The sequence below is a fragment of the Pteronotus mesoamericanus genome, unplaced genomic scaffold (genome assembly GCF_021234165.1).
Source record: "Pteronotus mesoamericanus isolate MK-2021 breed Mesoamerican mustached bat unplaced genomic scaffold, CSHL_Meso_final scaffold_533, whole genome shotgun sequence".
In the NCBI taxonomy this organism is placed as follows: domain Eukaryota; kingdom Metazoa; phylum Chordata; class Mammalia; order Chiroptera; family Mormoopidae; genus Pteronotus; species Pteronotus mesoamericanus.
Genome location: NW_026555320.1, coordinates 4,683,049 through 4,798,052, shown reverse-complemented (window position 1 = coordinate 4,798,052; position 115,004 = coordinate 4,683,049). Strand labels below are relative to the sequence as shown.

The window sequence follows — 115,004 nt, the reverse complement described above, 5'->3', positions numbered from 1 at the left end:
CAAGTGTTCTGAGACCTACTCAGTGACAGGCAGGCAGAAAGTACTGAGATGCCCTGCAGACAAAGCTGCCGACCAGGCCAGGGGGCCCTGGGGTGCATCTCCCTGGGGCTGCACGGCTCAGATGCGCCATCTTCCCTAACGCTGGCACGGGTGGTTGCAAGGCCCCGAACCCCGGGCGCTCAATCGCTAAGCCAACGTCCTCCTGATGTTGGTTGTTTTCCATTCTGGAGGGGTAAAAACAAGATTTACTACGGAGTAAGAGAAGAGGGTTCTATCTGGGCACAGCATGTAAACAATTTAAATTCACACTTATCATTCCTGCTGCTGGAAATGTTTTCTCCCTGGTGTGTGGCCACTTCTCCTCACATGCCCCCTCCTCACAGCCCATCCCCTCCAGAATAAAACTCAGCATAAAAAGGGCAATGTTTCCCCTTTGCACCTTCTTTCTCTTTTCCTGAAATCTAAGAGGCAAAGCCCTACTGGGAACCAACCCCAGCCCCATCTTCTCCTCAAGAAGAGCCCTTGTTGGTCCTGCCTTACATTGGATCTGCTCGTAGGCCAGTGGTTGGCACACCTGAGGGCCAATTCTGGCCTGCAACCTGTTTCTGTAAATAAGTTTTTATTGGAACACAGCCATAATCATTTGCTGATGCATGATTGTCTACGGCTTTCTTAGTACAACAGGGCTGAGCCTAAGTACTGGCTGGCTGCCTCTTTACGGAAAAGTTCACAAACTCCTGCCTCACATCATCAAGATGTTTTCTTGACATGCAGTTCTCTTCCTATGAACTTTTCTTCCCTGTGACATCTTAATGGTACAATTCTTAGTACTATAGTGTGTTTACTTTGAGAAATTATCTTTAAAAGTTTAAGTTAGGTTCATAGGACATAGTCTCAACTGCAAAAAATTTAGAAGAAAAGGTATGAGTGATATGGTGGGAAAATTAAGAAAGGTTTGAAAGGGGAGACACCTCTTTGGAGAGTTATAGCTGTGGAGGGAAGAAACGCTGGGCACTGGCGGGCGCGGGGGAAGTGTGATTCTTACTTGCAGACTTGTTGCAGCAACCGCAACGTGCGGAGCACTGAGCACCCAGTAGGCCCGAGAAACAGAGTTGTCCCAGCTGCCCATCCCCCCAACAGTGGAGAAGTCAGATGAGGACTTTCACAGGTGATTGGAGCAGTAAACCGATACATGGAAGTAGTATAGCCTCGGCCGTTAGCAAAGAAGTAGAAACAATGATGTGACACTATTTTCATTAGATCTGGAAAATAATTCTGAAAGTCAGCACCCACACAGGCTGGAGGCCAAGGTCGTTCACATTGACAGAGGGCGGCGCAGCCGTCTCAGCTCTGCAGCGTCTCAGAGGCGCCCACACCCAGGACTCTCTCCCATTCCCCGCCAGCCGCACCCCTCCCTTCTACAGGAGAAAAACTCAACAACCCAAAAAATCACATTGAAAAAAAGTTTATTTAAAAAAGTTCTAGCAGCAAGAACAGTAACAAAACAAAAGGAGAGACAGACAAACAAAACAAGGAGGTTGTATCCTATGGGGCTTATCTCCAGTCTTCAATCCAGTTCCTTATACCGAGCAAACATGACTCTTCGCACAGCGTCTCGGTAAGTCTCGTTGGACTGTCTCTTGCTGGTTCTTCCTGGGGCCCCCACACTGGGCCCCCTCACCCGGCCTTCAGCCTGCAAAAGGAAGGCGGGCAATGGAGCGGGCTCTGGGGGTTCAATTAGCCTCTGCGCTGGGCTTTGACTGCAAGTGCTCCTGAGCCACTGAGGAGCGGGGAGGAGGGAAATTTTTTAGATGTTTAATAAACAAACCCCAGGATGAATAAGAAGGGTGGCGCCGCATGAATTCAGGATACAGACTCCATCACCAGATGTGGGGGAAGCCACTCTACAGGCGGCTATTTCAGAGGGGGACGAAGTCAGCATTAAAAGGGCAATGTTTCCTCTTTGCACCTTCTTTCTCTTTTCCTGAAACCTAAGAGGCAAAGCCCTTTCTGGGAACCAGGATTAACGTCACGTTCCTCAAATTTTAGCCGTCAAACACCTCCGATGCAATGCTTCTTGGAGATGCTTTTGTATCTTTTACTGCTAGTTCCCCCGGATCTTCTCACCAAAGAATCCTTCGGTCTTAAATTGCCTAATCCCCACAGTGCTGCACCTCTTGCTCCGTGTAAGAGTTAGATGAGCGACATTCCAATTTCTCTCCCCCTTCCCACCACCAACCAAACCGCAAAGGGCAAGCATACCGGGCCTATTATAACCCAGGAATAAAGATTGAGGGGCTCCTTAGCTCTCACATCTGTGACCAGCAGTGGAAAAAGCCCCGCTAAAGGCAGAGACACAACTCTGGGCCACAGAGTGAGAGAAAGTTAAGTATATTCCAGCTTTATGCCCGCCCAACAAGATGGAAACCATTTCACCTCTTCCGCTGAAGCCAGCCCGGGATGAGCATGTCCGAGGCCTGGCCCCTTCCTCCAGCCGGCTGCCTGCTGGACACAGCCTCCTTTGCTGCTGTTGTCAATGCCTTCTTTCCCAACAGGTTTACGATCACTGCAAAAGAAGCAGACGTGCTTAGATGCCGTCACTTCCCAAGTAACCTGTTTGTGAGCCTAATAAAAACTTGTCCTCTTCATTCAGCTTTGCCTCCTCTTACGTGTTTTAAGTGGTATCTCTGAGTGTCTACTATCCATGCACCAGGCTCTGTCCTGGGAACAGGTGACCAGGACCCGCCCCTGTTCACAGGGAAGGACGGGAGAAGGATGTTATGCCAGCAGATGCTTGCGGCACACTGAGGAGCTCAGCCCCCCGCGTGGCGACAGTAGCTTCCCGCCACTGCGACACAGCACAGTGAACACAAACTATAAAGGGGAGCACCGAAAATGACAGAGATTTCAATGAGAGGGCGCATCTGGACTGGGCCTGACCCATGAGGAGTTTGTGAGCTGGGAGAAAAGGATGGGGGGAAGGAGGATGCAGCAAGCAGCAATGAAAGCGCACAGGCCCTCCGGGAGAGGGTGGCGGGCACTGACAGGAGGCGGTCGGGCCAGACCGAAAATACTTGAACATCAGCTACATCATGACACTGGACTTCATCCTTCAGGCAAAGAAACACCCTGAAACCCAGGCCTCCCGCTAGGCGAGGTCTACCTCCATGAAAAGACAAGTTTTAGGAGGTTTCTGTGTACAACGGCCATTTTGGTGGTAGGGCAGAGAATGGACTGAAGGCTGAAGAGCAGAGGTTGGGATAAAGGAATCTGGTTTGGAGGTGAGCAAGAAAGGGGGACCAAGCTTAACGAGGGAGGCGGCCACTAACGACACAGGAGACAGAGGAGGAAGGCGACTCAGACCAGGCAGCCTGCACTACAGTGACGCTGCTACTCTGACACAGGGACACAGCAGGGCCAGCAGAGCGGGACTGAGTGTGACGAAGAATGGAACACAATCCTGGGTAACTGTTAGTGCGAGGAGCCTGAGAGGGCCCCAGAGGGCACATCCAGGAGGTAAATGGAAATAGTGACCTCGAGCTCAGAAATCAGAAACGATCTGGAAGCGAGCGAACGACTGGTGAGTCCGTTGGGGTGGCTGAGGCTTTGGGTGCGTTGGACAGTGCAGGTCAAGGGGGTAGGGCGCTGAGGGCCGAGGCCTGGATTCTCCCAGAATCCAGAAAAGCGACAGGCAGGACGGAGAACGGTGCGGGAGAAGAGCCAGCAGTGTGCGGTGCGAAAGGCGCAGGGGTCAGGGGAGAGTCTCCTCCCGCCCAAGAACGACGGACGCAGGGCGAGGGTGCCTCTTCCTCCTGGCTGCCCCCTGCCCCTCGGACCGTCCAGTGCAGCTCAAATTGCAGAGGGTGACCCAATGGGACATTATGCTGATTAAGGGACCCCACTTAATACTTCTTTAAAGTGCAAATAGAATAGAGTGAAATAAGAAAGTATTTTTCAGGAAGATTTTTTTTTCAGTTACACGTGCACAGGCAGAGTTACTGAATCATGATCCAAAAATAACCTCTCATTTCTGTCCTGTCCCCTTGAGCATTTCTTGCACTTAACACGGTAGCTGCACACAGTGGGTTATCAGCAAATTCTGTGCAACTCTGGGCTCCCAACCTGGAGACTCCAACCAGAAACCAGGACAGGCAGCCAACCACATGCTCAGCCCCTCTGTGCAACAGCGACAGTCTGACGTGCCTTCTGGGCCCATGACTGGTGGGGAGAGAGGGCGCCCACCCGGGGCTGCTGCAGCGCTGGCAGTGAGCAGCTGGGCAGGCAGCCAACCTTCGGCGCAAACACACGCATTCCCCGTGCAGACAGGTGGTCAGGAGGGCGAGGCGGCCCTCATGCTCAAGGAGCTCGGACAGAACCTGCTGCCAATCACCTGCCCTCCCCGAGGCAGAAAGCAGCAGCAGAGTCGGAGGGGCAACTGCAGCGTCAGGCCCCGAGGCCTAGGCTGAGCCAAGGGTTCCTGGCTTACCTGTCAGTTTCCCTGGAGTATTTCATCCGTTTCCTTTCTGGAGAGTCAAAAGATTGAAGCTTTTCTCTGCGATCATTTCCTCTTTCTTTAAACTTTCCCTGTTGGTAAGCAGAAGAACAGACCTGAGATTTCCATCTGAGGGGACAGAAAAGTGGGGAAGCTTCACTTGAAGCCTGATGTTTCTTCTAATATGAAGGGAGTTCAACTGGTAACTCCTGGAAGCTCTCACTACTGCACACACCCTTCCTGTGAAGGCAGTGGCTTCTTGGACGGGTCGCCACAGTTTGGGAAGCAGCAGCCGCTGTGCTCGGATCCGCTGTCTTCTCCTCTTCCGAGGAGGAGGAGCTTTGCAATAGGCCCGCACGGCAGATTCCAAACCATCCGAGCCGACCCGTGCCGGGCCCGTGCAGCTTGAGGCCGGGCAGGTGAGTGGCCAGTGCACAGGCTCTCAAAGGCAGCTGCCTCGGCCAGCAGCTTTAGCAGCAGAAGGCGGCATTTCAGCAGCCCTCCCCAACACCCCTTCGCTGACTTTAACAGCTGGGCGGGAAAGAGGAGTGCCACTTACTTACTTGATCTACTCAGAGACCCTCAGCAGCACCTTTTAGAAAAACATCAACTTTATTAAGGTATTATTTATAAAGAATAAAATGCACCCATTTCAATGTAGTTTGATGAGTTCTGAGAAATGCATACAGCACCTTTCAGGGCCTCTCTGCTCTCCGTCCTCGCTGCCGCCTGGACACCCTACCCCAGAGGCAGAGGCAAGGCGGTAAGGGGCCACCAGAGCTCACCTGCCGCTCTCTCCTCTCCAGGTAGGCGAGCTCCTGCTCCGACTGCTTTATCTTCCGATGGATTTCCAGGTTTTGCTGGGAAGAGGAGGAGTTCTGAGTGCAGGGCTAGAGCAAGCGGTCCTGCAAGTGCCTCCAGGCCTTTCCCGTAGCTGCTTTAGGTCAGCAGCGCCTTTCACTGAGGACCCCCCTGAGTGATCACTGTGCCCTGCGAGTGGCAGTCGCTAAGCAGTCTCAGGCTCAGCAACGGGAACGCAGGTTGCAGCGCCGCCCTGTCTCACAGAGCAGCGGTGCTGTGTGGCAAGAGAGGGAGCCCCCTCTGTTTCTGTCTAAAATGTAAAATGTCCGCAGGCGCTGCCTCCCACCACGGCTGCCGCCACTGCCTCAGACACTGCTCACTTGCCACCCCGGAGAAACACTGAAAGGGCCCCCAGGGCCTGAAAGGACAGACAGACTGCTTTGAGCATCCCCTTCCCCTAGAGGGCCCCACGCCGAGGGGCGGCTCCCTACGCGCGCCCTCAGGCACACAGGAGAAGGAACCGTGCGGAGGGGGTTCTCTGCAAGGGGGAAACCCTGCTCTGCCTACCTTCTACTGCCCGGGAGCAGCTCCGTGTGTGGGGCTGCCAGAGGGCCAGCTCCTCTTCTCTGACACCTACTTTTTATCCCATTAGCCATTTATTAGCATTTTCATCAGAAAGCTCAACTCTGAGAGTTAGTCTGATGACTCAGAATTTGAAAAGATCTCTGGGTCCCAGAGGTTTTCTGTGGTGGGACGGTCCGAGGAGGTGTCCCAGAACCCAGGCAGCTCCACAGAGCCCCCAGGGGCAGCGGGGAAGCGAGGTGTGCCTTTACCGAAGCCAGGGCTTCTCCGCTTTGAGCCACCTGAGGCTGGGCTTTGTCCTGACAGGAAGTCTCAGTCCAGCCCTCACCTGCCCTTGCAGCATCTGCTACAGACGGAGTCCATTTTGGGGGCTTTATGTGTCCAGAATGTGGCTCCCTGGTCAGTACATACAAATGGGAAGACGGCAGGGGAGGACCAACGTGTGTCAATTTGACACCCCAAGACCAGCTGCTGTGCCATGGTTTACAGCAGTGACCGACTACATGAAGACATGGCAGAGCATGACCCGCCGGGGAAAATGGCACCCTGTAAGAGCAATATGAAACCAGGAGACGCCTCCAAGTGCCCAAAGAGAGAAGGGGCTTATCTGAGGTCCCACCATCAGAATGATGATAGAGCTAAGACGAGACACCCAGCAAGCGCGCCTCCTGCTCCGCAAGCCCTCTCCACCGCCCCCCGGCCTCGTCTCCAGCACGCGTTCCACGGTGGCCGCTCCAGCCCCAGCCCCAGCCCCAGCTGCTGCTTGCCTTGGGCCTGAAGTTTGTGGAAGGTGGACACAGCTTTAATACAAACCAACTCACAAACAAAAGCTGGAGGAACAACTTATTCCTGAAGTGCGGAGAGATTTAATTATTGGAACTGGGGGTGACACAGGCCGAGAAAGGGCAGCATAAGCCTTCTGTTCCCTGAAATGTCCATCGCAGCCTGAAAGCTCGAAAGGTCAGGGCCCTTCCCCTAGTACCTTGTGCAGGTCTGAGAGCTGCTGGTGTTTGATCAGAACTTCTTTATTGGGAAACTGCCTCCTGCAGAGCAGGCAGGCCAGTTTATTCCAGTCCGTGAGCTTGTCCTCTTCATTCTCCTTCTTGGTGGTCAGCTCCTCCCGTTGCTGGGGCTGCGCAGAGCGGGGCTGCGGCGGAGGGGGCTGCTCCTCCTCCTCGTCCTCCTCATAGTCACTGTCTCCCCCATATTCGCCCAGGAGGCCGATCAGTGGGTTTACCACCTTGGGCTGGAAGGAGAGAGCTGGGGTTAACAGTAAACTCAACCTTATTCTGGGGCCTGTTTTCTAGATATTCTGATACGGGTGTCTCATTTCTTCTTTCAGTTTGAAAAGTGAACTGGGTGCAGTGTAGGCCCACGGACCACAGTGCTCATTTACCAGATGGGGGCAACATGCTTAGAGCGCGCCTTTCCCCCTTGCTCACTGAGATGCAAGCCAGAAAAGCTCGCTCAGAAGTGACTCTAGCAACAGAATGACGAAGAGAAGAGGAAGGGGAGCTGAAGCAGAGCGTAGAAAAGGAGTCACAAAGCTACAAGTTACAAAGAGGGAGAGATGGCAACCATCTCCGAGTCACTGTAAGCATGGAGAAAAGGAAAGAGAAATTTTATGAAGGCTGGAGCGACCCCCTGGGCTCAGGGATTTAGGAGGTGGCCTAAAAGCAACAGGAGGGCAGCACACAGGCAGACAGATGCGGCTCCCTGGCACGGGCAGGCGAGGGTGGGCTGGCACAATGTGTCGCAATGAACTGAATTAATAATGCTGAGCAGGCAGAGTGTCTATGAGTCGCTTACAGGGAAATGCTAAGTAATGTCCTACGACCAAAGAAGAGTAAAAAAAGAAGTCAGGTTACTACTGTTATATTCGACCTGAATCATGTGCTTAGATTAAGACTATCACTTTAAGGCATCTAAAAAATGGGTACCAACAAGAACAAATTCAAAATGGAATGAAGACTTAAATGTAAGACTCAAAACCACAAAAATCCTAGAAGAAAACATAGGCAGTAAAATCTCAGACATTTCTCACAGCAATATTTTTTCTGCTTTATCTCCTCTGGTAAGGGAAACATAAGAAAAAAATAAACATATGGGACTGCATCAAGCTAAAAAGTTTTTGCATGGCCAAGGAAAACAAAATGAAAAAAACGAAACGACTGACTGGAAGAACACATCTGCTGATACATCGGATAAGGAGTTAATATCCAAAATTTGAAAGAATTTATAAAACTCAACACCCCCAAAAACAAACAATCTAATTTAAACATAGGCACAGGACCTGAATAGACATTTCTCCAAAGAGGGCCAATAGACACATGAAAAGATGCTCCAGTCACTGATCATCAGAGAAATGCAAATTCAAACCACAATGAGATACCAGCTCACACCTGTCAGAATGGCTATCATCAATTAATCAAACAATAAGTCTGGTGAGGATGCGGAGAAAGGGGAACCCCTTTTTGCACCATTGGTAGGAATGCAGACTGGCGCAGCCTCTGTGGAAAACAGTATGGAGTTACCTCAAAAAATTAAAAATGGAACTGCCATACAACCCAGTGATTCCACTTCTGGGAGTTTATCCGAAGAAACCAGAAACACTGATTTGAAAGACTCTGTGCACCTCTATGTTCACGGCAGCGTTATTTACAATAGCCAAGCATCCACTCCATATCTGAGAGATCGTTACGGAGCTCCAAATGCCAGGAAACATCAGGGCCAGAAAAAAATGGGTTCTCTGGTCATTTAAAAGAGAATTAACAAGACTAAGGCTACACGTAACTTAGAAAGAACCAGGCATGCCCTGGTCTGGTGGGAAGAGAAGACGGAATGCTGGCTCTGATCCTCCAGTTTTACCCATCAGAAGACAGCGCCCCTCAAGCTGACACATGTTTGCGAGACAGACAGAGCCAAGGACCAACATCAAGGTGAGGCATCCCTTTGAACTTGCTCTCCCAGTGGGAGCCAGCCCCACCCTGCGCAGGGGTCAGCTCAGCCTTACTGGTGGAGGACTCTCTTCCTTCTTCACAGTGGGAGGCAGGGGCTTCTTAAAGACATCCTCTGCAGGGGCTGTCCCCTCGCTGGCACTTTCCTGAAACTGATAAAACCCAACGTGATTCTCATATGGTACTCGTAAAAGTCAGGTTAAGAGTTGTTGCTATGATTTCCAAATTAGTATACACTGAATGATTCCTATGGGTCCGGAAGACGAAACACTTACATACGTTATCTTCAGCCTTCACTGCAACCTCCTAGATAGGCATTAATATCCTCATTCTTGAAATGATTGCGAGTATGGTTAGAGAAGTAAGTAGCAAAAGCAGAAACCAAATATTAAGCCAATATGACTCTAAAGTCTAAATTCTCAGATACACACATTCTCTCTCTCTAGGTAAACTAAGCAGTATTAAAAGAAAAAGACCAGTAAATTATAAAATGAACCACAACATTCATCCATTTTCACTAATGTGTCAGGATAAATGAAATACAATTATTTGGAAAATAATTTGACTTTATGCCGGGAGATATAAAAATGTTCATCAGCTTGAATCTTGAAATTGTAAGGAAATGATTTAAAACGAGAAATAAAATACTACGTGCTGTATATTATGACAGTATAAGATAAGAAAGAAAAGATAAACAATGCCAAAATAATGAAGAAAACAAGGGTACAGTTTTACCGTGAATTTTTACCGGACAGGCATTAAGATAATAATTTAAAAATATAGAAACGAGGAAAAACACTTCTGATCAAATACAAAGTGAATGAAGAGCTCAAAACGGCGCCCTCGCTACAGCCACGCCTACAGAACTGTGTGTGCAGAGGTGGGCGCCAAAAAGGGACGGTGGGCAGCGAACCTGTGCGCAGGGGTATGAGCTGGGTCGCTCTGTCCCATCACCCACGGTTTCTGCACTTGTGAGAGAGAGTGACCCCCGGCTGTAAGAGGCAAGGGGACTGCCTGCCTTTTTAGCAATTTTACACCGCAAACCCAGATATCCTCTGCCATGAGCCCTTTGTTTTCACTTGTAAAATGAAAACAAAAGTTGCAACTTTTACGCGTTGAAAAGAGAGCAGACCCCAAGCCCTCTCACCCTTGTCACCCCGCGGTCTTTTTTCTCCTTGCTGTCTCTTTTAGATGTTTCCTTCCTGCTGCTTGACTTTTGACTGGTTGGTTTCTTTTCCTTGCTCTCTTCTTCCTCAGGCGACCCCGGCTCCTGGGGCACATAGACTTCTTGCTGCAATGCAGTCGGAAACAGTTAGGTCTACAGGATATTTCCTTCCCCAGGAGTTCCAGATCTGAGGGGCACAGCTCCTTTCTGGAGGGAGGAACAGCTCCCTCATTCCCAAGACCAGGAAGAGGCCACATCGAACAATCTAGAAACCCACTCTAGGGGTCAGGACACATCCTGGCAACTCACTGTCCCTTTTTCTAAGAGCAGGACTGTTCAGACCTGTAATGCCACAAGGCAATGGTTTTCAACAGAGGCAACAGTTAAAATAAAGGTCATCATCTTTAAGATCCACCTGAATAAATACAGCTCAATAGAAGATCTGGACTTTCTAAAACACCAGGTTGGCCAGGCGCAGTGGCGCACGCCTGCAGTCCCGGCTCCTCGGTAGGCCGAGGCAGGAGGGTCGCTTGAGCCCAGGAGCTCTGGGCTGTCGTGCGCGATGCCGATCGGATGTCTGCATTAATTTCGGCATCAATATGGTGACCTCCCAGGAGCGGGGGGGGCCACCAGGTTACCTAAGGAGGGGTGAGCCAGCCCAGGTCAGAAACGGAGGTCAAAACTCCCATGCTGATCAGTAAAACACCAGATTAGAGATGAAGTACAGATAGCAAAGCAGCTGCCTAGATTGGAGAAATACTCAGTTTCCACAGATTTAAATTCTTCCAACTTGTCATGTAATGAGCAACCAGAGAATCCCGGGGACAAAACCTTCAAAGTAACAAATTATAGGTACTCTTCTCAAAAGGACCACTGACAAAGTAAACAAAGCCAAACACTCACCTGTGTATTGGGGTCATAGTACGTTCCCGCCAAGGGGTCATAATAGTAGCCGGTAGCAGAGTCATATATGTAGCAGTCAGATGATGCTGGAGGGAACGAAAGCCGAGGCCCGTCAGTCCCCGCCCACGGATGCCCAGGAACGGGGCTGGCTGACCTGAACAGGCGCAACGCCTGGAGGTGACACCCCCTCTGGATGAGCACCCCTCTTGCCAACTTTGTGACCACAACAATTTCAGTTAATGAGTAGTCAAGCCAAAAAAACACAATAAAAATAAAACAAAGGTTACTCACACTGTTGTCCTTGTCGATTTGAATCTGAAGACCAGTCTGAATTTCTGCCACCTCCCCTCCTGTCTCGGAAATATTTTTTACCCTATCACAGAAAGGCAAGTTAAAATAATAAACCTTCGGAGAGCCACTGCCCTTAACAGCCACCCACTGGAGAGAATTCATCATCACTCTCCCAGTCACTTGAGGATTTCAAAAGAGCACTCACTCCCCCGCTGGAGCCTACCTGATAGTAGTGCATGTGGTCGGGGTGGTCCCCAGCATCATTCCTGCAACAAACAATCCAGTATGTCATGCGCCTGCTACAAAAGTCACCTGAGAAGTGCCTAACTCCACAGATGGCCCAAGAAACTCTCTGTCCCCCATTTTGCAAGGGAAGAAACCAACCCCCCAGCAAGCAGCTCTGTTGGTGCGGACACCTGAGCGGAGGAGCGGTTGGACTTCTACAGACCATCTGAAGGAGCAAAACAATCGGGTTGGGACGCGAGTGCCAGGTCACCCCTGTCCCTGTAATCCAGCCTCTGTGACCCAGCTGTGTCCCAGTTACCACTCCTGGGCCCAGACCAGCGAAGGAGTAAAGAGGACCTAGACTTCCTAGGGCCGTGGGGGTATGGACAAGGTCAGAGGACTAGGAAGCCAGGAGAGCATTTTCTTAGAATTCCAAGGGGCAAGGCTGCACCAAGCTTTTTCTGCCCATCCAAGAGTGTACCATCATTTGGGACCCAAAGACACCAGGCAGTCAAGGAGGGAAGGACTAAAGTACCTAGCACTAGTATTTAAGGAAAAGATAAATAAATCTAGGGTCAGAACAAGGCAAGCTTCAGAAAAAGAAAACATACAGCAATCCACAAAAGGAAGGCATCAAGTCTTTCTATCTCCGTCTCTCCAGCCAGGAAGACAAGTTTCCTCCCAAAATCTTGTGCGGAGGCAGCCCAAGGACACCGCCCCTCTCTCTGCCTTACCTTCGTTTCCCGGTGGCCAGGTTCACAGCTACCATCTTCCCATCAATGCTAAACGGTGGGTCCAGGTTCTGCAAGATCTTGACGACTCGAAGAGCTTCCTGGGGAACCGAAAACACGTGTGAACCCAAGAAAGAAAAGGCCATGTCCTCTGAAAGGGGCCTGAGCAAGTATTTTACTTCTCAAAAGAAAAAGTTACTAAACACTATCTTCTGGTCGCAACTGTAATACGAAGAGCACCCTGGCCAAAATGGTGCCTCCTAATGAAGGGCTCCTCAGAGTGGACAGAGGAGTCTCCAGTTTCCCTTTTTAATTGGAAAACATTTCATTGTGATAAGCCTTCTTTTTCTGTTCCTGAAGAGAAGTCAGCATAATCAGCTTTTTGTTTCTGGTCAGTTTCTGATATGAATTTCAGAGACTCAAGTCCTTTTCTTTTAGGCTGCAACTGCCCTCACAGCAGATCCAGTTTACAAAGTCCGTTGTGATTTTTGAGCACAAAATGTAAGTACCAATGATTTTTATTACTATCTTCATGGTACCTCCATAGAAGAAGGCCCCAGAGCTAAAAATTCAGGCCACCAAGAATCTATAAAAGTAACACTCTGAGGAAAAAGAGGAAGTATCTTATTACCACCAAACATAAAACCATCTGTGCAAAACAAGTTTGAGAAATCGGAAAATTCACTAAATTCTTGATGGGTTCAGTACTCAGATTTTTCACAAGTGACTAAGCTCTCTGACTTTAACTGGACACTTTAAATGCCACAAGGCAGAAGTGGACCTAGAAAGTCACTCAAGAATTCTAAGTTTAAGGGCAGTCACTTCACCTTAATGAACATTATTCCCAAAGGAGAGAACGAGAGGGGTCACGACACCAGGTGGCGCATGAGAATCCCACGGGTAAGATGGTGTCCTTCAGACCTTCTTGGGGCTTCCAGAGCCAGCTGTCCCTAGGCCACTGCCAAGTGGGGGAAACTCACCGCGTGGGAGTCGAGGTCGATGAAGCCATAGGTGTGGCCCATGGGGCCGGTTCTGTTCTTGATGATCCGGACGTTGGCAGTAGTCAGGTGGACGTAGGGCTCCAGCACTTCCACAATCACCTCGGGCGGTGTGGATCGATAAATGCGTTTGAGCATGATCGCTGAAGAGACCACACACAAATGGCAGAGAAGCAAGGAAACAGAGAGGTTAATTTCTGAAGTCCTCAGAGATTGGTTATCCTTTTTCCTTTCCTTTTCTTCTCTTTTTTTAATTCCATTCCATTCCATTCAATTTAATCTAATTTAATTAATTTACTCATTTTTACTTTGGATGACTGACTGCAGTTGCTACTTGGTTGAGTGAGGATGCTTCTGTAACGAAATGTTAGTCAAACACCTGCTTCATACTTTTCTTCACCAATACTTAGAAATCTAAAATTAAGCCTTGCTGCATTTGAATAGCCACTTGCTACGTGAAGGAGGAGGATTCCAAACTTGTACAGCAAGGCCAGCAGAGAGCAGTCCCATGAGGCTGTGGGAAGCGGCAGCCCCAAGCCACGGCGTAGGCCACCTATGCCCCAACCGCAGCGGTCACAGTCTGGTATGTGCCCCGACAAACCACTTACTTTTGCTCTCCCCATCCTGGCGCGTCTCCCCAGACCACGGCTCCTTCTCTCGGTCTCTTCGGAAGCTGAGCCCTTCCCTTCGAGAAGGAGGCAGATACCTTTCTGCTTCTCTCTTTTGATGACCCAAGCGCGGTTCTTGTCCTTCTTCCCGTTTCTTGGGTTCAGGTTCCTTATCAGTGGGCTTTGGGGGCTGGCTGGGAAGCTTTTCTGATGGTGCTGGTATGGATGTTTTCTGAGGCTGAGGGTAACTTACTAAATCTTGCTTGGCCTCTGCTGCTAAAGGAACAGAAAGAAAACCGCTAGCAGGTTTTATCCAAAAAACGCCACTGCTGTGATTCCTCCTTATCTGCCCCAAATATCGATGCTGGAATGCTTTGAACAGTCTCAGAAATACCTACAAAAAAGGTCCCCTGACAGACTATAAGCAAAACTAATTGAGATAGCACATGGTTCACAGAAGGAACTACCCAAGTAGTTAAAAAATTTAATGCTATGAGTATTCTACCACTTCCGAAACACTTAGGTGGAAGCAATCCTTCATGGACACGGACAACGGCGTGGTGACTGAGGGGGGAGGGAGGGGATGGAGGTGGACGAGGGGATGGGGGATAAATGATAACAGGAAAAATACAATATAAAAAATTTTAAAATATAAGAAATCCTTCATGAGAACCTGGATCTATTATAACCACTAACAAGAACAGGTAGGGAGACAAAATTACCAAAATTGTGACCCCTGCTAGAAGTTTGGTATAAACATATATCCCAAACATATGTCTAGGGGTCTCACTTCTTCCAGGGTTATGACACAAGGACAGCTGTCTCAAACTCTGTAAGACCACTGGCCCCCTCTCCTCCGGCAAAGCTAAGGATAGATCTACCTACATATGGCTCATCTACACACAAATACTTACAATGGGCAAGTGTCCTTCAAAACATAAAGGATTCACTGCAAATCTCTTTCTATAGGAGAATAATCTATCCAGTTAATTAGGGGGCACATTTTTTGCAATTAACTCATTCTTGGAGGGTTCACAGGAAGCCATGTGGCTCAAAAGGAGAAATTCTATGGGAGCAACATAGAGATTAATAACAGTGACGGGCAACTGGGGAGCACCTGCTTTATGCTTACAGGTTCAAGCTGTCTCAGCCATCCTAACGGCACAGTGCCCAGGGGTTTTCATAAACCATCTCCTCATTTGTGAGAACAGACTGAGAAAGAAGCCCTTCTTGAGAAAAACCCCACAATTTTGCCTAATCTGAAGTCATGCAAGAGGCTAAAAAGCGCAGTAATTTGCTCACCTTCCCACATGTTGGTTTGGTCTCTAGGGCATGCCTTTCCCAATACCTGCTTCTTAGCCTTCCGTGGAGAAAAGAATCTACACTATAGGCCAAAAGCCCAGCTAGAAAACTTTGTAGGCGTACTACGTTCTGCCTGTGGAACGGTGAGGGGTTCAGAAGGCTATCTGGATCCTGCGTGGAACTGTATTTTATGGTCATGCTTGGCTTTCCTCAACGGATAATGTCAGACACACATATGTGACAAGTTACTGCTACAGCACTTGTTATGGGTGCCTTTGGCAGTCTCTTTAAGGTTGCCTCCTAAAGGTACTCTGGAAAAATTTACTTGACTGAGAAGCTGATAGGTTTATTCCTCTATAAAAATAACATACACCCTCAATCTTGATTATTTCCTCTTGTTTTTATTTTTACTGTTACTTCAACAAATATTTTTCTATTGACAATCCCGAAATATTTTCATAGATGTAAATGAGAAAATACTGAGAGCAAATGAGTTCCAGTAATTTCAAAGAAGTGTATGTGTGTATGTGTGTGTGGGGGGTGTTACACGGACTAATGTCATGTGGCCCCTTTTCCAACCTAACATTCTTAGGTGCACCCTAAATCACAACACTACTGACCTCTGTTCAGCTGCCCCTCAGCCACCTCAGTCTGAGGAGACCGCAACCCATCTCTTTCCCTGGTGGCTCTGTGACCCTAAGTCATTCAGTAACAGGCCACATGAGGTTAGAGCTCACATCGCACTTTGCAGAACCTCACAGCTTGACTTAGCCAAGGGAAGTAGGAAATCTGTTTTGCTCAGCGCACAAAACGAAAACCGCTGCCCCCACTGCCACTCACCTTCCCTCGGGCACTTGCAGAACGAGCATGAAGACCGGTGGCCGCCGGTGCCGGCCTTGCACTGCAAGGGAGGAGAAAGAATTCAGCTGCACTGAAAATACTTTTAAATGCTTTATGCGTATGCCACACAGTAACACCTGCCAAGAATGAAAGAAATGAGCCACACCCCAGGTCACCCTAAAGCCCAAGACAGAGCCGGCAGGCGGGGCTGGTGAGCTGCTGCTTGAGAGCTGCCTTCCGACAGGGCGTCTGGGCTTTGGAGCAGCCCCGGATGCCTCTGCCCTGGACAGTGGCTTCTGTAGGAAGAGGCTCAACTAAGAAAGCTGGACTGTTCAATGGTTTATAGGCTGCTGCCGCCCTGAAGTCATTGCCACTCACAGTTCGCAGCCACAATTTGATGCTGAGCTGGTTACGACAGCCCCAGCCATTCGGGCTTGGCTGGAACTGAGAATTCAATGACCAATTCTCTTCTCAAACACTGATTTTAAAAAATGGGCAAGGAAGGAGGAGGAAGATATGTCAGTCATGCCTTTGGCAACTATTCTGAGGATGTTAAAGGAAAAGAAACATTCACTAGCCTGGAATAAGGCAAGAAACGCGCTGCGATGGGAATGTACTCCTTGTCTGACCCTACAGGCAAGCCCACTGCCCAGCCTCCAAAACCCGGGAAGTTTTGTCACCGAGCTCCCAAGTGCTATGAGGGCAGGGAGCGGACTGGCAGGAAACCAAACAGTAGGACCCATGTGAAGAGGACAAAGAAGAGGACGCTATGTGAGGAGGGCTTTGCAGGGTCAGTGAGGGGCCGCCAGACAGAGGAGCGGTGAGAACATTAACAGCAGCAGCGAACGGTTAAACCGCACGTGCCATGTTCCAGGCCCACGTGTCATCACTTATGACCCAGACAAGTATCATCTCTCCACTTCATAGACAATGAAAACAAGGCCTGCCGAGGCTGAGTAACTCGCGTGAGGTCACCACAGCCATCAGGTCATGGCTCCCCTCCCTGTGGGCTCCCTCCGCATGGCTCACACACACAGCCCTGCCCACTGTCGAGGGACTGGGGCGTCTCCCGCAGGGTGAGTGCGCTCTCCTTCTCCACTGTCCGCCTTGGCTCCGCCTTGGCCACGTGTCCTGCTCTGTTTGGCCAATAGGGTGTGAGTGAACATGACCTACAAAGGTCTGGCAGAGGCTTCGAGAGCCACTGCTTGTGGGAATGAGCCTCCTGCTCTTCCCTTCGCCAGGAAAACCCCAGTCCCCTACAAGGACCACTCCTGCCCCCGGCTCCCAGAATGAAGGCCATGGAGCAGAACGTCAGCAACGACTCGCAGCCCCTGACACGTACTGTGAGTGAAGGACACGTTTGTCATTCTAAGTCGCTAGGATGCAGAAGGTATTTGTTATTACAGCAGAGCTGTAAGTGGCAGAGCCAGGATCCAAACCTCCATAGGGGCAATTTAAATACCATAAAATTCCCGTCTGAGCGTCTGAGACAGTGATTTCTAGTATGAGTGCAGTGCAGCCTCACCACAAGCTCCAAAAACAAACCCGGCAGCGTCGACTCCCATTCTCGCCCCTGCTCCCATGGAACTGTGACATACGTGATTCTTTTGTGTCTGGCAGAGGTTTTTCGAGGTTCATCCATGCGGTAGTGTGTATCAGCACTTCCTTTCTTTTTATTGCCAGGCAGCGCCCACTGCGTGGCTAGGGCCCGTTTGTTCCCCACCCACCTACCCGTCAGCCGATGAGCACCTGGGGGGGGGCCCCATCCTCGGGGTGCTGCAACCATGGCCGCTGTGAGTGTTTTGACAAAGTCAGCGCCTTCCACATCAGGCCCAAAGTCACATACGCAGCACTAGTGTGGCAACCCTTACCCCCAAAGAACGCAAAAATTAAAAAGGACCCCGGAGACAGCTAAGTCAGTGTAATTTTAAGGGGACCATATAACCAAGCCATTTTGTTCTTTCAAGCACGACCTTGGCAACAGTGGTACAATTTTGACATCAGATATCAACCTCTCTTTCTCCCTCCCTTTCCCTCTCTAAATATAAATGAATAAAATCTTTTTTTAAAAAAAGTTCAATGTTTTCCTAAATTGACACCTTAAGGTAGTTTGCCCATGAAGTATGGGTGCTTTGGTTAATGACAACCAACCTATCCAAACTTTATTGTACTTTACTGAGATTAATAAACATCAAGTTAAACTTTTTACTGACTTATATTAAGTTATAAACATGGTTCAGAAACTTTATTAAATTTTTCATAATTATTTTTTAAACTAAGTAGCAATGAAAATGACAAACTATATTTTCATGCTCAATTGCAATCAAACTGGACTTCTAATAAGAGTAGAGACTAAAATCTTTTAATACGCCTTTCCACAAGAATATGGAGTAGAACAGAGGTAAAATACCATGGGACCTGAAGTTCTATAGTCCTGAATATCCCAAAAACATACACTTCACATTACCAGTCTCTCTAAATCCACCTTCGTGCCCTGGCTGCTGTGGCTCAGTGGCCACAGCGCTGGACTGTGAGGCAAGGGGGTCACTGGTTCAGTTCCCAGTCAGGGCACATGTCTGGGTTGTGGGCCTGTTCCCCGGTGGGGGGCGTGCAAGATACAGCCACACACTGGTGTTTCTTTCCCTCTCTTTCTCTCTCCCTTCTCCTCTCTAAAAATAAATAAATAAAATCTTAAAAAATAAAAATAAATCCACCCTCACAAACACTAATTCCCCCATATTTACCCCCACAAAAAAAGGAATGAATAGTAGCTGGGAAGAGGTTAAAAGTCAAGGGACTGCTATTCCAAAAAGTGTTTCCAGCCCAGAACGCTCCATGGCCACAGGCAGCAGTCGGCAAACAGGAACTGTGGGTGACCCTACCCTGACCTCCAGTTCATCTGAAATGAACCATGGAAAAGAGCTTTGCCCTTGGCAATGCCCTCTACCAGGCAGCATTCTTGGAGATGTGGGGAAGCTGTGATGCCAGATCCTTGCTTCTAAGGAAAGGAACTCTTGGCACTTACCCGTTTGCAGTACCAAAAATCCGGACTTGGTACATACTCGAGGGTGACCTCTTTGTCACGGATCATTAGAGTTCCCTGTGAAGACAAAGACAGAAGCCATCAACATCCACCACCAGAGAAACGGAGAGACGAGAAGGCACAGACAGCCTTTCCAGTCCCCAAGCTGAAACATTTACAGAGAGCGAGCTTATTCATCACCAGGAGTAACTGGCTGTTCTCAGCCACAGACTTGGGGCAGTGTGGCAGAGCAAGTGCAAGCCTGGGGGAGGAGCGGGAGAAGGTGGCATCAGTCTTCGGCCTTGACTCCTGCGGGCTGGGGCGCTGTCCCTCCTCCAGGGCTCAGGCAGCGCGCTCTCAGACGAGCCCCTGCAGGTCCCCCACCGGCCCAGGAGCTAGCACACCCCCGAGGCAACTCTTCCTTCTGCGCCCAGAGGCCCAGGAGCCCTCACCGCGATCTCCTCTTGCAGGGCTAACGTGAACCTCCTGAGAGAGGGAGTGAGGGCCCATAACTTTAGTGCCTGGAAACTTTCTTTGGAAACTAGCTGTGTGGCAAAAGCACCAGGAGAAAGAGGTACAACACAGAAGACACGAATAAAGGAGGAAGGTGAAAGCTTCACAGCAGGTCGCATCCTTACACCAGGAAACCGATGGCTGGCGGCGGTGGCAGTGGCCGCAGCAGCACCCTGGCTTGGAGCCCACAGGGTGAGCCGCCACGAGATCTGAGGCTCTATGCCCGGCAAATAAGCGCCCTGGGGGCATCCGGCACAGGGACCGGCAAGGGGGCCCGGCGAGCGGGCAGTTACAGAGCTCCTCTGCCTCGGCGCTGCGGACAAGTCACGCACTCTACTCCACACTGAGAAAAAGCCAGTTTTGTTTATAAACACTGACCAGCAGCTACGGGTTAAAGCTGAGGAGAAAACACCTTTGCCTACTGAGAGGGCCCCTCCCCCACACGTGAGTGAACTAACCGAGGATGTGACTCTGGAACTAGCCCCTGCGCTGCTCAGGGTCCGCCCGCTAGGGTCCTCTGTGTCTCCTCAGACAGGGCTCTGAGTTATACAAGGCTTTCCTTTGCAATTGGACCTCAGTTTCGTGCTTGAATCCACACATCTGTGAAATAATGCTTTACCTCTCTGCTCTTCACACCAAAAGAGTCAAGAAAAATACATAGGATAAAATTATTGTGTTATCAAAACCAAAGGAAAACCGCCTGCCTACCTGGGTCCTAGAATCTGGTCTCTGACAAACTGTTTCCTGGCTTAGTCTCAAGCCAGAGGACAATGATAATAAATATTTGCTAACATTCATTAGGTACTTACTCAGAGCCAGAAACTGTTAAGTACAAGAATATTATGGTATTTAATCCCCTAAAGGATCCCATGAAGTAACATTACCTGCACTTTACAGATGAGGAAACATGTCAGAGAGGCAAGATCACCCCGCTGGTGAAAGGCAGAGCCAGGTTCCCATCTGGAGACATAGAGACGGGACCCCCTGCCCCATTCACCAACCCCTGATCATGATTAGGGGGAGGAGCCAACCCAGAAAGAGGCCGGCTCGGCAGGCAGGCAGGGTCCGAGGGGATGGCACTCTGCCGGGCTTCACCCTCAAAACCGCCTCCTTCCACCCAGAGGCAGAATGCCAGGTCATTTAAAAGCATGGGTGCTGGCCCTGGCCGGGTGGCTCAGCTGGCTGGAGCACTGTCCCATGCACCTAAAAGGCTGCAGGTCCATTCGCGGTCAGGGCATATACCAAGGCTGCTGGTTCAAACCCCAGCTGGGGTGCATACAGGAGGCAACTGACTGATGCTTCTCTCTCTCCCTTCATCTCTCTCTAAAAATCAACGAACATATCCTCAGGTAAGGATTGAGAGAAAAAAACGACTCTGGGTCTCTGGGTGACGTTCTCTAAATTTAAATCCTGTCTCCTCTCCACGACCTCCAGTAAGGCCCTTAACTTCTTTGCACTTCAGTCTCCTCATCTGTAAAAGAGGGATGACAATACCTACTTCATAATGTAGTTATGACGATTAAGTAAACTAACGCATGTAAGCGCTTCCCAGGGGATACAGTGAAGGCGCAGTAAATGCACTTTGACCCCCTGTGCTAGACAAGGCCTAGCACCAGCAGATGAGACCAGGCAGGGTCAGACAGGCGCTCGCTCCGCCTCACCTGCTTGTCAGGTGCTATTTCACAGCTCCTTGCATCCTACTGAAAGACTACGCGTCCACAGGGGACGGCCGTTGCGTGTCAAACCTGCATCTTTACGACAGCACTTGGTGCCAGTAACCCATTGCTGGGCCAAATCTTAGCATCCAGGCTACGTCTTCCGGGCCTTTCATTATCAGCACCATGCGCAGGGCCTGGTACAGAAACGGGACTTAGTAAGTGCTTGTGAACAAAAGACTGAACGGATCCAACTACCCCTGGAAGACTGACATGCGTAGCACACGGTGGCTTTAGAGGGAGGGCCGCTGTCACAGGCTCACAGTCCTCCCAGCCGATGAAATGTGTGGGCTGCCATTTGACAGTGAACGGTGCTGTCAGAACAAGGCACTACTGTGAGTTACAGTCCATTGCAAATTCGGATCTCACCACTTGGAGGCATTAGTAGATTCAGGAGCTTGTAAGGCAAGGAACACTTTACACTTCTCAGGTAACAAATATGCAGTCCAGGCACTGTGGATGACCTTGTGGGGAAGGCAGGGAACTCCCCATGCCGGAAGTACTCATCAGCGGATCAACTTGGAGATTACCCACACCTCACGTATCACCAAGGCAATGATTTCTTATTCCTCAGAGGTCCCTACAACGAAGGCAGCTCTTCCCTTTCAGCCCCGTACATGGCTAGACATAAGGTTGCCAGAGACCACTGGTAAAGGCATGAAATGGTTTTAACATCGCTGTTTTAATAAGAATAGACAGACAAGGAACAACTTGAGTGAGAACAATCGGGCTCATCTGAGATTTTGTTCCCCAGCTGCTGTCGTACACAGGCAGCTCAGACGTGCCAAGCGCAGGTCCGACGCACACCGTATCCCTCCCAGACCCTGCAAGGCTCTTTCTTCAGAGTTTTCAGAGCACAGATCTGCCGGTGTCTCCTGGGGAGGCAACGTGGGGCGGGGGGGGCGGTGTCGGAGTAATAAATGGGAAGGATGATTTCATCACTTCTTGGTTGTCCACTTGTCTATTATCTACCACCTTCACACATTAGAATTTTTATTCATCCTTTGAATTTTTGGGTCATTTATAACCTACTAAAGCAAAGGTACCAATAAAACCATGCGTCTCATTGACCAGGTGTGGCTCCTGAAGAGGTACCATATACTTCAAAGTAAAGCCAAATTTACCTACCTCCTTTCTCAGTAGTGTAAGATTAAGTGTAAATTAGATTAAAACCTGCTGAAGTCCTCCCAAGCCCAAAGCCCATACCTGACAAAGCCACATGCAGGTGTTCCTAAGCATATCTCAAGGGGTCTTAACGTGAAACTGCAAAAGTCTAGCGACAATGTCCTCCTAACAACAATGAAGTCCTTCCTCTCCACCTTGGGGACCCCGGAGAGGAGCACACCTGGGCGTGAGGGCTGCTGAATTCAATCAACACCCACATTTCTATTTCCCTTTCCGCTGCTGCTCTTGGATACTTCGTAAATCCATTCGGTGACCATCAACCTTGAATAGGATTTGAGTCAGAAAACTGAGACTCTACCCAATGCTCAAGCTGGCTCATAACCAAGCCCAGGGATTCTTAAGGTGCTTGGGAGGGACGAGACAAAATGGACACTTTTCTGGCCCAGAGCTTTGCATCTTTGTTAAATATTTCCAACACGAGCACAGTCACAGTTAAATTCCATACTGAGAATACAGCTACTGGGTGACGTAACAGGTCACCTCATTAAAGCACGGGTGGAGGGGCGGTGGGGGACAGGGGCAAAAGGCAGGGGCAAGTACATGAGCCTTGTGAATACAACTCATGCTGAAAAATCAGCAATCCCTCCTTGTAGCTCTGTGCTTCTTCCAAACACAGGATGAGAGAATCAGGTTACTGGTGGCTGAGAACTGGTACTGTTTATCAGAGATAGTAATCTTTATTCACAAAGCAATTACAGTTCACAAAGGCATTCTTTACAAATGTCATCTCATTCAATCCTCACAAGTAGGACATATATAAAACCCACTTCCACGTGAGGAGGCATGGCTGGGATACATGCAGCAGCCTGCCAAGGGTCACAGAGCTTGTTAGCAACACACAGAGTACTACTAGCCAGGTTTTCTTTTCACCACGTTGCTTTTTTGTTTTGCTTGCTTTTAAACTTCCAGGGAGTTGGTCAACTCATGCTACTTGCCACACCAAAGAGGTGGCTCCTGATAAAAAGATGCACAAGATAAAATCTAAAGAAATTCATAAGCAATGGACCCACAGGGAGTTTTTAGACAGACTACCATGGAAAGAACTAGCTTTTTGCCTTGACTGATGTGACTCGGTTGGGTGTCATCCCACAAAGCAACAGGCTGTGGGCCAGGGCACAGGCCTAGGGTATAGGTTCAGTCCTCAGTCAGGGCATGTATGGGAGGCCACAGATCAATGTTTCTCTCTCAGATCTATGTTTCTCTCCCACTCTTTCTCCCCCCGCTTCCCCTCTATCTAAAAGTAAATACAGAAAACCTTTAAAATAAAATAAAGACTTTGCTTGACAGCTTCGCCAATCCCCAAACTGGCTTGATCAAGGTGGTCTCTATGTTCTTGAAGCACCTACAGTTCCTTTAGGAGCTGTGCCACTGCTAGTAAGTAGCTGCTACCAGGAGTTTCAACAATTGTGACAGAAAAAATTAAAGCAAGAGGAACAAAACAGCAGGTTTAAAACAGATGTGTCATCCCTCTTAGAACAAAGGAGTAGTTTTAACAGAAATCTTCTGCGAAGCAACCAGGCTCATTCTTTCTGGTGCAAGGATATGCTGCATTTCTAACATTTTGTAAAACTTGGTGTTCCCAAGGCCAAATCCGAAATGAGATGGAAAGAGGAAAGGAGGAGAAAGAGGAAGGGGAAGCAGAGGCCAGAAACTCTGAGGGAAGCACACGGAGCGCTCTGCGACAGCTCCGTGGCTCCGCCCACCCTCTGCTTAGACTGGCCTTTCACCCGACAGGGTCTGAGTTGTCCTCTAAGCAGCTAGGTGGTGAGGCCCTAAGGGGGCCTACACTGACAACAGAACCCCACTTCCCGGTCCAACGTAAGGTGGATGGTCAAGAAGACACTGACTTCTTGGGCGGCTACTTATCTAGAAATATCTTTTCTTGTCGGATGAAAATACAACAAAATCATTTTCTAAAATCCTCCTCAACATATTTCACTACCTGGCCAGTTTATCTGTATCCTAAGAGGATGCAACCAGCATCTTGCTAAAACATTATTTGTGCTCTCTGAAGTAATATGGCTGGCCTGGCCCTGGCTGGTGTGGCTCAGTGGATTGTAGGGTTGCAGGGTCAATTCCCAGCCAGAGCACATGGCTGGGCTGCGGGCCAGGTCCCCCAGTTGGAGGCGCGCAAGAGGCGGCCAATCCATGTGTCTCTCGCACATCGTTTCTCGCACACATCAATGTTTCTCTCCCTCTCTTCCCCTTGCTCTAAAAAATAAATAAAATCTTAAAAGAAATATGGCCGGCCAGTGTTTCATGGAGCCCCACGCTCCAGGGTCAGAGCTAGCCAAAGTCAGAGTCTCAAGCTGAACTCTGCTCCAGGAATGCAATGCACTCTAGACCAGGCTCTGACATACAGCAACGTGGTTATTTTGAAGGCGTCTGCTGCTGAGAATCTATCCCACCCACTCCACCACCGCTCCCTGCCAGGCTTTTGTGTATTTTAAAGGAAGGTTCCCATTCCTCCAGAAAATGCCTCTTGTCCTGATGAGAGAACATCAGTGATCTGCAGTGCTGGGGATTAATTTCATTAACTGTGGCCCAGGCTTAGGAAAAACAGACTTGTCTGCTCAGGGATCCACATGATTCTCCCATTCTAACATTCATTTGAGTCAAAAATAAAGAGGCAAAACATAAGTAAACCCATAAATAAATGAGCGGGCAGATAAGTAAATAATCGAAAGAGCCGAGTCTCCTCTCTCCTTTGGGAAAATGAGGCTCTACCACAGAGACTGAGGGGGGCTGCCAGGCAGGAGGGGCACTCAGCAACGCCTTCACCATAAACATCTTACTATGACTAAATGATGTACAGGCCCCAGGTATTAGCACTTAGAATCACCGAACAACTGTGAACCACTAAAATGCAGTTATTTTTGAAATTTTCAGTTTGTTAACTTTATGTGTTTTTGAGCAATGTTTCATCCAGCGCTTACAAGGACCTCAATCTCGTTAAGATTTCCCTTGTTAATAAAAAATTTACTTCCCAACAAAGATACGGCCTAATTCCTGGTGGAAGTAGAAGGCGGCGCTTGAATATATCTTACGGACAGGCCTCAGAATTCCCTTCAGAGCTCAGGTTTCTGTAACCTCCGTTTCATTTCATTTCTCATTTGGTTTCAATCACACTGTAATGAAATCAAAGCACTCATAAAGTAGAACACAGAAACAGGATACTGCCTGTCCTCCCCTAAGGACTTTCTCGGTTAACCCTAAAATAACTGTGGGGTATGCAGGGCAGAGGTTTTTAGACCCAGTTAAAAGAGAAGCCCCCTCCACTGCAATTAGAACTATTTTCTCCAACAGAGTTGAATGTAGCTCTATGACGCTCTTTCATATCCTGAGCTGGCGACTGTTGTAGCTCCCCTGGCTCTTTTCTTCTAGAAAAAGTAGACCCTAAATTCAACATACATGCATGCGTTGTCGAGGTCTCTAAATCAAGTCACTGTGGTGGAAGGGAATTTCTAAAATCAGTGTGGAAAACGTAAAGCTTCTTATTTTGCTGTGCTTACTGAATAATATAACCATTTCTCCTTTTTCCTTCTCTTACAGAGCTGACGGCGGGAGGCGGCAAGAACAGCCAAGAGAGCAGATGACGTCCACGAGCTCTAACACTCCACAGGCCACACTGCCGAGCCCGCCACAAAGGCTGCAGTGTGCCCGTCAGGCACTCCCGAAGGACCGGCAGCTGTCCTCCTGGCCTCACCACCGAAGAGACTGTATCTGCTGGCTCCTTATCTGTGACCTCCCACCCCAGAACGGTGGCCCTCATAAAGGCTGTCTCTGTCAGCCTCTCTAGCTTCCATGCCCTTGCTCGGACATGTGAGAGAATCCCGCCGGCACGCTTTCTACAGAAACAGCACCCTGAGAAGATGAATGAAATACAGAACCACCAGGCTCCCGAACACACGCTGCTGGACAGCCGCTGTTTCCGGTAGGTAACCTCCCACCATTCTTTTTTTCTTAAGCAAAATGCTACACACCCAATGCCACTCTGACAGAAGCTCGGAGTCAGCATCAGCAAAGGTCCACTGGACCGAAGGTTAAGTCCCCAGCCATGTTAGGTCTACTGATTCTCACTTAGAAATAACATGAAATTATCAAACTTCAACCTCTATTAAAAATAAGCGGTGGCTCAGTGGACTGGGCATCATCCCGCAAAGCAAAAGGTCGCTGGTTCAATCCCTAACCAGGGTACATGCCTGGGCTGGGTTTCCACCCCCCGTCAGGGCACATGCCAGAGGAAACTGATCGATGTTTCTCCCATACACTGAGGTTTGTCACCCTGTCTTTTGCGCTCCCTTCCATTTTTTCTAAAAATAAATAAATGAAATCTTAAAATCTCTGGTAATCCTAGAGTTTAGGAGAAGATAGTCCTGCCTGGTGTGGCTCAGTGGATTGAGTGCCAGCCTGAGGACCAAAAGGTCGCCGGTTCGATTCCCACTGAGAGCACATGCCTGGGTTGTGGGCAAGGTCCCGAGTTGGGGGAGTGCGAGAAGCAACCAATCAAAGTATCTCTTGCACATTGATGTTTCTCTCCCTCCCTTTCTCCCGCCTTTCCCCCCCCTCTCTAAAAATAAATAAAATCTTACAAAGTTTAGAAGACACAACCTAGAGGTCTCTAACGATCCCCCAACTGCAGCTGCTGCCAAGTGCTACAAAGGCACAGCCCACAACATCCAGAAACCCTCCCGATCAGGACTACACGCCCTAGAGATTGGCATAGGCTTACCCCTTGGATGCCTTTACACACCCTCGGACCATCTGGCGTATTAAAAAGCATCCCTGATATTTGTTTGAAGGTTATCAAAGTAGCCAAAATAAGTGATCATATAATTGAGAACTTCTCCTATTTATAAGAAAAACTGGGGAAAATATATTTAAAAAGGAGAGCCTTGAGCAATGTTAGGAAGCATCTCGAGATTTCTGTTACAACAGAACAGACTACGTGTCCAACTTTTCTAAGATAATTTGGACTTTGGGTTCTGTCCTGTCAAACAACTGTCAGGCGGTGAAAACCAGTTTTTGGTTCTGGATAATAGTCAACATTATAACACACAACTGGCTTCTCCTAAGAAGATTTCAATTCAATGTACTGAGATTATTTCTTCTTGTGGGAAGACTTCTGTAGAGTTTTATAGATTTAAAAATGTCTTCATCTGTTTCCCTATCACCTCCCCATCCCTCAAAATCACTAGCCAGAACAGGATATGTATTTTCTTGTTTTATTAAAGATTTTATTTATTTTTTAGAGATGGGGGAGGGAAGGAGAAAGAGAAGGAGAGAAACATGGATGTGAGAGAGAAGCATTATTGATTGTCTCTCATATGCCCCCAACCGGGGGCCTGGCCCACAACTCAGGTATGTGCCCTGACCAGGAATCAAACTGGCGACACTGCAGTTTGCAGGCCTGCACTCAATCCACTGAGCCTCACCAGCCAGGGTACTCTTCATTCAAAAACAAGTTCTCTCAGCTCACTAGGCATGGGGGGTTTAGCAGTGCTCTCATGGAGATTATGTTTTAAAGCCCAAGGACAATAAACAAGTACACTTTTAAACAAGTAAAAAGCACCTCTATCTGAAATTCTTATCAGAATGGGAAGAATTCGCGAGAGGCAAAAGGAGTGCGACAGTTTACGCTGAGAGGTCACTGTGTTAACAGTTCACTGGCAGGTGTCAAGCGCACTGTGAGCTGCACGTGCAATGGACAAAGCCGGATGTGTCCCGGAGGGGAGAAAATGATAAGCCACACTTAATAAAAGTGAGAGAGTGCAGAAATAAAGAACATCAAGATATAGTCTTCTTGCTAAGATAAGCCTACAGAAACGCTGGTTTTCAGATAGGAGGCATTCCACATCTGACCCCTATAAATCTCCCATGTTTTCATGTAATGAGATTTAAACAACTCATGCAGAAAAACTGCGTCCAAACCAGCCCAGGTAAAACACGGCACTTACCGCTCTGTAGCTTCTCTAGCTTCTGAATGCACTGCTCTTGAATTCAAACTTCGGACACCGACACCAGTGCCAACCTATTCCACAGCACATGCCTGAGCTACTACTCATCAGCCTATGGGTCATTTTAAAGGGTGTAAAAACAGAAGTGCACATTTTTATTATATTTTATGACTATGAGGATAATTAAGGTTTGGAGAAATAAGTTCCATAGCCTGAAAGAATGTGGAATCTAGTTCCTAACCTGGAAAATGAAGAGCTCCTTCTGAGCAGTCTCCGATGCCTATTTGCTTCCTTTCCCTTGGGAGCAAGCCCAAAGTTCAGTGGGCACATGACTGCCAGGAATAAAGGAGGTTCCCAGGCCTCCCTGCAGTTAAGTGCGGCCATGAATGACTTCTCTCCAACCGAACAAAAGCATAGAAAGCACTTGCCAAGTCTGGGAAGTATTAAAGGGAGGCCATGTCCGTTTTCACCCCTTTCTTCCCCCACTGACTGGCAAGTCAAAGGGACAGCTGACACTCAGCAGAGCCACCTTGGAAAATGTAGTAGAAGTCACATGTTGAGGACTGAAAGGGCCCGAGTCCCTGATACTCATGGCATCAACCTGAGAAAGTCTGAGTGACTTAGACTTCAATCATAGAGAGAAATAAACTCATTTAAGCCACTGTTATTTTTAGTGTTCTGTCACTCACAGCTGAATCTAATCCTAACTGATATAGATGCTTTTGGAAATTATTGGTGATAGGTAGAGGTAGGTATTTTCTGAAAAAGACATAGGCGGTGAAACTGAGAAAGCTGTAGAATAACTAGTTAAGTAGTAGAACAAAAGGTATAAAAAAATAACAAAAAACCTCATGGTTTTATGCCAAACCCCAGTCCTCCATCTCTAACGGTTGCCCGAAGGCCCCGCTGCCACCGTACACTCAGCACATCTCCAACAACCGTCTTCCTCCCGTTCCCCGCAAGGGCCTCGCCCTTCCACATGCTTCCTTTCTGCTCAGGGTGCTACTGTTCTAACCTCTGAGTGGCCTTGGAATCTGCCCTCACTTTTGTCCTTTTGTCCAATACCCAGTGCTGGGTACCAAACCCTAGAGAATCTTCAAATTTTCCCAACCAGCGTCTCCCTTACCCATCTGCTCCCAGAGTGCAGTGCGAGCCATTACCTCCTCACGACTCAGCTGCTGCTCCAGATCCCAAGGGACCTTTTCCTCGGCAGTTTCTCCCCATCTAGTCAAATCTATAGGCTGCCATAAGAAGAGCTCCCTACAGTGTCATTTTAATTTTGTTACATTCTTGTGGCTCTCCCACATTTTCAAATTAAAAACTAAATGCAAGGCCTTTGATGATCTACCCACACTTTCCAAATTATTCCTTTCACTACTTTCTGGAGTATGAGGACAAGAATCAGACAGGAAATTTGGAGCTAAACAAACAAGATGCAGCTATCTATGTCAGAATAGAAATAGTGTATTATTATTTACTATCAAAGATATATAGAAGTATCAGGATCTGGCAAGTCCAGAAGTTGCTCTGGTTGGGAGGACTAGAACCTTTTATATTATTCAGAAACAAAGAAACAAACAAACAAACAAAAATATCCCTAGGGGCTATGAAGAAGAAATACAGCATCAGAAACCACTTTATTCAACATTTATTAATCCAGTTAACAAGTATTTATATATTTAGTATATCATATGTTGCCAGGTCCTGCTCTAAACCATTTGGGTAGTAAAGGAAAAAGAAAAAAACAAAACAAAACAAAAACAAAAACGAAAACAAAAGTAACAGCCTCTTGACTTCGTGGACCTTTCAAACTAGAGATGTCTGCTTTTATCTGGTGACAACTGCTTTATTGTACATAGATCTTTGCTAGTCATTTACACTTTGTCTTGTTTAGCTATTTTCTCAGGGCTTCACTAGTATCTGGAAGCTACCGAAGCACAATGCCTGACGATGAAGAGACCCCTTCATCTCAAGCACTCAGAAGAGCCATAGGAAGCATCTTCTTAGGCAAAGCACTCACACTCCTGTTCACTGACCTTAAAGAGGTCCAGCTGAGCCTGGAAACCTGCTAGGAACAAACAGAAACATGTCTCTGAGCTGGCGCTCCCCCAGGGTACAGGGAGCCCAGCATATCCTGCATCACTCTGGATTCACAACACTCAGGTGTCAGGTCAGAGCAAAGGCCTTTGCCCTAAACTGCCTCAGGAACCAGGCAACGTGAGCAAGATCAGAGGCACAGGCAGAAACCGTAAATGCACGGTTTAATGGGAGACTCTGAGAAACTGTAAGGAACGGCAAGAAGAAAATTAGCCATTCAAGCATCAACTGCAAACCCTGGATGTGCTCCAAACCCAAATAACAAAGAGGCACCTGAGGTGCCCTGAGGCATCTGGTCAAATAAACACCCAGCCCGAGGGAGAATCTAAAATGGCTCCGTGAATGGCCACTACCGCAGCAGAAGGGGAACCTGGCCACTGGAGCTGAGTATTCCATGTAGCTACCCATTTGGACAAAGCTCCCGAAAACAACCGAAAGTTTTAGCATTTTCACTTTTAGATACCGTATTTACCTAAGACAACTCAAAACACGTCTACACAAGAATGTGTACATGAGTATACATAGCAGCATTACTCCCAATAGCCAAATGTGGAAACAACCCAATGTCCATCAACTAATTAATGAATAAGGAAAATGGGCTACATCCATACTATGGAATATTCAACCATAAAAATTAATAAAGTACTGATTCATAGTGTTACATAGATAACTTCTACATTATGGTAAGTAAAAGAAGCTTACAGTGTACGATCACGTATGAAACCCCTCCAGCAGGCAAATCTATAGACAGAAAGTAGGTTAGTGGACATTTAGAGCTTGTGAAAGAGAGTAGAGGGACATGGGGAGTGACTGCCAAAGGGCACGGGCTACGCTTTGGGGGTGATGGAAACGTTCAGGAATTAGTGGTGAATTAGGGTAATCTTGTGAATATACTCAAAACCACTAAATTATACACTTTGAAAGGGTGAATTTTATGCTATGTGAATCAGACCTCTATTAAAACAAAGGAAACAAAACAACCATCAAGAAGCTTTCAGGGCTGGAAGACTATTGGCAGAACACAGAAATTCAGTTATTCCATTCTTCCCTCTCTGCCCCACCCAGGCCGGGCCTGACCCGCCCCTGCCCTGCACACGCCTCACAGAGAGCGCTCCGCCTCCAGCCCCGCCCCACGCTCACCACAGCCACACCCACCCCCCTTAGCACACCCGACTCCTGTCCGAAGGCCAGGTTCCCCATGACTACATATAAATGAAAATTAGCGGACTCTAACTAGAAGGGAACATCCATTTCCCCAACAAAAAGATGGCCAAAAAGCAATTTACCCAACCTTGAAAAAGTAAACATTTTAAAAGATATGAACATAATTAGTCAAATGTCTACCTACTTACACTTAAATTATTAATTAGTCTTGTACGTTTAAATTTAAAATAATGTGGTCTTAATTACGACTGTGCCCCCGGTATGTATACACTGGCAGACAGAGAAACAGACAGTCGTCCCCCTTCTCTGCAGGGCAAGTCCAGGACCCACAGCGGACCCCTGGAACTGCGGATGTACCAAACCCTGTATATGGTACGGTTTTTCCTATATATACATAACTACGGTAAAGTTTAATTTATAAATTAGGCGCAGTAAGAGATTAATAACAATAAATAGGATAATCCTAACCATATACTGTAATAAAAGCTGTGTGAATGTGGTATTAAGTAAAATAAGGGTTACTTGCACAAGCTCTTCAACACCACAACAGCCGACCTGACAGCCGAGACAGCACTGAGCGACAACGGGCAGGCAGGGCCTGCGGCGCAGAGGCGCTGGCCAAAGCAGTGATTCGCGGGTCCCAGGCGGGACAGAGCAGGGCAGCACGAGATTTCATCGCACTAAGCAGAACGGCGCATAGTCTAAAACTTATGAATTGTTTATTTTTGGTATTTTTCATTTAATATTTCTGGTCCACGGGTTACTGAAGTGAGTGAAAGTGAAACCGCCATAAGGGGAACTATGGTAGTAGGGGATCGATAGGATTGCATGTGGGCAACAATCAATGAAAGTTTAAACTAGCAAGTGACAGACTGAAGACACACAAAATCCAACATGTCCACTCATGGGAATATACTAACAGAAGGAATACACCTGTTCACCAAGAGAAGTAACAGTTTTGAAATAGTCCCAAATGGAAAAAGCCCTGCGTTTCCTTGGGCAGTGGAGCTAATGGCAAACACGTAGTGATACATATATTCCTACACCAGAAGACTGTGCAACAATGAAACGGACACATCCTAGGTATACACCAGAGGAAGTTCAAAAATAACACTACGCATAAAAGTCACATAGAAGAATGCATTCTGTGTGATTCCACAGCAAGTCAAAGGCCTCTCCAGTTTAGAACGAGGAAAGCAGCGGCCACTGGGAAGGGTGGTTGGATGAGCAAGAGCAGCAGGAGGGGCTTCCACGTGGAGCAGAGTCTGTTCACTGCCCTGGGTGGTACCCTGGGAGCCCCACGAGTGGACTGGTGCCCTGCAGCCGAGACAGAGATGACCCCGTTCCCCACCATGCGAGGTTACAAGAAGGCAGCCTCTACAAACCAGGAAGAGGGTCCCCAGTCCCCCAGGTAGAAACAAACGGGCTAGTACCTTGGTCTTGGACTTTCCAGCCTCTAGAACTGTGAGAAATAAATTTCTACCGTTTAAGCCACCCAGTCTATGGTATTTTGTCACAGCAACCCAAGCTAAGACAACAGGTTTTTCAGTTGATGTTAATTCACTGAACAGCACATTTATGATCTATGTTCTCTTCTGTATGTATGCAATAGTTGCAAAAGGCGGGGAAATAATGGTTTAGAAACACTGCCCTTTCCATTTGTACACTTCTATTTTATTCAAGTCCTTTACATGCTACATACATTTCCATAACCAACAGAGCCATTTTAGGTGATCTAGCAATTTCCTAAAGCATATCATTTTAACTGCTACAAAGTTGCTTAAGGTATACCACATTTTGAGTCTGTGAATAACATTGTAAACTTAGAAAGTTTATCATGAGTCAAAAGTACCTTTTGCCATAAAATTATAATAGTCAATTCTCTCATTGTAAATGAAATGAGGGTCCTCTAAATGAATTTGAATACTTGTTTTATTAAAAATGTTATCTTTTTTTGATTTTTATTTGTGAGATTAAAAGGATTCAGAATAATTACTGAAATTGTGTTAAAATTCTTTTTAAAAAAATATTTTATTTATTTTTAAAGAGAGGTGAAGGGAGGGATAAAGAGAGGGACAAAGACATCAATGTGTGGTTGCCTCTTGCATGCCCCGTACTAGGGACCTAGCCCACAACCCAGGCACGGGCCCTGACTAGGAATTGAATCAGTGACTCTTAGCTTCACAGGCCAGCACTCAATCCACTGAGCCACACCAGCCAGGGCTGAAATTGTGTTACATTCTTTACCTCCTTAAAAACAAAAACAAAAAACAGATTCTTTCCGTTGATCTCTATTAGTCAGTGACTAACATATCATCTGCAAATAATACCATATTTTGCTGTGTATAATGATTACATATCATGGGTATAATAATCCCATGTATAATATGCACAAAACGTGGGTGCACGTTATACCCGGGAGCACATTATACACAGTAAAATACAATACTTTGTGGCTGAAAAGAAGTAATTGAGAGAATACCCAATAACAGCAAACACTTTATGAGACCTTTTAAAAAAGACAGAGATTTTCTCTTTTCTGAAGGATACAGTCTTGGGAAAACCCACCTCTTATTCTGATAATATACTTACTTTCAACATTTCAAAAATCCTACATGTATCTACCTTAATACTACACAGGGTAACTAAGATGTCCTGTTTTTTCACTCACAGCTGAATATTTATCAAGAACCAATAATTTACAAAAGAAATATAAATAACCAGTAATCAAGTATAAAAGTGTTCCATTTCACTAATAACCTAAGAAAGTAATATTAAATCATTCCTTTCTTTGCTACACTGGAAACATGTTTTTTAAAATTATGAAATATTTTAGCCCTGGCTGGTGTGTCTCAGTGGATTCTGTGCTGGCCAGCAAACCAAATGGTCACCAGTTCTAGTCCCAGTGAGGGCACATGCCTGGGTTGTAGCCCAGGTCCCCAGTGGGGGTACACGAGAGGCAACCGCACATTGATGGTTCTCTCCCTCTCTTCCCTTCTCTCTCAAAATAAACAAATAAAATCTTTGAGAAAAAAATTATGATATATTTTAAACACATAGAAAGGTAGAAACCAGAACAACAAACATCCATGTACCACCCAGTACACGTATTGTGTTATTAACACCCGGCACTGGCTAGAATGCAGGGAAGGTAGGTTTTCTCAAACACTATTGCTGAAAGGATAAATTGGGAAGTTTCTGGATAGTAATTTGACTATATTTATGAAGTCATAAAATATGCTTAAAACTTAATTTGGCAAGTTTACCTGGAGGAATTAACTCAAAGAGGTAATTAAGGATCTCTACAAGGATATTCATCACAGCATTGTTTAATAAAATAACCATAAAATGTCAAATGAAGAACTAGTTAAATCATGGTAAAATATACTTTGGAGCATTACAGATAACTAAGAAAAAAAAAAAAGAAAAGATACATTACTAACATGGAGAACAAAATAGGGGCTATCACTACTGATTTTAAGAATATTAAAAAGATTATGAACAATTCTATGCCCACAAATTTGATAGCCTAGATGAAAAAGGCCAATTCTTAGAAAAACAATTCTGCCAAAGCTCATACAAAAAGAAAAAAACAATATGGATAGTCCTGTATCTATTTTTAAAAATTGGGCCCGTAATTAATAATATTCCAAAACGGAAAGCACCAGGTTCAGATTGGTGCACCAATTAAGCCTACTAAACAATTAACAAAGCAATCACACAAATTTTCTACAATCTCTTCCAGAAACTAAAAGTAGAGGGAAGAGTTTCCTAACTCATTCATAAGGAAGGCATGATCTTAATACTAAAACTAGACTAAGATGTTATAAGAAAAGAACTACAAACCAGTATCTCCTATGAACACAGATGTAAAAATCTACAACAAAGTATTAGCAAATTGAATTCAACAATATATTAAAAGAATTATATACATTAAGCAACTGAGATTTATTCCCGGTATGCAAGAATGGTTCAACTTTCAAAAATCAACTGATGTTACCCATCACATTAACAGGCTAAATAAATCAAAATCATATGATTATATCAATAGATGCCCCCCCAAAAAAAAAATTAAAAAAAAGCACTGGACAAAATCTAACACCCATTCAGCAAACTAGGAACAGACGAGAACATCAGGGAGAAAATACCCGATAGTTGGCAAACATGTCATCAACAAAGTATAAATTAAAACAAGATACCACTATACTCTTACTAGAATGGCCAAAATCCCACACATTGACAACATCAAATGCTGATGAAGATGTGGAGCAATAGGAACTCCCACTCACTGCTGGTGGGGATGGCAAACGATCCAGCCACTTTAGAGGACAGTCTGGCAGTTTCTTTCAGAACAAAACATAGTCTTCTTACCACGCAATCCAGCAACCATGCTCCTTGGTATTTACCCAAAGAAGTTGAAAACTTACGTCCACACAAAAACCTGCACATAGATGTATTTTATAGCACCTCACTCATAATTACCAAAATTTGGAAGGAACCAAGATGTCCTTCAGTAGCTGAATGGGTAAATAAACTGTGGTCCATTGAGACAATGGAACATTATTCAAAGGTTTAAACAGAGAGAGAGAAAAGAACAAAAAGTCGTGAAAAGACACGAAGGAATCTTAAATGCATATTATTGTACTAACTAAAAGAAATCAATCACTATTAAATGCATATAACTATGTTGCAGAAGCCAATTTAAAAAGACTACATACTGTATGATTCCAACTATATGACATTCTAGGAAAAAACTACAGAGACAGTAAAAAGATCAGTGATTGCTAGAGGTGTGGCGGGAGAAGAGGAGGAGTCGTGGAGCACAGGGGATGTTCCGGGCTGTGACACTTCTCTGTATGATACTACAGTGCCATTGCACATACGTGTCATTATAACTTTGTCCAAACCCAAAGAATGTGCACCACCAAGAGCGAAGCCTCATGCAAACTATGGACTTTGGTTGATAGTGAAGTCTCACTGTGGAGTCACTGGCTGTAACAAATACACCCCACAGGATGGTAAGGAAAGCTGAGTGTCGTGGTGGGGAATGGGGTGGGTGTATGGGAATTCTCTGTACTTCGTGCTTAATTTTTTTTTTTCAGTGAACTTAAAACTGCTCTAAAAATACAAAGTCTATGTAAGAGGAAGAATATCCATTAATTTAAAAATAATAATAACAGCAATACAGAGATTACTAGAGATGTTAACTTTTTCTTTTAACTTGTGTTTTCCTCATTTACTATAGTAGAATGAATACCAATCACACGGTTTTTCACAAGGTATGAATTAACAATTCTGACACTACTTTATGTATATTCTAGGACTGAGCAAATAAGTAAGTATATTGTGGATGATGGAGCTAGGATTTTCATTGTTAGCAAAAGGAATTTCAATTAAGGAACGGGGTAACGTCAGAAGGAGCTCTGTGGTGCTGGACAGGGGTTGGAGCCACTGTGAAATCACAGTTTTACACACACACACAGAGTGAGGCAGATACACATGTTTGTATATACCATGTATTTTTAGTTCTGTTCACGAAATAAAAATAAGGGAGAAGGGGCCACTTTTCATTATAGTAGAATTCTAACAAATGTATACGGAATGATGGAAATATTACTGATAGACAAGCCCCAGAGTAATAAATGTTATATACAGAATAATCAATGGATGCTTAAATGAAAAGGGGTAAGTTGGGAAATACCTCAAAGTTTGTCCCCACAAGACACTTACTAATTATAATTAATAAACTATACCTAAAATAAGTTTCACAGTGGAAAAATCTGACAAACACTACTTTAACCAAGTCGTCTTCTAAGTTAACATCACTAGTGGTGGAACAAAACCACATGCTACCTGATCATGTACGTATCCAAAAAGATATCAAACCACTTCTGTAGAGTTCTTGCCAAAAATGTATAGCCTGAATTTAATCACAAGGAAATAGACGAATCCAAATTTTAAAATGTCCCAAAAAACATTCGCCAATACTCTTCTGACATGTTGAAGTCATGAAAGCTCAAGAAAGAATGAGAAACTGTCAGAGAAAAAAAAAAAGATACGACAGCTAAATATACCATGTAATCCTGGACTGTATCCTAAACCAGAAAAAGGACATTAGTAGATGACTGGCAAAATCAGACAAAGTTCTGTAGATTAAATAATATCATAACAATGCTAAATTAACTTCCTGATTTTGATGACTGTTCTATGAAATGTAGAGTGAATGGTATTCGGTATTTTTCTACTATTTTTATACCCCGTTTAAAGTCTGAAATTATCCCGAAAAATTTAAAAATTTAAAAACTTTTAACAATCTTGTCCCACTAGCACACTAGGAGTCTTGTCCATTTTATTAATAAATGTGTACCACCTAGCCTAGGGCCGTGCACATAGGATGTGTTAGTATCCACCATGTTAACGAAAGTTAAAACGAGTTACTTCCAACATTTCCAGACAGAGCAATTAGTATTACATAGTAGTGTAGGTCCCGTTTGCAGTAAAGTGCTGTTTTATTAAGATAACATGTGTATCTTTGAGTTTAATCTCAGGAACTAGGTCATCATGTGGGACTCAGTTATGTGATTCTGTGAAACTTATGTGATTCCGTGAAACTTTCTTCAAAAATAAAACCAAATGGTTAGAGCAGCATCCCAATATGCCAAGGTTGCGGATTCGATTCCCGGTCAAGGCTCATATAAGCAGCAAGCAATAAACGCATAAATTAAGTGAAACAATGAATTGCTGTTTCTCTCTCTCTCTCTCTCTCTCTCTCTCTCTCTCTTCCTTCCTCTCTCAAAAAAAAAAAAAAAAAAAATTGAAAGTTAAAAAAAAAGCCAAATGAAAAGATATCCAGAAATACTTCAAATGTGTGATACACTATAACCAATGGCTTTAAAAATCAGTACCCACAGTTTTTTTAATGTTACATATGGCTATTAGGCATATTCTAACGCTGTATCCTGAGATTTCTCTCATTGGAGACAGTTGTAAAGTATTCCAAACACTAATATGGAGATTAAGATAGGCATTCTGCCATTTCCTAAGAAGGGTTATAAATTCTTTCAGTATTTTTCTTGAAATATTTTCTGTTGAAATGGTAGTATATTGAGAAGTTTTTTTAAAAATTTTTATCCTCACTTGAGGACATTTTTTTTTCTTTGCTTTGAGAGACAGAGAGAGAGAGAGAGAGAGAGAGAGAGAGAGAGAGAAACATTGATGTGAAAAACATTGGTTGGTTGCCTTTTCATATGCACCCAGACCGGGGTACACACCCCAACTGGGGACTGAACTCGCAACCTGGGTATGTGCCTTGACCAGGAATTGAACCCACAACCTTTTGGTCTATAGGATGATGCACCAACTGAGCTAAACCGGCCAGGGCTACTGAGAAGTTTTAGATCTCTAAATCAAGTAGGATGATCTTCGTATTGATGTAAAAATTTACTTCTCATCCCTTTTTCTTTTTCAAGAAGCGTCACTATAATGTGACTACAACCAGGTTAGTGAATCCAGATCAACTCTGAATGAAATAATGTCTATTCTTCCAAAGACGGACATTGACTTTGTATGAAAGGTCGGCACCCACATTTTAAATATTCCCTGGAAAACTATCTGACATGTTAAATATATCTGTTTAGAGAAATTATAACTTGTTTGGTTTTTCCAGTAGCTCCCATCAAATGTGTAATCTGCTGATTCCCCCCCTGCCCCATGTCCAACAGGCATGTCTGCTGGCCTATAACAGTATACCTCAGTCATATCTCAGGCTGCTTCTAATAATTCTGGTCAATACATCAAATGGGTCCCCTTCTGAAGCTCCTATGTCAAGGTTAAGCTTGTGACTGAAGTCTAAGGGGTGAGCAGGAGGCGGGTGAGCGCCTGCTCTGCACTCCTAATGCCGCCCACCCCTCCCCAGCCTGCCAGGACCAGAAGGCAGGCGAGGACAGAGATTCCGCGTTAAGAGACAGCCCACGGCAGGCCAGGCTGTCCTGTGGCTAGCCACATCTCTTGTCCTCTTACATCAGGGTTTCTCAACCTTAGCACTATCGACATTTGGGCCCAATAATTTTTCATTATGGGGCTGCCCTGTGCATTGTAGGATATTTACCGTCATCCCTGGCTTCTACCTACTAGATGCCAGTACTGACAACCAGAAATGTCCCTAAATGTCCAGTGGTTGGGAAGGAAGGGAGAGGTTCTCAAAATTGCCTCCCCTTTCTTCTCCCCCACTTTTAAGAACCACTGTCTTACAAAAAAAGATCATCAGGCCAGTAGTGCTTGCTCCCTTTCCCTTGGCTGCTATTCCTTCTTGGTCTAATATTGACTAGCGTGTAGTCTCTCTCTGTGTATCAGGCATCCAAATCCACCTCCCTCCTGGGGGGAACACATTCGTTGGTTCTCTGAAAAGTCAGACTAAAACCTCACCGTGCCCGGGAATGGGAGATTTGATTCTGGCCCTATTTCCCATCCCCCTAACCCCACCCTCAGCCCCTGCCCAGCAGGGGACCGTCTTGGGAGGGTTGACAAGATAGCTCTCTAAGACCTAATCACCTCCCAGAGCACCTTCTCAGCCTGCCAGAAGAGTACCTACCTCCAGCTACCAAAGGAGGGTGTAGTGAGAGGACAAGTTAAACGGTGCCTCTTTTCAAGAGCAGGGATCATTACTATTCATAAATCTCTGCATCCTTGCTGGGGCAGCGCAGGGCGGGGGAAGGTGAAGAGGGTATGAGGCGGGTAAATGGTAATGAGAAACAATACAATTGAAAAAATGAATTAGGGAAAAGAATCTTTGCATTCAAACGCAGTAAAAAGTTAACATTTGGGGAATCTGGGCAAAGCACACAGTGATTCTTTGTGCTATTTGCACAACTTTTAAGTTTGATATCATTAAAAAAAAAAATCCCCGAACAGGAATCTTATCAGAGTAATGAAGATGTCTAAAACTGAATTACAATGATGGTTGCACAACTTTGTAAATTTACAAAATAATTTTTGAGTTATACACTTAAAATGGGTGTATTTTATGATGCATACATTATCTCAGTAATTTTTTTTAAAGATTTTATTTATTTATTTTTAGAGAGGGGAAAGGGAGAAAGACAGGCAGAGAAATATCAATGTGTGTTGCCTCTCACGCGCCCCCTGCCAGGGACCTGGCCTACAACCCAGGCATGAGTCCTGACTGGGAATCGAACTGGCGACCCTTTGGTTCACAAGCCAGCACTCAATCCACTGAGCCACACCAGCCAGGACTGTAATTTTTTTTTTCTTAATAAAGAACTCCTGTATTCCCTCGTGCTGGAGGTCAAACGTGACAACGTCAGTGCTGCTGGAAAGGGGCCTCTGGGGAAGACAGAAAGAGAGGCCTCACCATCCTCCAAAGAGAGCCCATCCATTACCCTGAGCTTCCTCCTCGCTCTCCCCAAGTGCCTGGTCTTGGGCAACCAATAATCTACCTTCTGCAATAGACTTCTTTTGCTCCTATATATTGTCCCCTGGAAACAGTATTTATGCCGATTAAACACAAATTTCACGTGACCACAGATTTTGGTAAAATATATTATCATTAGTATACAACATTAGCATTATTATTCTCACCATGTGAGGGTAAAAATAATCATTAATCCAGATAAACTTATCCATGATCATCCAAGTCATACCATCAATATTCTTAATAAGAAATACCGGTATGGACATATTGTACACATTACATTTTATTACATGTAATACATATGTAGCTCATATATAAATTGAGCTAGAGGGTAGAATGACAACACCTGAACACTTGGTCCAGTGGAGAATGAGACACTTTATTATACTATAATAATCTGCAAGTTCGGCTCAGATGGAGAAGATGCCTCGCATTCAATGCCACCTATCACCTGAGGAAATTCTGTGATGAAAGAACGATCAGAAATCAATAAGGCTCTTCGCCACGGAAGTGCCGGAACGGCCATGGCCCTCTGCCCTCCTGTGCCTGGGTGCCGCGTGTGCGTCCCTCAGATGCTATCAGGACGGGCTCTTTCCCTTTCAGTCCAGACATCCCAGTGTCATGGGAAAGACCATGGGCAACATGCCATGCAAACCGGCCACCAAAGACCTAGTGGTCCCCAAAGCATTGCCACCACTTTGCAGGCGTCTCGGATTCCCAAGAGGCGGTTAAGCAGCTAAGGAAAGGGAGGGCCACCAAGCAGGGTCCACTGTTCTAGAACCACTGTTACTGCTGAGCACACGCCACATGCTAGCCCATGTCCCCGGCACTTCACACATATCACTACGCTGACCTCACAACTGCTCCGAGGAGGGTACAATGAGTGTCCCTCCATTTTATAGATGAGGAAGCACATTCAGATGTTACAAAAGGGCCAGGAAGTGATGAAGCTAGAATTCTAAACCTACCTGCGCTCCTTACCCTATACTGTCCGGAGGTGTACAAAGTCACAAACCAAAGTTATAGTCAAGGTCACAAACTGAACTGTGCCTTTGTATAACCCCTGAGCAGTTAATTAGAATCATATATATCCTACCTGTTTTTTCAGTAACTGTCTACAGTCAAGTCCCAAAAGGCCACAAAGACTGAAAATTAACACTCTGCTCAATCCCATTTTTATAAAAAGTCAAGCATTAACTAAATATACAAGTTAAAAGAGACATGACATCAAAGCACAAGGTTAGACTATATGGGCACATTTCCAATTTAGAAGAAATTAAGAACTAAATTACCTCAACCCACAGAAATGAACCATAACATGTAAGGCAAAGATAATTATAAACCTCACAGGAGACATGCTGGAAGCTCCTCTTAACATTGCCAAATGATAAGCATTTATTTTTCAAATTCAAGAAAATTAAATTGAATCCAATTTAGAGCACCCCTTATAATTGACATGAGAAAGTCTGAGATCTGGCAAAGCCAGGGGCAGGACCGCTAGAGCTTAGAGTTTTAAAGCCACACACAGGCTACACGCCCAGGTGCTTCGCCCATACCCCAGCCCCGTGTGGTGTACCTCTGGCTCTTTCTCTGGAGGGAATTTAAGATCTGAAGGCTAAGGCAGGAGAAACTCCTAGAGAGGCCTGGAAGCAGTCCCTGATAATCAATCCCTGTCAACTGGCTAAATGAGGAGTATCGCTGATGCAAAAATAACCCTCCTGGGCAACACCACATCCTTTTTCAGCCATATACTTCAGGAAGCCAAGACTGGAGTTGCTGTTCACTCAAGACTTTCTTGTTTCAGCCCTGCCTGGAGCGGCTCAGCGGACTGAGTGCCGGCCTGCAAACCAAAGGGTCGCTGGTTCGATTCCCAGTCAGGGCTTAAGCATGGGTTGCAGGCCAGGTCCTCAGTTGGGGGTACACGAGAGGTAACCACACATTGATGTTTCTCTGCCTGTCTTTCTCCCTTCCCCTCTCTAAAAATAAATAAATAAAATCTTGAAAGAAAGAAAGACTTTCTTGTTTCAGTCAGATGAGAAGTTGCTGTGGTAATGGATGCTGAGACACAGAGACATGAAGCCACCTACCCAAGTTACACAGTAGGAGGTGACAGAGCTAGGATGCAACTCCAGGCAGTCTGCCTCTTGAGTCCACATTTAACTACGATACACTCCCTCATGCCCAGCCAAGACTCCACCACGGTATAGATAACCCAACTCATAACCAAGTCACCAAACCTTACAATCATTTTTAATTCTCCTGAATACCTTGGCTCTCTGGAGAGCAAAAATCTTCAATAACTGTTACCAAGTTTACAAGGCATTTCCTTTCTTTTCCACCCAAAACTTCTACTGTGGGCAATCAGAAGGAGATACTGAGATAGAAGTTTCTGGAAGAATGGCATGACTCAGGCCACAAGTTATACAGTTGAGCCCTGGCCAGAATGCTACGCTCTCCTTGGTGAAGCAGTTTTGGGGAGAGGGTGTAGGCAGCACCACAACTTTGCAGGAATTTATAAGGATTTTCTTGTTGTTGCTACTTCGAAGGCATGCAATTTAAGTACTAAAGTGTTTCATGTCGTGTTGCTTCCAACTTGAGTTAAGAGTCCAACAGACTGGGTCTTCGTCCATTTTCCCATCATGGCCTCACAGAAGAGTCAACAGGGACTCTGCCACCGGAGATGACCCTAACCCAGTCATGCTCTGAAAATCTAGCAGTATCTATACTTCCCATGCCCCCAAACATAAGCTTTCCAAGTGATCTCCTTTTCAGTCAAGGTCAGACCCCACCTAAGCTGTGGCTTCTTTCCTTGCTGTCAGAAACACCCTGGCCATCCTGGTATCTTCAAAACCCCAAACGCTCTTAACTGACATAAATGACACCTTCATAAAATTGGAGACATTCTACAGCCTTTATGCTTCCACAGCAGAAAAGGCCAGCTTCTCATGGGATTCCCATGCAGGGGGTAACAGAACCCTCTTCGTTGCACTTTATGAAGTCGAGCTGATTGTCACACAGCCCAATCAGCGCCGGCTAGAGAAGGCTACTTACGGAGGCTAAAGCAAGTGAGTAAAATATCCCAGGGAGATTAATTCTTCTCCCAGAGCCATTTTTTGTAAGAGGATTTTAGTGAGTATTTGGCCGAATATGAACAGGTAACAAACATCGTATCTGCAAATTTGAGAAAATGAAATGCTAATTCCTGCAGACCAAGTGGCAACAGTTTGAGAGAGCCAAGTACTCAGAACGGGGTAACCAGTGGAAGGACGCTGAGATACAGAGACATGAAGCCATCAGTATTCTCTGACACAAAGCTTCCTACACCCTCCCAAGTCCCAGTGCAATGGCACACCGAGCAAAACGGCATTCACTCTCAGTCTCCGGGGACTCAGACAACAAAGAAAGCTAAGGGTAGCCCCGGCCAGGTAGCTCAGTTAACAGTTAGAGCACACTCCCGATACGCCAAGGTTGCGGGTTCGATCCCCAATCAGGGCACATACAAGCATCAACCAATGAATGCATGAGTAAGTGGAACAACAAATCGATGTTTCTCTCTCGAATCAATAGTAAAGTTAAATTAAATTACAATTTTTTTAAAAGCCATGGTATATGACACTGCTATAAAGAACTGCCCCCACAGCGGGTGGAATAAAAGGCTCTGCCTCGCAGTGTCTGCTGGCTTTCCACTTCTTCCTAGACAAAGACGGTGAAGGTCTGAGTGGACAGGCCTGTTAGAAATCGCTTCCCCAGCTTGGCGACAGGAGGCCCTGACGCGCCGGCCTGGCTCCGGACAGCGGCAGGGGCTCCCTCCTTTGACGCCTTGGTGAAGGCCCTGGGGGAGGGCTCCAGGGACCGTGGTTATCACCTCAAACAACCTGGTGAAGGCAAATATAACCCACAGTATCTGACAAAGCAAGCTGGCAGGCTATAAATATCAGTCAATGAGGAATAAAAATTATTTCATATCAAGAGTCATAAAAACCTCAACCCAAAGCATCCCATAGGGGCCCCCTCAAACGCGTGCACACAGACCCTACTCAGCGACGGCCAGCAGGCAGGACTCGGGTCCGCGCCAATTTGGTCCACAGGCAAAGCCCGAGGGAAGGCGGACAGATGAACAGGTGGAGACGTTCACCTGCCATAAACACTTGGTCTGTGCACTCGAAGGAGTAAGGACTTCTTCCCCCACACTCTTATGTCTCGCAGAAGATTCTGAACTGCTGTGTTCTTGGGAGCTTGGTCCATATCCATTTCCTTAAAGAGTATCCAGATAGGAACACTTATGTTACTAGAATTATGACTGGAAGTTACCTGACATGAGAAGGGTACAGGAGGAGGAGATGACTGTCTAATTTCAAATACTTACTAGGTATCAGTCAGGTGCTATGCAAAATGTTCTGGCCGTGTTTACTATTCACCAACGGTCACTGCTCAAGTGTAACGCCATTCCTCAGGAAGGCCCCCTGACCACCTCATCCAAAACTGCCCTACATCCATCTCCTCAATACAAGCCTGTTCATTATCTTTACAGCACTTAGTGCTATCATATATTATTTTAAGTTTGTTTACTTGCTTATGCACTAAAAGAGAATTTATACAGTTTGTCTTGTTTACTGTAGCAGCTCCAGCCTGCTGAAAGGTGCCTGGCACACAGCAGACCCTCGTGAACATATGATCCCACCTCGTGCACACCAGCGCCCCACGAGGTACTCAGAACGGGAACTGAGGCCGAGGGAGGTTAGGGAGCTTGCCAGAGACAACCCCACTGGGAAGTGACATCCAACTGCAGAGCCTACATTCTCTCTCTTGTGCGCTATGCACAAATTTCTGTAGAGACCCCATTCTCAAGAAATTTTCCATCAAAATGGTTTCCACACCCCCCGAGTAGTAATAAAGGTTATTAAAAGAATGCTGATGGGATCATGAAGCTTATGCAGTTCAGCAGAAGGCAACTGCTGTGTGGCTGTGCTGGCAGTATGCCCTTGGACCCACGACCAGGGGGAGAATAAAAACCTAGGAAGTCAATTGAGTAAGGACACGGTGATGTCTTATTAAGGAATAACTCCAATGAATATCGAAAATGATACAGACAAAAATTTGGAGTTTATTTGAGAATGCCCTATGGGATCCATCAGTAAGTACCACACAGTCTCTGTAACCTTTCTTAGCCTCAGGTTATAAGGTCCTAGGAGACAGGGCCGTCCCTTCACTCCTGCAGAGTCCTGCACGGTACCCTATGCGTGAGAATGCCTACCCGGCAAAACACTGTGTCACACCTGGAGGAATCCCAGGCCTGCTCCTGCTTTGCTCTGCTGCCCTATTCACAGGACAAGAGCCATCACTCATCAGGGCTCTGGAGTCTCTAAGAGCGTTCACAGAGAGGGTTGTCAGGGGGAGAGGATAGATACTGCTTGTGTAAACAAACATTTCCCCAGAGGCAGCTCTAATAGAAACCCTGACTAAGGACAAACCTTGTTTTTAAAGAAAGCCGCCCTAGTTCTCTTTGGTACTGCTCTTTAGGGGGCTGGATACTTTAGACAAGTTTTTTGTTGTTGTTGTTGGGATGGAGAAAGAAGCAGTTAAGGCTCAATACTGCCTTATTTTTTAAGATCAAAGATTAATAGCTCTGATAAAAATCAACACCCTTTCAGGAGGAGCAGTTAGTTGGGAGAAAGGTACAGAAGAGAAGGCATCTGCTGCAGCTCCCCATTTACGTCTCCATCACTCACAGGGCTGCTCAGTACAGTGGCAAAGGACTTAACGACTATTCATGGGTAAGGACAAGATGACTGTGAATTAAGTGAGTTCACAAATTAGGACAGACTGTCGGAATAAAAACAACTGCAGGCATACAGATTGGGACCTTCATTCTTCTCTCCCAATACTGGAAGGCGGCACAGATTCTGACACATAATTAGTGTCTGTTAAGTGACAGATGCAATGATGGACACGGAACAATCAGTCAACAGGAACTCTGTCCAGGGGATAGGGTCCTAATCCAGTCGTTCTCTGAGGACCCAGCAATGTTTACACCACTAACAATAGAGATGGACACAGCAAGTTTCCTCTAATTACTGCTTCCTTCAAAGGATGTAGAGACGTCATCTCCGTAACATGGCCAAAGAAGGGAAAAGGCCCAGCGCAGTGAACCATGCTGCAGGGCACAAAGCTCTGATAAAGGGCCTTAGGCTGTAAAAGAGGAATCGCTCTCACGCAATGCTGCTCTTCTCCACCAGAGCCTTCTTTCAAGATTCTGGGTGCGCTGCACTCACACTGTTATGAATAGGCAGTGGGTACATAAAAATCAAACCATATCAACCATATCACTAAGCTTCTTTCTTTCACTTTACCGTTGAAGGAACTAGGACACCATAAAAAACAACAACAAACAAACAAACAAAAAACTTTCCCCAAGCAGACACCGAGACAAGAAGGATTGTATTCATTTCATAATTCTTCCCCAAACTACCAAGCAGGGTTTAAACAAAGACCCAGATGGCAGATCTAAGTGGCAAGCTGAGTACATCTAGGTGCTTCAAATGTAAGGTAAGTACAGATTCCAATTCACCAGCTTTGACTATATGCAGCCAAGAACTTGAGTACAAAACTCCAATTTGTAAAGAACAACGATATTGAAATAGACACAAACCATCCACGACTCTCTCCTCCCCAATGGCCTTTGTACTCAAGGAGCCGTGCGGGCAGCGCCCGAGTGGCACAGGAGCTGCCCTCGGCGGTCCTCACCCTAGGCCTGGGTAAGAGCGCCGGCCCAGAATGCCTGCGCCAGGCGCTTTCGTGAGAGCACAGAGGCTCAAGGATCATTCTTTGCATCAGGCTCCGCATCTCAGGCACACTCCTCAGGGAAGCACTCCAGGCCTGTCCATTTTTCCCCAGCTATTGTCTTTGGGATATAGTCCAACTACAACTGGGCTCTGGTTTTTGAAATACACTCTGTGCCCATCAACTCTTCCAGAGGAACCTTCCCAGCCTCTGTTAAAGCTTCCTTCTCCTCACAACCGCTTTTTGGTTGGAAAGTGGTGTATGCTCCAAATGCAGATTTCTGGTACCTTTCCGAAGTTTAATCATTTGAAACCCTCCCTCCCATACATAAAAATATATCCTTCCAGCATCATTTGACCGAAGTATAAAGCAACCTGGTTGGCCTCCATGCATCCGATGGCATCTTCCAAGAGTGAAAATTCCACGCAGACATAGCCATAGTCGTAACCTGGGGACAGCATTTAAATACAGACGGGAGTGGTGTTAGTGCCTTGTAAACACAAAAGACAGACTTAAATCCCCTGTTTCTGAACCCCTTAAACACAAGCCCTCCCAACTAGCCCCTCCCTCCCCTATACTAGGCAAAGCTGCTACCCCAAACAGGAAAAAAGTACTGAAGGAAAGTCTGGATGTTTCTGGACTTCGAGAGTCATTCCAAAAAATGACCTTTTCTATTAACCAAGAAGATCCTCTGCCCTCCTCAGCAGTGATGATATGGAGAGGGTAATCCCACAGGAAGTTCAAGTGGGGACCCAAAACATTTTAACCTCAGGCTGAATCTTCTGGAAAAACAAAGTCAACAAGAACAGGAAAGTATCTGAGGAAACAAAGTATCCGAGAGAGGAAGTAGGAGCAGTTATCCCAACGCTATACTAACAGCCACTGCTTGTCAAGCAGGAACTCCCCCCCAAAGACAGAAGTGCTGATGGACTGCGGCAACTATTCTGTTTGGCTGCCACAGGAGGCTGCTGGTTGGCAGGGGACAGACCATTTCAGGTCTCCTCTTTTTTCCTTGTTTCAACTCAAGTAATAAACCAGCTATATCTTTACAAAAGGAAGAAAGTGTAAAAGCAGAAAGAAGCACAAAGAGCTGGGTCCGAAACTGTGCTTATGCACAAAGACTGGAGGTGGGGAAGGCTGGGGGAGAGAGAGCTGTCATTAGCAATCAACGCGCATTGAAGAACAGTACGTACCATTCGTTATAACAGACCCTTCACCTTTCTCCTGATCAAGTGTCATCTGTGGTTCTCATGACCCATGAGATGGCAAAGTCATGGGATTTACAGGCTGGTGAACCCTAACCCCAATCCGCCCTCTCATTTCCCTGCTAGGCCCGCATCTGACTACAGAATGGCACTGGCCAGCGCCATGCTCCACAGGGGCTTCCACGCCTCCTCCACTGCCTCACGGGATAAGGAAGCGCACCTTTAGGGGGCGACACTGTACAACTGGAACAGCAAGAAAAAGATGTGATTTGTTCAGGTGAGAAATAAATCTCAGGGAAAGAACAACAACACAAAACCTAGAACAATTCTGAGCACAAAGTATCTATAACAACAGGAAACTGCTTTCCTCAATTTAAGGTATCAAAGGCCAAAAATCAAATCAAATCATATTAAATTTTTAAAAAACTAGGGCAATGGAAAACATAACTTAAAAAGTAGATCTAAGTTGGTGAAATGGGTTGGATTCTTTGTCAGTGGAATGAATGGCCTGAAATGTTTTATTAAGCTATAACCTAAGATTTGTTAAATGTTGCAAGTTCTTCAGGAAAAGTTACAATGTTATAGGTTGATTCTTGCTTTGAATTTTAGGAAATGACCAGGAAGAAAAGAAAACTACTGGAAATCTCCAATTCTCTACCTGATTTCACAGCTTTGACAGTGACCCCTGCAACTTCCATTTAAACTTACCACAAAATCAGCCTCTTCTGATTAGTAACTCTTCGAAGAAACGAAACTAGTTTAGAGAAACAGTGTGTATTTGTGTATATCCTATTAACAACGGAAATTGTTTTGTTATTTAATTCCTTTCAAGTGGATTCTATTGATCGAACTCAGCGCACATCTCATACATAAAACATTCTGCGTTGTGTAAAGGGCTCTGCGTGTTTTTGGGAAATGCTGTTAAACAGTACGAAAACTAAGGTGCCTTTTATCACCAAATATCTACTGCCAACACTCAAATGCATGTCTCCACTCAGAAAGGGGAGCCACGGAACAAGCAGAGATGCTCTCGACTGTGTTGGTGCCCGCGACACAAACACATCAAGGGACTGTCCAGGAGTGTGGAAAGCAACCCACGGCTGGTACCATGCAAACAGGAACACCAAACTGGTAAAAAAGCCTTGACTTTCATTTCTGTGCTACAGAAGTTAACTATTGTGGCCCAGAGGAGCGCACAGAATCTGCAGATAGAGAGAAAGGAGGATTTGTGACAAGAATTCATACTTTGCTAGAGGACAGATACTAAAGTTACTGGGAAGGAAAAGATACAGTCTGCAGGAGACATTAAGAGTATCTAATAGCATCTTCATACATTGACCCTGCAATACTGTATGTTGACAATGTACTTCAGACTGAATATTAAGTTCACCAGCCTAATGCGCCTCTCAATTTCTTATGCCCATAACTTTAGCTATTAAAGAACAGAAATTTAAAGTTTGATTATAATGCCTAAAGCTTCAAAAATAGTAGAAGTTTAAAAAGTACACAATCTCGATCCCAGGCATTTTGTGTGTCCAAGACTCATGGCTGTACCATGACGACTTTCAGTAATTAACAAAATTGATAATACTAAGTAATTTTACATAGCATTTGCTGCTGCAAGGCTATAATCAAAATACTTTACATACATTAATTGAATCCTCACAAGACTGTCCTACGAGGCAAGTATTACCACCCACATTTTACCCAGGGAGAAGCAAGGAGAAAAGGAATAGTGATTTGCTCAAAATCACCAATGGTAAGTAGCAATACCAGGCTTCAAACCCAGGCAGTCCAGATTCAAACTGATGATATTAACTTTGATTTATATGTCAAACTACCATTTGGCCCACATGAAATCTATCACTCTGACATCTTATACGCACTTTCAATTCTCCTCCCTTCAACTATGCATATGACTTGCTGGTTTATAGTAAAACAGAGGAAACAAGAAAGATATGCACTGATGATTATTTGGTAAATTTTTGAAAGCTGCCATTATGGTTCTCTTTTATTTAGTTCACCATCTGCACCAACTGGTTATTTAAATTTAAAAAAAAAATTTTTTTTTTTTGGTTTCTATTTTTAAGTAGTTTTCAAAGCCCAAAATTAACCTTAGGGCCACTTCCTCCATGACGGTTCTCTGGGACCAGGGTACACTGTTAGAAAATTCTCACCGTTATTCAATTCATTTTGATTTCACTGACAGTAACGATGCTTTCCGAGCACAGTGGAGGGGAGCGCCCCTGTCCTCAGAGAGCTCATTCTAATAAGAGGTATGACAAGGAGATGCCCTGGCTGGGGTGGCTCAGTGGATTGAGTGCCAGCCTGCAAACGAAAAGCTTGCGGTTTCAATTCCCAGTCAGGGCACATGCCTCGGTTGCAGGTCAGGTCCTCAGCTGGAGCACGTGAGAGGCAACTGACTGATGTATCTCTCACACATCAATGTTTCTCTCCCTCTTTCTCCCTCCCTTCTCTTTAAAAATAAATAAATAAAATCTTTTTTAAAAAAAGCTATAACAAGTAGATAGGCATTGACCATCTGAAGATGCTACATAAGTTGAAAAAAGGATTTTTTTAAAAAAAATTTAGCTGTAATTGACAAACAACATTGTACAACATAGTTTGATATATGTGTATATAGCAGAATGATCACCATGATAAATTTAATTAACATCCATCACCACACATGGTTCTAACTTTTTTCCTTGTGATGAGAACTTTAAAGATCTACTCTCTCAACAACATTCAGACACACACTACAGGACTGTTAACTACAGTCACCATGTTGTACGTTACATTCCTAGGGCTTGCTTATCTAGGAACAATAAATTTTCACAGAGCCAATGATCTTGTCCAACTTTTGATCACTTCAAAACAAACAAAAAACCTACAGAGCAGCCATGAGGAGTAAGAGAGGCACTCTCGCAGGTTGGCTTTCTTCCCCGGCTAAAAACACTGCAGCGTGGCAGGAAAGATGGTGCAGGCATGGCAAAAGGATCATCCAAAAGAGGAGGAACACCAACTGCTGCAGCAAACTGCCCACACACAGAGATGATCACAGAGCCAGAGAGGTCCCAGATCCGGGGATGAGGTCTTCTTTCCGTTCCTGTATCCCCAACACAAGCATAACACCTGGCGCACAATGGCACTCAGTCAATGATGTCTCGTCAACTGCGATGAGTTATATTCACTGGAGCGACACACGGGAAAAATCATCTCTATAGTTCTGTGCATAGGCAGAAGCTACAACTAACTCACCACATGCTCTCGGTCAAGCCACTTCCCTCTAGGCCTGGGTTATCCCATATTCCAAGCGGCAATGATAGTAACTCCTTTGTCAGGGGCGGGGGGCGCGGTTCCAGGGGCACAGGAGATAACGCATTACAGTGCCCTCGTGCTTCTGGTACACAGCACTGCCAGACAGCTGTCTCTGTGCTGCAGCTAAAATCTTCCCGCTGATGAATTTCCGTGCTAATTTCTAATGTATGCTAAGAATATTCTGCTTCTCCCAAAGGATACAAAGCTATTTTCATTTTGAATGGGATGAAAAATATGGCCCATAAACATTTTACCCACTGCCTTAGCCGTAGGGCAAAAAAAAAGAACAACATACCACTGTTCGAGGGCGCTTGGGGAAGGTTCCACAAAGACAGGGGCTTCGAGGCTCGAAGCTGGTCAGGATGCGCGCAGACCACACTGGCCCAGCCCCCATCTACTCCAGAAGTGGGCTGGCATCCAGAGACAGGTCAGACAAGAGGCGTTTTGTGAGACTCGCCTTGACCAGAGCGCAAGCCTAGGCCATCTATGTCCCCTGGCAGCGAACTGATGCCCAACTGAAGGTGTCGGAACCAACCAGATCCAGTTTGGGGGTCCCCATCTGTGATGATCTGTGGTATCATCAAAAGATATTTGGTCTTTGTTCCAGTTTTTTAGCAGAGTTCCTTGTAATTTCCTAAGTGATAAGAGTGATACAAGTGTCTTCTGTTCTAATGAGGTGACTCTTGGCAGATAGCTCTGGGATGGACTCTGGGCATCAGAAAAGCCGAGCACTGATTAGAAGCCTGGAACTTTCAATCTCGGTCCCCACCTTCCAGGGAGGGGAAAGGGCAGATTGAGCCAATGATCAATGGCAATGACTTAAGTCAATAATGCTTGCATAATGGAACCTCCATAAAAACCTCTAAGTGATGGAATTTGGAAAGCTTCCAGGATGGAGAAGAAATCCACATTCCAGGTCCTTTCCAGGCCCATGTGCCTCTGCACCTCTTCACCTGGTCCTTTATTATAAACTGTTCGTTTCCCTGAATCTTGTGAGCCACTGTAGCAAATTATCAAACCTGAAGGAGGAATGTGAGGACCTCCAACAGAACTGTGGTCATCTGGGGATCTGGTATGTGTGACTGGCATCTGTGGTAGGGGCGGTTTTATAGAACTGAGCACTTAAATCTATGGAGTCTGATGCTAACTCTGGGTAGTTAGTGTCCGAACTGAACTGAATTATAGGACAACCACTTGGTTGCTCGTTCGATTCCCAGTCAGGGCATGTGCCTGGGTTGCAGGCCAGGTCCCCAGTTGGGGGCGCATGAGAGGCAACCACACACTGATGTTTCTCTCCCTCTTCCTCCCTCCCTTCCCCTCTGTGTAAAAATAAATAAATAAAATCTTTTTTTTTTTTAAAGTAAAAAATAAAAAGAAACTAAAATTAAGTCTGACAGTACCATTTTCTGCAAAACTTCTTGGGAGGTTCTACCCATCCAATGTTTTATATCCAGTGTTTCTACATACATGTTAACTTTATATACTTTAGGGCTGAAGAAACACTTCTCAATATTTAGGCAAATACTATTTAACCATCAGTTCACACACATTCTACATTGCTGCCAGGAATTTTTATAGCATGGTGTGTGATATAAGATAACATGATTAATATTTTCTTCCTTGACTTAAAGGCAAGCAAAGGCAGGAAATCAGTTAGTCTATGGCACCAATCTGGTGGATAGGTTACTAGGAAGAACCTAATGAAGCCATACTAAATACTGACTTTTCTACGCTGTCACCATCATTCAGGAACATCTGATTCACTGTTTGGTTGTTGTTTTAAAGATTTTATTTATTTACTTTAGAGACAGGAGAAGGGAGGGAGAAAAAGAGGGAGAGAAACATCAGTGTGTGAGAGATATATGATCTATTGCCTCTTGCAAGATCATACCTGGCCTGCAGCCCAGCATATGCCCTGACTGGGAATCAAACCAGTGACCTTTGGGTTCACAGGCTGGCGCCCAATCCACTGAGCCACACCAGCCAGGGATGATTCACTGTTTCAAGTGACATTATCTAGTCACTTTACCTCAGCAGAGCTATCAGGTGCTAATCCACAGCCACCCCCCAACCACCCAGCTCTTGCAACATGCGATTTTCTAACGTGCATTTGATAATTAAGATAACAAAGTTCACCTCTGATAAACGCAAAAAGCACATGTGGGCATTCAAATTAGATACAGAGCAAAGAAGTTGTTTTGTTTGTCCTGCTCCGTCTGCCCCTAAAGCAAAGGAATGAACTGCAAAAGACAAAGATCAAGCTGAGGAATATCTCTATTTTCTCTTTCCAGGTCAGATCAGTTTTTAAAATAGTGGTTAAAAAAACGGAGGCCCAACAAAACCAAAAAAAGAGAAAATACATAGCAAAACTAACATCCTTTCAATGGGACTAAGTGCCATAAATGAAATATTACCATTTCCCCATCATGGTCCCTAAGATACATTATGAGATGGTTTCAGATCACTCAAAACATCTCAAAGTGCTTCTGATCATTTAAAAACTCCAACGGCGAAGCAGCCCTCTTTTCATAGGACGAAATGATAGAGAAGCGTCCCCAATATGAGACTGAAACAACCAAGACCTTTCTCTCTAGGAATTTATCAGTTCTTATAACCCAAATACATTTTAGAGGTCAAAAATACTCTTTCCTAAACTTGGGGTGGGACTCCACAACAGAGTACACAGAAGTCACATTATAGAGTCACGCACCTGGAATTTGTTATTAACTAATGTTACCCCAATAAATTTAATTTTAAAATAATTTTTTTAAAAAACAAAAATATGCACTGGAACAGAGGTACAAGAACCTTCCAGAGAGCACACAAAAAAGCCCGGTCAGTCTCTATGCATTTTTCTCTTCCTCCAGTGTAATCACCTCCTCTAACACCCATGAAGAGCCCTGCTTTCTCTTTATTTCACCTAAAACTCAGGACATCACTAACAATTATTCTCTGACCAATGATTACCTCCAAGCATTCCTTTAGACGTTACACTTCTTTAAGTTGCCTCTAAAAGTCCTCTTCTTGTCATTCTCTAGTGACTTTATGATTAGAAGTCACCAAACACTTTTCATCAAGTTATCCAGAGTAGTAAATTCTTCAAACTTTCAGCCAAAAAGAACCCATGATGTGTGAGCACTCCCAGATTCCTTTATAAAAACTGAGTTACAAGATATTGTGGCCTATTTAGAAGAAGAATACAGAACCCATACCCATTTCCCACAAAAACTGAAGCCCTTTACAGTCAAAGGTTGCATTGTTTGTGTTCACCAGCATATTCTCTGCATTTCAACACTCATACGTATTGGCTGGATGAATGAGCCACATACAGAATGGGGCAAAAGTAGTTTTACAGCTGCTCATATGGAAAATAATACAATAATAAATAATATAAGAATAAACTCTGTGTTTTGCATACTCATAACTGTAAACCTACTTTTGCCCCACCCTGCCTTTGGCAGGTAACATCAAAGAATGAATTTTAAGTCTTTTAAGATTACAGAGGGCTATTTTATTTAAGAAGATGAAAACACAATAACTTATTTTATGTATAGCATTAACTGAGACTAGGAACAATTACTGAACTCTACAAGAAAGGTATAAGTATCAGTTAGAGACCACTAACATCTGTGCTGAAACTCTGTAAATGTTCTCTATACTCATAAAATACTTTTAAGAAATTGACTTTTATGACTTGTCAACCAATTTTCAAAAAGGTGTATTTTTTAAAACTAACATATAATTCACATACCAAAAAATGCACCTTTTAAAAGTGTTCAGTTCAGTGGTACATTCCCAAACCTGTGCCACCATTACTACAGTTCCAAAAAGGCTTGTATCCAGATCAGATAGAAAACGTAAGTGACAGCCTAATGAGCAAGAAACATAGAAGCAGGTAAAAACTGCCTTAATTTACATTCTGAAGGTAGAGAATGTAAGCTAGAAAGGGAAAGCACAGATCCGGTGTTCCGATGCAAGGGGAAACTGAAAGGAAGAAGTCAATATATTTTTTAAAAAATATTTTATTTATTCATTTCAGGAGAGAGGGAGAAAGAAATCAGGTGCCTCTCTCACGCCCCAACCAAGGACCTGGCCTACAACCAAGGCATGTGCCCTGACTGGGAATTGAACAGGTGACCTTTTGGTTCGCAGGCCACTGAGCCACAACAGCCAGGGCAGAAGTCAATGTATTTTTAAATCTTGTAAATAGTTTTTATGGATGGCTTCTATCTGCTGCCCATTGAAGGCAACTATATAAATGACTTTTCCTCCCTGGACTGAAGCTGGGAGTCAAGCAGGCTCCTGTACTCTCAGACTGACTAATGATCCCTTTATTCTTGCTACTTCATTGCAGGAGACTCTTCAGTGAGGTCTTCTAACCACCAAAAGGCACAGGAAGCCCCATACAGCCTCGTACAACCTGGAAGACAGCGCCAAAGCCACCTGAGCATGTGGCCAAAGAGACAAGTAAGGACTACAGAAACCAAAAGGAATTCGACCTAGAGAAGAGCAAGGAACTCAGGCAGAGAACTGACAGAGTGCTGTAAATATAATCCAAACACCTTCCCCAACTCAGTGAGGCAAACTTCATCTCAGCTAAATAGCTCTGGGGAAAGAGGACAGCCTGCCAATTATGGCATCAACTCATCGCTGTCATGCTATTGATATATTCTCAAAACAGCTACCTGCTCGACCTCCAGGTGTTATGTGTGGTTTAGGTATAGACCTCCAAGGCTACATAGCCCACCCACCAAAAAACACCAAGCTGGTGGTCCCTATCTCTGAATGAAGTGATGCCTTGTGAGGTTGTCCCATTCTCAGATCCAGAATGGAACTCTATACCCAAAACCCCCCAAAAAAGGTAGCATGTGGGGAGCCCAGTAAAAGTCAGCAATCATATTAAAACTCCCATACCAAGGCTGCAAACTACGACTAGCCATCCTTGCTAACCTAAGAGGTTTCAACAAAGGGGTTTAAATTGAATGAGTCAGCTCCCAGAATAGAAAGTGAGTTTCATCTCAAATGTCAGGGAAGTTAACTATCCAAAAGAAAAAAGGCTATTTTATACTTAAGTTAAACCAGTAATCCTAAAGTGATCCCTTAAAATGAGGGTAAGGATCACAAAATACCATATTCTCTAACAGAATCATCTACTCGAAGTCTTGTGGGGTAGAAAACTTTAAAAATTAAATAAATAGTCTGGCTGGTGTGGCTCAGTGGGTTGATCGCTGGCCTGAAAACCAAAGCGTTGCCAGTTCGACTCCCACTCTGGGCACATGCCTGGGTCGCGGGCCAGGTCCCCAGTAGGGGGTGCAAGAGAGGCAACTACACACCGATGTTTCTCTCCCTTCCTCTCTCTTCCCTTCTCTCTAAAAATAAATAAAATCTCTTTTTAAAAAAATGAAATAAGGCAAACCCCAAGTAATTACAAAGATGACTAAAATTAACCCTAGTTCCAGCACCTCCCCCAGGCCCACCTGACCCCTCTATCACAGCGTCAGCGGACTCTTCCCTGGCTGTGCTATCCCCATCAGCCACAGGGTTCACCCCGTCTCCGCAAGATTCACCCGGCCCAGAAAAGTGCCTCTTGGCTTCCCAGACATTCTCATTTTTACAGCTCAGCCACCTTTCCTTAAGGCTTACCTGTAACCATTCTCCCCAAGTATGATATCACACCTAATAAGAGTCCTGGTTGAAAACAACACCTTCTGCAGTTTTAGAGATGTGACAGGTAAATGTGTTATTTTCTGATTAGCTGATGGTCAATGTTTTCCTAAGAACTAAAAATAGTCCCTTGTCTAGTCTGTAAATGCCAAAAATACTACAAAATGTGTGCATTGTTCAGCTCTGATTTATTTTTCTAAATGATGTTCAGCTACTGCGTCTTTGGCTGCTCCACTTGGGACACCATAAACTATGTAAGGTTGGTATCAGTATTGATCCAGTTCACGATAGATTTCTGCCTCTAAATCGACAGATCTTCTCTGAGTTTTTTCTTCCTTTTCTTAAGGAAGGCACTTCTGTTTTATCAAAATGGAGGTATAAACTCAAACCACTTCAATTGTGAAAAATAAAAAGATATAAGCCTGCTACCCTTAATACATGCAGAGGGTCCGGGGCATCTCTAATACAACATCACTTTCAGTATAACAAAAATGCTAGGGTAGGAGACGAAGTGACCTAGTGATGGCAATGTTCACCTCCTAAGAAGAAATTTCCTTCCTAGGGCAACAGAAGCTGCCCGTTCACTATATGAACACTGACGGACTCAAAGCGCAATATTGCTTCTTCCCTCTAACACCACTTCATTAACCTCTAACTCTGCCAACACTAGTTAATGAAACAGTCCTAAAATAATTCTGTAGCACTTCAGTTACTACGGAGGGTTACATTCTACGTTTGAGGCTTATTAGGAAACAATCCAGGAACTATATAATTTTTGCTTAAATGGCACAAAGTCCTTTGAGAAAAAACCAGAGCAAGCTTATATACCATACAGCATGCAAGCTCACCTAAAAACCAAGAGCACCTATGTCTGCAGTCACATGGCACAGAAACCCTATGAGAAGTGAGGGGGCCACGGCCACTGCAAGGCCTCTGGGAGAACAAACCTACACCAACACAAAGCTCGACTCCTCACACAACTGCCCCAGCTCCCACCCCTGCTCTGTAGGGTGGAGCTGATGGCGGGCAGGCTCCTAATCACGGGAGCGTTCTCTACTCACAGGTGAGTCTCTTTTAGAGTAAAGAATACAAACAGATAGTCAATCTAGTGCGGTGGTTTGCACAATCCAGGGCACATCAAAATCTCATGAAGGGCCCATTAGAGCAGCGACTGCTGGGCCCCGCTCCCAAGGTTTCTGGCTGGGGGAAGGGGCGGACAATTTGCCTGTCCAATACGGTCTGACATAGATGGCACTGCTGGTCCAGGACCCGCTTTGAGAACCAGGGCTCTATCAGCCTGCTTGTTGACAGAGCTGTTCATTGTAGTCTTTATCTTGCAAGATTTCTGCTGGTCGTTTAAAAATAAAATATATCAGCTTTACATCAGTTTTTCAATTTTTAATTGGAAATCATTTCAAAGTTAACAAAAGTTGCAAAGTACAAAGAACACAAATACTTTACCCAGTTTTCCCTATTGCTACATTTTGTGTATGTACTTTATCACTATTCTCTTCCTCCCTTCTCTATATACATCAAATATTTTTTTCTAAACCGTAAGAAATCTGCATACATCATGGTCATTTACTCCTAAAAAAGGTCAGTGTGTATTTCCTAAGAATAAGGACATTCTCTCACATAACCACAGTAGTTACCAACTTCAGTGAATCTAACACGGATGCACCACTTCCACAATCAATGTATATAAGTTCAATTATGCCCCCAAATCCCCTCCCACTTCCACTTTACAGTCTACGCCTCCCCCAACACCCTGACGACTACTGTTCTCTAGTCCTACCATCAGGACTTTCAGGATGCCATATAAATGAAATCATACTGTATGTTGTCTCTTTTAAAAATTACGACCAGCACACTCTCCCCCTCGGGAGCACAGCCACACCTTTCCAACGTCCCCTGCCCTCCCCTCCCCCCGCACCGTTACCTTTACCCTTCTCTCTTCTAAACTCCAAGGACCCTTCTTTTGCCCCTGTAACTTGTTTCCTAAGCCCATGTCTTCTGTGGCTCACTTCTACCTCTGTGACTTTCTAAATAAACTTTCTTATAAAAATAAAAAATAGTAATAATTATGATCAAATGCATATAAGGTGAAATGGACGGTTTTAAAGTGTAAAAGTCTGTGGCATTAAAGTATATTCACAATAGTACACGACCATCACTGCCATCTAGTTCTAGAACATTTTTTCACCCCAAAAGGAAACCCCAGGCTCACTGAGCAGTCACTCCCCGTTTCCCTCTTCTCCAGCCCGTCAGCTACCAAACTACCAACCCGCCCATCTACTTATTTTCCCTATAGCTTCGCTATTCGGGTGTCATACACAAATGGAATCATACAATATGTGGTCCTTTGTGTCTGGATCCTTTCACTTAGCAAGCTTTCAAGGCTCACCCAAGGTATAGCATGTATCAGTACTTCATTTATTTTTATGTCAGTGTGGAACTTTTTGAGTAGTCACTTTCACTCAGCATAATGCCTATGAGATTCATCCATGTTGTTGCATGCATGAGTAGTTTCTTCATTTTCATTGTTGAGAAGTATTCCATTGTATGTATATACAACAGTGTGTCTGTCCGGTCACCAAAAGACCTTTCACTCCTGATACTTTCCCAGGAATATAATCATGTAACTCAAGGTAATTTACAACAAAGGGGGTTATGATATTTTTGAAAATGGCAAAAGAAAAACTCAATATACATGACATATGTAGGTTCACAATCCCTTACATGTAACTCCAAAATTAAAAAAAAAAACTCTTAAATATCAAGATTTTTGGTAAATTTCAGTGAAGTCATCTGGAGACAAACCCCGACCTGACCTCCACTATACTAAGTCTCTTTATAGTCTTTTTGTAGTCCTCTTAGTGAGGTTAGTCATCCATTTGCTGCAGAAATATTATGTCTGACATATATCCCACTGGAAGGACATAATTCATATCTGATCTATGTACTGCACTGCCTTTCCATATTCAGAAAAATTTATAAACTCATCTGACCCTGTAGATTCTGGAACACAGTTGTGATCTTGTACTTACACAACTCTAAAAGTGAGACAAAAATTCAATTGTTAATTACTAGAGTAGTAAACAGGCATTAATCTCTCTGTTACAGACTGGCTTCCCATTACATCAACTAAAGCATGAACTCTATCCCTCAACAACCCACTTATGAACAATATACGTCCTGCGTGGTCTTTGCAGGTTATCATACAGCCGTAAAAAATTGACTGCCATTTACAAAATCACCTTTTCTAATGAAATCCACACACAATCTTTTGAAAAATAAATGCTGCCCTGGGTAGTGTGGCTCAGTGAATTGAGTGTTGGCCTGTGAACTGATAGGTCACCGGTTTGATTCCCGGTCAGGCCACATGCCTGAGTTGCGGGCCAGGTCCCTGGCTGGGGGCATGCGAGAGATAACCAGTCAATGTTTCTATCAGACATCAATGTTTCTCTCCCTTTCTCTCTCCCTTCCCCCGTCTCTAAAAATAAATAAATAAAATCTTTAAAAAAAAAAAAAAAGCAAATGTTAAAGTTCTCAGAACACTTGATTGTTTCAAGACATATTCTTCAGCAGACACAGGAGACAGCACCGCTGGGACACTCAACCGCCCTTCATTGCTCCGCACCTCAGAAGAGATCACAGCTGCTCCACACCCATCCCATGTGCACTGGGAACCTGGCGGTGCCAGGCAGAGCGCGCAGGAAACCGGATGGACCAAGACAAACAACAGTCCAGCTCTATGAAGCCAACTCTCTAGTGGGAGGAATAAGACTCACAAAACCACTGAGAAAATATCAATGAGAGATCCTGTCTAGGATATAATTTAAACCAACTGAGGAGTGATAGATTGGGATGGTGAGGTAAAGCCTCTGAGAAATGAAACTGAAGCCAAGAACTAAACTCCAGAAGACAAGCGAGGACCCAAAGGAGGAGCAGTGCAAAGGCCCCGACAGAGAACAGTCCGCACCGGTTGAGGCCTAGGGAAGAGGCCAGTACGGCTCGAGCATAACAAGAAAGGCAGAGAGCAGTACAGGATGAGGTCCAACAGCCCAGGGCCAGCTCACGCAGGACAAGGAGTTGGGAATTTCTTCCAAGTAACATGGAAAGCCATGAGAGGATTTTAGGCATGGGAGTAACATGATCTAACTGGTATTTTTAAAAGTTCACTCTACTTGCCGCAGAGATGTAATATGGATAACATGGGACTGGTAATCCAATCCTTTTGTTTTAAAAAAACAGAAATATATATTTAATACAAATATGCATTTATATGTATATGTTTAATACATTATCACTTCATATAATAAAATGCCAAGAAAAGATTGCATTTCCTGAAGGTATATATATTTTTTAACCAACGTCCTGAATGATTTCACATGTGTACCAACATCTTTGGTTGGCCAGTTACGATTCTAATAGCTACCACAGCCAACAAATTTAAGAACTTCCTTTGTGGATCCTATACATTAACATTAAGTTTTATTCTTCTAATAAATCCTGACAATAAAATAGACAGTCAATAAGTACAAAAGAGTTTAAATTGCTGTTATTTAAATATCAAGACATCTTTCCTTTCCTAAACATACCAATACTTAATGAAAGCAGTTTGTAAAACAAGATCAGAGCTGAGGTTATTGACCTATTACAGTTAAAAAGCAACTGCAGCCTATAATTAATTCTACTTTAGTTCCAAAAGAAAACAGCGACTCAAGAAAATGTGTATGAGACATGCGCAAAAGCAAAAACAGAAAACAACCAAACCAAAAAAAATTAAGTGTGCAAGAACAACAGAACTCTTAGTTGTGTTTCCACAAATTCAGAGTTGCTTTTAAAACAAAGAAATGATTCGCTTTTGAGAAATAATGCTTCTGAGTTTGTTCTCAAATTACAGAAAAAATATTTCTGGAGTTATTGTATTTCAGCATCAGATTATTTCAAGCACAAAAATTTATTTTTGTGGATAGTTTCCCTCCACAAAATCAATCTGAAGAAGCTACCTAGTTAATGCAAAATATTTATTCCATGGTAAGCTGCTTAAAAGTAATCTATATCCTCAAAAATACAGCATGCTCTTAACTGAAGAATTCTTTAACTTGGATTACTGATATCTAAATTCTGTGAAAAGATTAATTGCTCCACTTTCTTCAATTTAAAATTCTGCACAATAAATCACTTAAAGATTATCTTTATTTTTACACCATTTCTTACTATACAGTACTAAAAATACTGGTCAATACCTTAAGTACTTGGTACTTCCCCTTTGACTACATTTCCTGTAGTAAGATTTGAAGGAACCGACGGAACTGCTACTCTCAAATATTAGGAGGCTATTTTGAAAAGTTTAATCTGCAGTTCAGACCACAGAACAGAGGTCAAAGAGAAAGTTCTTCTGGATCTATTTATGGATTTCAACAAACTAGCTGTTGCAGGACTCCATTCTCAAAGCAAGACTGAAAATTCAAGAAAGCTCTAATTTATATAATTTCTCTGGAAAGTTGTAAATTTCATGCTGAAGCAATAAAATGTAAACTTTTACATATAATAATAAGTTTATTAAATCCTACTAGGCTCCATCGTAAACACTGCACCGCCATGAAGAACATAAATAGCAAGATTAATGATTTAATTATATAAAATATATTCAAGAACAAATGCTGCGACACTCACTCTGTATCTCACAGGCACTCAGAAGAACTGGAATATGCGTTCTCTTTGTCCATATAGACAAAACATCCACAAAGAACAACAGCTAAGACTAGAGCTGGCTGTTATTTGAAGGCACCAACAGGAGGCTTCTGGAAATCTTAACTGTGGTTTCTTTAAAAGTTTTTGAGGAGCACACAATGCAGAGATCTGACAAAGACCCCTCCTAATCCAAGGCCACATGCATAACGAGGAACTCACCTGTGTTATACTCCTTCAACTGCAAGTCCTTTACAGGCATGTCATCAGGAGTCCGAAAGGCATTAAGAATCTGCAAGAATATGGTATTTACGGTAATGACAGAAATCATAATCAAATACTGAATATTATATATTTTCCCTACTGGTTTTTACTCTACATAATTTAAAGCTAGGATTACCTTATAAACGCAAATAACTTCATAAAGGAAAAAATTTACATAACTTAAAGCTATGATTACTTTATAAATGCGCTCTGGCATTCAAAAACTGTTGAATGAGTTGAATGTAATTATTTAAGTATATAAAGAGGCAGAAGAGCACAGCTGTCACGAGCTGGAGCACAGGCTCAGGCCTGAAATCAGACGGCCCGCGTCCTGGGCCTCCCTGCCCGCCTGCGGCATGGCCCGTCCCTGCCCAGTTTCTCATCTGTTAAACATCGGATGATACACTGAACACGTTCCAGTCCATGGCCCTGCACCTCCTCGGCCTGCGAGTTCTTTTCCTCATCTTCTGGACTGTCCTCTCAGTGCATTCAGTCCTGGGCTCAGATGTCACTTCCTCAGTGAAGGCCTTCCCTGACTACCGATCTAAAACAGTCCCTACCCCAGCGGTGCTCGAGTGCTTTGCTTTACTTCAGAGCACTTATCACTGCCTGAAATCATCTGCCTTTGGCTTACTCTTTCTACTATCCACGGAGGCGGTAACCTTCTAATGTTCACGGCTGTATCCCATGGTGCCTGTCCTACAGCAGTGCTTAATATTTGAAGTGAATGGATTAAGAGTAATGAAGTAATGCTTATAAGCATCACACAACGCCAGCACAGAGTAAGCGCTGTTCGCTCTTGTAATATTCTGACCAAATTCTTCCGTATGTTCTGCCATAATTTAGTCAGTCGGTCCTTTAACCCTCAGGAGTCAGGAAGCTCCCAATTTTTACTCTTGTAACTGAACTGCATCTCTGTGTATGCTGTCCAACCTTCCCTCTTGGACTAGGCCAAAGGGGTGACCATCAGGTCTGAGGACGGCAATCGTCCGTCAGTATTTTTTACAAACCTCACCTCAGTGAGTACACGCGTAACTGGGGAGATCTGAACGAGCGCTACGATGGCACCAAAGCCAAGGCCCTGGGTCAGCTACCGCACTACAGTGACACAAGATGTGGGCACTGCCAGGAGCTGGGTGAACGACACCCAAGGCTTCCCTGGGCATTTCTCTGCCCCATCCTGTGAATCTGTAATTTTTCAAAATAAAGTAAAAAAAAATTGTTTAACTGACCAAAACAATGTTTAAAAAAGCAAAACGAACATGAAAAACAAAAAGACACATACCTCTTCTTTTGTGGCATTTGCAGGTACCCCACTTAATCGAATAAGCTTGCTTGGCTTCTCCTCACTTTGGCCAGTCCTATAATCTTGATCCTTGAAGCCAGAATAAAAAATTATTTCAGAAGTAAATATGTGTTAGTACAAAATGAAACTGAACATAAAATATAAGTACTCAGGTTCAAAAATCTAATTAATTTGCATCATATGAAGATATGAAAAACCGTAATTTTCTGTGTTACTGAGTTCCAAAATTTGACCTCAAATCATTAGAATACAAGTGTGCTTAAGACCAACGCTCACTGAGGGAGTCTGGAAATAATGAAGCAGAATCTTAAGAGAAACACCATTAAACAGGACTTTTATAATCAGGGGGAAAAAAATAAAACTTTCTCAAAAGTGTAATTTTCTTCTGTTGAATGAGAAAAACAGGAAAGGAAGAAAGAAAAAGAAAATTAAGCCAGATGTCATTTATCAAAGATGTCATCTATAAACAAATTCCAGAACAGCCCTGGCTGGTGTGGCTCAGTGGACTGAGTGTCAGCCTAAGAACCAAAGCGTCGCTGGTTCGATTCCCAGTCAGGGCACGTGCCTGGGTTGCAGGCCAGGTCCCTGGTAGAGGGTGTATGAGAGACAACCACACATTTCTCCCTCCCTTCCCCTCTGTGTAAAATTAAATACATAAAAATCTTTTAAAAACCAACAATTTTATCGAGCATTTAACTTGTGAGAAAACTTCTCCTTATACTAAATGACTGCACTTCCCAGTTGTGTCTACTGTCCTGGTGTAACTGTCAATAGTGTCCTCTTTTACTCTTGAAAGTGCCCTACTTTGAACAATAAATTACATGGTCACCCACCCCTAACATTCTCAAAATCTAGCATTTGAATAGCATGTCTTAGGATTACTGTCCAAAATAATAGAAACCTGAGTAGAGATGGGTAAAATCTATTTTAAAAGATAGTATTTTCAGCCCTGGCTGGTGTGGCTCAGCAGACTGAGTTCTGGCCTGCGAACCCAAGTGTCGTGGTTCAATCCCCAGTCTAAGGCACATGCTGGGGTTGCCAGCCAGGTCCCCAGTAGGGGACGTATGAGAGGCAACCACACGTTGGTGTTTCTCTCTCTTTCCTCCTCCCTCCCTTCCTCTCTCTCTAAAAATAAATAAATAAAATGTTTTTAAAAAAAGATAATATTTTCATTGTCCAAATGCAAACAACTCTCCTCACTTTGATTATATGTATGTTAGATTATATATCATATATATAGAAATCCAACATTTAAGTTAGCTGCAAGAAGATACTTGCAACATTAATATCACCTCCTCATGACTTCGGAAAGACTCCTAGGTATTCCCTAAATGAATTTAAATAAGAAAATGAACCCCAAACAGCCACAAGGCCCGAATATGCAAAAGCTGAGAAAATCGACTCACACAAACAAGAATTTTCAAACTAAATTATCCCAAGGCATTTAAATCAGCACCATAAAGCAAAATATTAAAGAGACACACATCAAAAATATGATTTGAGCTGAGGGTCTTCTTCAGAGATGTACACTCCATTACCTGAGTACACATTTTGCTTTTTAATCATTGTATAAGGAGAGACCCAGCGCCAATGGTCCTGGAATCTAACTGCATCCCTCAGAAAGGCTTTTGAAAGAGCTAAAACGCACTTCACTCCATTAACATACCTGCAGCTCCTGCTGGGCATCGCGAGAAGTTTTGCCCTCTGGAAAAGACTTGCTCTGGCCATAGCCAAATATCTGGCTCCCTGGCAGCCTGTGATCCACATCGCGGTACTCCATGCTCCTGTAATCAGTGTCTTGCCGGCCCAGAAAGTCCAGACCGCCTTCTTCTTTAAATAGACCAGGATCGGAACTCTGTTTTTCATCTCCAGAAGGCTGTGACTTGTCTTGGTCTTGAAGTGGACTTTGGCTGTTTTGAAAGTCTGATGAAGACTCATGTTCAAAGGCTACACCTTGTGTTTCTCCTTCTCTTGTTTCTGAATGTTCAAATTCTCCTTTCTGAATACCAAAAGCAGGCCTTTCTGTTGTATGGTCATGTGCAGATTTTTCTCTCTTGTTCACATTCATACCAGAATGTTCTCTATCTTGTGTAGAGGGCTGAATGTAATCCAAAATATTTGGATCCACAGAGGGCATCTCCCTACCCTTAAATTCCATACACGTTCCCACGTCTCTGCCCCTAAAGTCCTGATCAGTCCTGGACCGGTGTCTACCTCTGAAATCTGAATGTGGTGTATCCCTGTCCCTAAAGTCCAGATCACTAGTACCTGAACCTCGGCCTCTGAAGTCCACCTGTGTTCCATCTTTGTCCCTGAAGTCCAAATCAGATACATCTCTATTCCTAAAATCAGAACGAGATGGATCTCTGGTCCTGAAATCCAAATCTGATAAATCCCTCCCCCTAAAATCTGCATGAGATCCATCCCGGCTTCGAAAATCTAAATCATAAGTGCCCCGGCCCCTGAAGTCAGGTGGAGGAACGTCCCTACCTCGGAAGTCAACAGTGTGAGCATCCCTGTCTCTGTAGTTCATGTGAGATGCTTCCCTACCTCTATAATCCATGGAAGTACCATTGCCGCCCCTATAGTCCATAGGTGGTCCTTCTCTATCCCGAAAGTCCCCAGAATGTATGTCCCTACCTCTGAAGTCCAACTGTGATGAATCTCTGCTCTGGAAATCAGAAGATGAAAAATCTCCCCCCCTGAAATCATGTCCAGACCCCTCCCCTCCTCGATAGTCACCATGCAGTCCGTCTCTAACTCCATAGCTGAAAGAATGCTCTTCTATATTTGCAAAGGGAGGTCCCGAATGCCCCTGGAAATCAAAGGGAAGTGAATCTCTGCCAGGAAAGTTGCCAGAGTGTCTCTCTTGAGCATGACTCTTAAGGGGAGGAGGAGGATAATCCCTGTTCCACCCGGGAGCAAACCTTTCTTCTTGGCTCCCACTGTAGAAACAAAGACAGTGTTATTCATATTGTCCAGAGAGTTTGCAATCTACACACCAGCATATTCTTCTCTAATCACAGCACATTCTTCTGTAAATATTTTTTTTGGGGGGCAGAGTTCTGTAACAAGGTCCTAGATATGCAGAAAACAGCAAGGTTTTGCTATTTTAGGACGAAGTGGCGGAGTAAACTTTTATGCTCCCATTTCAGAACACGAGGAAAGTCAACACAAGGTTTTCAACATGACTGCTGCAGAAAAAGCTCTCACCCAGTCCTGCAACAGGGAAAATCCGCAACACCAGATAAGCTAGCATTGGTGACACACTATAGAAATGTCCATTTCCTACAGCCAGGGAACTTAAAATTCCAAGATCAACATGATGATTCCTATACAGCGGAAGAATCAATGCACTGTAATTTCTTATAGTAAGTTTCAGGAGGTGTCTTTCTCATGGCTGCATACAGGAGGAACATTCTGAAATATTTGATTACAGTTACGCATGGACACCACCCAACAGAATGGATGCAGGCCCAAAATGCAGACACACTGGCTGTAAGCAACCAGTAGGAGCACTCCAGTGTACACCAGCTGAGCGCCAGCCTGACTGCATCTAAGTCCCAGCACAGTAGCTCCACCCAGAAGCACTCTCATCTGGTCCCTACTATTGTAACTACTCAAGGGTATCACAGAAGGCAGCATGAATCATGCCACAAAGCATGTATTAAGTTGACTAAGTCAAGCAATAGCATCCAGGAGCTTAATGCGGAAGGGGACCTAGAGAGAGCATTAGGCCTTCAAGCATTATCCCCAGGTACCCGTTGGAGAAGCTGATATTCCAGATTCTAATGACTCATGTTAATTTTTCATGGTAATAATTATATTTAAAAATAAGTATAGTATTAAATTCATGTTCTCAGTTTACAGAACTCAAACAATAAGTAGGAACTGGCCCAATCTTTTATACTACTCAACTTCTGTCCTTTGCCTAACCTCTAAGGCATTTTACATTGTTCTGGCTTTGATAAAAGTTTAGGGAGTTCAAACAGGCATTTAGGTACCCAGAATTTTGACCTTGAGGGGGACAGTAAGGCATGAAAAAGGAATACATTAAGTGATCTGAAGGGTTATCTGCTATTCAGCCGTAAAACAAAAATATTAAGAGATCAGGTCCAACTCAGCACCCCCAGAATATACAGGGTCTATGACATGACTCATCTAAACTCGGCTGCTCCATTATACTAGAAAGAGTCAAAGGACAACTGATTCTGGGCCACTCAATTCAAGACAATCAGTAACAATGCCAAATCCTTTCTTAAAAGTAATAAATTTACCAACAGCAACCTAAACATTAGAGTCATGCATATGTAACAAATTTTCAGAACATGATGATTTCCGTGAGCTCCCATTAACACTAGTTATTTCTACATAGTACAAGAGGAGCAAGTTTAAATGTTCTTCATAAGTAATACAATTTAACACTAAAATAAAGACATTACCACTAACTGTAATGTCTCCCCTATTTAAAATCATTCAAATCGCAATAGTTAGCTTGCAGGGAGACTTAAGCCTCAGCAGACACTCGCAGGACAAGGGCTGCGGTATCTCAATTTACATGTTTTCTGACCAGAACACATCCAATACTGTCTTTAAATACTGCCCTAAGGATTATCTTACCCTCTTAAATTGAGAAGATCAAATAGATCAAGAGTAACCTACTGTGTACTAGGGTTGTTAGAACTGTATTTTATGTAGACTACTCAAGAAACAGTTCTATTAATATAAAATAGCAGTGACTATGAAAATAATTTTTAACCAAATTAAAAAATTTTAAGAGAAGTTAAAATGACATACAAAATCATTTTCCTGCAAGATACCTTTTTTAAAATTCCAAGTTAGTCCCCCGCAGAAGTTATGCTATATAAACTATGTCTTCCTTCTACTCAAAGATCTTAAAAAACAGCACGTAATGACTTATAGTTAAACTAAAATTAAAATGAGGAAATATAATTTTAAATAATAAATTGGTCAAAGTACAAGTACTCTGAAAATTTTTAGACAGTTAGGCAATAGAGCTAAGGTTATCTGACATTTCCAAAGGCTTATCTAAACCATGGAAATGGGTTAAATTGATAAGAAACAGCCTTATTTACAAAATAATTATCCATAAATATAAGTAAAAATAGCTTATTGCTGCTGTGCCAATGGAGTAGCCTACTTTCTTTCTCACTGCTTCACAGATAAATTCACTTTCACTTTAAACTAAAAGAAAAAAACAAAAAACCCCACACAGAACAGATTACAATCTAAATATATAAAACTGTTTGAAAATACAAGCCCACTGATCTAGACTAGGGATCGGCAAACTTTTTCCATAAAGAGCCAGATAATAATTATATTAGTCTCTATTACAACTATTCAACTCTCCCACTGTAGCATGAAAGCCACCACAGACAATCTGTAAATGAATGCTCATGGCTGCATTCCAATAAAACAAAAATGAACTATGGTCTGTAGTTTGCTGACCACTGACCCAGACCTTAATATTTTGAAAGAAAATAACAGCATCATTACCACTGCTTTAATCTAAAGATTACTAAGCAGAAAGTAAAGACCCCTATCACTGGTATTTATGAAACACTAGCTTTACTAAATACTATATGGATTTTTTAACTCGATTCTCTACCTAAATTTTTCACTGGACCCCAAGCTTTAGAACATTAAATGGGATGTTTATTAAATTTGCACAATAAAATCTTGCAGACTGACAATCCAAAAGGAATGCACTAGTAACAGAAGTTTCCACTGGAGCATCCATACTTTCTAATGTGTAACTTTAAGGTCAGATTTCTTAGCCATATACCAAGTAAAATGATAAAAATCACATTCCTATAGCATTTTATTAATTATAAACACAAAGCAAAAGTTTTAAAAAATACTATCATCAGTGTTTATTATATTGGCTATTTAAAAAATTAACCCCTTTCACCCGGACTGGTGAAGCTCAGTGGATTGAGTGCTGATCTGTAAACCTTCTGGTCACCAGTTTGATTCCCGGTCAGGGCATGTGCCTGGGTTGCGGGCCAGGTCCCCAGTTGTGGGTGTGCGAAAGGCAGCCGATCGATGTACTGAATATTAATCTCTCTCACAAATCGATGCTTCTCTTCCACTCTTTCTCCCTCCCTTCCCCTCACTCTAAAAATAAGTAAAATCTTTTTTTAAAAAGGTACCTCTTTCACAAATATAAATTAACTCCCTTCAAATCTAAACTATACAACTGAATGGCACCACATTCGCCACTTATCTTTGTCCTCAGTAATGCCTAAAACTGAAATGTAGCTTAGAAAATTGCATCCAGTCATTTTTTTCCCTCAGAACTATTTCTGGTGGCTGAAAATCAATGTGCCACACAGGCAAGACACAGCTCTGGATTCTAGAACTAAGTTAGTGAACTTAAATTAAACATTTATGTACATTTATAAACATTTATGCTAACTTTCCTTATCAGTCAAGCATGTATTACTTTGCTAAAAGGCATTTTTTAAAATTTAAAAAATACTAAAACATAAAACACTTGGCATGCTGTGTATTCAGTCTCAAAATCACTTCAGAAGTGACAAGAAATGTTTAAAAGTTTCCAATTTCTTTAAATCAGAGTTATTTCTACACAAAGAAAAAGTCTTTTATAGTAGAGCAAAAAAAAAGTTATGCTATATCGTTAAATCAGTCCCAATATTCAAATGCTAAGACTTACCGAAAAGGTCCTGTTCTGTTAGCAGATCGGGAATCCCCCCACATCTCTTACGTCAGGAGGGCCCAATAAGTAGATCGATCCTTCTGCTACCAAGCTCTAGTTATAGCAGTACCTATACAAAACAAACCACAGAACATAAGCACATCCACAGATGAAGTAAAGGCTAAGCTAGTCTCCTCCAGCTTGACTTATGAGGGACTACATCAGCAGGGATATTTTTGGAAGTCACCTTTAAAGATTTACATATTAGTTTATAACAAGAAAAATATACTTTTAATTAAAAAATGTGTACTCCAGAACACCACACCTTCTCAGTATACTAAGAATGCTTCACACTTAATAAATACTTACTAATTTTTCCAGCAGCCTTTCTACCTTCCTTTTTGGAAAAGGCACCTTAACATAACACCGTTCTCAGTTCTACACCATTAAGCCTGGCCAACCAGAACAGTCTATCACCCTCCCCACAGTGATCCTCTGAAGGGGGCACAGAACCCACATCACGCTGAGAAGTCATCGGCAGAACCTTTGCCGCAGCAACTAAGAAAGAGGCAAACTCTCATGACATTGGATTTGGCAGTGGTTTCATGACACCAAAAGCACAAAAGAAACAAATGAAAGAACAGATAAAGTACACTTCATTAATTTTAAAAACTTTTGTGCATCAAAGTATACTGTCAAGAGAGTGAAAAGATAACCGACAGGTCTGTAAAATGGCAGACAAGGAAGTTCCAAAGTCTAGTTCCTTCTCAGAAATATTAAAAAACAAGCAGTAACTGTCTAAATCAACTTTGTTGGAGCTTCAGAAAACAGCCAAAAGTTTATAACAATCAAGCAAATGCTCCATCAAGCTATCTTCATAGTTTTGTGTTTTTACTCATCCCTGATCCATGCCCTCTCTACCGTGGCAGCGGTTTTAGTCTTGAAGCAGTGGCAGCCCAGTTCCCAGATCTGTCCCTCAAATCAAACAGAAATCTGATTTGCAAATTATTGTGTACATCCATTTTAACCTGTCTGGGGGATATCTGAAGGATTGATGCAAGGTGCCTGCTTCTATTTTACCTAAACAGAACTCAGCGGGGAGGGGGAGAAGCAGGAGGCGTTGCTAATAAAAGCTGCAAAGCAGACAACAGACTCACATATACAGAGAAATTGGGGTGAAAAACTTTAAGACATTAGGACATTCCAAAGCAACACTTAAAGGGAAAATTGTGAAAGCCACACATATACCCAGACACATGATCGGACAAGACCGAAAAATCCCTTCATCTTTCACCTTGGGCTAATCTCTAGGCTCAGGGCAAGCTGAACTAAGTGCTGAAGGAGCGTTCCAACACAGGACTACTCTGCAAAAGCAGAGAGGAGTTTAGTTTCTGCTTTTCTCTTTTTTTTTTTTTTTTGTTTTTGTGGTATTTTGTTTGTTTTTGGTTTGTTTGAGCTCCTGGCATTCAAGGAAACCTTGCTTAAAACATCAGATAACCAGAGGAGCAATGGGAAGCAGCTGGACCTCAGCAAACCCCATGAACCTGTCCCCAAGGCCCCCTTCCTTTGACTGTCCAGTCAGCGACAGCAGCCCCACCCTGGCTCGCTCCTTTCCTATGACATTTCCAGAGCCAGAGCTGCCCTCCTGGGGCTCCCTCCGGGTGCTCTTCTATTCTCGGCCCTTCCCTGTTTCACTCTCCCCAGCTTTAATAGGTGTATTCTCAAAAAAAAGAAAAAAGAAAAAAAAATAGATGAACAAGTGCTAAAAAAAATAAAATAGAAAAACATGAGACATCAGTGATCACATATAACATAGAGCAATCTTTGCAAAAATAGTTTAGAAAAATTCCCAAAACAGACTACTATAGCCTGAACAATTAAAAAAAATAAATCAGCAAACTCCAAGAAAGGGGGAAATCTGATTTCCAGAGTTACCACACTATAATAGTCAAATGCCCAATTTTCAACAATAACAACAAAAAACCCACAAGGCATACAAAGAAACCAGAAAATATGGCCCATTGAAAGAAACAAAATAAATCAAAAAAATCATCCCTGAGTAGGCCCAGACATCAAACTTACTAGACAAAGGCTTCATAACAACTGTCTTAAATATGCTTAAGAACTAAATGATAACATGGACAAAGAACTAAAGGAGATCCGAAAAGCAATGCATAAACAAAATGGAAAGATCAACAAAGAAATTTATACAGAGAAACCAAACGAAAATTCTGGAGCTGGAAAGTACGATTATTGAAATGAAAAATTCACTAGATGGGTTCAACAACAGAGCTGAGCAAGCAGAAGAAAGGATTAGCCAATGTGAAGATAGGACATTTGAAATTAATAAGTCTGAGGAGCAAAAAGAAAAAAGAATGAACAAAGGTGAACAAAGCTTAAGGGGCCTGGAGACACCATCTAGTGGGCCAATGTAAGATTGTAGAGCCCTGGCTAGGTAGGCATAGTCCAGTTGGCTGGGCATCCTTCCAGTAAACTGAAAGGTCACCAGGTCAGGCTCTGTGCTCTGTCCTAGGTCGGGGTGCTTGCAGAAGGCAACCATGGATGTTTCTCTCTCACATCAATATTTCTTTCTCCTTTCCTTCCCCTCTCTCTAAAATAAAATTTAAAAAAAAAGATTATGAAGTCTTAGAAGAGAGAAAGGGGCATAAAGACTATTTGAAGAAATAATGGGACCCCAATATCCCCCAATCTGGTGAAAGATATGAACCTACAAATCCAAGAAGCTAAATGAAGTACAAGTAGCATAAACTCACAAGACACACTGTGATGAAACTGTCAAAAAAACAAGGAATCTTGAAAGCAGCAAAGAGACTTGCAACATAGAAGAGATCCTCAATAAAATTATCAAACAATTTCTCATCAGAAACCTTGGAGGCCAGACAGCAGTAGATAACATAGTAAATGCTGGGGGGAGGAAACAAATTCTATATCAAGTATTCTATGCCAGCTATGATTGAATATAAATTTTTAAAAATTCTGTATCTGGCAAAACTCTCCTTCAAATATGAGGGAGAAATTGCGCTGGCAGAGTTGCTCAGTTGGTTGGAGTGTTGTCCTGTACACCAAAAGATTGTAAGTTTGATTCCCAGTCAGGGCACATACCTAGGCTGCAGGTTTGCTGCCCGGTCAAGGTGCAAATGGGAGGCAACCAATCGATGAATTAAAAAAAAATAAATACATGCATAAAAAACAATTATTAATTTGGTCAATGAGGACACAATTTACAAAGATGTTATCTGTGACATCAAAAAGAGAAAGAGGCTCTGGCTGGTGTGGCTCAGTGGACTGAATGCCGGCCTGTGAACCAAAAGGTCACCAGCTCGATTCCCAGTCATGGCACATGCCTGGGTTGCAGGTCATGTCCCCAGTTGGGGGCATCCAGGAGGCAACCAAGTGATGTTTCTCTTCACACATCAATGTTTTCTCTCCCTTTTTCTCCCTCTCTTCCCCTTCTCTGAAAATAAATAAGTAAAATCTTTTCTAAAAAAGAGAAAGAGGAAGGAAAGAAACTGTATAGAAAGATTTTTTTGTATGCTATTGAACTTAAGTTGGTATAAATTCAAACTAAACTGTTATAACTGTAGGATGTTAAATGTAATTCCCATGGTAACCACTAGAAAATTATCTATAATATACACATAAGAAAATAAGAAGGAAATCCAAACATGTCACAACAAAAATTTCAACTAAATACTAAAGAAGGCAATAATGCAAGAAATAAAAATACAAAGCTATAAAGCATATAGAAAACAAATAGCAAAATGGCAGAAGTCCATCATCAGTAATTACTTTAAATGTAAATGGTTTAAATTCTTCTAATCAAAAGACCAGAGACTGGCAAAATAGATTTTAAAAAAATGACCCATCTATATGCTGTCTACAAGACTCTATTTTTCCCCCCATAAACAGTTTTTATTGCATTTTTAAAATATCACAAATGAACCAGGAACCGTGTGGCATCTTGCAGTTTCTGTAGCTGGGCGACTTAGGTCTCATTTTCAGCCTGCTGAACTGCTCCTTTTTCAGAAGCACAGGCACCATGCAAAAATTTTCTGATAGCCTTGTTTTTAACTGCTGTGGCTTGTTAAAATCAAAGCAGCTGCCTTTGATACAAGTTCAATATCATTTCCTTTCTGGGCTTGAGATCTGAACAAGCAACAACTAACTGCATCCAAACCCTGTGGATATATTTTTCCCAAAGAAATTTTGGATTTCAACAAGAGAATCATTTTCCTAAATAACATTGTTGGGGAAGTGAGCATACAAAGACCTCATCTGGTAACGGAAGCTCAGTGTGACATTCCTGATCCCTGATCACATTCCGTACCCGACTACCAATAGTATGAACCAGCAACCTTTCAGTTTGCGAGATGACGTCCAACGCACTGAGCCACACCACTCAGGGCTTCAATGTATATTTATGTCTGACTTTCCAATTCCTCTTCCAGAAATTTATTCTCTAGATATTTACAATGTGTGGTGACACGTTTACAAAGGTCCATAGTGCAGCACTGTCTGTAATAACCAAAGATTATAAACTAAATGTACAAGGGAAGACTCCCCCCAAAAATGAAATTTACTTATTAAAAAACTGTGTATTTATTCTTACATGTTTAAATTTCAGTCACCTTCAAAGTATTCTCCATTTGATGCAATATACCTATCAAGACGTTTTTTCCACAACTCAAAATAGTTTTTGAACTTGTTGATTTTGATGCCTTTCAATGCTTCTGCCATTTTTTTGTTTCACCTTTTCCATGTTGGCAAAACGTTTCTCTTTGAACACTTTTTTCGTCAGAGAAATGAAAAAAAAGTTGCTTGGTGCGAGACTGGGTAAATAGAGAGGGTAGGGCACAGGAGTCATGCTCTTTTGGGTCAAAAACAGCTGAACATTCAGAGCAGTGTAGGCAGGTGCACTTGTAAATCACCAATTATGAAATGGGCAAACATAGTGAGTCTTCAAAAAAATTCACTGAAGCTGAATGCAGCCTGTCATAATACCACCAGCAGGTCACTGATCCAGATGGATTCCTAGAACACTCACCTAGCAAGGGAAGCATGAACCACAAGGGGCCTGCCCTCCAAAAGATAATTCCAGTCTTCTTGGAGTCCCCCCTTATATTTCAATAGAGTATATTTGTACTATTGAAATACTGTGCAATTCCAAAAAATACAGTAGCAATGTTAATTGATATAGGATAAGCTATTATATATTAAATCTAAAAATATGTGCAAAATACTATATGTAATACAGCACCATCTGTGCAAAACAGAAAGGACTGTATACAGCAAAGTTAGAGAACTCAATGCTTCCTAATTTTAAAACTTACTACAAAGCTACACTAATAAAGATAGTGTGGCACTGACATAAGGATAAACATATAGATCAATGGAAGAGAGAACTGAGAGTTCAGAAATAGACCTTCACATTTAGGGTGAAGTTTTTTTAGAAATGAGTGCCAAGACCATTCAATGAAGAAAGAACAGCCTTTCCAACAGTCAGGGTACAGGCCTGGATTGCAGGCCAGGTCCCCATTTGGGGGTGTGTGCGAGGCAACTGATCGATGTATCTCTCACACATTGATGTTTCTCTCCTTCTCTTTCCCTCCCCTTCCCCTTTCTCTAAAAGTAAATAAATAAAATCTTTAAAAAAAAATTTTTTTTTTTAAAGAATTAAGTTGGGCTCCTACCTCACACTACGTATAAAAATCAACTCAAAATGAATCAAACACCTATACATCTGAGAGTTAACACCATAAAATTCTTAGAAGAAAACAGGCATGTTCAGTTGGTTAGAGTGTCATCCCAACACACCAAGGTTGCAGGTTCAATCCCTGATCGGGGCACATACAAGAAAATCAACCAATGAATGCATCAGTAAGTAGAAGAAATTGATGTTTCTCTCTCAAATCAATAAATAAAAATTTTACAAAAACAGGTAAAAATCTTTGTGACTTTGAATTAATAAATGGTTTCTTAGATAAGACAGGTACCAAAAACTCAGCAACAAAAAAAGATAAATTGAATTCTTCAAAATGTAAAACTTTTGTACTTTAATAGACATCAAAAAAGTAAAGACAGACCACAATGGGAGAAAACTCATGCAAATCATATATTTGATGAGACTTTTATCTAGAACATATAAAGAACTATTTTATAATTCTAACAAAAAGACAAATAACTCAATCTTTTAAACGGGCAAAGTGTATAAATAGCCATTTCTCCAAAGATGATACACAAATGGCCAAATAAGCCCAGGAAAAACGCTCAACATTACCCATAAGGGAAATGAACATCAAAACCACTAGTACTGCTTCACATCCACTAGGGTGGCTATATTTAAAAAAAAAAAAAAAGGGCAGATAAGTCGGCCAGGATGTGGAGATACTAGAATCCTCCTACACTGCTGGTGGGAAGAGGGCAACAAGCATGTCAAACCACGTGGCAGTGGTCCCTTCCAAGGGTTGGTTTCCTTACAATAGCTGAAGTGCCTAAAGATGTGCAATTTAATCCAGCAAAGCAAATGATGACAGGCTTCAGGACCAAAATTATCTGAACTTGAGATGGGTAAAAACTCTGAGATGCTGGCACTGAGCCAGGGCCGCTCTTGGTAAGCAGAACTGGCACTTCAGTATAAACTGAATGCCAGCTCAAGGCTTAAATGCTGAAGTTCATTAGACCCCTGTAAAGATACTGGTTGATATATGCAGGAGTCAAGAAAGTGAGAATCTAGTATCTCCTAACTCTGAAAATAAATGGCACTAAAACAGTGCCATTTATTTCCATCCATAAGCGTGGCTGGCAGTGAACAGGCCAGTGGGAGTGGGAAGGGCCTGTCCACCCCACGGCCCAAATCCCACTCCCCACAGATGCTACACAACAGTGAGTAGAAGGTCCCTGTGGTGAGTGTGAAGATTACGATGTGAGCCCGGATGAAGCTGCTGCAGGTAGAGACCTTTGCAGTAAATAGTCAAACAGGAGCCTTGAAAGCTGAAGTGAAACATGGTTCCCCATGAACAGCAGTCGACACAGGACAACCTGGTCCTGAGATGGCAAGCGCCACATTGTTAAGCTGCAGGCCAGGCCAGATTCCCAGCGATGATCTTCTATAAAGTCCGTTATGTTTCAGCTTTGCAATCACACTCCCTCAGATCCCAAGACTCTGGTTTCCCGGAAGCTGACCAGTTTGGGAATAAAGCCTCCCCATTTAAGGTCCACACGCCCTTTATGATTGGAACTACGATGGTAGCCAGCTGCTTCTGAGCCGCTTCTACCTTTCATTCCTGATTAATAAACCCATTCTTGGCAAATGCTTTCACTCTGGTCCATCCTCCACAGATCCAAGGATTTCATCTCTAGCCACACAATACCAACCCCTAAGGACATCCCTTCTTTTTAATTATGACTTTGGTTCAAGAAGCCAACAAAGCGGAACCACGGGTCTTATTCTTTTAGTGCTGGCTGAAGTGTGCAGAGCTTTAGTCCGCTTTAAACACTCTAATTTTCTCCGAAGTATTGGGTTGGACAAAAAGTCTATTATGTTTTTTCCACATGGTGGTTTTACTACCACTTAGTTGTCTTTACCTTCATTTAAAACAATTTTGTTAGACTGTATTGTGACAGCTGTCATATCAGCGTGTAATAAAAAAAAACAAAGTTGGTGAATTTCTGTGTAGCCATTTTAATATCAAAGATGGAAGAAAATGCACATTTTCAGTGTATTATTCAAGAAGGGTAAAAACACAACTGAAATGCAATAAAAGATTTGTGCAGTGTATGGAGAAAGTGCTGTGACTGACTGAACATGTCAAAAGTGGTTTGCGAAGTTTCTTGGTACTACTGACATTCTGGCCAAATAATTCTTTGCTATGGGGCTGTTTTATGCATTGGAAGATGTGTAACAAAGCAGCACCCCAGCCTCTATCCACCAAAAGCCAATAGCAGGTGACAAAATATCCAAATCATTAGTTATTGGTGAAAATGAAAAATGTGTCTTTTATTTTACAGAAAAAACATAACATTTTGGTCAATGCAGTGAATGCTTTGGGCCCCAGTGGACACTCAGCCAAGAACATCAAGGGGGCACTGACAAAGGTTGGTTTGAACACCTATCCAACTGAGATCCAACTATGAATTTTTAAACAGTAGCAACTTTAAAATGCACTATTGGAACTGAAATAGTGGCTGCTGATAGTATTCTTCTCCTGGCCAAAAAATTCCCATTAAAATGTTTTAAGTGTGTCATGGCTGGTGTGGCTCGGTGGATTGTGTGCCGGCATGTGAAGTCAAAGGTTACCAGTTTGATTCCCAGCCAGGACACATGCCTGGGCTGAGGGCTGAGTCCCCAGCTAGGGGCATGAGAAGCAACCAGTCGATGTTTCTCTCCCTCTCCTTCTCCCTCCCTTCCCCTCTCTCTAAAAATAAATAAATAAAATTTAAAAAAAGAAAGGGAGAAAATGGATCAGACATAAATGTAGAAGCTAAACAACAAAGCTTCTATTAATAAAAGGAAACAGGAGAAAACTTTTTGTGAGCTGGGTGGGTTGGTGTCAACAAACATGCTATAAAGGATCCAGAAAGCATTAAACATAAAAGAAAATGATTAAAATTAACACCTGTTCTTCAAAAGACAGTTAAAAACAAAAAACAAAAACAAATAGGCAAACTACAGAACAGGAAGTAAATATTTGTAAAACACATCTGACAAATGCTCACTATTATTAATCATAAGGAAAATAGGGTAAAACCACAGTAACAGTAAACACCCACTAGATTTGCTCAAATTAACAAGACTTGCCCTGGCTGGTGTGGCTCAGTTGGTTGGGCATCGTCCCACAAATCGGAAGGTTGTGGTCTGATTTCTGATCATGGCATATGCCTGGGGTGCAGGGTCAAGGCATGTCTGAGAGGCAACCAATCGATGTTTCTCTCTCACATCAATGTTTCTCTCCCTCTCCTTCTCCCTTCCTTCTCCTTTCTCTACAGTCAATAAAAGAAAAAAACTTTTAAATAAAATAGAATTAACAAGACTCACAACATCAAATACACATAAATTTCCAGCAATCAGAACTCTCATACATTGCTGGGAAGATGGCAAAACAGTAAAACCACTTTAGAAATTGCTCTGATAAACATTACCCTAGGACCAGGAATTCCACTTCTAAGTATTAACCTGAGGCAAATGAAAACAAAAGACTTGTACGAATACGTTGAGGGCAGCTTTATTCACAATAGCTTTTTAAAATGGGAACAACCCAAATGTCCTTCAGTAGGATATAGACATTGTTTGGTGTCCAGGAGGGTTTTCCTCACTGAGGGAGTGTCCTTCAGTGAGGTTTCGAATGGAGAGGTGCCTTTTTGGTAAAATGGAATAGAGGTTAGTAAGAAACGGGAGTAGAATCAACAAGACTCATTTTTTTAAATTATGTATTTTTATTATTATTATTGATTTGAGAGAGAGAGAGAGAAAGGGAGGATGGGGAGGGGGGAAGAGAGAGAGAAAGATCAGTTTGATGTTCCACTTATTGATGCATTCACTGGTTGCTTCTTGTATGTGCCCTGACAGGGGACTGAACCTGTCGCTTTGGTGTATTGGGATGACACCCTAACTAACTGAGCTACCTGGCCAGGGCTTAATTACGTGTTTTTGAAAATTGCTGTAAAATATACATAATATAAAATTTGCTATTTGCTATTTTTAAGTATACAGTTCAGTGGCATTAAGTACATTCACATCGTTGTGCAACCATCATTATCCACCCATGAAACTTTTTTCATCTTGCAAAACCGAAACTCTATTCCTTAAAAAGTAACTCCCATTCTCCTCTTTAACAGCCCTTGGCAACCAACATTCTACTTTCTGTCTGCATGACTTTGACTGCCCTGAGTACCTCTCATGATACCAGCGGAATCATACAATATCTGTCCTCCTCGCACTGGCTTACTTCATTTAGCATATTGTCTTCAAGGTTCATCCATATTGCAGCACGTATTAGAATTTCGTTCCTTTTTCAAGGCTGAATAATATTCCATCACATGTATAAACCACATTTTATTTATCCAGTCATCCACTGATGGACGCTGGGTTACCTCTTAGCTATTGTGACTAATGAGTATGGTGTACAAATATCGGTGAGGCTGTTTTCAATTCTTTTAGGTCGATACCCAGAAGTAGAACTGCTGTAGCATATGGAAATTCTATTCTTAGTTCTTTGAGGAGCCACCATACTATTTTCCACAGCAGCTATACAATTTTACACAACAGCACACAAGGGTTTTGTTATGGACTCAATTGTGCTACCACCAGCCACCATAACGTCTGTCTCAATTCATAGGCCCAACCCTAGCCGTGAATGTGGCTATATCTGGAGATAAGACCTTTAAGAAGGTAATTAAGGTTAAAAGAAGTCCTAAGGGTAGTGCCCTAACCCAACAGGACTGGTATCAGAGGAAGAGACATTAGGGATGCAAGCAGAGAAAAGGCCATGTGAAGACACAGTGAGCTCAAAGAGGCCTCTCCAAAAACCAACCCTGCTAGCACCCTGATCTTGGACTTCAGCCTCCAGATGGTGAGAAAATAATTTTCTGTTGTTTGAGCCAGGCTGTGGTGTTTTGTTATGGCAGTTCTAGCAGAATAATATTAAGTTTCAATTGCTTCACATCCTAACCGACCTCTATTTTTCTATTTGTTTTGCATAACAGCCATCCTAGCAGGTATGACATGGCTTCTCATTGTTCTTGATTTGCATTCCCTAATGCTGATGTTGAACATCTTTTCATGTGCTTATCAGTCATTTGTATATCGTCTTTTGGAGAAGTGTCTATTTAAATCCTTTGTCCAGCCCTGGCTGGTGTGGCTCAAGTGCCGAAATGTTACCAATTCGAGTCCTAGTCAGGGCACATGCCGGGATTGCAGCCCGGTCCCCATGGGGGCGGGTGCGAGAGGAAACCAATTGATGTTTCTCTCCTCTTTTTTTCCCTGCCTTCCCCTCTCTCTAAAACTAATAAAATCATTTTTTTAAAAAATGGTTAAAATAGCCCTGGCAAGTGTGGTTCAGTTTGTTTGGAGCGTCATCCCATTGACTAAAAGGCTGCAGGTTGGATTCCTGGTCAGGGAACATACCCAGGCTGCAGGTTCATTCCCCAGTGAGGGTGCATGCAAGAAGGCAACCAATCAATGCTTCTCTCTCACACTGATGTTTTCTTCTCTCTCTCTCTGAAAGCAATGAAAAAATATCCTCAAGTGAGGATTAAAAAATATGGTTATAATGGAGAAGCACTGGAGAGCTTACTTTCCAGCATATGTCATCAGATTGGCTCAAATAAACTCATTTAAAAAAATTTAATCGTTAAAATGGGGAAAAAAAATGATCCAGGGAGGGAGAAAGAGACTACTTCACCTCATGAAGGTGGCTATTATAAAACAAAAATAACAAGAGTTGGCAAAGATGGAAAAAACTGGAACACTTGTGCATTACTGGTGAGAATGTAAATGATGTTGCCATTGCTGTGAAAAACATGGTGGTTCCTGGAAAACCTAAACACAGAACAATCATATGATCCCACTTCTGAGTATATACCCATCGAAAATTAAAACAAGGACGTGAAGAAATATCTGTATATGCATGTTCATAGCAGCATTATTCACAATAGCTAAAAGGTGGAAACAACCTAAAGGTTTACCAAAAAATGAACAGATAAAATGTGGCCCATACACACCAACAGGATATTATTCAGCCTTAAAAGAGAATCAAGATATCAAGTATATCACAAAAATTTTGTTTTTAATTTCTAAAAAGGAACGCAGTTTGGATACATGCATGCTATGACATGAATGAACCCTGAAAACATTATGTTAAGTGAATTACTTCATTCAAACGCGAAAAGACAAGTACTGAATGAGTCTACTTATATGGAGCACCTAGAACAGGCAGATTCATAGAGACAGAATATAGGTTAGATGTTACCAGGTGCTGGAGGCAATGGGAGTTACTTGCTTAATGGTAAAAATTTCTGTTAGGGGCGATGAAAAAGTTTTGGAAATAGTGGCAATTAGTGCACCTGTACTTAACACACTGACTGTTACACTTAAAATGGTTTAAATTGCAAATTTTGTTACAATATATGTAACAAAATATATTTACCACAACTTTGTAAAAAAATAGTAATACACAAAAAAACATGCCTTACACCTTAAATGGGTGAACTATATGGTGTGTGAATTATATCTCAACAATGCTGGGTTTTTGTATTTAAAAAAAAAGCCAACAATGGTAGTTAACATTTAGTGAACACTTTTTGCACACAAGGCTCACATATATTACAATAACTTCACAACAATCTGTGAGGTAGCTACATTTCTCAACCTCACTTCACACAGAAGGAAACTGAAGTTAGGCAATTTGTCCAATGTCACGGAGTCGTGTCGTCTGTCAGGATTTCAAACCCGATCAGATTCTAGAGCTTGTTATTAACTCTGCTATACTGAGTCCCACAGTGTAACAGGAAGGTTATAGAAGTCACTCAATAAATGCCCCATTAACTAAGTAAATGAGATTAACAACGTATGGTGGGAGTCTAGCAAAGAAAGTAATTCTAAGCACTTGGTGTATAGCTAAAAATGTCCAAAGAAATGATTTTATCATCTTTAAAATTTTTTTGTTTTTCTGTTGTTGTTTGATCCCCATCCCCCAAATCCCCACCTAAGGATGTGTTTACTGACTTTAGATAGAGAGGAAGGTAGAAACAATGATCGGTTACTTCCCAAATGCACCCTGACTGGGGATCGAACCCGCAACCTAGGTATGTGCCCTGACTAGGAATGAACCCACAACCTTTTGGTGTACTGGACAACGCTCCAACCCACTCAGTCACCCGCCCAGGGCTAGGGGTTTTTTTTAGGATTTTGGGGTTTGGTTTTTTTTTTTGATTTTATTTATTTATTTCTAGAGAGAGGCAAAGGGAGGGGGGAAAAAGAGGGAGAGAAACGTTGATGCGCGGTTGCCTCTTGCGCACCCCTTACTGGAAACCTGGCCCGTAACCCAGGCATGTGCCCTGACCAGGAATCAAACCAGCGACCCTTTGGTTCTCAGGTGGGCACTCAATCTACTGAGCCACACCAGCCAGGGCACGGTTGTTTTTTTGATGTTTGAAATTTCCAAACTTTCCAATAGTTTTAATCTTAACAACTCTGAACCAAGTCATTAACGCCAGTACATAAAATAATCATTGGCAGATGTGTATAACCTTGTCCTTAAGTATCTGCAACAAGATGGCAGAGTTCATTTAGTAATCTCCTCCCTTGACAATTCTCCTCTTAAAGACCAGAAGAACTTAACGACACAGAAGGCAACAAAACACAAGTCTGGTACCACAATTCTGTAAAGAAGGATGCTACAGATATCCAGAAAGAGACCCCTAGTTTCCCATTGTATAGGTTAGGCACCTAGTTGGGTGCCAGATAATAAGATTCAGATTCAACTTTTGTGCTTCACCAAAATGGTAACATGCCATTAAGTTACTGTAGACATTGCCAGTCCTACCATCACTCACCAGTTCTTGATACCTCTCCCTACAGTCCTCACAAGTTTGCAGATGTTGACCTTATTAAACCGTTCACACCGGTGGCATTACTCAACAGGAAATTGAAAACTAACAAACCTAGGACACAATCCAGAGTTCAGAAAATGAACCAGGTGACCAGGCGCATCAGAGCCTACTGAACTCCTTCACTTAGATCCAGCAACTCTGACCTTCACAAGCAAACCTGGAATATGCAAAAAATACAATTACCCTTACAGTTTATGTACCCTACCAAACAAGGCCCTATTTAAAAAAAGAAAAAGAAAAAGAAAAATGCACTCCCAGAGGTGAGCACAGTAGCAAAACATCAATTCTAAAGTTAAAAGAAAAAACCGATTTGCAACGCCAAAAGGAATCTAAAGAGTGAACACGAGGAAAGAAAATCCCGCTCCTCCACATTTGCCCAACGGGCGCAGAACCCACCAGACCACTCCCCCGCCTCCAAGTTCTACTGCCCAGGATGAAGGGATCTGAGCTCTCGCGCCCAGCAGTCCCGCCGAGCCCACTCGTGTCTGCCCTGGTCCGACAGCGAGGCCACATGCTAGGCACAGAAGGGCTCCCTCTCGAGCGATGCCTCAGAACTGAATTAGATTCCTGCAAAAGCAGGCAAAAAGAAGGGACAAGGGCCTGCCTGCGGCTCCGCAGACCAGGAGCACCAAATCGCCACCACGCGCCAGTCCCCAACCCCGCAAGCCGGCCGCCCCGAGGCTGGACCGGTAATTCTACCGCCTTGCTGGGGCCCGCCCCTGGCCCGCGACCGTTCCGGGGCGTTCCTCCCGTGGGCGGCGCCTCCCTCACCACACACCACCACTTGGCTCTCTTCTTCGCGAGCGAAGTCGCGGCCGTCCGGAGGCACCGAAGCCGCAGCTTCCAGGCCGCGCGGGCCCTGGATGTCCACGGCGGCCTGGCAGGCGGCTTCTTCCCCGCAGCCTCCAGCACACCGCTCCTACCTCCCCAGGCCCTTACCGAGGCAGCGAGGCCTCCACGGCCCGCTCCTCCTAATCCTCAGCCGCAGCCACCGACCCAGTGTCGCGGAGACCGGAACTTCCTCCGCGCAAGGCCGCTGTCTCCACAAAGGCGCCGCGCCACCGCCTTCAGCGCTCGGCCCGCCGGGATATGGAGTATAGCGGCGGGACGCGCCGACTCCACTCCCGCCGTGCCCCGCGCGTGGGGGGGCCGGGGGCGTGCCCGCGGAGGCGGGGCATCAGGGCACGCTGCTCGCCGGCGCCCAATGAGAGGGCGCGCTTCCCGCCCCCCTGCGTCGGACTTATTGGGGCTGGTCGTTTGGTTTCTTGTCTGTGGCCACTAGTCCTCCAGGTCGCAAGGCGTGAAGCTGCCTGATGGCTGGTCTGCTAGAAGTTTGCTCTCTGCCAAGAGCGTGGATACGACCCTGCCCTACCTAACTCGAGGCTGCCTTATTCTCCTTTATTGAGAAGGAAATAAAAGGGAGCTCTCTTCGTTCCGGGGAGAGTTACTGGCCCTCCCAGTTCCAGTTTAGCCCTTTTGCCCAAGATCGAGAATAGGTGCGAGAGAAGTACTTGATTAGAGAAGCAGTAGTCGTAGAGGTTCGTCTCCATTTACTAATGATAGGCTTCCAAGTTCGACATCCCCAGGTCAAAAATACCACGCGGATTTGTAGATGCACGCAGAGTCGCAGCGCAGCTGCAATGCCGCGTGGACGCCAAAGCCGCACCTCCCGCATAGCCCCTCCGGCCAGCCGGGCACCTCGAATGAGAGCTGCGCCCAGGCCAGCACCAGCAGCTCAGCCATCAGCACCAGCTCCACCATCTGCGGTCCGCTCACCTGCTGCTGCTGTCCTCCCATTCCCAGCAGCCAGGTATCGTGGCCCAGATGGCAACTACTGCAGGTGGTGAGGCTGTGGGCTCTGCTGTCGGCCACACACTATGTCATGCCATCACTGGGGGCTTCAATGGAGGAGTACTGAGAACGCAAGGCCTGACATCACTTACCAGGAGCCTCAGGGAACTCAACCGACATACGAGCCACAGCAGCAATTTGGCCCATGCCACTGTGAGATGAAACAGGTTTTGGAGTGTGCACAGAACCAGAGTGACCTTAAGCTTTGTAAGGGTTTCAAAAGCAAGGTGCTGAAACAGTGCGAATTTGCAAATGGATTAGCCTAATCGAGAAGTTCATATTGATGAAATGGAAAGTCATCTCTCATGACCAAGTTAATTTAGTATAAAGGTATCATTGATAGTGAAAGTATAAAACTACCAGTTAAACCCCTCCTATCGTTAATAGTTTCCTTGCCTCAGAATTGCAATGGAAAAGAGTGTTCTTACTATAAAGAAGTTCATTGAGGTGGTATTGAGTTTGAGGCTGGGCAAATGTTTGTGTGGCCTCCTTAAACCAGCTTTTGTGATGTTACTGTTTGTGAATCAATTAGAATAAAGTGAGCCCTGACTGGCGTGGCTCAGTGGACTGAGCGCCGGCCTGCGAACCAAAGTGTCGACAGTTCAATTCCCAATCAGGGCACATGCCTGGGTTGCAGGCCAGGTCCCTAGTAGGGGACACTCGAGAGGCAACCACACATTGATGTTTCTCCCCCTCTCTTTCTCCCTCCCTTCTCCTCTCTAAAAGTAAACAAATGAAAAATCTTTAAATTAAAAAAAAAAAAGAAGAAAGTGATTTTCTCCCCCACCTCCAAAAATACCAGGCAAATATTAGCTATTTAAAGGTTCAGCAGCCCTGGCTGGTGTGGCTCAATGGATTGAGTGCAGACCTGTGAAGCAAAGGGTCGCCAGTTCGATTCCCAGTCAGAGCACATGCCTGGGTTGCAGGGCAGGTCCCCAGTGGGGGGTGTGCGAGAGGCAACCACACACTGATGTTTCTCTCCCTCTCTTTCTCCCTCCCTTCTCTTCTCTAAAAATAAATAAATAAAATCTTTAAAAAAAAAAAAATAGGTTCTATAGCCACACCTCTAAAAGAAAATCCACCCAGCTTCCTCGGGGCCTTACTACCCATCAGGCAATAAATCTCACTAAGGGGGAGTGACTCGTGCAGGGTCACAGAGGAACTGGAGGCTATTGCACATCAATAATCTAGTGGAAAACAGCAAATGAATTAGCCTAGCTTTCAGTTTGCAGTTCATGTCTAGAATCTCTTTCCAAGGCTTCCAGGTGGATTGTCTACACTGTTGAAACGCTTGCTGATTTCAGCCACCTGCTCTCCCTGTCAGTGGACCCTTAGGGAAAATAAGCTGATTTTTTAGACTGAATTCAATGTTATGGGATCAAAGAAATCTCCAGCAAAAAAAAAAAACCTATGAAGCATTCTAAAATAAAACCAACCTTATCTGTAGAAAAAGGAGGTTGTTGGCTTAAGTAGCCTTTAAAGTTACCTTCCCACTTTTCAGGCCTCTTGTCTGGAAGTCACTTCATTCAAGAATTGTATGAAGTACCTGTTGTATGCCAAGCACTGTATCACGTGCTGGAGATACAGGAAAAAACAATGCTGTTAAAATTCCTGCCCTAAAACAAAAATAGAAAAAAAAAAAAAAGAGAGAAAGTAAAACAAGGAACAATGACCAAAAAAAAAAACAAAAAAAGAATAAACTAAAAAAGAAACAAAAAAATTCTGCCCTGCAGGAGGTGAGGGCGGTTTTGGGAGACGAACAACAAATTAAACAAGATATACAATCTGTGCTGAAATGATTTTGGCTTTTCTAAGGAGGGAGATGGGAAGCTATTGGAGGGCTCTAAATAGAATAATATGACTTGCCTTCCATGTTACTAGTATCTGTGTGGCTGCTGTGTGAAGAATAGGCTGATGGTGGGAAGGGCAGAAGCAGGGAGTAATGCAACCATGGAAGGGTTGTACTTCGGAGGAGCAGGTTTCCATGCCTAGTAGACAAATGAGACCTGGAATTAGCAGTTGGATACATCAGTCTGGAGTTCAGGGTAAAGGTCAGAGTTAGAGATGCAAATCTGGGAGGTATCAGCATATCTCTAGTGCTGGTGTCTAAAGGCTCCGTCTGGGTGAGAAGGCCAAAAGAACGAAGGAGTGAGCGTGTATAGACAGATCAGGGTTCCAGCCATGAGCCCTGGGGCACACCAGCACTAAGAGTTTCCAGGGAAGAGGAGGAACAGCTACAAAGAACTGTGGGTACTTTGACTTTGCTTCCCCAAACTGGGCCGTTTTGGGTTTTGTTTGTTTGGGGTTTTTGTTTTTTGTTTTTTGGTTTGTTTTGTTTTTGATGATTTTATTTATCTATCTTTAGAGAGAGGGGAAAGGAGGGAGAAAGAGAAGGAGAGAAACATCAATGTGTGAGAGATATATCTATTGGCTGCCTCTCACACACCCCCAACTGGGGACCTGGCCCGCAACCCAGGCATGTGCCCTGACTGGGAATCGAACAAGGGACCTTTCAATTCGCAGGCCGGCACTCAGTCCACTGAGCCACACCAGCCAGGTCTGGGCCATTCTTGATGCATTGCTCCCTTATCAGATGGTACTTTATCCTCTGAAGACATAAACCATATTAAGGAGCTAATTATTTTTTCCTATGCCTAATGTCCTTGGGTAATAATAATTGCTACCTTTTATCACACTGTATGCTTGACATTGTGCTAAGAGTTCATTATCTTATTGAATCTTTCACAATAACTGTATGATATACCCTTTTGTAGTTAAGGAAAGCAAAGCTCAGGAAGACTAATGTGCCCACAGCAGGAAAGTAGGGGGCAGGGAGAGGTTCCAACCCATGCCAGTACTATTCCAAGGCTCATGTTCCTACTTTCCCCTTTTTATTAAGGTAATTACTGAGGGTTTTCAGAGGAAGCATCTGGAGGCCTTTTTAATTGCATGGGCCCATAGTGCCTGTAAGGTTGTATTTACTGCCTAAAACCAGGAAGTATGAACTATTTAAAAGGACTGACCTTCACCTGGAATAAGGAATACAGGGTCCAGTCAGGTAGGTGGTCTCCCTTTCAGGCCCTACATCTTTCTCCAAGAGAAAGACACAGTCCTGCCTGTTCCTTGCTGTCTCAGTCTCATTTGGGGTCATGGCTCTTCAGCATCGAAAATAGGGATTTGATCAAATGTTGAAATGAGAGACAGGAACCCGGAGAGAGAAGTGATACAAGACCACAGATGAAATTTTCCAGCAAAGCAGGAAAACCAGCTGCCGAGCTGCAAAGTCATAAAGGCAGGAAGGAAAACCTCTTCAAAATTTTCAGGGAAGGGCTAACCATTGTAATTAGCTCAGAATACTCCACATTAGATATCTTGTATTTGTATGAGGGGGAACTGCTGAAGAAACTGAAAAGATCATCAAAAGATTTGCCCCAGGGTCAAGCAGCAAGACAGCAACAGGGCTAGAGACAAATCCAAGCCGCAGATTATAATCAGGTCTAATCTGTTCTTTTCACCTTAGCCACAACCTCCCGTAGTACCTCTGGTTCTGAAATCTCCACTAAAGCTATGAAACAGAAGAAATGTGGGGAAGGACAAGAGGTTTGTGGAGAGGACGTGTGTCTACAAAACAGAAAGCTAAGGTTTTGAGGAGCCCCAACCTGGAGGGCAGCAGAAGGCACAATGTAGTGTGTCTTTTGCGGCAAAGCCCAAAGTTTGCAGCAGCATCACATAGGAAAGTACAGCCCACGTGAAACTGACATCTATTATTCCAAATGACCGAGTTTGTTTGTTTTTTTTTTTTAAGATTTTATTTATTTTATTTTTAGAGAGGGGAAGGGAGGGAAACACCCATCCGTTGCCTCTTGCATGTGCCCCAACCAGGACCCGGCCCGCGACCCAGGCATGTGTCCTAACCAGGAATCAACTGGTCACCTTTTGTTTTGCAGGAGGACACCCAACCAACTGAGCCACGCCACTCAGGGCCAACAATCAAGATTTATTTCTTGGTAAGCCTATTGGCAAAAAGTCAAGGGAGGGGTTGTCCCAATATTCAAATATAATTCAATAGGTGGGTTAAAATGAAGTATAAGTAACAACCTTAAAATGTTTTAGTAATTAGCCACTGTGGTTTGTTCTGTGGATGCAAAAGGGTGCTATAAAAAGTAACCTCACAGGGTGGTCTGATCATAAATTCCTAACTGGGCAGGTCATGGTGGTTGTCATGCCTGAGGCATGTAATTTTTTTCTTTTAGTAAAAGATTTATCTTTGTTTTAGGCAAGCCCTGTCCATTGCTTTTGTACACGTAGGTTAACATACCTTGAAAATAAGCCTTACCCACCCTCAAGAGAGCACATAATCTTAACTATTTTGTAATCCAGTACCCGCTTCCTTTCTCCCACCTACATGTAATCTCCCTTACCTTCCCTCCTTAATTCCAAAATGCACAAATGAAACTGCAAAACTGTCATTTTCTGGAGCATTTGAGCTCTTGCTTCCCAGCAACAGTCATGAGTTCAGGCTCAAACTCTGATAAAGAGTCTCTGCAGGATTGGACTTTTCCTATGTCAGCCACTCTGTGAGAGTGTCCTAGACACAAGTCTTAGCCAGGAGCATATGGGGCGTGCATATGAGAACTTGGTTGGTTAGTAGATGCAGTTCTTTGAAATGACAGTGGTGCTTTCTAGGGGAGCTGATGTGCTTGAAAGCAACATGTGGAGACTGTCAGGGAGACTGGTTAGATACATCAAAAAATTTTCAATTTGTCTTCTATGGAGATCAATTCTATGGGGTACAATTTTGGGGCAATGAAATAGAGCCAGGAAATTTCTGTAGCACCCAGAGAATGTGATGTCTCAGGTTTCATTCTTATAATATAATATGGTGGGATTAATGAGAGCAAAACTGTATAAATGATACTGACTCTAACGGGGGGTAGGGAGCCTGGACACCTTAGCTCGAGAGGAGAGGAAATAATGAAAGACTTGTGGAGACCTGGAGAGAATCTTTCTCCCTCCTCCTCTCTCCTTTCCAGGGGAACAGTTAAGGAATTGGGCATTTTCTCACATGTTCTTACTTAAAAGGGAGGAGAAAGCATCCCTTGAATTATGTGCAAGGGCCCAGTAGCCCTGTGCAAAGTCATCTCTGGTAAAAGGCCACAACTTTGTGATCACTAGCCAGTATGGTGAAGGTAGGTGCCAAGTGGCAGCTGTCTGAGACCCCGAGAAAAGCCCAGGGGCAGAGCTCTCCTCGAATTCCAGTGCAGGGCTCAGACGGGGACAAAACATTGCGTTGGGATACTTGAAACAGCAAGGAAAATTAAAGGAGCGATTTCAGACTTTTCCTTCATTCCAGAACCCTTGCGTGAATTAATCATAAGGCTATAAAATGATTTAATTGTTTCAGGGAAAACACGAGCAGTCTTATTGTGAGTCCCTAATTTTATGTCTTTCACCTGTTCTTCAAAAATAAGATTGTTTCCCCATTTTTATTGCTTTGCACCTAGGAAAGTACAAATTCTGTAGTAGTGGTTCCTTGCCCTGGAAAATCATCTGGGAAGCTTTTAAAAAGATACTGTTGTGAAAAAATACAATTTAAAAAGTTACATGGTTTAAACACTGATAAAAATAAAAATAAAAAAAGATACTGTTACTTGAGTCCCATCCCAATCTAATTAAACCACATTCTCTAGGGGTGGTGTCCTGGCATCACTGTTTTTTGAAGTTCCCCACGTCGTTTTATGTGCAGTCAGATTTGAGAATTACTGTTTTGGACCCTCATACTATTATATTAAAGCATGGTTAAAAGAAAAAAAAATAAAACAACGTGATTAATAGGATTTTTTTTTTTTTTTTTTTTTTTTGCAACAATTGATGTGCCTACATCCTTTACAGGCAGTGTGGCCGGCCGGCCCGCTAACAACATTTAAAAAGCTTCCCAAACTTGCAGTCCTTCCACAATCGGGAAGGAAGCAACGCCGACATCTTTCTCTGCCTTGAAATAAACGTCTAGTTGGCTGGGTCGGAGGGACCGAAGTGCCTGGGTCTCCAGTCCACTTGGGACTGGGCTCGGAGGAGGCGCTGGGCCGGGCCAGGCCAGGACGCGGGAGAAGGCGGTGCGGGGTGACACTGCCCCTGCCCGGATTGCGCCCCGCCCTGGGTTCTGCTGGGACCCGACGCCCCGCCTACCCACCCGGGGCGCTGCAGACGGCCGTGCGCTGAGGACTACATTTCCCATAATGCAGCCCGGAGGAGGGCGGGGCCAGGCCGGGCCGGGCGGCAGGAGCCGGGCCTCTGCCGGGAGAGGCGGCCGAGGGCGGTCTTCTTGGGCCCGCGGCCGGACGAGGGGCGGTGGGAGGGGAAGGTGGTCCGCGCTGTGGCCATGTCTGTGTCCGCAGGGTGTCGTGGCTCCGCGAACCTGCGCCTTCAGTCCAGGCTCGGCCAGATACCAGTGCCCTCCCGGGGGTCCGGCAGAGGGCAGTGACCGGCAATCTCTGTGCGTCCTGGATCCCCCGGAGAAACAGGTGAGTCTCTCTGCCCACCCACGTGGCCTGGGGGCGCCGAGACTGGAGAGCTGTCATCCTTGGAGGGAGGGGCTTGACGACGGGGGCTGTGGGTGTCCTGCCGTTTACGCTGCCATTTGCGGTAGGAGGACTGGTTCTCTCCGGGGTCCCTTAGCCGGCTATCCCCCAGCTGGGGAATACAAAAGGCGAGGCCTGGAACCCATCCCTTGGCTGGGAGGGCGAAGTCCTGTAGGGGGCAGTGGCCAAGGAGGACCCGCCCCCCAATGCACACATCCCGCCAGCCGAGTCCTCTCAAGGATCAGCAGAGGTGACTCCGAGCTGAGCTGGGCAGCTCCTGAAAGTGTCTTGGGGCTTAGCACTTTGCTCACCAGGGTGCTCTGGCTCAGATAGCTGGGCTGCCCCGCGGCCTGGGGCAGCCACCCTCTTTGGGCCCTAGGGGAAGGTGAACAGCCTTTGTCAGAGAGGGGAGTGGCTACCAGCAGTGACTAGGATCAGGCCAAGCTCTCAGTGTGGAGTAGGCTATCCTGCTGAAGCACCTATAGCACAGCCTCACTGGGGCCCTGTCTGCCACCCAGCCGCAGGTCCTGGCACCACCCTCCCAGGAAGCCACTCCTCAAAGGGTCAAGCCTGGATGGAGCACTATCTAAGCAGGAAAAGGGAGTCAGGGAAGGGCTTTTGTGAGGTCCTTCTCCTTTCAGGGCGGGCACCTGAGGGAGGGAAGCACACTAGAAGGACCGATCGAGTCACCCTGCTTGGTGGCATGGCTGGTGTCACAGCAGAGCACTTTTAGGCAAAGTAGCAGGCCCTGGGGGTTCTAGAGAAGCTGCCTGAGAAGGATCCTCAAGGGAGCATGGGACTGGTTCCAAGAGACCTCTCTTGCTTAACAGTCTGAGCCTCCCAAGAACTTCAGCTACACAGGTTACGTGGCTCTAGCGGGGGCTGGGGTGGGTTTTGTTGTTAATCACTTAGCTCCCTGCCTAATTTCCAGGGTAAGTGACCAGAGAACTGTTTGCTTCATCGGGGCTTCTTGCTGGACGCCCAGATTGACCTTGGAGATGCTGAGATGTTGCATGATCTCAGAGGGCAGGGGAACCGTAGTAAATGAAGGAGGCCTCCACCAGCCCCGGCCAGCTGTCCCTTCCCCCACTCTATGTGGGTACCGCTCAACCAGGCTTGATTCGGTCATCTGAAGCCCACAAGGGCCAGTAGGTAGTGGGCCCTCGGGACGCCGAGTTAGTTGCTGTCAACCTTGTTTGGATCTTTGAGCCAGAGGTGCAAGGCTACAGAACAGGAACATGTGGCAGATCAAGGAGTTCAACTTGGGAAAGACTTCTAGGAGCAGCAGAGGTATAATGGTCTGTTTTTGCAAATCCAGGGCCCATGAATAGCCAGTTCGCCTCGAGGAACTCCCAGCCCTAGTCCCATAGGCAGCTCTTTGGCCCAGTATCAAGGTGGGTCCCTTCAGGCCAAAGCCCAGCTGGCTTCACAAGGTCAGAAGCACATTTTCCCAGGCCAGGTCACTCTGGGCCTGACTCAGGGTGAGCAAACTCTCAAAAGACTGATTTACATGGCAGAGACCACTGGATGTATCCGAGCATAACTGCACACAGTCTGAATGCTAAGTAAGAATAATCGTGACGTGGGAATGGCAGGAGCTGAGTCTACAGTGGCTATTCCGTGCCAGGGTAACCAGATTACATGGATTATCTCATTTAATCCTCCGCAGCCTAATGAATCTTTGCTGTCATTGCCCCCGTTTTATAGATGAGAAAGCTGAGATTTATAAAACCAAACCAGGCTGATCCAGGTTCCTCTCCAGAACCATTGTTCCTGAACACTTGACCACCAGCAAGGACAAGTCTTCCCCACAGGCAGGGGTCTCCGGAGGCTACACTGTAGCTTGATGTTCTTCCAGGGTCTTTTACCTTCTTTAAGAACATAAAGACCACCTTGAGCAGGCCAGTTTGGGAAGTAGCAAAGCTATCAAGAAGCAAAGTCTTTATTTTTATTTAAAAAAATATTTTATGTATTTATTTTTAGAGAAAGGTGAAGGGAGGGAGAAAAAGAAGGAGAGAAACATCGATCAGTTGCCTCTTGCACGCTCCCAACCAGGTCCTGGCCCACAACCCAGGCGTGTGCCCTGATAGGAAGTCAACCAGTGACCTTTCAGTTTCCAGGATGACACCCAGCCCACTGAGCCACACCAGTCAGAGCAGATTCTTGATTTGCACATTTTGCACTTAGCATCAGTAATCCATTCCACAAAATTTGGACATTCTGTCTGGAGTCACTAACTCTTAAGTGTCTGTTTCCTATTAAGTGGGAAAAAATAAAATGCTTCCCTCATCAACCCAAAATCCTCAATTTTGAAAAATGGTACTAAAACACAGGGGAAATATATACCTGATATATGCCCAATAAATTATAGTGTTGGGATGTAAATTGTTTAAAGTGTTTCCACTTGATCCAGGAGCGGTCGCTGCTGTGAGCGCACACAGCTCCTTTCAGTACCTGCAGCATGATGCACGGGGGCCCCTTTTGCCGGCATTCAGTGGTCTTCCATCAGTTCTGTTTGGAATGTAATTTGAGATTTTAAATACACACTATGTTAAAAATGCTGATCAAATTTTGATGCTGTAAATATACATTTTTCTATGTAAACAGAGGCTGAATCAATATCTGTTTATTGTATTATTCATCTATTGCTGTGTAACAAGTCATGCCAAAACTCAGGAGTTTAAAACAACAGTAAATATGTACCCTCTAATACAATGCCTGTGGGTCAGGAACGTTGGAGCAGCTTAGCTGGATGGTTCCGGCTTAGGGCCTCGTGAGGTTGCACTCGTCGGCAGGCATGGCTGGGACGAGCTGATTTGCTTCCAAGATTGCTCGCTTGCATGACTGGCACTGGAGCTGGCTGTTTGCAGGTCTCATTTTCTGGCCACGAGTTTCTGTAGGTCTGCTTGTGTCCTCACAACACGGCTGATGGTCACACTTAGAGAGAGTGATCTAAGAGAGCGAGGCAGAAGCCACTGTGTCTTTTATGACCTGGCCTCAGAAGTCGTGTGTCATTTTCACATTATCCTACTGGTTACATAGATCAGCCCTGCTCAGTGTGAGAGGGGAATACACAAAGGAAAGCCGTGCACGCCAGGAGTAGAGTCACTGGGGACCAAATAAAAACTGGCTACCAGGGGTTGGGTGTTAAAAACCAAGAGGCAGCTCTGGCTGGTGTGGCTCAGTGGATTGAGTGCTGGTCTGTGAACCAAAGATGTCGCCGGTTCAATTCCCAGTCAGGGCACGTGCCTGGGTTGCAAGCCAGGTCCCCAGTAGGGGGCACGTGAGAGGCAACCACACACTGATGTTTCTCTCTCTTTCTCCCTCTCTTCCCCTTTCTCTAAAAATAAATAAACAAAATCTTAAAAACAAAACAAAACCCCAAGAGGCGTTCTGTGGGAAAATGTTACCTAGAGAGACACTTGGCAGGGTGAGTCTGTATTCTGGAGTACAGCTACAGGAGTTGCAGGTGGTTTGGCATATGAGATGTGGGGAAAAGAGGGGCATAAGGGATGATGCTAGGGTTTTTCATCGAACAACTAAAAATGTGAAATTGTCTTTCACCGAGATGGAGAAAACACTGGGCAGAACAACTTCTTAAGGGGAAGACCAGAAACTCAGTTTGGGACATAGGACTTTGAGGTCCTGTAAGGCACCCAAGTGTGTGTGCCTCTAAAAGTCACAAGAGAACCCTGGCTGGTGCACCTCAGTGGATTGAGTGCTGGCCTGCAAACCAAAGGGTCATTGGTTCAATTCCCAGTCAGGACACATGCCTGGGTTACGGGCCAGGTTCCCTCTAGGGGGCATGCAAGAGGCAACCGCACATTGATGTTTCTCTCCCTCTCTTTCTCCCTCTCTTCTCCTCTCTCTAAAAATAAATAAAATCTTTTAAAAAATAAGTAAAAGTTGCGAGAGAGATTGGCACTGGAAATAGGAATTTTTAAAAAAGATTTTATTTCTTTATTGAGAGAGGGGAAGAGGGGGGAAAAAAGAGGGAGAGAAACATCAGTGTGTGACAGATACATCAGTAGGTTGCCTCTCACCCACCCCCAGCTGGGGTCCTGGCCCGTAAGCCAGGCATGTGCCCTGACTGGGAATTGAACCGGTGGCCTTTCAGTTCTCAGGCTGGCGCTCAAGCCACTGAGCCACACTAGCCAGGACTAGAAATAGGGATTGTTGATAGCTGTTTGTAAGCTAGCCTGATAGGAGCACCTGCCTCAAAGATGAGTGAGCAGGAAGAGATAACTCAGTCCACATCAACTTCTTAGCATGCTACCTGGGCGGTCAGTAAGTGTTAGCTGATGTTATCAGTTTGTAAAATAAAAAATATTTACATTTTATATGCATTTCTGAAAAAGACTAGGAGGAAATAGACTAAAATGTAAACAGTGAAAGATTCTGCATGGTGGGGAAATGACTTTTTTAAAATACTTTTTTGTACTTTCCAAGTTTTCTACAAAGAATAGATACCATAAGTTCTTCCTTTTTTATGATCAGAAAAAGAACAACATAGTTCATTTTTTAGAGAGGAATACTTGGAACCCACTCCCCAGAAGTCGGAGCCAGGTGGGGCCTGGAGGGGGCGCTTTCCTGGACTGAACCCCTGTTAATGACGCCAGGGCTCCCTGCCAAAAGCACCTTCCCTCTTCCCCTGGATGATGCCTTTGTTTGCCCTGCAGGAGCGCCCAAGGCATGGCTGCCGACATGCAGAGGAAGAGGAGCAGCGAAGGCCCCGAGGGCACGTTGGCACCTTTGGACGGGCCGAGTGTGGAGAGAGCAGAGAGCCCCACGCCGGGGCTGGCCCAGGGCATGGAGCCAGGTATGGGCAGGGCGGGCAGCCGGTGCAGCCTCCAGGGCAGCGGGGCTCCCAGCCACCCTGGCCCTCCCGCTTGCTCACGGGTGTGTTCAGCAACTCATGGGGTATTTGTTAGGTGCCAGGGGGCCGCAGGTAACCGAGCCGGTCTGCGTCCAGCTCCCTCTGCCCTTCCCGTTGGGCCACGCGCCCTGAGCTGTCTGGTTGCCAGCCCGGGCTCTCCTCCTAGTCCCTGTGTCTACAGGGCACCCGCCTGGCTCCTCGCCACTCAGCTCTCAGCATAAATGTCACCTCCTCATGAGTGAGGCCTGCTCTGACCATGCTCTGTACAGAACGTTAGCTATTTTGTAATTTTATTTTATTTTTTTTATGTATGCTTTGCCCATCTCGCCCATCCACGGATTGTGGGCTCATTGAGCACAGGGCAGTTATATCCTTGTATCCACAGTGCCTGGTACAGTGCTGAACTCATAACAGAGACCCCAAATATGTCTGTCGAACTATTCTGTCAAAAAATAAATCAGGAGAGGAAGATGGACAGGTTCCCTGGGGGAGTCACGGGCGGGGGGACCGTTCCAGTGGAGCGGGTCAGGATCTGTGGCTGAGCGGCCGAGGCGCCTTTCCCCAGGGAGAGATTCGCCGAGCGCAGGAGGTATTCCAGGCGAGGTGCTGGGCACCGTGGTGAGCAGCCAGGCCCCTGCCCTTGGCAGGGAAGCAACCCCATCACAGTTAGGAAGAAGGACAATGACCAAAAAGTGTCACATGAGAAATTCAAGAGGGAGGTATGATAGAGTGCCTGGGGTCGGAGGTCAGGTGAGGAGGCCACGAACATCTTTGCTGACAAAGAGCAAGCCGTGCGAGGAGGTGGGAGTGCCTTCCGGGCAGAGGGGACAGCAGGTGCAGAGGCCCCAAGGTAGGTGGGGGGTTGAGGGTGTCCCAAGGGCAGATGGGCAAAGGCCAGTGTGACTGGGATGAACAAGGGCTGTGAGATGAGAGTGGGAGAGGCGGGCAGATGCCAGCTGCCCCCATAGCCATGAGGGGCTGGGGTCTTATTGCCGTGTGATACGGGGGAGCCTGGCGGCCTCTAAGGTTCAGGGAGGCATGACTGGCTGCAGACAGTAGCAGGAGGGAAGAGTGACTTGCCACATCGGAACAGGCAGTCAAGCTACAGCGTGGACAAGGCACCTTGCTGGTGAGGTGCCGGCGGCTGCTGCTCTAAGCTCCAGTGCTTTTGGCCGGCAGGTGCTGGGCAGGAGGGCGCCATGTTTGTCCATGCCCGTTCCTACGAGGACCTGACTGAGTCGGAAGATGGGGCGGATCCCGGAGAGAGTCCCAAAGAGGGTGCTGGGGGCCCGCCACCGCTGCCTGCAGACATGCGCCAGATCAGCCAGGACTTCAGTGAGCTGAGTACCCAGCTGACAGGTGTGGCCCGTGACCTCCAGGAGGAGATGCTGCCGGGAAGCTCTGAGGACTGGGCAGAGCCCCCCAGGGCAGCTGGGAGACCAGCCGCCGAGCCCCCCAGGGAGGGCGCAGGCGAGGGGGATGAGGAGGAGGCTGTCGAGGCCTGGCGACTGCACCAGAAGCATGTCTTCGTGCTGAGCGAGGCAGGGAAGCCTGTGTACTCCCGCTACGGGTCAGAGGAGGCACTTTCCAGCACCATGGGTGTCATGGTGGCCCTGGTGTCCTTCCTGGAGGCTGACAAGAACGCCATCCGTTCCATCCATGCAGGTGAGCCACCTGGAGGGGCTGGAAGGGCTCCCCTGGCCAGGGTTCATTCGGAGCAGGTTTTGGACTCACAGGGCCTAAGAGGGACGGGACGTGCTGCGTGAGGGAGAGCGGCCCCTCCACTCGCGAGGCGTAGGTCCTCATCTGAACGGGGAATAACAACACTGACTGCCTCACTGGGCTGTTGTGAGGGCCAAAGGCGGTTCTCAGACGGGCTTTGCACTTGGAGAGGGTGAGAAGCCTGAGAAGGTAACCAAAAAATCCTAGGTCCTGAGCCCCACCTAGCTCTTGCCATTTAGCACAAGAATGTGTTTTTCTGAAGTGCTTCCTGCATTTCAGCTGGTGCCAGTGTGTGAAGCAAGTTGCAGGGCCGGTGTCGGTCTCTCAGGGAAGGGGGGCTGTGAGCTGCTGTTTTCTCATCCGGAAGCCCCTACTGTGTACAGAGCCATGAGGGAGAGTGGAGAGGGTACGGAAAGCGTCAAGCTGCCAGGAGGCGGGGCTCGGAGAGATCTGGTTAAGACCAGTCTGGGAGGGCTTCTTGGAGAGGGGCTAAGGCTGACATCTCACCTCCACTCCCCCACTCACCCCCAGATGGCTACAAGGTAGTATTTGTACGCCGGAGCCCCCTGGTGCTGGTGGCAGTGGCCCGCACGCGGCAGTCAGCGCAGGAACTGGCACAGGAGCTGCTCTACATCTACTACCAGATCCTGAGCCTCCTTACAGGCGCGCAGCTGAGCCACATATTCCAGCAGAAGCAAAACTACGACCTGCGGCGCCTGCTCTCGGGCTCCGAGCGCATCACCGACAACCTGCTGCAGCTCATGGCGCGAGACCCCAGCTTCCTAATGGGGGCTGCGCGCTGCCTGCCCCTGGCGGCTGCCGTGCGCGACGCCGTGAGTGCCAGCTTGCAGCAGGCGCGTGCACGCAGCCTTGTCTTCTCCATCCTGCTGGCGCGCAACCAGCTCGTGGCACTCGTGCGCCGCAAGGACCAATTCCTGCACCCCATCGACCTGCACTTGCTCTTCAACCTCATAAGTTCTTCCTCGTCCTTCCGCGAAGGCGAGGCCTGGACGCCTGTGTGCCTGCCCAAATTCAACGCAGCCGGCTTCTTCCACGCGCACATCTCCTATCTGGAACCTGACACCGATCTCTGCCTGCTGCTCATCTCCACCGACCGCGAGGACTTCTTTGCAGTCTCTGACTGCCGCCGCCGCTTTCAGGAGCGCCTGCGGAAGCGCGGAGCCCACATGGCGCTGCGGGAGGCACTGCGCACCCCCTACTACAGTGTTGCCCAAGTGGGCATCCCTGACCTGCGCCATTTCCTCTATAAGTCAAAGAGCTCGGGACTCTTCACCAGGTGAGGGAGGGCCTGGGGGACACTGCTTGAGGGAGATGGGGGATTGGGGAGGGAGTTGGTTGGTTCTGAGCCCTGATGCAGAGCTGAAGCTGAGAACCCGCCAGGGGTCAGGGAATGGACGACATGCTGGGGCCGTTTGACTCTGATACAGGGACCCTGACTCCCTATTGCCCTACTCTCAACGGGCATACATCTCCCTACTTCATCACCCAGAGGGGCTGGAAATGCCCAGATACACCCAGGGCAGGGCACAGGAACAGAAGTCTCCTGGGTCCCTTGCCCTGGAGCAACTTTGCCTTAGAGGCCACTTTGGCCCAGCCCAGGGCGCAGAACTCCTCCACTTCCTCCTCCAGCAGAGGCGCTGGGCCCAGATGTGGCAGCTTCTGTCCTCTCTTTACCCCTTTTGGGTCCAGAGGGTCCCCAGCTCAGCTTCCCCTTCACTTTAGACCTGTCACTCTGTCTTAGACGGCTCCACTCAGACTGGCCTCTCCAAAGGAGGACCACCAAGGATGCCATGAACTTGGGAGAGGGAGAACAGGCTTCCAGTCTGGGGGGGGGCCCAGCTCTGTCCTGTCTGGAGGGAGCATTTGGAGGAGTCTCCTTGGTTAGGAATAGATGTTTCCAGATCTCCAGAGAAGGCAAAGAAAGTCATGCCTTTGCAAACTCACTCCCCATCTCCAGCCCCGAGATCGAGGCCCCGTACACCAGCGAGGAGGAGCAGGAGCGGCTCCTGGGCCTCTACCAGTACCTGCACAGCCGGGCCCACAACGCCTCCCGCCCACTCAAGACCATCTACTACACAGGCCCCAACGAGAACCTCCTGGCCTGGGTAAGGCAGCCCTGGGATGAGCTGGGCTTCATCGGGGTTCCAGGCAGCGGCCACCAGGGGTGCCTAACCTGGATGATCCCCCTGTGCCCCCTCCCTCAGGTGACAGGTGCCTTTGAGCTCTACATGTGCTACAGCCCCCTGGGGACCAAGGCGTCCGCCGTCAGCGCCATCCATAAGCTGATGCGCTGGATCCGCAAAGAAGAAGACCGCCTCTTCATCCTGACGCCCCTCACGTATTGATGGGAATGTGTGGGCTCCGCCCTCCCGAGCCCGAAGCCAAGGGAGCCCCCGGGCGGGGCTGGCCTCTCTGGCCCGGCAGCAGGCAGGGACTGCGGGTTGATGCGTGCATTAAAGTGCTTTGGGGAAGACACTCGTCAGGCCTCGTCACTGGTTCCTTTGCTCACCCGCTCCCACTCGTGTACAGACACTGGATGCGCCTCCCTGGCCCTGACCTGCTTCCCCGTGCGCAGGGGCACGGGCACACTTCGGCCCGCCTCCTCCCTCCCTCAGACAGCATGAGGCCACACCGGCTCAGAGTTGCACCCTGGGGGTGGGCTGTGTTCATGCAGCTGAAGTCCTGCCACAGGTAAAGGTGGCCCCACTGGCTTTGCCCCTCATAGCCCCACCCCCGCACTCAGTCTGAGCCCCTGGTGGTTCCCCTCTCACTCCTACGCGGGGCCCCTGTCCATGTGCCCCAACGGACCGCCCAACGATCCTGGAAGCCCTGGCTGTGGCTCTGCTCCGTGGGCTGCTGGAGCTCAGCAGGGACAGCTGAGTAAGATGGGGACTGTCAACGGGGGAGAGTCTGAGCCCTGATACAACTGGGCGCCCCAGGAGGCTCCGCAGTGACATCCTAGCCGCGTTCGCTCTGTCATGAGACCCTCTCTGGGCAGATGTCAAGGCACGGTGCAGAAAGCCTCCACCTTGCTGCTAGGGGGCTTCTCCCAATTCTGCCACAACTTAACCATCTCATTGGCAGCGGGAGCGAAAGACCTAAGAAGTCTTCATCAGAGAACAGTGTCCACTGATTATGGGCTTCAGACTGTAGAATGACTCTCCTCGTGCAGTGTCTGAGAGCTAGGCTAAGATGCTCTGCCGCTAGAGCCAACCCGCCTTGGAGAACATGTCCGTGTGGGTGGCCTAGGCCAAGGGTGCCTTGGAATGGTTCCACGTACTGTCCCAGGAAGTGGCAGCATAGCTTTTGCCCTTGGCCCTGTCCTGGTCCCTTCAGAGTGGGTATGGCAGCAGGTCATATGCCGACACCCCTAAAGCCTCCAAGAGCAGCCCCAGGCTTGGTGGGTGCTGCTCACCCTGCACACGTGCCCTGGGGTTCTTTTCTGCCTGTTTCCTGCTTCTGTTCTTCCCCTCAATCCTGGCCACTCCAAACCACTGCTTCTGGGGCCAGAGAGATGCCAGGCCAACTGTCCCTGACTCCTACTGGTGTCCTGGTGGATGGTCGGCCCCGACGTACCCCTGTTGGCTGTCCTGATCCCTGCAGGGCTTCAGCCTCTCTGCGGTTCAGCACCTATTCTGGGTGGGTGTCGGAAGGGGTGGTCACAATTAGAGGAGTGTGTGTATCTAGGAGAGCAGGCGCCTAGGAGTGTAGGGTTTATCTGGGGATCTGGGGAGGGATGACAGACAGGAAGGGTGTTCCCAGGAAGGAGCTGGCATGTGCAGAGGGAAGGACCTGGTAAAGAAGCTGGTATGACTGGTTTTCGATGAAGCTGGAGGAGTCTTCAGGGCCTCGAGTTCTCAAGCTCCAGGTAAAAGTCTGGCACTGGGGGGCCACTGAGTGTATTCAAGTTGCAGAGTGATGGGGTTCCACTGCAGACGGAGGAGTCCCCTGCTGCCGCTGAGATCTCTCTGAGTTGGAGAAAGAGGCTGGCCCTGGTTCCCTGCAGTATCTTTCCAAGGGGAGTGAGAGCCCAAAGAAGGCAGAGTGGCTAGCACTCCTTCAAGGTGACAGATGACGCGCAGTTGGGCAGGTCATATGCCAAACTTGGGCCAGGCTTTGTGAGTTCACCTTGGTGGAGGCTTGTACTGGGCACTGCAAGGCCCCATTAGCTGACTTCCCCCTTCCCCCACAGGGCTTGCCGGCCCCTCCTTTCGAAGAGCAAGCAGACCGTGGGTGGGGGTGCTGGGAGGGACACACCGCAGGCCCTCCTGTGGACACCTGCTGCCAGTGCCCCAGGCTGCCTGGGAGGAGATGCTGGCCTGGGGGCAGCCAACAGCTTGGCCACAGGATGGCAGCAGAGAACCAATTGTTAATTGCTGCACCCCACCCCCAGAACGGGTGGACAGGGTGCTTAAGGAGGGCTCCAGAGTGGCCCAAAGGCAGGATACAGGTCACAAGACTCCGTGCCTCTGCCCCAGGCGCAGAATGTTTCCTTTCAGCCTTGCCCTGCATGACTATCTTTAGACATGTTGACTGGAGCACAGGAACCAAGCCATGGTTTTTCATGCTTGTTTATTCATTTCCGGGCCTACTCGGGTAACAGAAGGGAGTGCCTTTTACATGACCTCGGGCACTGTATCCTCCCAGCACCGTCACCAGGTGCTCAGCCTCCAGGGGTAGTGGAGTCCAGCACTAGGGATGCGGGAAGCAGGAGAGTCAGGCATCCAGAAGGAGCTGCACTGGGGTGGATGTAGTACAGGGTCTGTGAGACCCCCCCACCAAAAAAAAAAAAATCGACCTGGCACTGCCTGGATTAGGAAGGTTTCCTGGAGAATGTGCCACCTAAGCTGCAAGAAGAAGAAGAAGAAGGGAAAAGGGTGCTCCTGGAAGGAGGCACAAGGAGCCTGGCCTGGGCAGGGAGTGGAGGAGATACAGCTTCCCTGGCCAGGCCAAAGCCTGTTGGGCTGTGGCCTCCTCTCGCTCCTGCTCCCCTTACTCTCCAAAGTCCTGGGGCCCACGATTCACAGGCCCTCAGGCCAGGGCTGCCCTGGGAAGCTTTCCCTGCCTCCAGGGTCCCAGCCCACTTGGCTGAGAATGTCCCCCAGAGCCCCTCTTCCTTGTTAGGCGGGACCAGTGTCGATGCCTGTAGAGAATTTTTTATGAGTGTATTTGAGCCAAACTGGTGACAATTGCTGGGGAAGCAAAATCTGAATGGATTGAAAAAATCCTCTGGTAAATGGCAGTTTTTCAGCTTACTCTGTACATTTAGAATCAAATGAGAAGTTGTAGGGAGGGTTACATGATATTTATTGGTGGTAGATTAAAAAGAAAACAACAGTGGGGAGAATCTCTGGGATTAGTTAAAAAGTAAAACTGAGAGACACACACTTCTTTCACATGGGCAGGTGCAGGCCAGTTAACATGTACAGTACATAGAGGTGCTATTTGAGGAACAAAGTAACAATGAGGGGTTCCATGGTCTCATGCTGGGTACTGCGGTTGTGCCCAGAGGAGTCTTAGAGACACAAAGACAGTAGACCAGATGAGTTAAGATTGACCTTTGTCAAGGAAGCTACAGGCCTAGGTTGTGACTACCCACCATGACCCACTTCTTATTCCAAATTTTTGTGGTCAGACCAAACTGGGTCTCTGAGTTTGCAGGGCCTGCCACGCTGGCCTCTCCTGAGCTTGTCGGGTTTAGCATGTGGCCCCTTTTTCACCCATGCCGGTTACCAAGGGGAAGCCGCTGAGGTCCCAGTGAGAGACAGCAAGGGCAGGCGTGGGTTGCCTCGCCTACCCCGCCCCCGCCCCCCACCCCCCAGCCTGGGGAGAGGGCTCTGGGCCCCCACCTTGTCCGAGCTACATCCTCCTTTCAAAGGGAGAGACCTGAGGCCCAGGAAGGCCTGCAGGGCAGGTTAGAGGTGCCCGAGCTTCCCCGCGTATCAGGGGGCGCCGCAGCAGAGCTGGGGAGGCAGGCAGGCCTTATGCGTTCTTGTCCCCATCCCACAGCTTCTGCACATGATGGGGGGACCCGAACGAGTGCTGGGCCTCCCCACAAGCTCTCCTCTGACTCCACAGTTCAGAGAAAACCCCTGCTGGCCCACCTTACGGCCCCTCCCATCCAAAGGTGGTCACGGCGCCACACACCTTACTCAGGCGCCATCCTATTGCCGACAGTCCAGGGCAAGCCCACGGGAGGATGGCCCCTGCCCACGGAGGGCAGTGTCACTCCTGGGGTGCACTCACCTCTCCCCTCCGGTCCCGCATACGTTCCTGTTCTCTTCCCCACACAGTGGGTTCCCCAGGTCCTCCCCGGGAACCAGCATTGAGGGTGCTGCTGGAAAAAGGCACGGAGAGAAAAAGTGGGCTAGGTCGTCCTCGAAACCCGCCCCCCCCCCCCCCCCGACCCCCGCCCCTGGCACCGGGGCGGCTCTGCCCCCTCCTCACCTCAGCCCAGTGCGGGGGCGGGCCTGGACTGGACGGTTCAGGCCTACTTACTTCTCTCCAGGCCACTCCAGGCGCACTCAGTCCCAGGCCACTGAGAGAAAGACGCGCAAGGAGGAGCGGGACATCCCAGGCTTGGGAGAGCCTGGAGGGCCAGCCCGGCCCGGCCCAGCCTGGCCCAGCCCAGCCTAGGACGGGCTCCTCCCGCCGCCCCGCCCCCAACCTTGGCCCCGCCCGCCCTCGCCGCCGGCGACCCGCCGACTTTGCTCTCAGCGACGGCCAGGAGCGGCGGCTAGGGCAGCAAGCAGGTGAGTCGGCCTCTCCAGCTCCAGCCCCCTGTGTGCGCCCTTCTGTGCCAGGCGCTCGACCTGAGGGCAGGGGAGGAGAGGGGAGCGTCACAGGAGCCCCAGGCAGGGGTCCGCTGCCCAGGGCTCTCAGGACTCGCGCGGGACGCTGGTCCCAGCCCTCGAGTCTGCTCCCAGCCGGGCCTTTGGCCTGTGGGAGTGCCCTTGGGGCCCCCGTGGGCCTCGATGGAGCTCCTCCCGCAGCCCCTGCGGCCCTCCCTGCTGCTGCTGCTGCTGCTGCTGCTGCCGCCGCGGGGGGTGCCCACGGCTGGCAGGTCCTGGCAGTGCCCGCGCATCCCCTACGCCGCCTCCCGCGACTTTGACATGGAGTACGTGGTGCCCAGCTTCTCGCCGGGCGGGCCGGTACAGGCCCTGGCGACCTTTGAGGGCGGCGAGGATGGAAGTGCCGTGTTCGTAGCCACGCGCAATCGCCTGTACATGCTTGGGCCAGACTTGCAATTCCTCGAGAGCCTGGTCACAGGCCCCGCTGGGGACCCCGGCTGCCAGACATGTGCGGCCTGTGGCCCGGGCCCCCACGGCCCGCCAGGTGACACAGACGCCAAGGTGCTGGTGCTGGACCCGGGACTGCCGGCCCTGATCAGCTGCGGCTCCAGTCTGCGCGGCCGCTGCTTCCTACATGAGCTCGAGCCTGGCGGATCCTCCCCGCGCCTGGCACCGCCATCCTGTCTCTTCTCTGCCCACCACAACCGGCCCGAAGACTGCCCCGACTGTGTGGCCAGCCCTCTGGGCACCCTCGTGACCGTGGTTGAGCAGGGCCGCGCCGCGTACCTCTATGTGGCGTCTTCGCTGGACGCGGAGGTAGCCGCGAGCTTCAGCCCACGCTCAGTGTCTATCCGGCGCCTCAAGGCCGACGCATCAGGATTCGCACCGGCCTTCAAGGCACTGTCGGTGCTGCCCGCGCACCTCGCGTCCTACCGCATCGAATACGTGTACAGCTTCCACGCGGGGGACTTCGTCTACTTTCTGACTGTGCAGCCAGCCAGCCTGGCTGCCGCCCCTGGCGCCTTACACACGCGCGTGGCCCGGCTCAGTGCGATTGACACTGATGTGGGCAACTACCGCGAGCTGGTCCTCGACTGCCATTTCGAACCCAAGCGTCGGCGACGCGGGGCGTCGGTGGTCGGGCAGCCATACCCGGTGCTGCGGGCAGCCCACACCGCTCCCGTAGGCAGCCAGCTGGCCGCCGAGCTGAGCATAGCGGAGGGCGAGGAAGTGCTCTTCGGGGTCTTTGGGGCCAGCAGAGACAGTAGCCTCGGTGGGGGCCCCAACTCGGTCGTCTGTGCCTTCCCCATCGATCTGATGGACAAGCTCATAGAGGAGGGCGAGGAGCGCTGCTGTAAGCCACCCGCCCGCCCGGGCCTCCGGAGAAACCTCGACTTCTTCCAGGCCCCCAGTTTGTGCCCCAACCCGGTAAGTGGAACAAGCCCCTCTCATCTGTGAGTGGTGGCTGAGGCCAGGCTGCTTTCCTTCCACCCCTGAGAGCACCGGGGAGCCTGGAGGGCCAGAGAGGGGTTTTCTCTGCCACCCACTCCTGTCGGGCTGCAGTGGTGTGAGGGAGTCGGCCAAACAAAGGCCCCGCAGCCAGGCGAGCCCCCCAGCCAGGCGAGCCCCCCAGCCAGGCGAGCCCCTTGCGGCTGCCCCGTTTTGCTCTCACCCTCTCACCTATCTTGGTCTCTGATTTTTTAGGCAGTTTCCCTGGTTATGTGAGAACTGGGTTGCATCATAACTGTCGCTCTGCCGGGAGCCCTGCCAAGCTCTGGGTGAACGATGGGCATCCCCCCTGTCTGCCCACTGCACGTCCCCTCTGGGACAGACACGGAAAGCAGCCTCCCCACACCCTCAGAGGCTCACGGACCCACCCAGGCTCACAGCTGCTCACCAGCACAGTTCCTTTTCTTTTTCAAATTTAATCTTTATTGTATTCCCCCTCCCCATTACCATTTAATCCCCTTCTACCCACTTCCCCATAACGCAGTTTCACTTTCTCTGTGGGAGCACTTGTTTTGTTCTGCTGTCCAAGGAGGATGGGGCAGGAGGGGTGGAGAATGCCCCCACCCCTGTTCCAGGGAGCTTCCTGGGCCAGGGAGGTGTGGGGCTTGCCAGGGAGTTTGCATGGCTTGGGTTTTTTGGACCTACTCATCCCTGATTGATCGTTCTCCATAGGGTGATTGTGGGAGGCCCCAGGACATGGTGGGAAGGTGGCTTGGTTCTCGTAGATTCCAGGAGGCTCAACCCTGGTCTTGTGCAAACAACTGTAAACATCTAGGAATGAGTAAAGCCTGGTTGGAACTGATTCACCGCCACACAGGAGTCCCAGGCATTTTTCCATTCTCGTTGGGGCCCTGCCCAAGTCTCCCTTCTCACCCTGGGCAGGAGGTCTCCCAACCCATGCTGAATCGGGGGCTCCTTCCCGCAGACCCTGAGACCCCGGTTCTCCCAGGCCATGGTGTCAGGGAGTTGGAGCAGAGACAAACAGGGCATTCCTTAAAATGCTGAGGACAAAACCAAAACTGATTTCTTGAAGCCACCGAAGCAGTCTCACCTTAGATCACGGGAAATTAAACCAGGAAAATGGGGTGAATGGCATGGGACAAGTGGTCTCTCAGCGAGCTGACCCACAGTCACTGCTTGCAGTCTGTGGCTGCCCTGTGGCCGTGGCCCTGCCATGACATTCGCCATCAGTTCCTTCCCAGCTCCTGTTGATGGCTCAGAGGTGGGAGAAGTTTGACGCATGAGGGTGGGGGAGTCTTCCGCCTCCCTCCCTCAGCTGATGTCCTCTTGGTTGAGCAGGCCCTAGGGCTGGGGCTCCCTTGTCTGGGCCTGGCAGCCCTGCCTGCCCTCTTCTTCTCCCCCCTGGGGCATCAGGACCTCTCCCCAACTTGGCTAGCGGTCAGTGGGTCAGAAGACACCTAGCAAGACTTGGTAGTGCCAGGCCCTGCCCACAGGTTGGGTCAGCCCCTGGGATGTACGTGAGCCAGCTCGTACTGTTTGTCCAGTGACCAGCCATGTGCTCTCCAGGGCAACATCCGCTGAGCGCTCCTTGGGGCTGGGCTCAGGAAGCCTGAGAGGCGCGGAGCTGCCGCCTGGCCCTCCGTGGGTCCTGGTAGGGTTTGAGTCTGAGGCAGTCGCTCTCCTCTGGGGGGCATCGCACACTAAAGTGTTCAGGAGCTGTGGGCCCCTCGACAGGCCTGGGGAGCCAGAGCTAAGACTCTGGAACCCAGGGCAGCAGGCAAGGGCGTGACTCCAATGGGAGTAGGGCCTCTCTTCCGCCCCTCAGCCCCACCTGTTCCTGAGTCATGCTGAAAACACCTGGCTGGCTTCCGGCTAGGAATAGGCCTCTTTCCTTCCTCAAGTGAGGGCAGAGTCTCAGGCCCTGCCTACCCAGGCTGCAGACCCAGAGTGAGTGGAGTTTCTGGGCCCAGCCCTGCACCTGCTCCTGTCCCCAGCGCTCCTGATCGGTGCTCAGGACTGATGGCTGGGTTACGCATGCTTGGTCCCACGCGGGCCTTGAGGATTGCCCCAGAGCTGGCGAGGGAGGGTCTTAAGCACCTAGGACTGCTGAGCCCGGCCAGCACTTTGCACCCATCTCTATCCAATACCTTGCATTCACGCCCTGGCTTCCTGATTTCCAGAAGCTTCTATCGCCCTGCCCTGGAGCACTGAGTGCAGCCCCCCAAACACGTCCTCCCCCCGCCATTAAGAGCAGGGGAGAGGTTAGCATCTCCTGGCCCCTGGGGCCCAGCTTGGCAAACAGACCTTCAGACCTTGGTTTATCCCTTTTGTACCTTTAGGAGGCACAGGTAGCCAATGGGGGTGCAGGAAGACCTCTGAGTCTCAGGGAGAAGGACCCTGTTACCAACCCTGTGCTGACAAATTAACCTCAGAGTTCAGGCCCCTTAAGATGGTGGAGAAACCGAAGCCCTAAGAGGGGACAGCATTTGCTGAAGTGCAGGGCAGAACCAGCAGGGAGCAGGAGAGGACTCTAGTCAGGAGCTCAGACTATCCAACCTGGCTCCTCTCCCTGAGTGAGAGGCTTCACAGCCTTTGACAAGTGACCGAACCTCTCTGAGCCTGTTTCCTTATCTGCCAAATGGGGCTGGTGAGTGGCTGTGAGGACAGACTGGGGCTGGGTCTGTAAGACTCAGTACCTCATTATCGGAACGGATGTGGTGGGGCAGGGCAAGGCGGAGGGGAGGCTGGCCTTCCAGCCCGGCCCGCTCTGGCCGTGCTCTCCCTGAGAGCCCCACCGCGGGGCGGGGTGGGGATGCCGGCACAGGCAGGCCGGGGCGGGGGGTGGGGGGGAGTTTGCCCTGCTGTGGTCGCTGACAGAGGCCCCAGGGGGTCACTGTGTGGGGTGAGCCCTGACTCCTTCCCTGATTTTTCCCCAGCCTGGCCTGGTGTCTCTCAGCCCCAACACCAGCTGCTACCACTTCCCTCTGCTGGTCAGCAGCAGCCTCTTACGTGTGGACCTGTTCAACGGGCTGTTAGGGCCAGTGCAGGTCACCGCACTGCACGTGACGCGCCTTGACAATGTCACAGTGGCCCACATGGGCACAACTGACGGGCGCATCCTTCAGGTAGGTCCCTCATCTCCACAGCCCTTTGTCCCTGGTCCCCGCCCCCTTCCCCGTTTTGCTCACAGCTGACCTGTCCCAGGTGGAGCTGGCCAGGTCTCTCAACTACCTGCTGTATGTGTCCAACTTCTCATTGGGCAACAGTAAGCAGCCTGTGCAACGAGATGTCAGTCGTCTTGGAAACCACCTGTTCTTTGCTTCTGGGGACAAGGTAAGAATGGCAGGGGCATGGCCTAGGGCCAGGGCTGTGGGGGCACAGCCTCCCTGCCAGTACAGGGAGGCATGGACACACAGGTTACCACCCTGATTTAGAATGGGCCCAGGGGTCGAAGGGGCAACCCCCTCCAGACACCCCTGAGCCACCTTTCTGCCATTCCAAGGTCTTCCAGGTACCCGTCCGCGGCCCCGGCTGCCGCCACTTCCTCACCTGTGGGCGTTGTCTGCGGGCGCAGCGATTCATGGGCTGTGGCTGGTGTGGGGGCATCTGTGGCCGGCAGAAGGAGTGTCCTGGCTCCTGGCAACAGGACCATTGCCCCCCTGAGCTTGCTGAGGTATGGCTTGCCTGGCCGGGCACAGGTGAGGGTGACACAAGCTGGGCCCAGGGTGGGGACCAGCAGGTCTTGACCATGGTCTTCCTTAGGCCTGCGATGGCCTCAGGAAAGGCATCCTTGGCAGAGGAGATGGCCCAGGCAAAGCTTTGGAGGCCGAAAAGTGCTCAAGTGGGGACTAGCAAGGGACTTAGGATGAATGGAGTGTGGGGCAGGCCAGGGGCGCAGCAGAGAAGTTTGGGGGAAGCACGCAGGGCTGAGAGTCCTGGCCCACAAAGGCTGTCTGCTCCCCCTCCAGTTCTATCCCCACAGTGGGCCCCTGAGGGGCAGCACGAGGCTGACCTTGTGTGGCTCCAACTTCTATCTGCACCCTGCTGGGCTGGTGCCTGAGGGCACCCATCAGGTCACCGTTGGTCAAAGTCCCTGCCGACTGCTGCCCAAGGACAGCTCAAACTTGAGGTACAACTATTCCCTGCCCTTCCTACCCGTGGTGGGGCAACCAACCAGTTCCTTCCCCGTGAGACTCTGTCCTCTGCTTACTGGGGGCAAGGAGGGGTGAAGCCAGCTGCAGCGGCTCTGGCTGCCTGGCGTGCCCGATGCACCTCTCTGTCCCTTCTGGAGCCTGCGTATGCCGTACCCGTCTCTTGAGTCATGGATCCAGCACAGCTAGTCCCTACCCTGCCAGATCCTGCCTGCCCTGGAGGGAGGCATGGGTGGAGAGAGGCCCCCCCTCAGCCCCAGAAGGGACGTGTGATTTGTGGTGGGCATGCAACCAGGCCTGTGTGACCCCTGGCTGACCTTGAGTTCCCGATGCTCTAGCCCGAAGTCCCAGAAGGGGTTTATAGAAGAGCTGGAGTGTGAGCTGGAGCCCTTGGATGCACAGGCAGCCGGGCCTGCCAACATTAGCCTCACTGTGACCAACATGCCACCGGGCAAGCACTTCCGCGTAGACGGCACCTCCACGCTGCAAGGCTTCTCTTTCATGGTGAGGCCACCTCGCCTCGTCTGTGCCCTTGCCAGCTGGGTGATAGGGGGAGGGGAGGGCTTGAAGTGGAGGGTCTCCTGCACCAAGCTAAGCCACCTCCATGCCCTCTTAGGAGCCAGTGCTAGAAGAAGTGCAACCCCTCTTTGGCCCACGGGCAGGGGGCACCCGCCTCACCCTTAAGGGCCGGGGCCTGTCCATAGGCACCAGCCGGACGGTGTTGGTCAACGGGACTGAGTGTCTTCTGGAATGGTAAGCGCTGGCAGGCAAGGGGATGGCAGGTCACAGGGACACACCTAGGGGAAAACTTACCAGGTAGAACCTGGATCGCTGTGAGAGCAGTGGGAGGGCTCAGTCGCATGGTCAGGTCCAAGAAGAGGGGTCTGTTGCCCCCTCCAGTCCAGAGGTGGTTCGGGAACAGCAAGGGAGACCATCATAGTCCATTGCCTTCCTCTAGCCAAGGCTGTTGGGAATCTGTTCCCTCCCTGCCTTCCTGGGGGTCTTACTGGGACCAGCTTGCCTTTAGACAGACCCGCGGAGTCTGGGCAGCTGGGGGGATGACCAACAGAGGAACTGGGAGGGATCGGCAGGCCCCCAGAGGAAGTGGGCCAAAGCGTCACCTGGATGGTGACCCTGAGCCCAGTCCCTCTGTTCTGCAGGGTCAGCGAGACGCAGCTTTTATGTACCACGCCTCCCAGTGCTGCTTTGGCCAGAGTTCCCATCCACCTGCAGGTGGGGGGCGCCGCGGTGCCTGGCTCCTGGACCTTCGACTACCGGGAAGACCCCATTGTGCTGGGTGTCAGCCCCAACTGTGGCTACACGTAAGTGCAACCTCTTTTACCACCCTGGCCGCCTAGGAATGAGGGAGCCACCCTCAGACAGCGCCCCAAGCCCACCAGCCCGCTCTCCTCCACAGCGGCTCCCGCGTCACCATCCGTGGCCAGCACCTGACTTCAGTGTGGCACCTAGTGCTGTCGTTCCATGATGGGCTTAAGGCAGTGGAGAGCAGGGTGAGTGGGCCCTGGCAGATGCCAGGTGGGCACTGGCCAGGAGGGAGGAAGGCCGGACCAGCCCCCTGAGTTCCTGCCCCACCCCAAGCTGGGCGGAGGAGACGGGGCGGGGGGGAGGGGAGGCACCTGGCTAACCACTCTCGATGGGCCCCAGCAGTGTGAGGGGCAGCTGCCGGAGAAGCATCGGTGCCGCCTGCCCGAATACGTGGTCCAAGGCCCCCAGGGGTGGGTGACAGGGAACCTGAGTGCCTGGGGGGATGGAGCTGCTGGCTTCACACTGCCTGGCTTTCGCTTCCTGCCCCCACCCCATCCACCCAGCACCAACCTGGCCCCACTGAAGCCTGAGGAGCAGGCTGTTAAGTTCGAGGTAAGTGTGGGGATGGAGGGCGGGCACCGCGGAGGGTTGGGGCTGAAGCCTGCCCAGGGCAGATGGGGGGCACTGGCTAGTCCTCATGACCATCTCTGCAGTACATTGGGCTAGGAGCTGTGGCGGATTGTGTGGATGTGAAC

At 46.6% G+C, this 115,004-nt stretch overlaps 3 protein-coding genes and 1 pseudogene across 9 annotated transcripts in view; 3 read left to right on the top strand and 1 right to left on the bottom strand.

Annotated features, from left to right (window-relative positions):
• Nucleotides 1–1,520: 1,520 nt before the first annotated feature.
• RBM6 (RNA binding motif protein 6) lies at nt 1,521–86,580 on the bottom strand. Of its 5 annotated transcripts, none has more exons than XM_054594621.1 (21): nt 86,463–86,580; nt 71,913–72,024; nt 66,882–68,160; nt 65,195–65,284; nt 63,868–63,937; nt 48,133–48,206; nt 18,921–18,995; nt 15,896–15,956; nt 13,754–14,029; nt 13,128–13,288; nt 12,151–12,248; nt 11,415–11,457; nt 11,192–11,273; nt 10,901–10,986; nt 9,980–10,123; nt 8,889–8,984; nt 6,858–7,121; nt 5,278–5,352; nt 4,487–4,584; nt 2,437–2,566; nt 1,521–1,693 (listed from the first exon to the last, which is right to left on the bottom strand). In XM_054594621.1, the coding sequence occupies exons 2-21, from the start codon at nt 71,954–71,956 to the stop codon at nt 1,568–1,570; spliced, it is 3,372 nt and encodes a 1,123-aa protein (XP_054450596.1). In that variant the 5' UTR covers nt 71,957–72,024; nt 86,463–86,580; the 3' UTR covers nt 1,521–1,567. The 5 variants fall into 5 exon arrangements, with proteins under 5 accessions (XP_054450596.1, XP_054450597.1, XP_054450598.1 ...); XM_054594622.1 differs by having other exon boundaries at nt 13,754–14,026; XM_054594623.1 differs by lacking the exons at nt 71,913–72,024; nt 86,463–86,580 and having other exon boundaries at nt 66,882–68,171.
• Nucleotides 86,581–87,163: 583 nt separating this feature from the next.
• LOC129087607 (coiled-coil-helix-coiled-coil-helix domain-containing protein 2-like) lies at nt 87,164–87,640 on the top strand (annotated as a pseudogene).
• A 5,995-nt stretch (nt 87,641–93,635) lies between these two features.
• On the top strand, nt 93,636–103,036 carry MON1A (MON1 homolog A, secretory trafficking associated). Its single transcript, XM_054594557.1, has 6 exons — nt 93,636–93,895; nt 98,632–98,771; nt 100,008–100,493; nt 101,082–101,847; nt 102,529–102,676; nt 102,776–103,036. Exons 2-6 carry the CDS (start codon nt 98,645–98,647, stop codon nt 102,914–102,916), a joined length of 1,668 nt encoding a protein of 555 aa, XP_054450532.1. The 5' UTR covers nt 93,636–93,895; nt 98,632–98,644; the 3' UTR covers nt 102,917–103,036.
• A 4,509-nt stretch (nt 103,037–107,545) lies between these two features.
• MST1R (macrophage stimulating 1 receptor) overlaps nt 107,546–115,004 on the top strand; it is a 12,267-nt gene continuing 4,808 nt past the window's right edge. The window contains exons 1-11 of one of the 3 annotated variants that reach the window (XM_054594830.1): nt 107,546–108,790; nt 111,769–111,957; nt 112,037–112,165; nt 112,335–112,505; nt 112,801–112,961; nt 113,322–113,487; nt 113,600–113,736; nt 114,144–114,305; nt 114,401–114,494; nt 114,652–114,861; nt 114,963–115,004. The exon at nt 114,963–115,004 is cut by the window's right edge and continues 105 nt beyond it. In XM_054594830.1, the coding sequence (XP_054450805.1) occupies nt 107,546–108,790; nt 111,769–111,957; nt 112,037–112,165; nt 112,335–112,505; nt 112,801–112,961; nt 113,322–113,487; nt 113,600–113,736; nt 114,144–114,305; nt 114,401–114,494; nt 114,652–114,861; nt 114,963–115,004 (2,706 nt within the window). The remainder of the gene's footprint in view (nt 108,791–111,768; nt 111,958–112,036; nt 112,166–112,334; nt 112,506–112,800; nt 112,962–113,321; nt 113,488–113,599; nt 113,737–114,143; nt 114,306–114,400; nt 114,495–114,651; nt 114,862–114,962) is intronic. The other 2 variants (XM_054594831.1, XM_054594832.1) reach the window with 2 other exon arrangements.

What these genes read in the sequence shown, in the direction of transcription:
- RBM6 (XM_054594621.1), bottom strand. Translation starts at nt 71,956, where the DNA reads ATGTGGGGGGATTCCCGATCTGCTAACAGAACAGGACCTTTTCG. An exon ending in GTTGAAGGAGTATAACACAG is followed by an intron (nt 48,207 to 63,867) that starts GTGAGTTCCTCG and finishes TGCTGTCCCCAG; the next exon opens with GTTACGACTATGGCTATGTC. An exon ending in GATGCATGGAGGCCAACCAG is followed by an intron (nt 18,996 to 48,132) that starts GTTGCTTTATAC and finishes TTGTCTTCACAG; the next exon opens with GGAACTCTAATGATCCGTGA.
- MON1A (XM_054594557.1), top strand. Translation starts at nt 98,645, where the DNA reads ATGGCTGCCGACATGCAGAGGAAGAGGAGCAGCGAAGGCCCCGAGGGC. An exon ending in GGCCCAGGGCATGGAGCCAG is followed by an intron (nt 98,772 to 100,007) that starts GTATGGGCAGGG and finishes TTTGGCCGGCAG; the next exon opens with GTGCTGGGCAGGAGGGCGCC. An exon ending in AGCTCGGGACTCTTCACCAG is followed by an intron (nt 101,848 to 102,528) that starts GTGAGGGAGGGC and finishes CCCCATCTCCAG; the next exon opens with CCCCGAGATCGAGGCCCCGT.